The sequence below is a fragment of the Microplitis mediator genome, chromosome 10, assembly GCF_029852145.1.
Source record: "Microplitis mediator isolate UGA2020A chromosome 10, iyMicMedi2.1, whole genome shotgun sequence".
Lineage (NCBI taxonomy): Eukaryota > Metazoa > Arthropoda > Insecta > Hymenoptera > Braconidae > Microplitis > Microplitis mediator.
In genome coordinates, this window is record NC_079978.1 from 15677990 (window position 1) to 15809152 (window position 131163).

Consider the following 131163-nt stretch of genomic DNA (forward strand, 5'->3'; position numbering starts at 1 on the left):
ATATAAATAATAATTTTGACGTTCTACAGATAATAAACCTCATAGCCACCTATTCATAACAACATGAGAGAATTATAATAGCCCAGCGGGTAACGACAAAAAACGCGAGATTAGGATAAAAGCTTATATACCGACTGGCTAAACAGTATAGATCAGTCAGGGAATCTACTATTTCGTTCCCATTATCTTTCACTAACACATATGTAGGAATATAGTTTTGTTTCTAATAACTCAACTAAGTGTTGTATTTGACGCTTGCGCTTTCACGGTCTCTTCTCTTGACGCGTGCCATCATTATAAATTCTCCTTATTTGGGGATACGTGCTGCTTGACCCATCTCCTACCGCCCCTCCGTAAGATGTATCCCTCCGCTTCTCATTAACACATATGATATTATCCCAAATTTCCACTTGGAATAACTCGATAAATAATTGAAATAATTACAACCTAAAAACGCTATAATAGTCCGCATTTTTACCTTAATTCATTGAACCAAGAATAATATAAATTTTTCTCTTAATTATCCCATAATAATTACAAATGTCATGAAGCTCCTTTATACTAGTTCTATGAAGACTAGCCTCACGCCCCTCTACGTAATGTATCCCTCCGCTTCTCACTAACACATATGAAATTATTACGAATTACCACTTTGAATAAATCGATAAATAATTGAAATAATTATAAACTAAAAATGTCATCGTGACCCGAATTTCCACCTTAATTAATTAAACCAAGAATAATATAAAAATTATTCATAACTAACCCATAATAATTAAAAATATGAATAACATCTACACCAATAGTGATAAAAAGAAATAATTGTAATCAATCGAAAGATAATAATAAGGAGATTAATAATCAATAAACAGCTATGCTTCAAATCTAATTAATAATCCGTAATTAATAATTTAAAATAGTCCCTATCTAATAACATGGGGAACGGGTGTATTATTCTTGGTGGGGACATTGTTCTAGAAGCTTCTACCCGAAATGGTCACGTACGCCTTTATCCCACACCACGCCCCGCAATTCGTCAGATCTTCCAAATAACATTAGTTTTTGGTAACAAATCTCAAATCAAGGTCGCGCGTGTTACCCCTCGCCTAGAAATGCGCCTATAAAAGCTGCCGCAAATTAGTCCTCTGCGCCCATTAATTATCAAGCTCTTGATTACGCGAAACCTTAATATTTTAAATATCGAATTTTTATTTCTTGCTCGAGTCGTTATAATATTAAATTCAGAATTTATACAATTTAAATAGAATCATTTTAATTAAAAATAAATTCGATTTTTAATTCTTTTATTCAATATTATAAATAATTTAAATAATTAAATTATTTCTATTGAATATTATTGCTGCTTTAATTTTTATTATTCACATTTAAATAAAGTTTCGTCATATTAAAAAGTATATTCAGACAGATTGTCAATTACCCAGTATACGTACCCCCTTTTGCTCATTCACATCAACCAGTATCAACTTTCAAGAACCGTAACCAACCATCAAGCCACCTGACAACATCTCATCTTAAATCGAATTTCAATCAACAACAATTTCAAACGAGTCGAATTCTAATCAACGATCTGGTCTCCAGCTCAGCCAAAATCTTGTATCCTGACATATTGTTATATTGAATAAACCAACTGTAAGTTTAATAAATTGTTCATTTATCTAGTGATAAGACACATCCATTCACCTCGTACATCCTATTTTCGTATATTGACATACTCGACACTAAATAGCGAGGTCCCCGCTACCCGAGTAAATGGCTTAAGTGCTTTGACTCAAAATTAAGGGACTGAAAAACGTGTTTTCGTCATCTTGGACGTAACACACGACTTTCATTAAATAATACCTATTTATCCTATCCATCCTTATAATCGTTTAATTTAAAGTAGATCATTAATTTAATTTAATTTACAGGTAAATTTAGATTTTCAAAATACAAAATAAAATAAATAATAAAAAATAAAGGGAACATTTTCCCGTAAACACCTACAGATATATATTATATATATATATTTGTTTGTAGATCACAAAAAATGAACTGTCCACTTCAATTAATTGCGAGATTTGACATCAAGCAGAAACTTTTAATGGTGAAAATTTGAAAACCGGACCATAACCATAATCCAGACATCGAGGTAATTATCATTACAGAATATATTTAGAAACTTTTATAGTTCAAACTACAGACTATTTTTTTTCCTCAGGAAAATACAAACACAGGTCAACAAAATACAGAGCATGACGACGATAATTCAAGTGATATGGTGAATACGGTACAACCATGTACAGCAAGTACTTCAAGACTGGCTGGTAGTAGTAGTGGTAGTGGTAGTAATGTCAACGTCGATAGTGAGAGAAAGCGCAATATTTTACATAATAATAAAAAATTAAAACTAGAGAAACTTCTACTGGATATTAAAATAAGTATTCTATGAGATAGTCAATTAATGGATAAGAAAATTAATTTACTACAGTCTTTACTGCAGAGTATTCAGAGAATGACAAGTGACGAAACAATTAACGTCCATAATAATTTATCCGATAATAACACATCAATAGCCACTACGGCAATAATAGTTGACCAATTATCAAGTGAATCCGATGATAACGTATCACAACAACAATTTTATTCACTATGTAATGATTTAGAATTACTGGAAGACGACAGTTCCACAGAAGAGTCATTAACAAATTTACAGACCGTTGATACACTGCAATATTGGAACCGTATACAAATTGATAGTAAAAAAGCCCGTGGAAGACCGAAGGCGAAGAAAAGACCACCGGTAGGATCACAGCATCTAAACCCGATTAGAAATGTTTTTACTCGTAGTCATATTGATACTATTATTTTAACTGATACAGAAAAATCCAGCAATCAAGGTACATCCACTACTAAAGATAATCCTATACATGCAACCGATATTTCCCACAATATACCTTCTAGTACTGATATAACTGCTATTAATTTGTTAAATGCTGAAACTCAAGAACTTGTCGCTGATATAAATCTTTCTACTACTGCTGATTCTACAACTATTATTCCAGCTACTACAGAACCTTTCAGCTATGAAGATACACCTACAGTTGAAGAGAATCATATATCTAAAATTGATCTTTGTCACAATATATCTTTCAGCACTGGTATAACTGCTATTAATTTGTCAAATTCTAAAACTCAAGAAATTGTTGTCGGTATGAATCCGTCTACTACTACTGTGACTATTATTTCAGTAGCATCGGAACCATCAAGCGAAGAAGATACAACTACAGTTGAAGAGAATCCTACATCTAAAACCGATATTTCTCTTAATAATATACCTTTCAGTGCGGCTACAACTGCTATTAATTTGTTTAATACTGAAACTCAAGAACTTGTCGTTGATATAAATCTTTCTACTACTGCTAATACTACAACTATTATTCCAGCTACTACAGAACCTTTTAACGATGAAGATACACCCACTACTAAAGATAATCCTATATCTTAACCCGATATTTCCCACAATATGCCTTCAGGTGCTGCTACGTCTGTTGTTAATGTTTTATCTACTACCGATGCTACTGATGTAGAAAAAGATAGTAAGGAGTTAGAGAAATTGATGAGTCACTTAATATCTCAAAACTTAGTTGTATCAGTTATAAATAAATAAAAAAAAATAACTAAAATCGATCTTGCTGAACATATTAAAAATCTTTCTGATGCCGTGCCTTATGACCTGGAAAAATTTATAAATCTTCAGGATTATTTCGAAACTAACGCCTACAGGGATTTAATCAATGCAGTTGAAAAAAAATAAATGAGGGATTATGGGAATGCAACTTATGCAATTTGGAAATAATACATGAAAATAATAGCATAATGTGCGATGGATGCTGGTACTGGTACCACTTTAAATGCGGCTAAATTCGTCGCCCACCAACAAAGTCTAAACAGTGACTGTGCCCCAAATGCAAATTATTACATTAATTTTTGAACTTATATATATATATATATATATATATTAGGGTGATTCAAAAAACAAACAAATTTTTTTTTTTCTTCCAAACAGGTTCAAAAGTTTCGTTAAGATAAAAAAAGACGCCTGTGAAAATAAGAGCTCTTAATATTAATATTGGCATTGTCCGCATTACACTTTTCTATTTCCCATAAGAATAACATGGGAAAAATTTTTTTTATGTCTTCTTATTTTTATAAGCAACTAACGATGCGTCATAGGAATAATTGGAAGGCATATTTTCGTAGAGAATTGAATGCTCTACAAAAAAAGATTCATATCATTTTTTGCGGAATCTATTTGTTCAAAAGTTATTTGAAGTTGAAGTCGAATTCATATTAAATTTTGAGTTTTTCTCACTTTTCCGGCGAAACTATCAGACCTATTACAAAATATCATGGAACCTTTTTTGTAGACAATTTTATTCCCTAGAAGTTATTTTGAATAAAGTTTTCTTCGAATTCCGCATTATTTTCTAGTTATTTTTATTTTAATGTCAAGCTTTTAAAATCGATCAGAAGAATATTTTTTTTATGAGCATGATATTAAAATAAAAATAACTAGAAAACAATGCGGAATTCGAAGAAAACTTTATTCGGTATAACTTCTAGGGAATAAATTTGTCTACAAAAAAAGTCCCATGATATTTTGTAATAGGTCTGATAGTTTCGCCGAAAAAGTAAGAAAAACTCAAAATTTAATATAAATTCGACTTCAAAATCAAATAACTTTTGAACAAATAGATTCCGAAAAAAATGATAAGATTCTTTTTTTTGTGGAACTTTCAATTCCCTACAAAAATATGCCTGCCAATTATTCCTATGACGCATCGTTAGATACTTATAAAAATCAGAAGACATAAAAAAATTTTTCCCATGTTATTCTTATGGGAAATAGAAAAGTGCAATGCGGACAATATTAATATTAATAATAACAGCTCTAATTTTCACAGGCTTTTTTTTTTATCTAATCGAAACTTTTGAATCTGTTTGGAAGAAAAAAAAAATTTGTTTATTTTTTGAATCACCCTACACGGAGAGAAAAATATCGCCAGATTAAGTATACGTATCGCTATTCTGGCAATAAGCTGTATAGTCATCTTACTTAACGATACGCCGTATAGCCAATTCAGCTATACAGAGTATCCTCACAGTGGATCGTCAAAATGACGATCCGTATCGTTATTTTAGGCATTTTATGAATCGCTGACATGACTATTGCGCAAACCCTGTATTTAGGCATCCGGCAACCGAGAACGATGATACGTATAGCCAATTTAGCTATACGGATCCTCACGCTGGCGATACAGATACCTATACCAACGAAACTACATATCGTTACAAAGGCTATTCGTCGTATTGTTAAACTAAATAAACGAATACTTGACCTAACCCAAATACGTATCTTTATTTTAACGATACTATAGATTATAAAATTAATATGAGAGTATTTCTAAATTAGGTATACGAATCGTTATTCTGACGATACGTCATTTGAGGATATATTAAATAGTTATTCTGGCGATATTTTTCTCTCCGTGTAATATATATATATATATATATATATATATATATATATATATATATATATATATATATATATATATATCTGGTATAGATAGTATATTTTTTTTTTTTATTTTTTTTTATTATTGTTAACAGTGTATAGCATATTTATGCCTTTAACACTTCTTGCCTTTAATCGCAATCGCTACCTTTTTCTATTCCCTCCTCTTTTTCATGCGACTGTGGACCGACTTGTGCTGCTGTACTGCATCATTACGTGATGCCCTATACCCCACCTTTTTGCCGTGGGAGTATAGCGGCAAAGGGAAACCACAGAGAAAACCTTTTGCCAGTACAGCTGTCATTTTTCGGAGCAGTTGAAGTTCCAGTGATCGCTAAAATTCCCATTTTACCGATCACTGGCTCTTCAGTCCGCGCCTAGCGCACAGAGACGTCCGATCAAGCTCAATGCATGTCTAAGCGGTCACCCAGCCAAACAGTAACCACGCTCGGTGCTGCTTAACTTTGATGATCGCCCGAGCCACACATGAACCGATCGGCTGCCTCTGCCCCTTGGTATAGATAATATATTATATTTGGTATAACCAGTGGTCTTTCCCATGGACAATTCGGGATATACATCCCAGTTCGGGCTCTCTATATTTTTCTTGGGAATAGTTCTTTATTCTTTTCGATTTCTCTGAAGAAAATTCAAAGTATAAAAATTGCTAAATATCAATTCTTCTTAATTCTATTTAATTCTCTAAAGAGAATTTAAAAGTATTGAAAATTTCAAAATATGAATTCTACTTAATTCCATTTAATTCTCTGAAGAGAATTTAAAAGTATTAAAAATTTCAAAATATGAATTCTTCTTAATTCTATTTCATTCCCTGAAGAGAATTTAAAAGTATTGAAAATTTCCAAATAAGAATTCTCCTTAATTTTATTTAATTCTCTGAAGAGAATTTAAAAGTATTAAAATTTCAAAATATGAATTCTCCTTAATTCTATTTAATTCTCTGAAGACAATTCAAAAGTATTAAAAATTTCAAAATATGAATTCTCCTTGATTCTATTTAATTCTCTAAAGAGAATTAAAAAGGATTCAATTCATTTTTAATCCTCTTTAATTCTCTTTTTTAACCAGGGGTATTATTATTATCTCTGTCTTTCCTAAATAACATATACGTGTTATCGAATATTTCACTATCAGATATAGTATCATGTAGCCATGTTTCACTCGCACATATAATATCTCCATGATAAACAGTTGAAGAGGTCAAGAATTGTTCAAGTTTTGTTCTCAAACCTCTTGTATTTTGGTAATAGATTTTTAATTTAAGCTTTTTTGGGAATTTCTTTAGGTGTACGAAAAATTTGTTTGTTAACAATCTTGGGTACACCGTTTATGTACTTTATAGTTTTGTTTGTCTCACCGTTTTCAATTAATTCTTCAAGCTCTGAGCGAAGTGTGTTGAGATGCTGCTGCTGTAATTGAGTTAGGCTGGATTTAAACTTGATATTGGTGTCTCCAGTCGGTTTTGACTTTAGGATTGCTCTAACTACGTCAGGAGATGGTTTATGTAGCAAAACTGGTCGGGTTTTACCTTGCGTAGGTTTCCCGAGACGCCGGACTTTGACATCAGGTATCATGTCTGATAATTCGGCCGGAATAAGCTTAAAGACAACCTCGATGTCATCACGTTGTCGGTCAGCGCCGACTGGTTTTTTGGACTCTGGTACGCTTAGTATAACAACTTCCGACTCACGCTTCATGCGCTCGTTTAACTCAGAGATTATATTATTTGGATCATTATCGAAATTTTTGGCCGATGCTAACTGTTTTTCCACGTTGCTGATTCTTTTATCAAGTGATTTTTATTGCTGAGCATATATTTTGTTAGTCTCCGTGAATTTGTTCAGCTCAGTCCTGATGTTTGTGACACTTTTTTCAAATTTATCCATCTTTGCCTTAAAAGGAACAAGATGCTTCATAAACATCTTTTCAATCTTACTGCATGAGGTAGACGGTGAAGTGTCTTCAAAATCATCAATTTCTCCATCGTCATCGTCTGATTCCACAATACTAACCTCAAAGTCGCAATTCCCACATTTCCGACTGGTTTTCTTGGTGCTGCGGAATTCCGTCAAATATTTTTTGAACTCATCTGTACTTAACTTGCTGCACTTTTTGTGAAACCACTTTTTAAAAAAATAGCAACCGATACTGCTCGAATTTTGCTTGATTATTTTTACGCAGGCTGAACATGTGTGGTTACTAGGCGCCATTTTGTTTATTCGAATTCCGCATTGTTTTCTAGTTGTTTTCATTTTAATTTTAAGTTCTCAGAATAGAGTAGAAGACTATTATTTTTACGAGCTTGGCATTATCATGATATGAACCGAGTTCAATCATTTGTAAAATTTTATTTTCAATACAAAAAAATACGTTTTGATACATCTATATCGTAATGCGTAAATATAATTGACAATTATTACACTTTTATATTTTGAAATTGTTATTTGTATCATTTGTCGATTGACAAAATTGATAGAATTTTTTTAGACTGTTTAAGGAATTTAAGCGTTTTATAATATATATGTTTTTTAGATTAAACGTTTTTTCTGAAAAAGTGTTTAATTCCGGAATATCTGATTTAGTTTAAAACACTCGATGCTTTTTTAAACGTTTAATGTAACAGTAAACGAATTTAAACTTTCAATGGAACAGTAAGCGCTTTATAATAAAACAGGTAGAAGTATTTTTTTCTTTAAACAGACAAAACGTTTTTGGATTAAACACTTAAGTGTGTTACGCGAACCTTTAAAACACTTGTAATGATTTATGCGATTGTTTAAACGTTTATACCGTTTTACGTCTAAGCGCTTAAGTTGCAGAAAATACTAACGTGTTTTATTTTAACACAGTAAGTTAAACACTTGGATTTGTTGTGTACGAAAGTTTTCAACAAATTCTTCTGTAGGCTCAATAAAAGTTTCCAAACTACTTCTGGGTTTTGATATCCAATACTTATACGTAATATTCTCGATCGCCTGATTTTCAAAACATGTTAGTAGAATGTTACTCAACTCATCTACCCCTGGACAGTTGTTACTTCCACCCAAATAACATTGCACCGATGGAGTCTCACAAATTATCATGTCCAAACAATCACTATAGTGTTTCATGGGCTTTTCTGTATTTATTGTTAAAGAATGAAGATTTGCACCTAAAAGAAAAGTTATCAAATAAACAGAAAATTCACACACTTATAATTATTAATTAATTTGATAATTACCAAGCATCATCAACTTAAAGTTTTGATGGATAGTACATACGCAGATGGTGTGTGTTCCACTTGCTCCTGCTAACACACAATGTTTCGGTCGTAAAGAAGCGAATTTCGAAAATCCAATTTTATCTGTTGAGTTTATTTCACGGAAACATTGGTATAGTTCTTTTAAATTAGACAGAACAAGTCGATTTTGGACGAGTACTCGATTACCATCATTATTGCGACCTGAAAAAAAAGTCTTTCATACCGAGCATCAAAGCACTACCCTCGCAGATTTGAATTACGGTGTAAACACGGTGGGTTTGTTCCATTTTACCACTGTGTATACCCGGTGGTGAAATGGAACAAACCCACCGTGTAACCAAGGTGGATCCACGGTGTTTCCACCGTGATTCAAATCTGCGAGGGTATACTCATCATCGTTGTAAAAATTCTCAATTTTTAATAACATTTGATGAGTAATTGTCCTCCCTATACACAAAATGTTAAGTAATTCAGTCGTCAGATGTACCAGATACATCAATTCTACGCTAAACCTATGTAATTTCGATTCAGGTGTAGAAAGTAGACCCATTTCTTCAACCAACTTTTTTGCTACCCTTGTTAAATGTCGTGATGTATTCATAGTTTCACAAATACTTCTTTCACTCCATTTTTCAGGTATCAATGTTAAAATTTGTATTTTTAAAGACTTGTCCGTTTCCTTGTCATTGAATTTATCATGCAACATTTTAATTAAGGAGCGAAAATTTTCACCATCATCGTCGATCGATCCTTCATCGGCAGCTGAGAGTAAAATTTTTTTTAAGCTGTCAGATATCTGATTTATTTTATTATTAAAAAATTGATAATCATTTAATTTTTTTGAAGGAATCGGCGATTGATTCAACAGTCGCAATGCTTCGTTTATAACGGGTAATTGAGTTGCAGCGGTAACTTGGGATGCCGAGCTTGATTGTGAATTTTTGGGTTCACTATTAAACGACAAGGAACCTTTAAAAAACAATGAAACATGTAGTTGCTAGGAATGTATTCAAGTAATGTATGAATAATTTTTAAAAACTTACGGAATGATAAGGATAACGGGAGATCCATGGCAGTTGTGTTACTGTCACTGTCAGCACCATCATTGTTCTCATTGTTGTCACTAGAATCATCTTCATGGTCACTTGCGTCAACATTAGGACCATCACTAGTATTTGTTTGTTCCTTTACTAATTTTGAAGCTTCTTTTCCACATGAACTGCATAATCAATAACTTTCATCTAATCCTAACGTTACTTTCATAATGCCAGTTGCTCGACGTAAACCCATTTTTCTTAAATGTTATTCCAACTTAAATGGATTACAACATCGATCTAATTGCTTTATTGATGCCATAATGTCTTCATAAAATTCTTTCAATCAATTTAGATTAATATAATAAAATAATTATCTTTTCAAATAACACCAAATCAAAATAGCCTCTATAAACTATAATAATTATTAATTTATTTAGCTAATGTAATATCAACAATCTTTCACTAGACACTTGATCGCATAAAAAATTAACAGCAATTTACAGGTTATGTTTTAGACGAAATGAAAAAACCGTATTCATAAATCGATACACAATAGCGTATAGTTTCTACTATAGGTAAGTCTACAATAGTCCAACCCTAGCTTATCGACCTTACTGGTTAAAATTTGAATCTTGGTGATTATATTCATAAAATAAGTCTATAAATTGAGAATATTATATCATAAAATCATTAAATTATATTTATTTTATAATAAAATTAAACCCTGTGGAAAAGGTCTTATAAAATCTCATAAAAAAAATTGGCTATGAGAAAACGATCAGTACTTGTCCACGAAAAATCTCAAAAATTCTGATACAATTATTTTCTCATAGATGGTGCATCAGAAAAATTTTTTTCTTAAAATTCTCATATAAATTATCAGAATCAATAAGAAACAGAAGCTGTAATATTGTGAATATAAGTATTTATAAGTTTTCGAAAAATGTAAAGTTTACAATTGAGTAGATTTTGGAAATGAATAAGATTGTATGAGACGATTTCTGAAGTAATCGTACAAGATTTGATACTGATTAATCAATGTGAGTACAGTTATTTCCATATAGTAACGAAAAAATTTATGAGATTGATTAAGTTATCGTTTCTTTAGTATTGATTAAGGTTTATATGCTAGATTATTGAATTTTTTAGCATGAATTCAAAAAGTTTCTATTACGTATACTCAAGAATATTTGTATGAGTATTTACGCGGAAAATCTTTAGCAATCTATTCACGAAAAATCTATGAAATTGAGTCCGTTTATTTATTCATCAAAAATTACTCAAGTAAACATTAATATTAAATATTAAAGTTATGACGTATTATGGGATGTATATCATAGTACAACCCAAACAGGTACTTGTTGGTCTGTCAAATGACAGAGGAGTATTCGAATGAAATCGTATTGAAATTTGGAACATAACACTTCTGAAATAAATGTCTTACCAGGGACACTACAAATCGTAGGCGCGATCTCGTGGCGAGCACCGAACTACTCCCGCTGCTGCTGCCTAGCACCGGTGACTTTCCCCTTCTCCATATCAATCTTTTCTCCCGAGAAATTTTTAACTTCCCGCTGAGAAAATTGTAAATTTTCAAAAATTCGGGAAGTTATAGGTTTCGGTCCGATTTACGAAAATCGAATTTCCATCAGATGTCGACGTTTTGAGGTCCTAGGAAGCTATTCTGACTAATTTCAAGATGATGTCCGAGTGTATGTATGTATGTATGTACGTGCGTACGTGCGTACGTAAATACCTGTATCTTTTGAACGGATGAACCGATTTTGAACTTTAAGGTGTCATTCGACGCGGATTGTCAATATCTTGAAGCCGAGAGAAACTGAGCTCGATCGGTAGGGCTCGTTCAGAGATATTCCCAAAACAAAGTTTTTTCAAAAATGTTTTTTTTGGATAACTTTTAATGTGCTCGATGAATTAATTCCAAAATGGACTGGGCTCTAGAGCTTTATAAGCCGCGTCGAATGCCACCTCAACCATCAAAATCGGTTTATTCGTTCAAGAGAAACCGTTGTCGAAAGAATTAAAAAAAAAAAAATTTTTTTATTTTTCCTGAAATATCTCAAATACGACTTGATAAATCAAATCTAAAATTTGATCAGCTTTAGCACTTGACAAAACGCGTCGATTGCCGCCTCAACCATCAAAATCGGTGGATTCGTTCGCGAGATATCGTGGGAGAAAGAAATGCTAAAAAATGGTTTTTTACAAAACAATGGCATACAAAAGTATTTGCAAGCTCGAAGAGCTTGAAAATGTATTCACAATAGTGTTTTCGAGCTCAACGAGCTCGAAAACAGCGGGAAGTTTTAGGGCTGACCCGCAGGGTCAACTTATAGACCGATTTTTTTTCTTGGCGTAAGCAACTTTCGTTATTTTGGTCGGAGAATACAAAAAAACTTGCGTGAAAAGCATAGTACTTGTTCCGAAAAATTTTATTCTGTTTAACCAAAAAAATGCAGTATCGTTAAAAAAATAATGTATCTTGCACCAAAAAAAAAAAAAAAATGGGGCACGATACATGACTGGGTTTGTAAAAAATCACATAAAAATTTATATTTTCACTCATCTCCGAACAGTTAAAATATATAAAGCACAAGAAATAGTGATAATATTAGTATTTTTGGTGTAAATTCTTATAAAAAAAAAATGAAGTTAAGCAATTATTTTTGAATGAATCTGATAAAATTAATATTTTACGTGAATGGAAATTATTTATAAAATCTCATAAGTACTTCATAATATTTTATAAGTAATAGCCTTCTAACTAAAACTTACAAAAACTCATAAATCACATAGCTTTTAAATTAAAATTAAATCTTTTAAGTTTTTACAAGTTAATTCGATTATAAATTTTCTTACTAATTCTCATAAAATTTTTATGAGAAAAAGGTCTGCATTTGTCCATGTGATTCCTGATTCAGTCTCATAAAATTTCGAAGAAGTATACATGTTAAATATTTTCTCTTAAAATATGACAAATGTTTTATGATATTCAATAAGATATTATCTCCTAGGATAACTCTCACTAAAACTTATAAATTCTGGAAATTTCGTATAAAAAAATAATCTTATTGAGATTTTGTAAGTATCATAACATCGGAATTCGCCTGATCAATTCTTATTAAAAATACATTAGAATTAACTGTAACAATCTTATAGAAGTGAAAGTACTTATTCAATCTCATAATCGTTGGCGGAATTCGAGTCACAAAATCTCATAAATTAAAAAATCTTACTCATTCTTTTAAAACTTAGTACGGAAATCATGATAGGAAAACATCAAAAGCTTTGACTTATAGATTCTCATAAAAATTCATATAAGAATTTTTTTAAATCTCATAGATATTTTCGAAGCTCATAGATTCTCATAAAAAATATTCAATATCTTATCAGAATTTATGAGAGCTTTTCCACAGGGAAGTTTACGGAAAAAAAAAATTTTTTCATTTTTGAAATTTTTTTTTTAAACAAATAAAAAAAATATAACAAAAAATCGACCCAATCTGGGATTAGCGGGGATATTTGTCAAATTAATTGAAGTTTTTTTTTGAAAAAAAAAAAAAAATGGCGGACTTCAAAAAAATGACGATTTTACTTTAAAAAACCGATTATTTTATATAATTGATCATGTTAAATTTTTTTCGTGTATTTTTTCGAAAAGTTCATTCAAAAACAAAAATTTTAAAAAAAAAAAAGGGTACCCAAAAGTCAATTTCTAGAAAATTTATGGCTATTTGAAAATAAAAAAGCCATTTTTTTGAAAAAATCATAACTTTTTTTGGGTTAGATAAAAAAATTTGAAAAAATTCTCAAAAATGTCTTTCAAAGCGTAGAAAAGAATAGTAAAGTTTCAGCTAAATCTAAAGGGGTCAGGTTCAAAAGTGGTCAATTTGGTATGGAATACCCCATGTATAACAATTAAAATCAAGCACCCCATGCTTTTTGTACTAAACAATGAATTTTCTTATTTATTACTATAGGATAGTTTTTAAATTTCTGAAAGTTCTCAGTTTTATTTTTATTTTGTATAACAACTTTTAAATGTGATAAGTTATGATACCCTCGCAGATTTGAATCACGGTGGAAACACGGTGGGTTTGTTCCATTTTACCACTGTGATTACGCGGTGTACCCACCGTGATTACACGGTGGCTTGACCACTGTGTATACACGGTGTTTCCACTGTGATTACGCGGTGGATACACCGTGGAAACACGGTGGTGAAATAGCACAAAGCCACCGTGGAATCACGGTGGATACACCGCGTAATCACAGTGGTCAAGCCACCGCGTAATCACGGTGGATACACCGCGTAATCACAGTGGATACACTGTATACCCGGTGGTGAAATGGAACAAACCCACCGTGTAACCACAGTGGATCCACGATGTTTACACTTTCACGGTGTTCCCACCGTGATTCAAATCTGCGAGGGTACTTCTGTAAACTGCATCTGAATCCTCATCAAATATGCTTCGATTGACATACTTATTTTTGTTGCAAAGCGAATTAGTGTAGAAATGGTAGCTAGGTAAATGCTTCAAAGTTTCATAAATGGTCAATATTAAAAATTTCCTGCACATTAACTATAAAACGCGACAATATATTACATTTTTGTCAAATGCATCTGAATGGTTATTTATAGAGCTTTAATTTACGTATTCACATATTTTGAAAAATCAAAAATTTACTTATTTTTTTCTGTTGATGTTATGAAAAAAGAGGCAGGAAAATACATTTACGTATCCGAGGTATAGCTATTTTACCTGGGCACGTCGGACTCAGCTGTTGTTTAGCGTCATCAACACCGAGATTAACTAAAACCCTCCTCTTTCTCCAGTCTCTGATTCCCCGCGGGAACCACCGTTAGGCATTGCTTCGCACGGAAAGGATTCAGTTATTGCTTTTCCTTCAAGCTATTGAGCTCATTTCTTCTCTTCTTCTAGTCTCAGTTCTTCCGCACTCTTTTCCTTTCGGTGGAGTAAGAGGGTCCTGATGACCTGTATTTGTATGTGTTTCAGAGTATTTCACTTCCCAACTTGACAGTAGTAGGCCTTGAATCCGCATCCTATGGTTCCGAAGACAACGTTCGTAACCTCTGTCGTACGTGTACTCAATTTTCTTAAAAACTTGCGAGGTCTAATTTTTTCTTTCGTATTTTGTGGCCAAATTATTTGAGCGTTTACTCCAGCAATCCTTAAAAAAAAATCGGTCTATAAGTTAACCCTGTGGGCCAGCCCCAAAACTTCCCGCTGTTTTCGAGCTCGTAAATAGTTTTGTATGCCAATGTTTTGTAAAAAACCATTTTTTAGCATTTCTTTCTCCCACGATATCTCGCGAAAGAATTAACCGATTTTGATGGTTGAGGTGGCATTCGACGCGGCTTATAAAGCTCTAGAGCCCAGTCCATTTTGGAATTAATCCATCGAGCACATTAAAAGTTATCCAAAAAAAACATTTTTAAAAAAACTTTATTTTTGGAATATCTCTGAACGAGCCCTACCGATCAAGCTCAATTTTCTCTCGGCTTCAAGATATTGACAATCCGCGTCGAATGACACCTTAAAGTTCGAAATTGGTTCATCCGTTCAAAAGATACAGGTATTTACATACGTACGTACGTACATACATACATACATACACTCGGACATCATCTTGAAATTAGTCAGAATAGCTTCCTAGGACCTCAGAACGTCGACATCTGATGGAAATTCGATTTTCGTAAATCGGACCGAAACCAATAACTTCCCGAATTTTTCAAAATTTACAATTTTCTTAGCGGGAAGTTAAAAAAGGAAATCACCGTAGGCCACCTGTTTGCTTCACGTGCTACAGAATAGTTTTCTTTTAACTCGTCTACAACGTCAACACTTCCTTTGGTCGTGTTGTAAAATGTTAATATCTCAGGTTTTAATTTCAAACCAGAATCATTATCAATTTCATCCAATTTGTGAAGCGTCGATAATAAGAGTACAGTTTTTTGTTTTTTTGAACATATGACACAATCATGCAATTGTCTTTAAAAATAAACTTACTACTACTGCAGAGATTTCTCTTTTTTACATTCAATATTTCAGGTAGAAGCTCTCTTTTATTCTTTTAAATTGTTCCAACGAGCGTTGTTTTTTGATTTTCCAACAGATCCTTAGCCAATGGGATAGACATGAAAAAGTTATCACAGGTTAAGTATCTACCAGTCCTAGATACCGGTTTTATCAGGCGTTTCATCAAATGAAATGATGAATTTGGTTAATGATAAGGACCGAGTGGCTGCTTGCCGCAGTATATATCTATATTTAAGGTGTAAATGTGTAAAACGACTTAGAATCTACTAAGGAATAGATTTTAATGTCATATTTACAGGCTTACTAAGAATATATTGTTTCAATTTACATCTTCTTCTGAAGGTCTCCAACATCTTATCAATAGTTGTATAAGCTCCAGCAGAATTATTTTCAGAATACTTCTGAATAAACCCAGACGAAAAATCACGAACAGCAGCTAGATTATCTGTTCTCGATCATTAGGATTATTAAATCATTAGGATCATCTGCATACAGAAGGCGGTTGCAGGACCTGACTCATATGCCAATGTCGTTAATGAAGAGTGAAAACAGTAGAGGATCCAAGATTGACCCTTGAGGGACACCAACATCGGTATGGATCCAGTCGGTGACATTCCATCAGAATCTTTAACAGCTATGGATCTACCAGAGAGAGATCATGGAGAAGATAGAAGCAGTAATTTGGAAAACGTCAAGGCTGGTAGGGAGGAAATGGACTATTATAACTAGGGACAAGATTTTTTCCTTATTTTTGAAATGAATAGTTTGAATTTTTGATATTACGGGGAAAATATCGGTCTTATAAAAAAAGTTTTCAAACAAAAGTTGTAGAAAATTTAATTTTCCAAAAAAAATGTACCCTATGATTTTTTTATACGACCAATATTTTCACCGTAATTCAAAAATTAAGATTCATTATGAATGATTCAAATTTTTGATAACTATAAAAATCTTAATTTTGAAATTCCGGCTTTCTTATTAGTCCTAAGAAAAAATTATTAGAGACATTTTTTTTAGAAAATTATATTTCCTACAACTTTTGTTTGAAAACTTTTTTCATAAGACCAATATTTTCCCCGTAATATAAAAAATTCCAGACCACTAATTATTAATAATTTTTGAATTAACGCAAAAATCCGGGCCCTAATTATAACAGTATATTACAGGAAAAGCAGTAAGGATCTTAGAAGAATTCATTAAAGAAGAGGAGAAAAAGAAATTTATACTAGGGGAGACCGGAATGCGAGAACGGGCGAGAGGGAAGTGTGGAAAACATGAATGAGGGAGAATTACGATAGTTAGAGAATACGTACGTAAATAAAGAAGAGTGGGATATGTTGAAACTTTTGGCTCGGAGAGGATAGGTTATATTGATTGGCAATAAAGGAGGTAAATATGGACGAAGGTAGACGATCAGCAGAGGGGGAGGGCGTTCTGTCATCGATTATGGACTCGTAAATACAAAGACATGGAGTAAAGTGAAGAGATGCGAAGTAGGGTTCAAGTCAGAGGATAACTACCAACCGTTTATGATAAAGTTGGTTGAGAAGGAATATAGAAGGAGAGGAGGAAAAACGAAGAAAAATCTGACAAGATGGTCGCAGTGTTGAGGCATGAAGGTAAGATTCAGGTTCGAAGAAAAGGAGAATCTCATCGTTAGTACAGGAGGAAGAGAAGAGGTAAATGGAGTTGAAGAAAAAAGTGAAAGAGTGTGTTGTAGTAAAGGAAGTCGAGAGACGAAAAGAGATGTAAAGATGAGTGTTGGGATGAGGGGTGTAGGAAACTAAAGAAAAGATTAGATAAAGATAGAAAAACGTATAGAGGATGGGAGGCTCTCAAGCAGTTGAGGAAAGAATATAGAAGGCTGAAGGACAAGAGAAGGAGATGGGAAGAGAAAGTAGGAAAAGATGTTCAAAGTATAAAAAGTGAAAGAGAGGCGTAGAAGTTTTTGGGAAGATATCTAAAAAAGAAGACCAGAGTGACGGATCTTCGATAACAGGATAATAAGATTGATTGAGGGGAGGAAGATGTGGGGGGAGAATCAGGTGGGGTTCGGAAACGGTGCAGACTGCCAGGATAATATATTTATACTTAAGCAGGCTATTGATAGGATTATCAAGAAAAGGTAGGAGACGTTGTTACTCGATTTGAATGGGGCGTTTAATAATCTGGATAGAAGAATTATGCTAAGGGTGATGGAGAGACTAGGGGTGAAAGGCGAGCTGATAGAACGCTAGGAGAATTTATACGAGAACAAGGTCTAAAGTGAGAGTGGGGGGGGGGGGTATCAAAGATATTCTGGACTGAGAAGGAAGTGCGTCAGGATTGTCTTTTTAGTTCAGCACTATTCACTAAATATGGTGGTGGTAGAGGTTACGAAGATATGGTCATTGACATATGTGGATGACACGGAAATGTCGGCAAAAAGTCTAGAGGAGATCAAGAAAATGATGAAAAGCTGCAAAAAGTATTTTAGAAACAAGGGACTGGAAGTAAATGTAGGGGAAACTACGATGATGACTTCTGGTAAGGGCGGGAGGCAGGAGATTAGAATATGGATACAGGAGAGAAAGGAGGTAGAGGCGGTTAAAAACGTTTGCTACATAGATTTCAAGTTCACAAGCAATAATCTGGTTAGGGAACACAAAGAGAGGGTTAGGAGAACAAAGTTGACCACGGGGATAGTGTGGCGCGTAGGAGAGAGGAAATTTGGGGAAAGGATAAGGTGGAGGAAAATAATTTTCAATAGTATTGTGGTCAGCATTGCACTGTACGGGGCTGAAATCTGGGGATGAAAGAAAAGGAGGAAAGTGGAAGGGGTACAGGAACAGTACGGAAGATAAAACGTGGGAATACGTAAGCAAGTGCAAGGGTTTATTGTTAGAGTGGAATTGGATTTGAGGAAAGTTAGAGCGGGAGACAGTGCGTGTGAATTTGAGAAGATCAGGTTAAGAAAAGGTAGGGAGTTATTAAAGAAACGTATTGAGGATCGAAGAGGGGTGAGTAAGGAAAGAACAGTGAGGAACAAGGAGATGAAAAAATAGCTAAGTGTGTATAGTCGGGATTAGGTATCGATTTGGAATGGAGGGCAGGATTTCGGAGGAGCTCAGTTGAGGGATAGGGATGCAGATGTTTAGAAACAGAAAAGGAGTTCTAAAGTTAAAGAGTCTGAGTTTAACTCAAGATTTAAGGACCTGGTGACGAAAGGAATACCCGAATATTGGAGTGGGGAAAAAGGTTTAAAGACCAAAGAAGAGGGCAATCGCAAAGATATAAATTAGTAAAGATAAAAAATAGCAGAGATAAAAAATATGGGGGTGAGCGCCTGTTCGGCATGAACGTCAGAAATATATCTTTTTAATATCAGAAAGATGACATAATTTTGTAGATAACTTTATGATACTAATAAGATGTCTTTCTGACACTCATGCTAAGCGGGTGGAAAGGAAATTGGTACTGGATGAAAGAGGAAGAGAGCGAAGAAGAGCTCGAAAATAGTTTTCATGGGGGATAAAAAAAAATTTTTTAAAAAAGTTAAGGACTTTTATTCGTAAATTTTGTAGAAAAAAAAATTATTGCAATTTTTTATTTCTGTACCTTGCATTTACTGAGTAATCAACGCAAAAATATAAGTAAAATCGAAAAAAAAGAAGATTTTTTCATTTTGATGATCACATAATTAGAGGAACAAAACTTATTCCTCTAACTGTTTTATAAGACTTCGATCAATCGGTCCAAAAAAAATGGTTCAATGGATGGATTTCAACATTTACAGGGCTTTTGGGAATACATTTAGCTGTAAAATCCCCTGGAAACATTAATACTTTCATCAAGATTTATAAAGTAGCAGTTGATTGACTAAAAAACCATAAAAAGTAATTTTTGTACGGTTTCCACATTAATTTTAAGGATGGAAAAAAAAACGTTTTTTTTATCCTTAATCAAAAATAAAACTAAGAAGATTTATTCAAATTTGCAAAACTGCACTCAAATTTACTGTGCGGCCATTAGTTGCTCAGATATCGATAATCAAAAATAAAATGTTTCTTTTTTATTTGAAGGCCAATATCTCAACAACTAATTGTCGTACAGAGACAGCAAAGGAACAACTCGTAGCTGAATAAATTTGCTAACTGAATTATGTATTGATTTTCTTAAAAAAAAAAAATATCCCGATCCCGTAGACCCAAAAAACAAAACCAACCAATTTAGAAAATTTTGTTCTCAAACTATTTCTAATGATTACGTAATAACCGTAGTTGAAAAAATGTCTGCTAATAGGTCTTTAAGCTCGAGATTTCAAGCTTCAAATTACTTTTTTAATTTTCCGATACGTTTAAACATTCACGGAAACGTAGCTTTCCAAAAATCACTAAAAAATTTATAAAAATGTTTTGTTCTTTTAATCTTTTGAATAACCGTAAATAAAAAAAAATCTTGGATATGGTATCGATAGCTGGTTTATTTAAATGTTTTTTAATTTGTTTTTTAACAACTAGTTGAATAATAAATAAACAAATTATTACAATTTGTTTCCGACAATTATTCAAAATTAATTATTAACGATCAGTAACATTAAATCAAAAATAGTTAATGGAAATATATACGTAAAAAGTAAAATAATTTTTAAAATCAATTTGTATGAGTTAATCGTCGGATTTTCATTGGTATATAAACGGATGTAAGATAATCCATGGAAATAACATTATTCGTTGCGATAGCCTCCATTTCGACTTTACCTTGTTTCATTAATGTTAATTCATTTCTTTCATTATCAGTCAAATACGTACGTTTTTCAAGAGCATCTAATTTTTTCAAGTCGCTATCAGTTAGTGGTAATTTTTTCAGAAAAAAAGTTGGTATTTCTGTTGGATAAATTCCAATCCATTTTATGTTTAAGCATTTTAATTCTTTTCGTTCCCACCATAAATTTAACGATCCATATCTATTAAATATATATTAAAAAAAAAAATTTTGTTGTTAATCGAATAATAGTATATTGTGTGGCAAGGGATGAAACAAGACGATTTCAGACTAGGGTGAGGTTGGCTAACATTATCCGCAGTCTGAAAACGTGTTTTATCCTGAGTCACACACAGTATAATTCATGATTACCTGCATCGGAATTTCAAGATTCAGTGTCAGCAGCCAGTAAGAAACAAGTTGATTTCAAGCCGATGATGCGAAGAACTGTTAGAGAATGAGAAATATGTGATTTACAGTCACTTATCAAATAGTAAATAATACAAAAATATTATTTTCACTCATTTTTTAGTAATTTTATTTGGTCAATTAAAACTGTCACTTAAAAAATGAAACGAGTAAACTGAAGTGACAAGTAAACAAATGAGAGTAGTAAGGCTGCTAATGAACATTAAATATAACTGACACCGGGCAGAAACAATTGTGTTTCTTCCCAAGGGAAGAAGCGCACATGTTTCTGCCCGCTGTAAGAAGGTATTTTTGAATTACGAATTCGCTAGCAGTTGTTTGCAGCATCGGCTTGAAATTAGCTTATTTCGACGGGTTGTAGAGACACTGAAACTTCAAGTTTCGATGCTGGTATCATGAAAAAATTATAACTATAATTAAAAGTGCTTACTTGTATGTACACATAATTTCAAACCCATGAGGATTACAATCGACAAGAACAAAAACAGGTAATTCTAATTTATCAACAAGAATTTTAACAAAAATTCTTGTTGCTGTATCCGGATAGCCTTTTCCTGTAATTAAAATAGAATCCAATTTTTCTGGGCATTTTTCACTCATTAACTTATTAAAAATGGCCTCTTTTTCAACGACAATAATTGATTTAGCTGTAGTCTCAATGGCAGTCAATTGGCCCATATTGCTCGACATCAATTGTGGCACCAAACAACCTTCCAAAACATCACAGAAGATTGTGTCATTATTTTCGAAAAACAATTTTAAATTTCCTGCCACAAGACCCTTGGAAGTAGCAATAAATCCTAAATCCCATGTCGAGCATTCCAATAATTTAGCGACACTGTTAATTTGATAATCAACCACCCTTTCGCTTTCAAACAATGTTGATTCTTCGGACTTCAACTCGTAATACAATGAGCGCTTAGTCTGAATTTTATTACTTAAAAGTAATTTATGCGCCTTAGATAAGATTATCATCAAACGAGTTAATTGTTTCCGACCTGATATAGTAAAAAAATCAACGATTGATTCAGGTTGTTGTGAGGCTGAATCTTGCGTTGAATTGGTATCTTCATCAAACGAATCTATTTCTATTATATTGTCACTAAACGTCCTATTCGGTGATTCATCACAAGATACTAATGATAGAAGAAAATCATCACAGTCATTGAAAGCAATTGATGTTGATTTTGACAAGTTTATTTCTGGATTACGGCGTTTATATGAAATTTTTGGGATTTGTGAATTACATATTTGTTTAAGAATCGTTAATGTTGTTGCTTCAATTTTATTAATCAATTGTTGTCTGCAAAAATAGTAAATTGAATATTAACGATTATTTCAAGTTATTATTATTTACAATAAGTAAAAAACAAAAGTTCGAAAATCAAAGGTTTTTTTTTATTCTTTTAAAAAAAACTTACTTTTTTTCAGTATTGTCAATAACGGGAATTTGTATACGTTTCGTTTCCATGTTAAAGTATCTGCAAGAAGAAAATTAAATATTTTCGTTTAAAACAAAAAATTAACATGAGTTCATTGCATCATGACAGCTTATAATAAGAAAATTTTTTTACGTTCGAAGTGAGGATAACCCAAGTAACACATGCTTGAGCAAGATTCGGGTGCCAGGGCCGTGCACGATATCCCTCGTCACTAGCGTCTTTTTCTACGTATGGGATTTGCGCAAGATCACGTGGCAAGAAATCGTCATCAAGCTTGTACATAACTAGCTCAAGACATTATACACAAGAATATTAAAGATATCTTAGATACGGTGCAGTTGAAAAGTTTTTAGCGCATTTCTCGCACCAGTAACTTACACATGCCATGCACAAGATCTGTTTAATGGTCAAGGTTAATTTTGAGCTTTAAACAAATCTTGAACAAGTCGTGCACAACTATTTTCAACTATAGTCTTCCTCCAGAATTGAGTTATATTCTAACACAAATTTCTTGTGTGCTAGACTTGCTATGCTGAGAGAAAAAAAAACTTTTTTCAAGTATATAAATGTTTGTATCCCACCGAGTAAATATTTGTTTAATCTAAGTAAAAATGTACTCCGATCAAGTATATTTTCTTAAAATAAGTATAGAAATTCTTAAATCAAGAAAATATTACTCGGTTGAAGTACATATTTACTATGATTAAGAATGTTATTTGTTTGTATAGTACCGAGTAAATATTTCTTTAAATGAAGTATTTATACTTGGGAAAAGTTTTTTTTTCTTTCAGTGTGCGCTAAGATAGCACTTATATTGCATGAATGATAAAAATTAATAAATCGCATCGATTGCTGTAAGAACCATCTTAATCGGTCAATTTGTTCGAAATATATCGTTGGAGAAAGAAATAAAAGCGAGAATTTTATTAGGACCAGTTAGGTTCATCTTACGTGGAAAAACGCGGAAGGCCTAATGTGATATAAAAAAGTTGGTTCTAGTAAGATTGGGATAAGTTTTTGCACAGTCAAAGAAAATACTTCTGGGAGGAGGTTAGGTTCATTTGGTGTCAAGTAATAGCTGAAGTACGCTTAACAGGTAAAGTAGTTAGCAGCCATGGGTAAAGTAGAAGAAACGAAAGTTACCGGACGACCGTCGGGAAATGCGAGGGTAACAGACGCGGGAAACAATCAAAAGACAAAAATAGATAAATACGCCATCAACACGAGAAGCATCATAAAAGGTAACAAGGAGGACCCTGTAAGCACTGAAAAAGCACTCAGTATGATTATGGCGGAATTAAAAGGAATAAACGAAAAAATGGAGGAAAATAAAGAAGAAATTAAAAATGAATTAAAAAAAGAGATCGATACACTGAAGGAAAGCATTGCAGAGAGGGACGAAAAGTGGAAAAAAGAGAAAAATTTATTATGGGAACGAATTGACCTAATGGAGGATAAAATTCAGAAAATGGAAGAAGGTGAACTACGACATACAAATGGAAATAATAAGGAAAATGACATGTGGAAAAAGGAAAAAGAAAAGATACTGCAGCAGCAAGAAAAAATTCAGGCCAAGATAGAAAAAATGGAGCAAATGAAAATAAAACAGCTGAAGCTCGAAAGAAAAAATAATGTAGTGATTAAGGGACTAAATGAAAAAGATGGAGATCTTCAGCAAGCTGCAGAAAAGGTTATAAAGGAAAGATTCGATGTAAAAATATAGTCAATAGACACATGGATACAGGGAAAAAACAAAAAGGTGGTTATTTAAGCTAAGCAGTTGGGAAATATAAGAAGAGATTATGAAAAAGAAAAATGTGCTAGTAGGCACTGACATATACATCGAGAATGATCTAACAAGAGAAGAAAGGGAAGTGCAATGGAAGATCAGCCAAGAAGCGAGGATTGTGAGACAAAATAATCACAGGGTAAAAGGGGGCTATAGAAAAATGTGTGTAGATGGAAAATGACACACGTGGGATGAAATAAAAAAAAGAACAGAACAGCAGGATTTTTAGTAAACAGAGCCGTAGAAGTAGCAGGTGGGGAGTTTAGTGCGGTATTTTGGAATGTTGCAGGAATAGGAAAGAAAAACGCTGACTTCTGGAAATTTTTAAGAAAATATGACGTAATCGGACTAACCGAAACATGGGTAGAAAGTAATGGGTGGGAAAATATAGAGAAAAGATTGCCAAAAACATATAAATGTAAATGCAAAGCTGCAAAGCGAGAGAAAAAAAGAGGAAGAGCAAGAGGGGGAATAATAACTGGAGTTAGGAAAGACATTGTAACAGAGGAGAACGAAACAGAAATAGGAAGTGCGGTGAAGAACACAGTTAACATAGGTAAAGAGAAGTGGGTAATATGGACAATATACAATCAAAGTAAAGTGAAACAGACATTAAAAAATATAAGCGAAGAAACAGGGCAAGAAAAAATCATGATCGGGGATGACTTTAATGCAAGAACAGGAAACAAAAGAAGCTGGTACTCTGGAATAGAAGAAGCAGTATAAGAAGATCGAAAGACAAGAAATGTGATATTGAAGGCATTGCGTTGATTGAAATTGTAGAAGAAGAGGGATGGTGTATGCTCAATGGGAATACAGAAGGAGATAAAGAAGGCAGCTTTACCCTTGTAGCAGAGACAGAGCAATCTATTATTGACTATATTATAGTAAGTACAGAATGCATGGAACAAGTGAAGGAATTTAAAGTGATCGACAGAATGGAGTCAGATCATATGCCGGTGATGTGTAAACTAAAAAATAAACTAACAAGTAAAAGCAGTAAAGAAATTATTGAAGTGGGGGAAAAAATTATCTGGGATGATGAGAGTAAAACGAAATTTCAGCTCGAAACAATAGGAAGGATATTCAGTACAGAAACAGATATTAACAATAATTGGAAAGAAGTAAAAGAGGCGATAAGTAGTAATATGTGCGAAAAAAGCACCATTTTATATAGTGGAAACCTAAAACATGCAAACCTCTCAATAAGACAATTTATAGATAAATTGAGAAAAATATAGATAGCCCGAACTGGGAATCGAACCCAGACCAATTCGGTAACGCGCCGAGTGCTCTACCAGTTGAGCTATCCGGCCCTATACTATATTCCGTTCAATTTGATCTATAACTTATTGAGCCACACCGTCCTTCTTACGGTAATACACCATTTAAATATAGTGGAAACCTAAACATGGTGGAAAAGGGTTATAGGAAAAACTCTGCGCAAAAAGTGGTGGGACAGGGAGTGCAAAAATAGGAAAAGATTATTTAAAAGAGAATTAGTAAAATGGAGACATGGACAAGCGGAAAAAGAAAGTTATCTAAAATAGAGGAGAGCATTCAAAATTTTATGCAAAGAAAAAGAAAAAAAGATGAACGAGAAAGAAATGGAAGAAATAAAAAAAGCAAACACCGAAAAGAAAGTATGGGAGTACATCAATAAATATAGGAAACAAAGATCGGAGATAAGAAAGGACATCGGGATAGAGAAATGGAGCGTGCACTTCAGGAAGCTACTGAAAGTAGAACTAACAAAAACAACCGGAGACTGGAACAGAGAGGAAGAGAGTGAAAAAAATGAAGGGAAGGAGTCAAACATAACGGATGAAGAAATTAGAAAACAGATCAGAAAACTAAAAAAAGGAAAAGCTGCGGGAGAAGATGGCATACCCAATGAAGCATGGTTATTTGTACAAGGCAGCACAGAACAAGAGATATGTAATTTATTAAAAAGAGTGTGGAAAGGTGAAGGGATACCAGAGGAATGGAAAACAGGATTAATTGCACCCCTGCATAAAAACAAAGGGGATAAGGAAAACGTGGAAAACTATTGGGGTATCGCTCTATTAAATACAGCGTATAAAATATACGCGATGGTGTTGAACGAGAGACTGAAAAGTGACATAGAGGAAGAAGGACTACTCCCGGAGACACAGTCTGGCTTTAGGAAAGGACGAGGAACGATAGACAATATCTATATTTTGAAACATGCAGCTGAAAGAGAACTTGCAAAGGAGAAGGGGAAACTCTTTACCTTCTTCATAGATTTAAAAGCAGCATTCGATAGCGTGGATAGGAAGGTATTGTGGGAAGCTATGGAAAAAAGCGGAGTAAGGCAAGGACTGACCGAGAGAGTGAATGAACTGTACAAAGAGACTAAGAGCAAAGTAAAAGTAGGAATCATTTTATCAGAAGAAATCTGGACGAAAGAAGGAGTGAGACAGGGTTGTCCTTTGAGTTCTACACTTTTTACGATTCTAATGGCAGATCTGGGGAAAGAGCTAAGCAAAGGACAAACAGGTGGAGTTGTGCTAGGGAAGGAAAAAATTTGGAGTCTAGAGTATGCTGATGACGTGGTACTGCTTGTAACAAGCGATGGGGAGCTAAAAGAAATGATTAAGAGGCTCAAGAAATACTTGGACAAGAAGAGATTGGTATTAAATGAAAATAAGTCTAAGGTGATGGTGTTTAGAAATGGAGGTGGTAAGAAAAAGAAATCAAGCTGGCACTGGAAAGGTAAAACGATAGAGGAAGTGAATGAATTCACGTACTTAGGGTACGTTTTAGGTGCAACGGGAAAAACAAGGCACACATTCAGGAAAGAGTTAAAAAATCAATAACAGTGATGAAACACACTTGGAGTATAGGAGAAAAGATTTTCAAAGAAGACTATAAGAGAAGAATAAGTATGTTCGACAGGCTGATGGTAACCCTGATTGCACAACTGAATTCGATCGAATTAAACAGAATTAAATTTTTAATTCTATTTAATTCAGAGAAATTCTGCTAATTCGGTACGTAACTTAAAAATGAATTCTGTCTAATTCGGCAGGAAAACCAGAATTTTTCCAAATTAAAATGAATTTAAATAATTCTATTCGGTTTAATTCTGATTAATTCGAAAATAATTCTCCAATTTCTGGTTCTGAATACGAATTAAACTGAATTAAAACGAATTTGAAATTTTAAAATCGGTTTTATTCTGTTTAATTCAATCCAAATTTTCAATTCAGTTGAATTCTGTTTAGCAGAATTCGACAGAATATAACAAAATTAAAATTTTTAATTCGGTCGAATTCAGTTGTTTAATCAGGGAAGTGTAATGGCGTACGGGACTGAGCTGTGGGGGTGGGAAGAGTTGGAAGAAATGGAAAGAGTACAGAAAAAATACTTAAAATGGACGCTTGGATTGGAAAGATGCACACCAGATTGCATCCTACTACACGGAAAAAAAATTCTACCGAAATTTACGATGTTAACATCGTAATCTCGGACTAGACTTTCATTACTGTCAATTTTTAAATGTTTTATTTCAAAATTTATTATTTGGGTTATATTTTTTATTATTTAACATCGTAATTTTAATAAAGACTTTTAGGATTAAAAATTACTGCAAAAAGTACAATTTAACATCGTAAAAAAAAATAAATAAAAATTATACTTTAAAAACTATATTTATTCGTACATTTAATATTTCTATTTACTTTTTAACAAAATAAATATTACAGTGCTGCCTCTGTTATAATACGATGGAAGCTATAAAAAGTACGATGTTACATCGTACTTTTTAAATAGTAACTGGGTCCTCCGCAAGTCGTTTATATGGATCTTAAAAACATCATATAGTGTAGGACCTTCAGTGGCCGAGTGGTCCAAGGCGTCGGACACTTCGCTCTCGAAAGGACTCGGGTTCGAATCCAACTGCCGAACGATTATTATTTTAATCTTTTATTTAAAATTTCTCTTCAAATTTTACGATGTTACATCGTAATTTATATTAAAGAGCTTAAGACTTCGTATTGTTTGTCTGAAATATTATTTCTTAAATGAAATTTCCAACCCTACATCGTAAAAATTACGATGTGAAAAGTCTAGTCCACCAATACAACAATTAATAGGACAAATTACGATGTTAGCATTGTAAATTTAACTAGAATTTTTTTTCCGTGTAGAAGAAACTAAACGTGAAAAACTGAGAATAAGATTTGCAAAGCTAGCATCAGATGATGAGAGCAAAATTATGACGAAAGGAGGAATTGTGAAAGAATGTCTGATAGAAAGAACCAAAGGAAAAGGTTGTAATGAGTTTAGAATGTAAGACGAAATTTCTTAACGAGTGTGGATTGAGTCAAGAAGGAGTAGATGAAATAAGAAATGCAAGAGGGTCTGTTGGTGCTGAGAGAAAAAGCACGAGAAATGGATGTGCAAAGACAGCTACAATGGAATAGAATAGAAAAACTAAAGTACAACCTGAGATATAAAGAAATACATACAGGGGAACTACCAGCATACCTAGAGAGAACATATGAAGAAAACTACGTTATAATAGCAAAAGCAAGGTGTGGGACATTAGAAAAAGCTAACAAGATGTGGAAAAGTGGTAAAGAAAGGACATGCTGGCTTTGTGGCAAGAGGCAAGACCGATTAGAACACTGGTGGAAAGAATGTGGCGAAGTAAAAAGAACAGCGCTATCAATTGAAGAAATATTGAGTAATGAAGGTCTGAAAGAGGCAGCTATCTGGTTAAAAGAAATAGAAAAAAAGAAACGTGATATACAGAGGAAGGACAAGGAAACGGGAAAGAAATCAGAAGAGTGATAAAAGGAAGAAGCAGCAATGCATTGTCCTTCATTGTTTTGATATTTATGTGTGTGATAAATTGAAGATAGACAGTACAGATACCAAAAATTGAAAGTTAGAATTTAGAAAAAAATCTTAAAAAGAATTTAAAAGACTATGAAAAGACTATTGATAGAAATTACGAAATGAAAATGCTTATAATAAAAAATATATAGTATATTAATATATTAATATATAATAATTTAGAGAAAAAGTACGCATCGCACAAAGTAAAATTAATTTAAGATAATATAATGTAAAAGAAACAAATTTATGTAAGATTATATGTACCCAATCCTATTTCTAGGCTCTAAAAGCTGAAATTAATAATTATAATAGTTATCTTTGATATGACTTATCCGATCGATTTCTAAATCTAGTTAGCTTTAGAACTAAATAAAACGCGTCAATTGCCACATTGAACGTCACAATCGGTTAATTAGTTCGAAACATATCGGCATCGAAAAATTAAAAAAATAACAATTTACCTCGTTTTTCTGGGATTATTCAGAATATAATTTACCAAATGGTCTATTAATCATACCAGCTTTTCTTCTTTAGAGTTTTCTTCGAACACTATGTAATGTAATACAACTTATTCTTTAGTTGGATCAATATTATCATCGAAAAAATTGAAAAAACCGTTTTTAACATTTTTCTTGGATATTTTGTATATTAACGCTCTGCCCTGCTAAGAAAAGTGATTTCAAAAGATTAAAAAGGAAAATTTTTTAATACTGTTGAATACTTCTATAAACTCCTCGAGCTCGAAAACAGCGATTTTTTTTTAACTTTACATGCTCAAACAAGGTGCGTTCTATGTTAAAGTTTGAAAATTTAAGAATCGAAAATAATTAATAAACAAGCGTTTTTTGAATTTTCATTCACGATGGTAGTCGATTAAATAAATGTATTCATACAAAAATCAATGATAGTGATTAAAATAAAGATTTCAATGAGTTTTGACTCAGATCAAAACGATAATAGATCAAATATCCTCGAAAGTCGTTAAAAACGGTCTTTTTTCAATTTTTTTGTTAAAAATATTATTTAAACCAAAGAACGAGTTGCATTACATTGTATGGTAACCGAGAGAGACCATAAAGACGAAGATTAGGTATGATTTTGAACACATTTTAGTACGTTATGTTATGATTAAGAGGGAACCACTAGTGTGAAATTTTGAAAAAATCCATTTTTTTGCATATTTCTATAGTCTATATCTTCAAAAATAACATACTAAAATTTAAAGTACACGGAAAAAAAAGATTTATACTAAATAAAGATTAATTTCTAGTTAATAAACATATGTTCAGTAACTTATAGCATTTCAAATAGTAATTTCGTGGTTTTAACATTTAATCAATAGTAATTATCAGATGAATGCTACAACTTACAGTTTGTTTGCAAAAAATTACTATTTCAATCGATAAAAACTACAATGTGCACGTTAAAAAAATGTAACTATAATAATTATAAGGCAAAATTGTAATATTTATAGTTTGGTAACTTAAATATTTGAGTTTCAAGTAGTGAAAACATTAAACAACCAATAATGATATATAATATGAGAATTGTATTTTTTTATGTTATTCAGATAATGAACATCAACAGAAGTAGTTCTTACATTTTATGATTAGCCAACATTAAAAATTAATAATTTGAACGTAAATGAATAAATTTCAATGGGTATTTATTACAGGAGCTAAATTTGAATATTATCACACCGCCGTGTAAAAATGTATTATTCCGAACTGTACATTTTATAAACCAAGCTAAGATATCTTTCTACTTATTATGCTTCTTAAATTTGTGAAAAGTAAACTTCGACCTCAGCAATTTTTATTGTTTGAGAGTTTAGATTTTAACATTTGAACGTAAACCTTATCCCCTCTTTCACAAAAATCAGCTGCGCAACCCTGTGTATTTTGTCGACACGCATTAGTTTGCAATAACGGCGAGAGACAAGACGTCTTGATTCAAGTTATTTATGGTTATATTTATAAAAAGATTCGGATATCACAAAGGATCAGCGATACAGGTTTCGAATTCCATTAATATAATAATTAATATAACACTACTTTAATTTAATTGAACATTTACTGTGTCTAAATAATGTTATATCACTAAGCCCGCCAATTTAGCTGCATAAATTTAAACACTGATAACTTTATTTTCATCATCCCCTTTGTCTCTATATAGTTTCGTTGCATACTAAGTTGTTTACAGCATTTATGTATTTTTTTTGTAGCCAAAAAAAAAAAAAAAGTTATCCTTATCATAATTAATAATTATCGCATTTTCAAGCATATTTTGTAGATCCTGGTATTGGAATTATTAATTGCCACGCACTGGATGAAATTGATGGCATTTCCTATAAGGTTAAACAATGTAATAGAAAATATTATATTGTTAATTATTGGTAAAAAAGGTTGTTGAGAATCTCATTTAATTTAGCTCACGTTATTTTACTTATTTCATTTCATAAATTGTTTGTAGTGTATAAGTTTTATTATAATTTAATGTTTTTCGATTAAGAATATTGTTTTTATTTGTATTTATCTAAACATGTAATAGTTTTTATTGTTATTTAAATAAAAAATAAAAAAAAAAAAATATCATTCGTACGTTAATTATTTATCAACCCAATAGACAACTTACTTTTTACTAATCGCATTTGTTAAATTTATAATAATATATTTTACTTTATGTCAAACATATTATTAAATAATAACTGGTAAGAATTAAAAAAGTTTAGAACTAAACATTAATTATTCAAGTTCTACGTAGTAAAGATTTAAATAGTATAGGATTGATTCTTACCATTTCAAACAATAAAATTTAACGCTTGGGACTGAATTTTTATTATAGTTACGTTATGAAATATACTATAATGTATAAGAAATTATACATATCTCATATGAAGATTTTTACCATTTGAAACAATAAAATGTTACGTTTGAGGTTGAGTTTTTACTATATTCATTTAAATAAATAACTGGCTCCCTTATGAAATTATATACATCTAGGTGGCGATTTTTATTATTTGAAATAATAAAATTTTAAGTTTGAGGTTGAGTTTTTACTATAGTGACTTTAACAAGTTACTGATTCTCATATGAAATTATATACATGTAGATGGTGATTTTTACTATTTGAAACTTTAAAAACTTCATCTTTTATCTATATTTTTTATCTTGTAACATAAGTATATTTTAGAAAAACACTTATAAATTTTTTACTTGATACTTAGTAATAATCAATAAAATCCGACCCGGGCGCCGCATTACTATTTGAAACAATAAAAAGTAATGAGAATCTGAGTACATTATAACATTTTTTTTTTTCCGTGTACATATCTCGAATAGTTTTTTGAGTTACAGCCACCTGAAGAGCAACCGCTTATCGGTTCTCAAAAATACATTTTTCAAAATTGCTGCAGTTATAACTCGACGACAAATTATGCGATCGATTTGATTCGAATTGCAGCTTCTTTCATATATGTTTCTACGTATTAAGAGCCTCCAGTAATTAATTTACCAAAAATCATCAAATTTTCGCGCAAAATTTGAAATTTTTTTTAAAAACTCCGCCATTTTGTTAAATTCAAATTTTTTTTTTTAACCCGTGGATCATGACGTCGGAGATACCTTCTAGCTTGAAAAACTTTTTGGTTTTTTTTTATTTCACGCTTTGTGAAGGTCGCTATCACTGCAGCAGTGGAGGGTTTTTTTAGCGTTGGGAGATTGTGAATAACTCGCTGAATTTTGAATTTTTTGGTCAAAAAATTTCATCTTGTATTGATTATATATCCACAAATATATCCTTAAAACATTCCATGCAGAAGTTTTCTTTAAGAAAATTCCCAAAAATCACTTTTATTTAGGCGATCACACTAGTGGTCCCCCTTAATTCGAGAAAAATGTCATAAATCATAAAATATTATTTTTTGAATGCTTCGTCATCGATATCTTTTGAAATGATTGATCGATTTTGATGCTCAATGTGGCAATCAGCGCGCTTTATCGAGTTTTAGAGCTGATAAAATTTCGGAAATGATTGATTCAGTCGTTTCAAAGATATTTACGAAAAAACGGTTTTTTACCATTTTTTTCTCTCGAACCATATAACTGATCGAGATAATTGAGACTAAACAAGCTTTAAGATACTTTTCACTGAAATTGTCAATTTCCGTAAAAAGAATCTGAAAGCTTGTCTAATAATCTTTAATTTATGACCTTAAACTTTATGTTTTGACGATTTCTTCCAATACTTTGATAGCCTTAAAAATTTTAATGGAATCAAAAAATGTTGAAAATATGGTTTTCATTCCACATAACATATGCATTTCCTATTATAATCCAATTTCGTCAGTTGCTTTTAATAATGAACAAAATAACCTGTAAATTTCACAGCTATTTTATATTTTAAAAGTATTTCATTTATTACTTTTGATGTTTCAAACGTACCTGTACGCATTACAATGATTAACTGTCTTGTCATCGTGATATCCGTTAGAAATCTTATTAGATCCTAATGAAATTTTCTACACGTATTCCATGGGTAATTTTTTTAATTAAGTTCGAAGATTGGCTAAATTGGTCGATTCATTCAGAAGTTATAGCTGTTTGAAATTTTAACGATTTTTCGAAAAAATCAGTTTTATTCGCTGTTAAAGTTGTATAACTTCGAATTCAAAACTCTTAGACGATTTCTGTAGAAAGTATTTTAAGGTTTGTTTAATAAGTTGAAATCCCGATGAAGAAAAATTGTATAATTATATAAAATTATATACGACTCCATATATAATCAGATCTAAAAATTGGCCAGATCTGATCATATATAATGATATATGATTATATATAATCATGCATGAACGAATATAGTCATTTTTAAAATCTCATTTAAAATATCTGTAAATTATTAATTAAGTAATTTAATTAGGATTTATTGTCTTCATTAATGTAAATGTCGATTAAATTTGAAGTTAGAAAAAAAATCTAGGCGTCGGTAGGCCCTGTGGGCCAGCCCCTAAACTTCACGCTGTTTTCGAGCTCACAAAGCTCGAAAACATTAGGGTGAATGCATTTTCGAGCTCGAAGACACACACACACACACACACACTTGGACATCATTCTGAAAATAGTCAGAATAGCTTCCTAGGACCTCAAAACGTCGACATCTGATGAAAACTCGATTTTCGAAAATCGGGGTGAAAACAACAACTTCCCGAATTTTTGAAAATTTACAATTTTCTTGGCGGGAAGTTAAAAAAATCTGGGCATCGGTTGGCCCTGCAGGCCAGCCCCCGAACTTCCCGCTGTTTTCGAGCTCTAAGAGCTTTACAAGCCGCGTCGAATGCGACCACAACCATCTCAATCGGTTAATTTGTTCGAGAGATATCGTTGGAGAAAGAAATGGTAAAAAACGGATTTTTTCAAATATCTTCAAAACGGTTGAACCGATCGTTTTTAAATTTCAATCGGCTCTAGGATTCAAAAAAACGCGCCGATTGCCACCTCAAACGTCAAAATCGGTTGATTAGTTCAAAAGATATCGGCGCTGAAAAGTTAGAAAAATAACATAAAATGTTATTTTTTCCGGATATATCAAAATTTAATGTACTAAATGTGTCTGAAATCAAACCAACTATTCCTCTTTATAGTCTCTTTCGATCATCATAAAATGTCATCTAACTTATTCTTTAGTTTAAATCATATTATCAGCAAAAAATTGAGGAAACCCAGTTTTTAATATGTTTCTCGGATATTTCAGATATTATTGCTCTGACCTAAGTCAAAACTCATTCGAATCTTGATTTTGATCACTGACATTGATTTCTGCCTCGATGCATTTATTTCATTGAACATAATCGAGAATAAAAATTTGAAAACCGCTTCTTCGTTAATAATTTTCGATTCTTAACAAGTCAAACTTTAGCAAAAAACCTAACTTGGCAGAGCTTGAAATGCTTATAAAGAGTAATCCCAGGTAATAGCATTTTTGAGCTCGAAGAGCTCGAAAATATGTTCACAGTAATATTTTCAAGCAAGTACTTGCATTTTCATAAATGTCATGAATGATAAGCGTTGATGGATTTTTCTATGATATAGAATCTTCAATAATGGCCCAAAATCCATTTAAATTTTAAGACTATAAAGATGTCTGAGATAATTCTAGTTATTGAGAGATAGACTGGACAACTATAATAGTCGAGACGATGGCATTAGTACAGAATAAATCTGGGCGTCGGTTGACCCTGCGGGCCAGCCATAAAACTTCCCGCTGTTTTCGAGCTGAAGAACCTCGAAAACATTGTTGTGAATACATTTTCGAGCTCTGCGAGCTTGAAAATACTTTTGTATGCTGGTGTTTTCGAAAAAAACCGTTTATCATCATTTTTTCTCCAACGATATCTCTTAAACGAATTGACCGATTGAGACGGTTATGGTGGCAATCGGCGCGTTTCATCAAGTTCTAAAGCTGATCAAACTTTGAATTCGATTTATCGAGTCGTTTTGGAGATATTTCAAGAAAAAAAAAAAATTTTTTTTTTAATTCGTTTGACAACGGTTTCTCTTAAACGAATGAACTGATTTTGATGGTTGAGGTGGCATTCGACGCGGCTTATAGAGCTTTAGAGCCCAGTCAATTTTGGAATCAATCCATCGAGCACATTAAAAGTTATCCAAAAAAAACATTTTTGAAAAAATTTAATTTTTGGAATATCTCTGAACGAGCCTTACCGATCAAGCTCGATTTCTCACAGCTCCAAGATATTGACAAGCCGCCTCGAATGACACCTCAAAGTTCAAAATCGGTTTATCCGTTCAAAAGATACAGGTATTTACATACGTACGTACGTACGTACGTACATACATACATACATACACTCGGACATCATTGTGAAATTAGTCAGAATAGCTTCCTAAGACCTCAAAACGTCGACATCTGATGGAAATTCGATTTTCGTAAATCGGACCGAAACCAATAACTTCCCGAATTTTTGAAAATTTTCAATTTTATTAGCGGGAAGTTAAAAATAATTCCAAGAACAAGTTAACACCTTTATGGCGCCTCAAATTTGGCTTCAATTTTAATGATTCAACAATGGAGAACGTTTCCCTGTGGAAAAGCTCTCATAAATTCTGATAAGATATTGAATATTTCTTTTGAGAATCTATGAGCTTCAAAAATATCTATGAGATTTAAAAAAATTCTCATATGAATTTTTATGAGAATCTATGAGTCAAAGCTTTTGATGTTTTCCTATCATGATTTCCGTACTAGATTTTTAAAAGAATGAGTAAGATTTTTTAATTTATAAGATTTTGTGACTCGAATTCCGCCAACGATTATGAGCTTGAATAAGTACTTTCACTTCTATAAGATTGTTACAGTTTATTCTAATGTATTTTCAATAAGAATTGATCAGGCGAATTCCGATGTTATAATACTTACAAAATCTCAATAAGATTATTTTTTTATACGAAATTTTCAGAACTTATAAGTTTTAGTAAGAGTTATCCTAGGAGATAATATCTTATTGAATATCATAAAATATTTGTCATATTTTATGAGAAAATATTTAACATGTATTTCTTCGAACTTTTATGAGACTGAATCAGGAATCACATGGACAAATGCAGACCTTTTTCTCATAAAAATTTTATGAGAATTAGTAAGAAAATCTATAATCGAATTAACTTGTAAAAACTCAAAAGATTTAATTTTAATTTAAAAGCTATGTGATTTATGAGTTTTTGTAAGTTTTAGTTAGAAGGCTATTACTTATAAAATATTATGGAGTACTTATGAGATTTTATAAATAATTTCCATTCACATAAAATATTAATTTTATCAGATTCATTCAAAAATAATTGCTTAACTTCATTTTTTTTTTTAAGAATTTACACCAAAAATACTAATATTATCACTTTTTCTTGTACTTTGAATATTTTAACTGTTCGGAGATGAGTGAAAATATAAGTTTTTATGTGATTTTTTACAAACCCAGTAATGTATCTTGCCCCATTTTTTTTGGTGCAAGATACATTATTTTTTTGTAGCAATATTGCATTTTTTTGGTTAAACAGAATAAAATTTCTCGGAACAAGTACTATTCTTTTCACGCAAGTATTTTTGTATTCTCCGACCAAAATAACAAATGTTGCTTAAGCCAAAAGAAAAAAATTTCTTGGGAGAAAAGATCGATATCGAGAAGGGGAAAGTCACCGGTGCTAGGCAGCAGTAGCAGGAGTAGTTCGGAGCTCGCCACGAGATCGCGCCTACGATTTGTAGTGTCCCTGGTAAGACATTTATTTCAGAAGTGTTAAATTCCAAATTTCAATACGATTTTATTCGAGCACTCCTTTGTCATTTGACAGACCAAAAAGTACCTGTGTGGGTTGTACTGTAGTATATCCCGTAATACATCATGACTTTAATATTTAATATTAATGTTTACTTGAGTAATTTTTGATGAATAAATAAACTGACTCAATTTCATAGATTTCTCGTGAATAGGTTGCTAAGGATTTTCCGCGTAAATACTTATACAAATATTCTTGAGTATACATAATAAAAACTGTTTGAATTCATGCTAAAAAATTCAATAATTAAGCATATAAACCTTAATCAATACTAAAGAAACTCTAACTTAATCAATCTCATAAATTTTTTCGTTACTATATGGAAAATTTAAAACAATTATTTTCACTGGGAGAAGTTAATTTTTTTTATAAATTTCATTTAAATGCAAAATTATAACATTGTCATCAATACTAATTCTAAAATACTTCAATTTTCGTATGAAAAAAAGACTTTGCAGTTTTAATAGCAGTAAAAATACTATGTTTTTACAATAAATATCAATGCTACAGTTAAATTTGCGAATTAGAGTTATTATCAGCAATAATTTTAAACTCAGAATTACGATTTTAATTATTCTTAGAGATAATATTTATTTAGACTTCGAATTTTAGTAATTTTTAGAGACAATATTAATTTAAATTATAAAATAAAATTATCACTAACGATAATTTGAATTCAAACTCTAAACTAAAATTATAACTTATAACAACTTTGGTGGAATGGAGATATAACTGTGAATCAAAATTGGAATTAAAATTGCCCTGTGGAAAAGGTCTTATAAAATCTCATAAAAAAAAATTGGCTATGAGAAAACGATCAGTATTTGTCCGCGAAAAATCTCAAAAATTCTGATACAATTATTTTCTTATAGATGGTGCATCAAAAAAAATTTTTTCTTAAAATTTTCATATAAATTATCAGAATCTATAAGAAACAGAAGCTGTAATATTGTAATTATAAATATTTATAAGTTTTCGAAAAATGTAAAGTTTACAATTGAGTAGATTTTGGAAATGAATAAGATTGTATGAGACGATTTCTGAAGTAATCATACAAGATTTGATACTGATTAATCAATGTGAGTACAGTTATTGCACGCCTCGGAAGCGAAGCGGAGAGGTTGTGCTTTATAACCAACCTGTCAAGGTCACACGATTTCCACTCATTAAAGTGCATATATTTTTTTTCTATTACTCTTACACATTATGAAAAACACATCAATATAAAGCTGAAACACTAATAAATAATCCTGATACTTTTTTTAATTTGTCTAATATGTATTAATATAAAAAAAAGTTCATTAAAAAAAATTTATCGTGGACGTCCATTAGTCTGTGGTTAAAAAAAACGGCGTGGTACGGATATCTCGAGAACGACTTGACGAAACTACTTAATTTTTTTTTCTAAATTTTCAGAAATAAGCAAAGAAGGTTCCTTTCGAAAATCACTACTGTAGGCCTTCTCGTTTTTTTAAAAATAAATCATTACGGTTAAAACCGGCAATCTTACATGTAAACAAACACACACTGCCGCCATTTTTCATTAGGAATGTTCTCCTTATTTATTTTTTTTTTTACTTTTATTACCGTATATTTACCATGGAAATTTCTATGGGAAAAGAGCGGGATATTCAATTTTATTCGAAATTTAACTTTTAAAAAAAAACATAACATGAGCGTTCGAGGCGTGCACTTTTGGATTTTCCAAATTTTTCCATATAGTAACGAAAAAATTTATGAGATTGATTAAGTTATAGTTTCTTTAGTATTGATTAAGGTTTATATGCTAAATTATTGAATTTTTTAGCATGAATTCAAAAAGTTTTTGTAATGTATACTCAAGAATATTTGTATGAGTAATTACGCGGGAAATCCTTAGCAATCTACTCACGAAAAATCTATGAAATTGAATCAGTTTATTTATTCATCAAAAATTACTCAAGTAAACATTAATATTAAATATTAAAGTCATGATGTATTATGGGATATACCATAGTACAACCCAAACAGGTACTTGTTGGTCTGTCAAATGACAGAGGAGTATTCGAATAAAATCGTATCCCTTGCGACATTAAAAACATTCTGGATACACTCTGGAAATATTCTGGTAACACGATGCAACCATACGGACTCCAGAGTATTTCCAGAATGGTTTTGTGCCCTTTTCTGAGAGTGAACCCAGAGTATTTCCAGAGCGGATATGGAGTAAATCCAAAGTGTTTCCAGAAAGTATCCAGAGTGGATACATACTGACACCGTTATGCATCCACATTGAACACAAACTGATACCAAAGTGTTTCCAGAATGTTTCCAGAGTGGGATCAGAGTGGGATCAGAGTGAATACATACTCAAACCAGAGGGTATTCAGAGTAAATGAATACTGAAAGAAAAAAAAAATTTACCGAAATATATTATTTTAAGAATATTCAAGAGCATTTATTGAATACAAAAATCAATTTTTTTTTGTCATTACCTGAAACGTATTTTATGTTTCTGGATTGTAAAAACAATTTTTTCAAGAAAACAAAAATATTTGACATTATTGTCACAATGTAATATAGCATCTACTATATGACCATCCAAACAGGCACTTGTCACTCTGTCAAATAACAGAGAAATAGCCGTGACAGAATTATTTTTAAATATAGAATATAAAAACTCTGAAACACCTATCTAACCAGGAACAGGACAATCATAAGTTGGGCGCGATCTAGCGGCGAACACTGAACTACTTCCACTGCTGCTTAGCACCAGTGACTTTCTCCTCCTTCACATATATCTTCTCCCAGCAAATTTTTCTCTCAAGTCTTTCACATTAAAACCCGGGTCAAAGCAAAAATTTTTTTTTGGGATAAAAATACTTAATGAAAATAACAATTTTTAAAAAAACAATTGTTTCTTAAAAAATATTTTTTATTGCTAAAAAGCGAATTTGCTAATTAATAATTTTTTTGTATTTATTACAAAGTATTCATAAAAATTACTGTTATTCATAATTCCTTAAGCAATTGAGTTAGAGCTTCGGTTACAAGCTCGATTTGTTTAATGATTAATGGATAATAAAAAAGACTTGAAGTGTTGTAGTTGTGCCTTCAATAAGTTATTTTAATAACAATAGAGAAGAACAGAAAGGTAGCGACAAGTCCAAGTGTACAATAATTTAAAAAATTATATAAAAGATTAAAAAAAAATTTTTTCTACAAAATAAAACGCATGGTTATTTTTAGTATTTGAAAAAAATATGGCGTGAAAATTTATTTGTTTACAACAAATTGTTTGTTTAATAAACAAATAATAAATGAATGAAAAAAATTTTTTTTCTAATATAACAGAACATGATAAATAATTATTTAAAAAAAATAATGGTTCCTTAATATCAATATTGAGTAAAAAAAAAAAATTGTTAATTAGCTAATGCGCTGTTTAGCAAAAAAAATTTTTTTAAGAAACGATTTTTTTCTTAAAATTCCTTATTTTTATTAAGCGTTTTTTTCCCAAAAAAAAATCTTATTAAATCTAATTAGCAATGTATTTGTTTATGACAATTATTTAAACAATGCAAGTAAAAATTTTTTTCAAATTATTGTTATGTAGCTTTCAGCAATAAAAAAACAAAATAATCAAAAAAATAAATTTTCTTGATTGCTTTATTTACGTTTTTTATTTTTCAATGGCTTAGATTGTTAATAAAATCGAAATTTTTTTATTTTTTCACCAGCTATCTTTTCTAAACCCTTTCAAGAATAGCTTTAAGAAGTAAAAAAAATTCGGGGTTTTTAGTTTGGAAATAATCAGAGTTTTTATGTAAACTTTCAACAAGTAAAAATTAACTAATTAACAAAAGCATAGTTAATTAAAAAATTGGGGTTAAAATTGTTTTTCTGTAGATTATTATTGATTTATGAGTTTAGAAAGTACCCAATTTTTTTTATTCCTTAGTATTTAAATTTTATCGACTCTGGGCCCATTTTGAAAACACTCTGATTTCATCCTGTACTCATTTTGAGCCCATTTTGAAAACACTTTGATTCCATTCTGGACTCACTGTGGGCCCATTCTGAAAACACTTTGATTTCATTCTGGATTCACTTTGAGTCCGTTCTGAAAACACTTTGATCTACTCTGGATCAATTCTGAAACCACTTTGGTTTCACTCTGGAAAAAGGGCACAAAACCACTCTGGAAACATACTGGATTTAGAATGTTTACATTCTGACTATGATTCCAGAGTGTTTCCAGAGTGGGTTGAAGGTCGCAAGGGATTGAAATTTGGAATATAACACTTCTGAAATAAATGTCTTACCAGGGACACTACAAATCGTAGGCGCGATCTCGTGGCGAGCTCCGAACTACTCCTGCTACTGCTGCCTAGCACCGGTGACTTTCCCCTTCTCCATATCGATCTTTTCTCCCGAGAAATTTTTTCTCTTGGCTTAAGCAACTTTTGTTATTTTGGTCGGAGAATACAAAAATACTTGCGTGAAAAGAATAGTACTTGTTCCGAGAAATTTTATTCTATTTAACCAAAAAATGCAATATTGCTACAAAAAAATAATGTATCTTGCACCAAAAAAAAAAAATGGGGCAAGATACATTACTGGGTTTGTAAAAAATCACATAAAAACTTATATTTTCACTCATCTCCGAACAGTTAAAATATTCAATGTACAAAAAAAAGTGATAATATTAGTATTTTAGGTGTAAATTCTTATAAAAAAAAAAATGAAGTCAAGCAATTATTTTTGAATGAATCTGATAAAATTAATATTTTATGTGAATGGAAATTATTTATAAAATCTCATAAGTACTCCATAATATTTTATAAGTAATAGCCTTCTAACTAAAACTTACAAAAACTCATAAATCACATAGCTTTTAAATTAAAATTAAATCTTTTGAGTTTTTACAAGTTAATTCGATTATAGATTTTCTTACTAATTCTCATAAAATTTTTATGAGAAAAAGGTCTGCATTTGTCCATGTGATTCCTGATTCAGTCTCATAAAATTTCGAAGAAATACATGTTAAATATTTTCTCATAAAATATGACAAATATTTTATGATATTCAATAAGATATTATCTCCTAGGATAACTCTTACTAAAACTTATAAATTCTGAAAATTTCGTTTAAAAAAATAATCCTATTGAGATTTTGTAAGTATTATAACATCGGAATTCGCCTGATCAATTCTTATTGAAAATATATTAGAATAAACTGTAACAATCTTATAGAAGTGAAAGTACTTATTAAATCTCATAATCGTTGGTGGAATTCGAGTCACAAAATATCATAAATTAAAAAATCTTACTCATTCATTTAAAAATCTAGTACGGAAATTATGATAGGGAAACATCAAAAGCTTTGACTCAAAGATTATCAAAAAAATTCATATGAGAATTTTTTTAAATCTCATAGATATTTTCGAAGCTCATAGATTCTCATAAGAAATATTCAATATCTTATCAGAATTTATGAGAGCTTTTCCACAGATATCTGTAACATTTGAACGGATGAACCGATTTTGATCTTCAAGGTGTCATTCGACGCGGCATATTAATTTCTACAAACTGTAAAAAATTGAACTTGATCGGTGGTGCTCGTTCGGAGATATTCCAAAAATAAAATTTTTTCAAAAATGTTTTCTTTGGTTAACTTGTAATGTGCTCAATGCATTAATACCGAAATCAACTGTGCTCTGAAGCTTTATAAGCCGCGTCGAATACCACCTCGACCATCAAAATCGGTTCATTTGTTCAAGAGAAACCGTTGTCGAAAGAATTAAAAAAAAAATTTTTTTTGGTTTTTTTGAAACTTCTCATAATTGACTCGATAAATTAATTTCAAAATTTGATCAGCTTTAGAACTTGATAAAACGCGTCGATTGCCACCTTAACCGTCTCAATCGGTCAATTCGTTTAAGAGATATCGTTGGACAAAAAATGGTAAAAAACGTTTTTTTTCGAAAACAACAGCATACAAAAGTATTTTCGAGCTCGAAGAGCAATTCAGAGCGTATTCACAACAACATTTTGGAGCTCAAGGAGTTTGAAAATAGTGGGAAGTTTTAGGGCTGGCCCGCAGGGTCAACCGATAGACCGATTTTTTTTTCTTTTTTTCTTTTTTTTTCTTTTTTCAATTTAAATTTAACCGACATTTATATTAATGAAGACAATAAATTCTATCCAAATTACTTAATTAAAAATTTACAGATAATTTCAATGAGATTTTAAAAATGACTATATTCATTCATGCATGATTATATCTAATCATATATGATTATATATGATCAGGTCTGGCCGATTTTCAGATCTGATTATATATGAAGTCATATATTATTATATATAATTTTACAAAAATTTTTTTCATCGGATCATTCTATGGATAATTACCCTATCTAAAAATTCCCATAGAATCCACTCAAATGCAACAAAAACCGCATAGAAACCAATAGTCTCTATCCCTATCCAAAACATCCCATAGAATCCATTAGAATGGGTCAAAAGCCGCATAGAATCCTATAGACTTGTATTGGTTTTTAAGCGGCTTTTGACCCATTCTAATGGATTCTATGGGATGTTTTGGATAGGGATAGGATTCTCTAAGGTTTTTGTCGCAATTGAGTAGATTCTATGTGAATTTTTGGATAGGGTAACTTGATCAAGTTCGAAGATGGGCTGAATCGTTCGATCAGTTTAAAAGTTATGTAGAAATTATCTTTTTTTTATATAATCCATTTTTCCCTCTTAAAGTTGACGTACCTTTTTAAAAATAAATTGATAGACAATTTTTGTAAAAAATATCTTTCAACTACTGATGAATTATATCCAATACATATTATAATCTCATTCCAATAGTTTTATCTTATGGCTAATAAAATAATTTTTTAATCTCACTGCTACTTTATTATTTGAAAGTATGAATTTTATTAATTATTAAGTTTTAAAAGTGCCTGGTTGACATATCATGAATATAATCATAAATATAACCATTACTCAACAGTTTTTATAACTGTATGTAATTTTATAACTCATTGATATTCGCCATGTTGTTTACACTTTACATCTGATTTCGATCTCAGTTTTAGTATCGATATCTCGAAACACATAAATGGAAATAAACGATTTTATTTTGGAATAACTATACATATTACAATAAAAAAAAATATTTTACATTGAAATAATTCAAGTAGAAAAAAAAAAGATAAAATGTTGTGAAATGACACAATAATTTAATAAAAATTATTTTTAAATTTCTTATTGGAACCTAATTTTAAAAATTATTTTTGTCAAATTAGTAAGATATTTACTTTCGAAAAATCCCTGATTAACCAAAACGATTCACTCAATGATGAATGTATATCGATATAGTCGTAAAATTGAATCGTTTCGAATTGTTTTAAGGGGTTAGGGGTACTCAGGGGTATGAAAAAATGATGATTTTCAATAATTTTTTTTTTGTAGTTAATTACTTTATTTGACAAAAATAAAAACATAGCTTTATTAGAACACGTTTCGATTTGACTTCACGAAAATTTCAAAAAAAAAAATTAATAATTCAAAAAGTTATCGCTGTTTTTGTAGAGCCCGTTCCTCCCGAAGTCCTTTGCGGTGATCATCATAAGTCCTTGGAGATTCATCTAAAATCAATCGGACAAGAAAAATTAGTTTTATTAATAGATAATCTTGTGCCTGATCGAAGCTTTTTTTTTTTTTTTCGAAATTAACAAAATGGCGGCCTCAGGAAATTTTTTTCAAATTTTCGAGAAAAAAACCGACAGTTTATTGTTAAAAAAAAATCGAAATTTTGAAAAAAAAAAAAAATCCTTCGATCAGGCACGAGTTTTTAATGTATTTCAAAAGTACAATAAATTTTATTGAAATCTACCGAGCAGTTTTTAAGTTACAGTGATCACCAGTTCAGAAAACATAGTTTTGAGAAAAACGCATTTAAAGTTTTGCTATGGATTTATGTCGAATTATAAGAATTATTTAATAACTTACACTGAGTCATCTATTCCTGGACCATATAATAGCTCTTCAGCCGACATAGCAGCTTCCAAAATATCGATTTGCTGGTGCCTACGTTGCAATCGACCTTCTCGGGTGTTATCATTAGCGCGCTTATCTGCTACTTTGATACGTGCAGCATCCATTCTTTCTGCATACCGATGAGAATTAGGCCCACAATTAAGTCCTAGTGTATTCATCAAGACTAATAATGAATTTATACCCTCATTAAATATACACATAGCAACGTATGCAGCTATTTGTACGATAGTAAAACTAGTATTTACCGTTTTTGGGCATATTTTCCATACTAGTTGGTTAAAGCTTTCATTATTATTCTGATTGAATCCACCTACACATCTTGAAAGTAAATTTTCATTACTAAGATCTTCGTATATAGGCTTGATAGCTTTTAAAACATCAGAAGGTAAAGGAGAATAATCGTGAGAAAAGGTATCAAGCTCTCCTCTTGCTTCAGCGCGCTGGTAAGAGCACCAAGATTCTTCGCCTTTTGGACACATATCATGATTCGGTTTTTCATCACTCGAGCCGTAGTGATAAAAGGTTGCCATTATAGCAGATTTCATATTTTCAATAGAATCACAATGCCGGCGTATTGCTAAACCATAGTACACAGTTAGTTTGTCTATTAATTTTCCTGTGAGCTTACCTCGACCACCAAGACCTTTTTGTTTACTCTTCAGCGTACGTAATCGACTCCCCATCCGCTTTTGGACATGCCCTATACATTCCTTTTTATTTACAGTTGTATTTTCGTAAGGATCTGATTTTATAATTCCTGAATAGGTCTTGGAGTCACCATCACCAATATAGTTGGCATACTTAACTCCATATTTAGTTTCAGAATACGAAAACATTTCGACCATCGCATCCACCTCCATTTTCCCAGAAGACCCTTGATGATTAGCAGAACACACATCTTCATGCGATTGATACCATTCCTCGAACTCAACAGTATTTGTTTTTTTTTTCCAATACTCACATAGCTTACAATATGCACTTTTAATGTTTATGTCAAGAATCTTTCCAGTAAAATAGCCAATTATAGAAGAAACTCCAAATGACGATGTATATCCCCGTTTTTGCCAGGTTCCATCTCCCGATACAGTTAGATGATTTATATCTTCATTTTCAGTTGTTGGCATTGCTTGCTTTTCTTCATTCACAGCTTTCGTCATGAAGGTTTCTGCGACGGCTTTACTACAATTCAAAATCTGTTTCAGTAAAATTGTATGCGTAGATTTATCTAAAAAAGACGGCATGTCCATCAGGCCGCAAAACTTGCACAATCCTTCGTATCCTATTCCTAGTATTCTCATTACAAAAATGAAACGTCTGTTTATTTCATAAGAATGCCCAACGAAAGAACAGGAAGGAATATATTCATTTCCACAGTTATTACATGCAACTACAATTTTGAATCCCAGCCCACGTGTACTTGCTGTTTGAAACACTACATTTCCATCACATTTTTTACATTTTATAAGAGCAGAAATTGCAGTGAATACCTGAATAAAATTTATTATTCGAAATTCAGTACTGCTGTCTTCAGGTACATCATCTTCAGTGTTTTGTTTTAATTTTTTAGAAGATGTACTCTGAATACTTTCATCACGTTCGGCTGTTTTCGGATTAAAAACATTCTTTCTTTTGACTGAACGCGACTTATTAATTTTTTCAGAACTCCGAAGTTCTCTTGAAACCTTTCTAGAATCACGTCCCATGGTTAATAATTTAATTCACTTGAGAAATAATTTATCACAAAACTATCGACTGATCAGTGCAACGACTACAGGTATACTGGCAACCAAAAATTATTTTTCAGTTCTTGTACTACCTACAAATTGTGAATATATGTAGAAGGATATATATATATATATATATATATATATATATATATATATATAATTATAAATACATTAAAATGGGGAGATATTCATGACAATGAAACCCGAAAAGTCGGTTGCTTGCAGCTGTTTCTAGCTACCTGCTCTCGAATGCCACGTAGCACCCGAGCGTCCTTTGGTCATTGTTAAATAACTCGAAAAGAATTTGTCGGATTCACTTCAAATTTTCACACAATATTTTTAAAATATTATACTTTAAGAAAATGCAAAAAAAAAAAAATCGATTTTTTGAAAATTCTGACTACCCCTAACCCCTTAAATTGTTTCTAATCGTTTTAAATCGTTTCTTTTGATCAGGGATCTACCTTCCATTCTGGCTGCCAGATATCAAATACCATATGGTATTTTTTTATTAGTATTCTTACTTAATTTTTTCTTAATAGTTGTATAAAACTATAAGTACAGCTTGGAGCATTAATGCTTGTTCATTAGAATATCTTTTAGATTAGATCCAAAGACCAAGCATTAATGCTCCAAGTTGTATGTTCACTTTAAGTATATTCCCTGATAGCCACTCAGTCTACAACTTGACGTCAAATGGAAATTTCAACTTGCCGTAAGACTACAGAACTGTACTTAGACATCAAAATGACTAAGAATTAAATAGCAAGTTTCGACCGTAACTTCCATGATAACCAAGTTGACAGCAGGCTGGCGACAACTTTCTGCAGCAGTTTGTCGCCAAGTTGACCGCAAAAATTAGCATTTCCAAAAGTCGATCGTAACCTGCCGTCAAGTTCTAAGAAAATTCGTGGCAAAAGTTGGCCATTACAAGGAAAGTGTTGGAGAGCAAGCAATTACCTTTAAGTTGACAGTAAATTGTCTGTAAACTTGAATTCAATTAGACTACAAGTGTTACTGTCTGACAATGACGTTAAGTTGATTGAAAGTTTTACTTCAAATTAACGGCAAGTTCTTCTGTCAAACTACATTCAGATGACGGCAGTAAATTTTCATCAACTTACACGCAAGTATTATCCAGCCAAGGCTTGCCAGAAACTTGTCGTTAAGTTAGCCGTAAGTATTTCACTGCAAAACTTGCTAAGCAATTGTATTAAGAGTGTGGTTATCAGGGTAGTTGACGGAAGGTCGCCTTCAATTTTCTCAGCAAGTTGTCGACAGGCTGCGGCAGTACCCTAATAGCCACTTTAGCTTGAAATTGACAGTAATTTGACATTGAAATTGTCTGAAATTTTCTGCCCGAATTCGCAGACAATTTAACAGCGAAAGTTGTACAGAAAAATTTGCAGCAAATTTTTGCTCAATTTAGAAGTAACTTTTTACTAGAAAAAAAGTCGATAATGTTCATTCTTACCATTTCAGAAGGTAAGCAAATTTATACATAAAAATGTCTACAATTTGACGGTAAAAAAATACATAACAATTTTTCAAGTCAAATTAACAATAAATTGATGTAAAAAACGGAAGTCCGAAGTTGAAGGAAATTTGACGGATAATTCAAGGAAACTTTTGTAGAGTAACCCCAATAGCACATTTTGCTTAAACAAAAGTTTACGTTACAAAAGTTTCCCTGAATTTTTCGTCAAATTTCCCTCAACTTTGGACTTTTGCGTTTTTTACGACAATTTTTATGCAACTTGCTATTCAATTTGACGTAGATTTACTACCCGAATTAGAATGCAAATTCACTTCAAAAGTTGACTAGAAAAAGGTTCTCGTCAATTTTCAGGCAAATTTTTACATCAATTTAATGTTAATTTGACTTGAAAAATTGTTAAGTATTTTTTTACCATCAAATTGTAGACATTTTTGTATATAAATTTGCTTACCTTCTGAAATGGTAAAAAAGAACATTACCGACTTTTTTTTATCGTAAAAAGTTACCTCTATAGAGGTAACTTCAATTTATAAATTGAAGAAAAATTAACCGCAAATTTTTTCTTTTCAACTTTTGCTTTGAAATTGTCGGCAAATTCGGACAGCAAATTTCAGGAAATTTCAACGTCAAATTACTTTCAATTTCAAGCTCAAGTCACTATTAGGGGAACTCCGTTTGACGTCAACTTGCTGCCAATTTGGCTATCAATCAGTTCTCCCTGATAGCCAGAGTTTCTGATCGAAGTTGGTGCACATGAGTTGCGATCAACTTGACGACAAGTTGTCAACAATTTTCAGCTCGAGTAACTGTTGACTACAAGGTGGCTACAAGTTGCTCAGAAACTGCCGCAACCTGTCGCCAAGTTTCTGAACAACTTGTAGGCAATAGTTACACGAGCTGAAAGTCGTCGACAAGTTTCTCGGAAAGTTGCCGTCAACTTATGGAAGTGCCAACTTTTGAGGCTAACTTGGCAACAGGTTGCGGCAGTAGATTGTCGCCAGGTTGCCGCCAACTTGGCTATCAGGGTTTGATTGCCACACTTTGTTTAGCAAGTTCTGCAGTGAAACATTTTCAGCTAGCTTAACGACAAGTTTCTGACAAGCCTTGGCTGGATAATGCTTGCGTGCAAATTGATGCAAATCAATTACCGTCATCTGAATGTAATTTGACAGATAAAACTTGCCGTCAATTTGAAGTGAAACTTTTAATCAACTTAACATCATTGTCTGACAGTAACACTTGTAGTCAAATTGAATTCAAGTTACAAACAATTTACTGTCAACTTAAAGGTAACTGTTTGCTCTCCAACACTTTCCATTAAGTTGGCTTCAGAATACGGCAACTTGAAGTTAATTTGCGGTTAAGGTGGCTATCAGGGGAGTGACAATTCTCAGTTGTCGTAAGAAAGTATTATACCGACCCAACAGAATGAATTGTCAGCGCCCTCTCGAGTTCATATTAACAAACTACTCAACCAAGATTCAAATGCTTCTTCAGTTTACTGATTTGCCCACCTAGTCTACAATTTCATTTTCATAACCTTAATTTTTTGCCTCGCTCTTTTTATTCGTGGTACGCTTACGGTATGTCGTTCTGTCATTTATCTCAATCCTTATTTATTAAATAAAATTTTTAATTTATAAGAATATTTATAAATAAAAGTGTATAATAATAGGGTGTATTATATTTTCTACATATTTTACAAAATTTTTGCTAATGTTAAATTAATAATATCCGATTCAATTGGATTTTAAAGTGATTTCTCATGTTGCGTTTCTAGTAATTGTTATTATTAATAATGTGAAAAAAAATTTATTTTAAAAAATATCATATTTTAATTGCACTTAATAATTTTTTATAAATTACGTTTCATTCATTTTAATGACAATTGAAATTTATATTATTTTTTAATAGTTTTTTATATATAACCTCAAAATATTTCAAACAATATCCCTATTATTATTTTTGACACTATTATTATTTGGTCATTGATTAATAATTATATACATTTAATTAATTAATTAATTAATTATAGAAATGGCAGATACAACAGTGTCCAAAACTAAAGCCAAGGCTGCGCCTAAGGAAAAGAAACTGAAGGAGAAACCTTCAGAGCCAATTCCATTAAAGAAAAGGCCCTTCAAAAGACACGGACGGCTTTATGCTAAAGCCATTTTCACTGGTTACAGACGAGGTCTTCGGAACCAACACGAGCATACTGCTCTGTTAAAAGTTGAAGGTGCTCGAGTTAAAGCCGACTCTGATTTTTACGTTGGCAAACGATGTGTTTTTGTCTACAAGGTAAGCAATTTTTTATTATTTTATTTTACGTTGTCTGATAATCTCTTAACGTGTTGATAATAATTATTGTTAATTATATCTTTTATAATATTTGTGTAATAGGCAAAAAACAAGACACCTGTTCCCGGTAAAACCACAAGAAAAACTAAAGTTCGTGCTATTTGGGGAAAAGTAACACGTCCACATGGCACCAGTGGATCAGTACGTGCTAAATTCAAGAGAAATTTACCCGCTAAAGCAATGGGACATCGCATTAGAATTGTAAGTATTCATTTTAAATCTTTGTTATTATTTATTATAATAGTAATTAGATATAAATTTGAAAATTTTATTGGAAGCGAAGTTGATTAAATCTTTCGTGCTCGAGTTTAAGATAAATACAATTTATTGAATGATTTTTTTAAACGGTGTGAATATTAAATCTTAAATTTTTTTTTCTATTTTCAGATGATGTATCCAAGCCGAGTGTAAAAAAATAATTTGTACGTTAAAAATATAAAATAAAACTCGATACTGACCTCGAAATATAAAGTTTTACTTTTTATTTGTATCTTTTCCATTTGATTTATTATATTTTATTTAATTTGACGAAATCAAATTAATTTTGGAATATTACTAGTTCAAGGACTTATTCAGTTTACTGTACATTGAATTTAAATTTTGATATTTTGTTCTAAATTCGATGCAATTTTATTGATTATTAATTTATATTGGTAGTATAGTTGATTTAAACCAGTAATAGTTTTTTAAAAAAATTGAACAAGTGTTTTAAACTAATAACCAATTATAAAGATTTTGTCAAGTTTTTTCATGATTATTCACAATAACAATGTTGATATTGAAATACGGTCCGGATTAGTGATTTTCTACTAATAACTTTCAAACAATTTTTTTTTTTAATTCTTAAACTTAATTGATGAAATAAAATATAGAAAATATATTCACCACTCAGGATGGCCACAAGCCGGGAATTTAATGCAACCAGGATATGTCAGGGAACTTCGAAAAATATCCGGGAATTTAATTGCAACAGTCAAAAATTAAAAAATTTTGAATTAAACTACTCACATAAATTAAGGGATATTAAGAAAATTCAAAATTTATCAGTGATTTTTAGCAGGATGTAACTCGAAGTAAAATGGTCGTACAACCAAAACAAGAAAGGCAAATTGTAACTTTAAGTGTCTAGTTCTCTGATCTTGTCTTTAAATTTTTTTATTATGCACGGTCCCGGAGTAATCCTTAGAAAACCATTGAAATAACAAATTTCCAAATTTTTGCTCGTCTTTAAAAAGGTCTACGGGCTTCAATAAATTTTTTTCGATAATTATCACTGACTTTTGATTACTCCGGAACCGTAAATAATACAAAAATTTCAAGACCAGATCAGAAAACTAGACACTTGAAGCTACGATTTACTTTTTCATTTTTGTTGTACGACCATTTCCTTCGAGATACATCCTTTTGAAAATCACTTAAAAATTTGTAATTTTTCTAATATCCCTTATTTTTTGTGATTAGTATATTTTCAAATTATTTGAATCATAAAATTTCTTATTAAATAATTCAACTTACATATTTTTAACATCGAATAATAAAAAGTAGGCCATATTAATTAATTTTATTGACTTTTTTTTATGGTTTCGCGCATAATTTAATCACCAGATTTATTTATTGACAATAAAAATATAATTAAAAATTTGAATATCTTGATGATACGAATAAAACTTCTGAATCAGGGTAAAATGTGAAAAACTTAAGTGGAAAACCGGAAAATATCAGGGAATTTTGAAATCATTTCTTTGTGACCACCGTGACTACTGGAATATACTTTCAATAATCGTCAGGGAAAAAAAAAGTTTTTGATTTTAAAACGATTGCTAATTATATACACTTATCCAAAAAATTAAAGGAACAAGAAAATTTTATAAATTTTTTAGTGATTTTTGGAAGGCTGTAGTTTCGTGAAAAATCATCGCATCGAAAAAATAAAAAAAGCAAATTGAAGCTTGAAATCTCTAGTTTAAAGATCTTCCAGCAAAATATTTTTTTGAGCCACGGTTTTTGCGGAATCATAAGAAAAAAGTCGAGACAAAATTTTTCTAAATTTTTAAGTTTTGTTTTTTAGGTCTACGGGGCCGGGAAAAATTTTTTCAAGAAAATGAATTCATAGCTCGTTTAGGAAATTTATTCAGCTATAATTTGCTTTTTTTTGTTTCTCTATACGACAATTTGCTGCTGAGATATCAGCCTTTAAATGAAAAAGGAGCCTTTTGTCTTTGATTATTGATATCTCAGCAAGTAATGGTCACACAGTAATTTAAAGGGCAGTTTAATAAACTTGAATAAATTCCCTACAAGCTACATTTTCGATTTTTTCAAAAAAAAATTTTTTTTCATCCTTGATATCCATTTGAAAAACCCACAAAAAATGACCATTTTCTGGTTTTTTAGTCAACTCATCGCTACTCTGCAAATATTGATAAAAAAAATAATGTTGCCAGGTAATTTTACAGCTTAATGTACCCCCAAAAACCCTGGAAATTTTCAGATTGATCCATTGAACCGTTTGTCCGGTCCGATTGCTTAAAGTTTTGCAAAACAATTAAAGGAACAAGTTTTGTTCCTTAAATTGTGTAATCATTACCAAAATGAAAAAATTAATTTTTTTCGGATTTTCTTTCATTTTTGCGTTAGTTATTTAGTAAATGTAAGGTCAAGAGGAAAAAAAAAATTTTTCCAAAAAACGAGAGCAAACAAGAATTTTTTTACATTTTTTTTTTTTTACGTTTCATTCGGGGGGTTATTTTTTTTTTCGTTTTTCGGAAAAAAATTTTTTTTTTTCCTCTTGACCTTACATTTACTGAATAACTAACGCAAAAATGAAAGAAAATCCGAAAAAAATTAATTTTTTCATTTTGGTAATGATTACACAATTTAAGGAACAAAACTTGTTCCTTTAATTGTTTTGCAAAACTTTGAGCAATCGGACCGGACAAACGGTTCAATGGATCAATCTGAAAATTTCCAGGGTTTTTGGAGGTACATTAAGCTGTAAAATTACCTGGCAACATTATTTTTTTTATCAATATTTGCAGAGTAGCGATGAGTTGACTAAAAAACCAGAAAATGGTCATTTTTTGTGGGTTTTTCAAATGGATATCAAGGATGAAAAAAAATTTTTTTTTGAAAAAATCGAAAATGTAGCTTGTAGGGAATTTATTTAAGTTTATCAAACTGCCCTTTAAATTACTGTGTGACCATTACTTGCTGAGATATCAATAATCAAAGACAAAAGGCTCCTTTTTCATTTAAAGGCTGATATCTGAGCAGCAAATTGTCGTACAGAGAAACAAAAAAAAGCAAATTATAGCTGAATAAATTTCCTAAACGAGCTATGAATTCATTTTCTTGAAAAAATTTTTCCCGGCCCCGTAGACCTAAAAAACAAAACTAAAAAATTTAGAAAAATTTTGTCTCGACTTTTTTCTTATGATTCCGCAAAAACCGTGGCTCAAAAAAATATTTTGCTGGAAGATCTTTAAACTAGAGATTTCAAGCTTCAATTTGCTTTTTTTATTTTTTCGATGCGATGATTTTTCACGAAACTACAGCCTTCCAAAAATCACTAAAAAATTTATAAAATTTTCTTGTTCCTTTAATTTTTTGGATAAGTGTATAATTTTACTACTAATTGATTTTTAAGTTACGTCGGATAAAATATTAATAAAAAAAACATTGCTTATTAATTATTCCCTTACAACATTCTCAGACAGTGCCTCCTACTTTTTTAATACATCCAGTGATCTGTAATTGTCAGAATCATATTAAATTTTAATTCATGAATTTTTAAAAAATTGAGCATTGGTTAAAAAAAGAAGACAATTTGATTTAGCCGTGATGTAAATTTTTTAAAAATTACTTAGTTATTATCATTTAAGAATGAAACGATATTTTATAAATGAATGTTAGAAAAATTTTCATGTCAAAATTATAATTCAAAATTTCAAATTCTAGGCTTAAATTTAATCCCAAAATTTTGTCGGACTGCTATTTTAATGCAACAATGAGTAATTTTTTAAAAAATTCATATCCTAGCGAAATTTTAACTACATTGTCCGTTTTTCAATGGAGGCATTAATTTTTTTTTAATTGATTAAAATTCCATTATAGTTGTGACAGTTCAAAGTTATTGGATTCATTACAAAAGTAGGAGCATTATATAAAAATACCCTTCAATATATATATATATATATCAATGAAAATGAGTATTGAACAAAAACTAATCAAACTTTTCATTTATTTCAACTATTAAAGTTTTAAATCTATTATTTCTCAACTAATTCTCCAATTATCATAACACAAAATTTGATAAAAATACAAACAATAGACACTTGACAATTTATTTATTCTTAAACAAACAGTCAATTAATATATGAAAAAGTTAAAACGAAGGACGTTTCCAAATATTCATGTGAATATTTTCGTTTTTTTTTTTGTAATAATATATCATCCGTTTACAAGAACAAAAAAATAGTTTGATTTTTGCAGTTTTCAGTATCATCAATATATTAACCAGAAAAAAAATTTTTGTTTAACGTCTACTATTTTTGCTATTCTAAAATTGAACTAGAGCAAGCTAGAATAATCTATTTATCAGTATGATAAATAATTTGATGTTTTAATAAAGTTAACAGCTATAACTCTAAATTTTTCAGCTAATTAAATTTTAAAAATTTACTATAATTATTCAAAAGTTTTTACGACAATGAAAGTAATAACCAACCGACAATTTTCTTTTTATTAATTCAACAATTTCAAACAATGCTGAAAGTAACAGACATTAAAATTTTTTTTTTTAAATTAACAAATGAAATACTCGCAGAATAAAATTTCAAGACGTGTGTTGAGAACTTTAAAAAATATTTTTGACCATATTTGAAAATATGGTCCATTTTTTAAAATAACGAGTATTATATTTATGAAAACAATAAAATCTTCGGATCTTTGCTACTTTCAGGATCATCGAATTCAATTTTAGTAGAAATAAGTGTTAAAAATGCGTGCGAAAAACATCAAAATCTCTGTGTCAAATTTTTATTTCAATAACGTGTAATATGATTAGAAAAACAAAAAAAAAATTAACAGATTTAAGCAACTTTGTAATGAGTGTGATTGTAGCAGACACCAGACAAATTTAAAATTATTCATAAATAGAGTAAATAATTAATAAAATAAAATGTAAAAAAAATGCACATCTAAAAAATTTCGAAATTAATTAGTGCATTTTTTATAAATATAATTTTTTTAATTATTTCTTCTATTTATTTGTAATTTCAAATTTGTCTGATGGCTGCTACATCCACACTCGTAACTTTGTATGGTATAATTTTTTTTTAATTTTTACTTTTTTAAATAAAAATGATTTTACTCACTTTGAAATCTGCTCTTAAATAACCGCTTTCAAAATCTTTTCATTTAAATTAATCAATTAGGTGTGAAAATCTCAAATATGTCTTAAACTCTTTTATCACTACAAAAACATTAATAATGACTCAATATTAAAAACACTTTAAATTGAATGCCCCTGAAGTTAGCAGTGATCTTGAAGATAGCAGACAATTAAAAATTTTTGAGATTTTTTTTCAACCAATAAATTACAAAAAAAAAAATCGAGTAATATGCACATGTAGAAAATTAAAAATGATCCTGAAGTTAGCAGATAATTAAAAATTTTTGGATTTTTGTTCCAGCAAATAAATTACAAAAAAATAAAAACTAAAAATATGCACTTGTGGGGAATTTAAAACACTACAGGTGCAATTTTTTCAAATTTTTTTTTTTTTTAATTTACCGTCTAAAATAAAATCCAAAAATTATTAGACATCCGCTAACTTCAGTATCATAATTAAAAAATCTATAAGTGCAATTTTTTGAAATATTTTTTTTTTATAATTTATCGTTTGGAAAAAAATTAAAAAATTATTAGACGTCGACTAACTTCACTATCATTTAAACTGAACATCAAAAATAATCACCACACTTTTGCACTTATAATTAATTAAAACATAATCGTTTATCATGAAACAATACTCCTTTAAAAAGAAACGTATAACGTATTCGTCTGTTATTCGTTCGACATAACAAACAATATTTATTTAAACTTCAGGTTACAGAATTCAACACTAACGCCATTGTCAAAAAAACTTAAAAAAAAAATTGAATTTATTGTCTGCATTTTTTAAAATATAATAATTAAAAATGAAACTAAAAAAAATATATATATAAATTTAAATAACAAAAATTATAATTCATAAATTATTATTTTATGATGACGTAAGATGATAATTTATGATAATAAAATATTGATTAAATGTCATGATTAGAAAACGCCATTTTTGTAAAAGAAATTCCTATCTCCTCCCCTCTAAGACAAGTGACAACATATACATACACATATATAATGTATACCCATATATGAATCAGTTTTTATAGTCTAGTCATAAACAAAATATCTGTCAGAACATGAAATCTATTATTTATAATCGTTAAATAAAAAAATCTATTTTATTATCTATCACTGATAACTAAAATGTATATTTATTAACAGTATTTAATAATTATTATTATTTATTTACGACATAATAACTTAATTTGTGATTATACTAAAATATATAAATTCAATTGAAATATAACATGATGTTTTGTTGCTTAAGAAATTGTTTTAACGGCCTTGGTTTTGCTGGAGCTAAAACTCCACAAAAAGAATTTAATCCAATAACATTAGACACATTGCACATGGGTAAATATTTTTATTTTTTTACGATGTAATGAATTAAAAATGTACATAGATTTTTTAACTGAGTCATTTCTAACTATTTATATTACAGGTCATGAAGTTGTTGTTGTAATGAATGGTTTACGAGTTTGTGGGCAAGGATGTGCTCTTACAAATGTTCCATTAGTACAAAGTAAAAGTTATTTTGAAGTTAAAATAAGACAAGATGGTATGTGGGCTGTAGGTTTAGCAACGAGATCCACTAATTTAAATACATCTATTGGTGGTAATGATGCTGAAAGTTGGGCATTTAATTCTGATGGTACTATTAGACATAATCAAGAAGAAATTCATAAAATTTCAAATCTTCCTCAAGAAGGAGATATTATTGTAATTGTTAACTATTTTTGTTTATTTATTTTATTCGTTAATTTATTTTTAAAAATTAATATAAACTATGAGTGTGAATGTAGCAGACATCAGACAAATTTTAAATTATAAATGTATAGTGTAAATAATCAAAAAAATAATATTTATAAAAAATGCACTTATTAATTTTTAAATTTTTTAAACGCGCATTTTTTAAAAATTTTATTTTATTAATTATTTACTCTATTTATTAATAATTTTAAATTTTTCTGATGTCTGCTACATTCACACTCATTATAAACTGTAATACATGACGTTTATATTTTAAATCATGGTGATAATAAGCTTGAAAATCTGCAACTGTCGGGATTTTGAGATTCTGAAAGTCAGTAAATTTATGATCCTGAAGTTAATTAGACAGACAATTAACAATTTTTTTACTTATTTTTTTTTTTTTTTTTTCACCGTCAATTATAAAAAAAGAAAAACTAAAAATATGCACATGTAGAAAATTTTAAAAATTGTAGGTGCAATTTAAAAAAAAATTTTTTTTTTTTTACTATTTGTCGTTTTTAAAAAAATCTGAAAATTATTAGACGTCGGCTAACTTCAGTATCATAGTAAATTTTAGTATCGATAAGGGAAAATAAAAATTGAGATTTTTTTTAGAGATGCTGATTTTAATATGTTTTAATTAGAGTATTCGTAAATATTTGCATGGCCAATTTAGGTAATTGCTTTTTGCTTCAAATTAGTTATTATTTACATGACACTGAAAAGTACCAGACATTGAAAGTTTTTTTTAAATTTAAATAAACAAATAAAGTAATTGAAGGGTAAACTTTAAAAAAAATCCGTCAAGAATTTGAAAAAAGCTTTTTATTCTTAGTGGGAAAAGTTTTTTCTACTCTCAAGTAACTTGTTCATAAAAACAATAAAATGATGTGATGTCTACTACTTTCGGTACTATTTAATTATTTTTATCGAAAACTACTTTTAAAAATAGTTCGTTTTTTTATTATAATTACGAATTATAAGCACCCGAAGATGTTATGGTCTTACCATAATGAAACATGCAATTTATTATTTTAATAAACAAGTCTGCAAAGATCGGTTGGCCTAAAGAATATTTGTAATACCATCTGATTACGAAACTTTAAAAACAGTCCGGAAATTTCGAAAAACCATTTTAATCGCCACCCTGTTGAGTAAGTGTTTAATAAATAATTTAAAGCAGCCTAAAATATCTTCAAAATGGTTAAAATTGTCAGAATATTCTTTCTTAGATTGAACAATCTCGTTTAGGGACAAAATTTGATCTAGAGTTTACTAGTAAATTGCACGTTAAGTAGATAATTGTTTGTGATTTCAGTTTTGGGATTATTAAGATTGTTTTTTTGAAGTATCTCTGAAGATTCTATTAAAATATTTATCAATTTTTACAAAAAAAAAAAAAAAAAAAAACAGAGTTTAGGTTACTTCGAAATTGTAATTATGAATTATTGTTACATTTTATTTATATATTTTATTTTATTCCTAGATATTAATTTAATAATGACTCAACAAATCTAAATCTAAATTGTATTATAAATTACAGTTTATATTTATTTTTACCGATAAATTAATTATTATAAAAGATATTTTAATTAGATATGCTTATTATAAGTAATAACAATTATTATTCATAATCTATATTATTAAGAGAATAAAGAAAATTTTGTTCCCGCCATATCTATATGATAGAGTTCGTTATTGAAATTAGTATCATGAGATAGGCCTTGACTTGAATTTGTGCCTTTTCATAGTTTAAATTCTTTTTAATTGCCAAGTATTAAGATAAATAGATTTATCAATATCATTCGAATTTAATTTAAATTACGCAAGAAAAAAGACGATCGTATTTATTTTCTTTAAATAAATTAATACTTTAATTATTCTGTCACTAAATATGACTGAATGTCACTGAATATATAGCTATATTATTTATATCGCGTTACTTATTCCAAAATGATAGATTTTTAAACTCTCTTTTGAATTTAGGAAGCTTCTCAAAGCCAAAAAAGTGTGCACAGAAAAAAAAATAATTCATTGACACAAAAAATCTTTACTCGCCTAAAGAAAACTTTTACTTACCCCAAGAAATTTTTTGCATTATGAATTGAAAACAAAAATTTATGTAATACTAGATAAAATTACTTGGTGCAAGAAATTATTTTTTGAGCAAAGAAATCTTTTCTCGCCCCAAGACAATTTTTGTATTTAATTCATAATGCATAAAATTTCTTGGTGCAAATTAAAAATTTTTGCGGCAAGAAATCCTTTTTTTGCGTATTTTATAAATTTAGTAGTGATATTTGGGCAGTCACGTAGTGACTGCAGGCTGCTCGTGAGTAATTAATCACTTATTTAAATTATTTTCAGGGAGTGTCATTTGATCACATAGAACTTAATTTTTATATCAATGGAAAAAATATAAATGCACCAGTGATGGGAATTAAAAGTACAATATATCCTGCCCTTTATGGTAATAAATTTTTAATTAATTATAATTTTTAACAGTACATCATAAATAATACTTATATAATATATTTTAAATTAAAATATAAACTTGATTTAATATTCAAATAGTAGTTGATAAATTATTGATTAGCCTGCAGTAAAAGTTTGCAATTAAAATTATTTTAATACATATTTAAATTAATAGAAATTTGACACGCATCACCGTTGATTTAAAAAAGTTAACTTTGATTGCATATCAAATAAATTGTAATAAAATTTAACGATAAGTATAATTAATAATTTGCATTGATTTATTCATTTAAAAATAATTATTTTAAATGATTTTATTGTTACAGTTGACGATGGAGCTATTTTAGATTTAATTCTTCAAGATTTTGTTCATCCACCAGCACCAGGTTTCGAAAAAATAATGGTCGAGCAATCATTACTTTAATTTTATTAATATTTATATTCACTAATGATTTAATGATAAATAAAATTTATAGTTTAAAGAGTGTATTAAATATTATCAGAACTTGTGTATAAAACAAATGAATACTTAATTTATTTATTTAATTGTAATAAGAGTACTATATTAATAAAATGAATTTTCACATATATATCAGTTAAGAAAAAATTTTATTTTTGAAATATCTCCGAACGCACGCTACCGATTAAGCTCAATTTCTCACAGCTTCAAGATATTGACAAGCCGCGTCGAATGACACCTTAAAGTTCAAAATCGGTTCATCCGTTCAAAAGATACAGGTATTTACATACGTACATACATACATACACTCGGACATCATCTTGAAATTAGTCGGAATAGCTTCCTAGGACCTCAAAACGTCGAAATCTGATGAAAATTCGATTTTCGTAAATCGAACCGAAAACAATAACTTCCCGAATTTTTGAAAATTTACAATTTTCTTAGCGGGAAGTTAAAAATTAAAGCATTAATTGAAAAAACGACAACGTAGTAGCAATTTCGCCGAGATATACTTAGATTCTTTAAAAAAATACTTACAGTTGATATCAATTGGGAGTTGAACGAGATTTGTTAAATAAATCTCAGTAGAATCTTCAATGTTCCTGAAGATCGAAATATTTTTCGCGAAACTAAAATAAATAAAACTAAATGAAAAGTAAAAAATTTACTGGATCTAGATTTCTGAAATGTTTCGCACGTCAACCAAAAATTGCAGGCCACCCCCAACTACCCTTTAAGTCACTTTTAAAGTCAAATTACACAAATTATTTTCATTTTCGTAATTTCGTTGCATGAAAAACGTTCCGATCTTCAGGTACATAATATTCATGTCAATTTTATAATTCGAATTTTCAAATTTAGTAGGCTAAAATTTATTAAAAAAATTTTGTTTAACGCCTAATTAATAACAACTGTAAGTAATGTTTTTTAAATTCTATATCTCGGTGAAATTACGACTGCGGTATCCCTTTTTCAATGAGGGTTTTAATTTTTTTTTAATTAATTTGAATACGTTTATGACAGTTAAAAGTCATTGCATATTTTTTAAAAGTGGCGGGGGAAGGGGGGGGGGCATTGCCTGAGAATACCCTTAAACATCATTTTAAAAAATTTCGTCGTTGTGTCACCTTTTGAAGTTTAGAATAATGAAAACTTTTTCAACCTTTTGATGACTAATTTTTTTTACAATCGTTTTTACATTTTATTGGTTTGAGCCTTTTTCAAGAACTCGGAGCTCTCGGAGAACTTGAAACCGTATAAGTCATCGTGTTTTCGAGTTCGAAAACAGTGAAATTTTGAAACTAACCCTTAATAGAGTCAACCGTTTTCAAATTTTTTTCTTTTTCTAGTTTATAGTTTAATGTTTTATTATTAATACAATTCTCGTAACTCACTGTAAAATAAGTATCACGTTAGTAACAGTAAATGTTAAATGATTTTATATTAAAATAATAAACCAGTATATTTTAATAACATTCATTAAAATCGAATATTACTCATTCATAAAAAAATTTTTTTTATTTATTTTAGATATATATTAAAATGAATCATAACTTATGTATTACAAATATTTTATTAATTTCTATCTCTTTATTAGAAGAGGGAAAAAATCGAAGAAAACACTTTTGAGAATTATTTGTATTTATTAAAAAGTTTCACACAGTTAATATATAAATAATTATTGTAACTTTTGTATTTTACAATACAATTATTTTAATTACTATTATTATCATTTGACGATTTAATATCAAAGAATTGTTTCATTTTCATTCATAAATATATACGTATAACATAACAATAATAATGGAATATACAAATTCTATCAGCGTTTCTAATATTAAAAATTATTTACAATCGCTCAAGCAAAATTTCAACGGTATCAATGGCATTAGGCTCTATATCGTTTACATAATAGAATTCATATTTTTATGTTCTTTTGTATATTCTCGATTTAGTATTTCGTTAATTAAAATTCTTTGTCATTTAATTCAAGTAGCGTATCTCAAATTTCCATCTTTATACAATTCTAAAATTAAATTTGCCACTGACATTTTGCTATTCGATTAATTTATTGTTACAATTATGATCAAAATTAAAAAAATATTAAAAAGAAAAAAAATATTTTTCTTTAATAATAATTAAACAATTTAAATAATTACAAAAAAAAGTCACAATTATGACATATCAATATTGAATTAATTAATATATTTTATAAAATATTTTAATTATCATTTTTTTTTTCTAATATAAATAAGTCTATTCTTACGATTTTTGTTTAATTTTAAGTGAAAATTTACATTTTTATGATTAAACTATTAAAGAATATCAAAGTAATGGCTAAAAATTAATTTCATTTTTTTTTTCTTTCTTTTTTTTTTACAAAATAATACAAATATAAATTTATTGAATGAGTATGTATCATGAATTAAAACGATAATTTTATTAAATATTTGCTCGTATTATAATAGATTATTTATTTATTTTTTTAAAACCAATTACTCATGTATTAAGAAAAATCTTTGGTAATTATATAATAATTTTTACAATAATATAAAAAATTAATTATTCCAATTAATTAATCAAAAGATACAAAATTTTAATATATTTTTATCAAAAATACTAATCAACTATTCAAATCGATTAAAAAAAAGAAAAAAATTTAAAAATTTATAGTAAACTAGAAAATAATAAATCAATTATTGATTAATAAATTTATAAATTTACTTAAATATTAAAATATTTGATAAATTAATTTGTTCGGTGGTATTTATATATTTTATCAATTGGTTCCATGTAAAAGTATATTAAAAAATATTGGTAACAAACTGAAAACGATGAATTATAAGTCTCCTTAGTATGATACTATTATATATTTATTTAAAAACTAAAGTCTAAATTATTTAAATTATGACACTAAGTTTTTAATAAATCATTTTGTTGACATTTTTTATTTTTTTGTGACTAATAAAATGATTAATTTCTTTATTTTTTTAATTATTGTGGTAACGTATTGAGTCTTATTGCACGTGATATTTTTGTCAACAATTATTCATTATTGTTATAATTATTAATTAATAATATTTTTCTACTATAAATATAAAGATTTAATTATACTTTTTTTTTTTTTATTTTTGTTTTTTTTTTTTTTTTTATCTAACATATCAAATCGATATTAACTTATCAATTACACTATTGCAATAGTGCACTAATATAACATAGTAACTACATGTCTAAACAACATTTTAAATGCTTAAATATATCTGCAAATGATGTTACAATTACTATCACCATTATATTTTTATATCATCAACATTTATAATATTACATAAATAGATCTAAATGACTAATGTGCGTCGTAACTTTTTTCACGTAAAAAATAAATTTTTCTTATTAAAAAACATAATTTTATTTTAATTTCAAATATCAAAATATTAAAAAAAAAAGAAATATAGATTTAATAATTAAGAAATAAAAACTTTTATTTCTATGTAAAATTAATAATTAATTTTTTGTATTTTATCGTTTGTAAAAACAAAATAATTTTTTTTTATGACGAATCAATTAAATTTCATCGCATAACAATTATTACTATTTTTTAAATTAATTATTTTTTGAAGTTAAAAAAAAGAGACTCATAAATATTAACGCTAAGATAGTCTGTATTTCTCTTAACTTCCGGTATGGACTCTTTCATGAATACTAATATCAGACAAGAATAAACAATTTGCGTATTGCTTACGTGTTTTGTAAAACACAAATTTATTTTATTATTGATTTTCCAATCAAATAATAATAATATTAAATATTATTTAATTAATAAAGTTTTGTTCTTCATTATTTTTGTATTAAAAATTAATAATAATTGTTATCAATAGATCGTAATATATTAGTTTTAATAAAAATGGCAGTACTAATCTAATGCTAACGTCTTATTTTTTTATAAAGATTTTTATAAATAATTTTGATAATCAAAAATGATTAAAGATGATTTTAAAAAAAACTTATTTTTGTTAAATTATCAAGTCACAAAAAGAAGATATGTGTTTTAAATGTTTCCATTTAATTTATAACGAGTATTGATAATTAAAAAATTAAATTTTTAGTCATGATTTATAATACTAACTATCATTTTTTATCATTCACACCATAAATTCAAGATAACTGAATCAAGTATGATTTGAGCTTTTTTTTCGTGTGCCCCAATAAACGAGGCTAAAATAATTGTATAATAAATAATAGTGTATATACTTAATTAATTTTATCTAATGAAATCCTTTGAAATGGCAGAGGACAACTATTACTAATTATGATACTTATATAATTAAAAACACAGATATGTAATTTAATATATGCGTATACAGCCAAAAAACTTTGATAGATAAATTTTTAAAATAATGATTAATAAAATTTATGAACAGTTAATCAATATTAATTTTTCTTTTTAAGCAGGGTTATTTTTAGTGATAATTATACAGAAGTGAGACTCGACATATTTTAGTTTGTAAAAATATTTCTTTATGGCATTTAAAAAATTTATTTTTTATTCTGTTCATTCGTTGTTGTCTAAAAGTAAATAAAAGCCTAGAACGCAATATTAAAAAAATGTAAAAAAGCTTTGCTTAACTTACTTTTAATTTTTAAAAATTAAATAAAATCTTTGAAGCCACAAAAATATATTTAAAGCCGAAAATAAATGTAGCCTTGCTTATCTATAATGACCATTTTCGTTTATCAATTTAAAAAAAATTCTCTACGCGAAATAAAAGCTGAGTAGTATAAAAAAATTTTCTTTTCATGATCAACTTGTTTTATAAATTTTAACGCAGATATAAAACTCTACGCTAAATTTATTTGCTCTTACATACTGTCACCTTTATATTTAACATAAAAAAAAAATCTTAATTTTTAAATTTAATCTATTGTCAAATGTCTTTATACGGAATATTTTCATTAAAAACATCTTTACTAAGCAATTTTTTATACAATTTATTTATCGTCTCTAAAATAATTTATATTCATTAGGGTGGCGCGAAAAACTGATTATTTTTTTTTCGTGTCGCGTATGAAAGTTTATGAGTTTAAAACATTTTACGAATCCTTTCCAAAAATCAGCTCAACGAAAAATTTTGAAAGGGTCGCTCACGAATTTTGAATGATTCCGAGTACTGTTTTTTGGCCGCTTTCGAGCGACCCTTAAGGATGGGCACAGCCTTAAATATTAGTAGAATGAAATTCTTGGGCAATCCCTTGAAAATTTTTTATCGAGCTGATTTTTAGCAACGGTTCTTAATTAATATGTCTTAAACTAACAAATTTTTTAGATCACCCTAATATTTGTAAATTATTTAAATATCAAAGTATATTTACTATTAAAAATTTAAACTCTAAAATATCAAATGTTTTTATATATCACTGTCTATATTGATAATTTGGAGTAATAAAGCAATTAAAAGTACTTTTTTTTATCATTAAACTGAGTAAAATACTTTTATATATGAATATATAAATTCAATGTAGAATCTTATATTAATCTAATAGTGATCCAATTACTTTGTTATGAATCATAAATAACTAATTATCGAGAATTCTCTTTGGTTAAAACGATGAAACTTTTGGTGAATGACACGAGAAAAAAATCCTATCACGCTATAATGTGATGGGGGCAGTTCCCTGAGATATTTGAGAATTCTGCACTTAGAATATTAAAATTATTATTTTTTTTTAAATTTAACAAGCGTCATTTTAAAAATAATTCAATCGTTATCAGTTGTATCTTCAATAACTGAATCCCAATTAAATTCAGTCGCACTTTGACGCGATGACAACTCACCGAGATGTTGAAATCGGTGGATAAAATATGGATCACGATTTCTTAAACGTCTGAACCGTTCAAATACAAGATCTTTGGCATATTCATATAGTTGAAGATCAAGTTCATTGAGCTTTCGTACCTGTTCTTTTTGTTCTGGTGTTAATGTTGCCATTGTTGCGGCACTTAATGTTGCATTATGTTGCTCAAATGCCACTGCAAATCGCATTCCAAACGTTTCTTCGAAAGAATATTGTCCAACCTATAAAAAAAATAATTTTTTTTTAATTTAATAATCAAGATCTAATAATTTAACTCTCAACAATAAAGAGTTTATGGGACTCCAGCATCTTTGGTCAGCTGTAGAAATAAAACTAATAAATATCTCGACTTGAAATTTTATAGAAATATTATTTAAACATTTTTATAAAAGCTGGTATCTATGTTTATTATATAATTTATTTTTTAGTTATAAAAAAAATTCTTATAACAGTAATAAACTTAACAAGTGACTTTTCGCATAAAAGTAAGTATAAGTTTTTATATTTTTAATATTTTCAATCAAATTTCATAGCAAATTATCAAAGAAGTAAATATAATTTGACAGAGGGTCGATAAAAAAGTTAGAACTTTCAAAAATTATATTGGTTTCAATAAAATTTGCATATTTTCAAATATTGAAATATTTTAAGTTCAAAGTTGCGTGGGGTCATCTGGTCCCTATGTGGCCATTAAGAGTTAATTAATTGAATCAATACTAAATAATAGGGATGTACATTTAATTTCTTAATGTCAAAATAAATAAACAAATTGATTAAGTTATATTTCAAAATAAATATAAATATTTAGAATAAATGTAAATAAATTACATACATCCGATGAGCTAAAATTTTATCTATAAGGTGGCCGATAAAGAGGGTCTAGGCAGGCCGATAGAGGGGACATCAGGAATTGAAGTTATTTTCATTTATTATTTAATTTCTAATAAATATTTTTACATATATTTTTTTTTAATTTGAAGTTAAATATATAAGCTTCAAGGTTCTATCACTGTTTTATACATGAATTGGTTTTTTATATTTTACTTCTTAATTCGAAAAAAAATACGCTTAACTGGCCGATAGAGGGGTGACTTACCTTATACATTAATTTAAAAAAAAATCCTTCATAATTATCAAGTCATTCATTTCATGCCTAGAATAATATGTACGATATTAAATGTCTCATAATTATATTGTATCATTATCAGTATTTATAAGATATTTCAAAATAATAAGATAATTTTCATATCAAGATTAATTTTACAAAAAATTATTTAATTGGGTCAATTACTACTATAACATTGAAAATAGTTTTAAGCATCAATAAATGTTTCAAAAATTTTTCATCAAGAACTCAAGTTTAATAAACAAATAAAAGCCTTGAGGCGCTTAAGTAATTCCCGAATAGAATACAATGATATTCAATTTACAGAAAATGACCCGGTGGCAAAAGTTTAAATGGAATAATTCTTTACAAACTTTATTAAAATATATATGAAAAAAATAAAACATACGAAAAAAAATCTACCGAATTTATTAGTCAATTAAAAATAATTAAATTTTATTAGTTATTCGGAGAATGAAGATAAATTTATCATTATATTCAATGAATAAATAGATAGTTAATAAAAATAACTATAACATGGAATATTTTAATATGATCGTATTCATTTTAAATAGATTTATAAAAAAAAAAAAAAAATCTTATCTAATCATTAGTTCATTCATTAATGAATAAACAATTCTATAATGTAAATTATCCAATTTATTGAACAAATAAAATTTCATGAAACCTACTTAAACTTAACTGATTAATAAACTGATAGTCAGTTTAAAGATCATGATGATAATATTCAGACGACGCGATAGTTTATGTTACATATGTGAATTTATTTGAGAGGGAGCAAGTTATTACGGTACGATAAATTTTGTATGGCATACGGTAATGTTTTTTAGGTAAACAATCGGGGTTTTCACAGGAAGAAGCTTACGTTTATTTGATAAATATCAGCTGTCATAAATATTTATTCAATAAGTATCTCTAATAATATATATTAACAATGATTCATTTGGATATTTATTTTGAATAATCATTAAATTATAATGAATATTTAAGTTTACTTACTTTTTGATACTCAGTTAACATGAAAAATGGCATAAAATGTAAATTACGTTTAGCACTTTCTAACATAAGATTATCTTTTTCTGCATTTGACAGTGATGAATTATAACATCCAATGAGTGATAAATCTGCGAGCATTCTCGTCTGACGATTATTTCCTAAATTTGTTGGACAAGCCATAAACTGTAAAAAAAAAATTAATTTAAATATTATATTTTTTATAATTTACAATAAAACAAATATATTTATTCATTACAAAATAACTGTCTTTAATTATCAAATTTTTTATTTCCCGTGTAAAAAAAAATGTTCAAGGAGTGTTTGTTGCGTTGAACTTAAAAATGTGAGACAATGACCAACTTTTTTGAATTTATTAAAATATGAAAAAAAAAGATTGATTTAAAACTTTTTTGACTCTTTATCATTTTTTTTACTCCATTTTCAAAGGGCTCAATTCTACAGTTTTTTTTTTAGCATAGTTTATAAAATGTCAGTTTTTATATTTTTTTAAACGCTATTTGAATTTATTTTTATCGAGTTACTTTTTAAGATTTTTGTTTGCAAGGCTGATTATAAATGTTTTTTCATTTAAAAAACGGTAAAAAAAAACGTTTTCAATCAATCATTTTTTTGAAATTGTATTTTCACAATCTAAACTTCAGCATAACGAACACTTTTGAAACCTCTTTTACACGATTATATATATAAACTTTTATTTAAAAAATCTACTCAAATTAATTTTCAAAACTCAAATTTATTTTTTATTTAAAAAAAAAAAGAAAATATTTTGTAATGAAAATATTAAAATTAAAAAACTTTTAGGTTACATTATCTACAGTATTTTATTTAATTTGTTTCAATGAATTAATAAAATACAACTAAAAAAATAAATGAATTTACATAATACACAAGCTAATTTTTAAACTACTCAACGAGACACAATAAAAAAAAATTTTATGTTAATGTAAATTGAAATGACGAAACCTTTTTAGTCGTGCTCATAAATTAACCATAAATAATAAATAATAAATAAATGATTACTTGTTCCAGCGTAACTCCTTGCCAAGTTGGGCCAGAATAGCATTGTGGTATATTAGCGACATTTCCACCACACCAATGTCTTGCCCCACGCCATGTAGCACCTCTTTGAACGTGTCGGAATTCCGACAAATATCTCGCAACAGGATCACGAATTATAGTTATATAAAAGTATCTACGTTTTATACCATCACCCTCTATTTTATTTAACTCATAATCAACACAATTTGTTAGTTCCGTCCAATCAGCATGTAAACCACATTTCCAACCAGTTGAATAACGCGAAAATAACCAGTTCTCATCACGGTTTGGTCGAAAACAAAAGCAACGTTTTTTTCTCCTCTGACACGAACACGGTCTTTGGAGATCTAAATCTCTCACCAAATGTTTTCCAAACAATGTCCCTCCTTTAAAATTAAAATTATTTAATTATCAAACATTATATTTAATTAAAAACAATCAACATATATCATAAATATCACTCCATATCATCACGTACATGAATATAAATAAAATTAAAAAAAAATACTCACCTGTTTTTTGTATATGGAGAAAGACAATAACATCATGAGCATTTATATCAAATTGAAAGGTATCATTGTTTAAAATATCATCATACCCAAGACTACTTTGAACACTTTGTAATTTAAATGATGGATGAATAAATAATGAATTTTTGTAAGCTTCCAATGGAGAAGATGAAGATAATGAACCTAATCCTGTACCAGGTATTAATCCTTCAGATAATCTCGTTGATTCCTTAATATCACGATTAGTTAATGCACACACATGGTCCGGACAAAAATAACCAAGATACACTATGCCAGTAAGAGCAAGTAAAATACAAATTCCAATTACACCCCGTAACCGATTGCTACGGATACGAGTTTCCATCATTGATGTTTTATCATGTGTGTGCTCTGTTATAAAAACCATTAGATCACTTAAATTATTTACAATTAATCCTTTTCCCATTTTTACCCATTATTACTTTTAATTAAAGATTTTTTTTCTCTCCGTTGATCTTGTTTTTTTTTTTTTTAAATTATTACCATACAATTATTATTTCCTTTTTTGGTATGATGATGGTGGTGTTTTATTTTTTTCTTTCTTATTAAAATGTTGGAGATGGAGATACGTCTGGTTTAAGAATTGTCGCGAGAAAACAACGCCGAGAGATGAACACGTTCATTGAAGTTTGAAACTATAATGCAAAATTCGCTGGTTACTATTATTAAAATTCTCATTCCACTTCTCTTTTAATCCCTACTCTTTTAGTGTTTCGTATAAATATAGAAACTGCTTTTATTATTATTATTTTTATTATTATTATTCTTATCCTTATATTACTCTTACATGTAATTATTATATATATAAACATACACTTGCATATCTAACTTTGTATATATATATATATATATATATATATATATATATATATATATATATATATATATATATACGTAGGTGTGTATATATAAAATGAAATATGAGTTTGAGAAGAAGAATATGTTGAAATCTCAATAAGTAAATTACCGATTGTTGGAAAGAAACGCTAGTTGTTAGTTCGCAATAATTATTTTTATTTTTTTCTAAGCTTTTATTCAAAATAGTTGTTTAAATTACATAAACTTCTTTAAGTGAAATCTATCTGATTGCAAAATTTGATTAAATCATTTTTAATTTCATATTTCTTTAAATATTATGATTAAGCCGGTATTTTCGCGCTATAAACAAAGCAAATGGCGTCGAAACGCGGTTGTGATAAATGTCTGATCAACTTGAAAATAATTCTATGTAAGTTTTTTCTATTTTATTAATTAAAAATCATGATACTGAAGTTAGCCGACGTCTAATAATTTTTGGATTTTTTTTAACCATTAAATTATGAAAAAAAAAATATTTTAAAAAATTGCACTTATAGTTTTTTAAATTTTCTACATGTGCATATTTTTAGTTTTTTTTTTTCTTCAAATTTAATTGTTCAAAAAAAATCAGAAAATTTTTAATTGTCTGCTAACTTCAGGATCGTTAAAAATCATCATATTATTAAATATACATTTTTCTATGATACTGAAGTTATCCGACGTCTAATAATTTTTGGATTTTTTGAAAAACGATAAATTATAAAAAAAAATATTTAAAAAAAATTGCACTTCTAGTCTTTTTAATTTTCTACATGTGCGTTTTTTCAGTTTCTTTTTTTCATCAAATTTGATCATTCAAATTAAAATCCTAAAATTTTTAATGGTCTGCTAACTTCAGGATCATATTTTTCTAGTTAATTTGTAAAAGTAAAAAATAATTGAATTATTTACTATTACTGGCCGTAAAAAAAGTCAGTAAATTTTTTTTTGTACTTAATCTCTAGCAACAAAAGTATGACTAAATTATATTAAGTTTATAATTATTATTTAAATTTATGATCCTGAAGTTAGCAGACATTTAAAAATTTTTGAATTTTTGTATTTCAACAAATCAATTGCGAAAAAATAAAATAAAAATATACACATGTAGAAAATTTAAAAAACTACAGGTGCAATTTTTTCAAATATTTTTTTTTTATATTTTATCGTTTAAAACAAAATCCAAAAATTATTAGACGTCTGCTAACTTCAGTATCATTTAGGGCTGTTTGATATTATTCCTGGAATATAAAGTATTTTTTTTAAAATGTTAGCTTCCCGCTGTGAAAATTGGAAATTTTCAAAAAGAGGGAAGTTAATAATTTTGACCTGATTTTCGAAAATCAAGTTTTCATCGGATCTCGACGTTTTGAGGTTCCAGTCCCAGGAAGATTCTATTTTCGCATCGACGCCCACGTGCATGTGGGTGTGTAAACCAAATTTTGACGTACGATGTTATTGGAATTAATCAACCGATTCGAACGTATTTGGCGGTAATCGAAGGAAAGGGCTCATCAAGACTTAGATCTCGTTAGATTTTGAAGTAGATCGGTCGAGTAGTTAACGAATCATACGAAAAATTAAAATAAAAATTTTTTTTTTGTTTTTTTTTTTTTGATAATTCGTAAACTGCTCAACCGATTTGCTTGAAAATTGAATCACAGCTAAGCCTTAAAAGTACGTTCGATTGCCGCAAAGCACGTACAAATAAGTCGATTATTGATCCCAAAGACATTGTCGGACAAAAATAATTTTTTTTCAGTGAAATGGATTTTTTGGTCCAAGCGTTTTTTTACTCGAAGAGCTCAAAAATTTTCAAATAATAACGTTTTCGAGCTCTCTTATCCTAATAGCTACTTTAAATTGAAATTGACGGTAATTCGATGTTGAAATTTCCTGCCCGAATTTGCCGACAATTTGACAACAAAAGTTGAAAATAAAAATTTGCGGTTAATTTTTCTTCAATTTAAAGGTAACTTTTTACGAAAAAAAGATTCGGTAATGTTAATTCTTCCCATTTCAGAACGTAAACAAATTTATACATAAAATTGTCTACAATTGGACGGTAAAAAAATACTCAGAAATTTTTCAAGTTAAATAACAATAAATCGACATAAAATTTGTCTGAAAATTGACGACAACTGTTTTATAGTCAACTTTTGAACTGAATTTGCATTCTAATTCGGGCAGTAAATTTACGTCGAATTCAATAGCAAGTTGCATACGAATTGTCGTTAAATATGGAAAAGTCCGAAGTTGACGGAAATTTGACGAAAAATTTAAAGAAACTTTTGCTAAATTAAACTGTGCTATTAGGGGAGTTAGTCATTTTCTAGATTTTTAACTTGCCGCTCAGAAAATCGAAGATTTTTGAAAAATTCAGGAATAATAACTTTTTTTTAAACAAAAATTACCTATTTATTTATTTATTGAAAATTAGTTGTTGAATTTGTGTTCTCTTAATCCCCCCAAATTTGAAAGACGGCTTTAATTAAGTTTATTGCTATGTAACACTTTTAAAATCCTAACATTTTGATTAAAGAGGTTCTAACTAATTTCATATCATTTATTGTATCTTTAAAAGTTTTTGAAATATATACAAAATTTCTTTTTAATTCAATTTTATCTTAAAACTTAAAAATAAATAAATACTAAGAAATCTACTTTCATTTCTGATGCCGAATGATCTTTTTTCTTATCATACGTTTAAAATAAATTGGCGCGAAAATTTTAATTGCTAGGTCGATAATGAACCTGCAATTGACTTTAAGCTCCATCTACTGTTTGTATTTTCCTCCTATTGATTTTATCATCGGATAAAATTAAACTTATTATTATTTCATAACCTATTGTCAGGTGTCAACGGTGTCAGTCAATTTGATCGCATTGCAAATAAATTTTATCAGTTGACTGAATTGTTAAATCAAGGATATAAATTATTTCATCTGTTAAACAGAAGGGTAATTATTGATTTTATTGTCATTTTAAGTATACTTACAATAAATTATTATTTAAAAAAAAAGTTTTTCCTAAATAGATGATGGATAATTATAAAGTTGACAAAGATGGTGATAGCTGTCAAAATATTTACTAAAATTTTATTTGATTTGTTAACATAATGCAATGATTAATTTATTTATTATAAATTTCACTTAACGAACATGAAGTATATTAATTTGTAAGACTAAAAGTTAAAAATATTCTTATGGCAGCTTCAATCTTTATTTCAAAATTAAAATCTCAATTACTGTTCACAAGACCTTTTTGTTCAGATGTCTTAACTTTCATGTACTTAATCCAAAGTAACATCAAACATACATAACAATCGTAATCATCTAATCAATAACACAATAACTTTCTTAAATTATACCCAATTAATTTTTAAATAATGTTACGTCAATTTCATTTCCTATAAATTCATAACATCTGAAATAAAATTTTTTAGGTCATTGTTGATATTTTATTCACACGGCAGAACCAATTTCACATAATATGAATGATCCAAAATTAAATATTTTTATTTACATATATTGTATTTTGGTAAATTACGTAAAGTCTAACAAGAACTGATTAAAATTATGTCCCTAAGGTAAAGGGCCCTGTTTCTGACACTTAAGAGTGACAGCTGAGGTTCTTCTACGATAACTAATATAAGATTAAATTTAAATAAATAGTATTTTATATAATAAGGTAAAGTACCCAGTACTTGAATAATTTAAAAAATGCTTCTAGTACTTGAACAGTTTGGAAATTAATATTTAATGTATATTAAGATAATTTGATGTCTTATTTAATGATATAAGAAATATTTTTTAATGTTAAAACTAAATGAGTGTGAATGTAGCAGACATCAGACAAATTTTTAATTATTAATAAATAGAGTAAATAATTAATAAAATAAAATTTGAAAAAAATGCACATTTGAAAAATTAATAAGTTTTTAAAAATTTTATTTTTTAAATTATTTACTCTATTTATTTACAATTTTAAATTTGTCTGATGTCTACTACATTCACACTCATAAAACTAAATATTATAATTTATTTAATATCTAATGATGATCCTGAAGTTAGCAGACAATTAACAATATTTGAATTTTCTTTTTTCAACAAATAAATTGCAAAAAAATAAAATAAAAATATACACATGTAGAAAATTAAAAAAGCTACAGGTGGAATTTTTCAAATATTTTGTTTTTTTTTTAAATTTATCATTTTTTTAAAATTCACAAATTATTAGACGTCGGCTAACTTCAGGATCATTATCTAATGACGGAATCATTCAGTGCCGATTAGTATTCATTTTTGAACAGAAATGATATTCATTACCACAATAGAAAAATGGTGAATAAGAAAAATATTTGAGCATTCAACAAAAAAACTTGACCAATCAACAATATAGATCATTTTGCAAATATTATATTGTTTATAAGGTGTTTCAATCATTTTTTTATATTTAATTTAGCCGTTCAAGTATACCTCCCAATTTCAAACGTAAAACCCAAAAGTTGAACAAGATGGCGCTGTGTGTTCAAGGATACCGTCTCTAATTTTTACATGACTGTAGTACTTGAACTATTCCTGACTCGATATTAAATAAATATTACAAAGTGTTTTAAAAAATATATTACATCGCATAGTGACAAAAAAAGTATATAAACAAATTAAAGAAAAAAAAACTATGAACAAAATTTATTATTTTTAGAGCAAATATTAGTGTTTGTCAAATAAAAAAAAAAATTACATGTTCTAACCTCACACTGTAAACAACAGGTAAGCCCTTTTTTTTTTTAATCGTAATTATTTATAAATGTATGTGAAAAAACGTGCAAGGGTAAGTAAATAAATCAATATACATATTATAAATATTATCATGCATATATTTTTTCAGAATTTGCAAATATTTTAATTTATGCTGTTGAAGAATGCCTAAGCCCAGAATGCCTAAGTCCAGAATAAAAATTTCTGATGATCAATCTACATCTGACTGTAGTAAAAAAAATAAAAAGTTATGTCGGAAGAGTATTAAAATAAAAAAATCAATTAAAAGAAATGAAAAATCGTACACCACAGAAGCTTTGGAGCAAGCCATGACTGCCGCTGGAGGTTCAATGAGTCTAAATCAAGCTGCTCGGGAGTTTGGTATTCCAAAGAGTACTTTATCTCTCAAGATGAGATATTTCACACCTATTACGTGTAAGAAAGGTCCTTCAACAGTATTAAGTACTGATGAAGAAGTTGAAATTGTCAACTGGATAATGTTCTGTGCTGAAAGAGGTTTTCCGATCAACAAAACTCATCTTTTAGACTGCGTGCAAAATTATCTGACAGAAAAGAAAAAGGCGAATCCTTTCAAAAACAATAGACCAGGAAAACATTGGTACAATGCTTTTCTGAAGAGACAACCGGAATTGACAAAAAGGATTGCCCGAAATTCGACATTAACAAGAGCACCTGTTTCTGAAAAAAATTTACGTGGCTGGTTTAATCAAGTACAAGCAACTTTATTGAAAAACAACTTATTTTCTATTGGACCTGAAAGAATATTTAATTCAAATGAAAGTGCCTTTATGTTAGCCCCAAAAGATAATACAGTGTTAACAAAAAAAGGAACAAAGGCTGTTCATCAAGTCGTTGGCGCCAGCGACAAAGCTTGTGTCAGAACTTTAATTACCGCATCAGCATCCGGTGAAATGGCTCCTCCGATGGTGATATTTGACTGTAAAACTACTCCACGGAAAAACGTTTTAAATAGTATACCAAAAGGCTGGGCAGTAGGACATACAGAGAGTGGACAGATATCTTCTGAAAGTTTTTATGATTTCATAAAAAATGTTTTTTTCAAATGGCTTAAAGAAAAAAATTGCACATTTCCTGTGCTCCTTTACGTTGATAAGCATTCGTCACATTGGACCTTACCAGTTATAAAATTTTGCAAGGACAATGATATTGAATTAATATCACTTTATCCCAATGCAACACATATTATTCAACCTTTGGATGTTGCGTTATTTCGACCTTTGGAAGCGGCATATGCCAAAGAAGTAAGAAAGTATCGAATTGCCAATAATATAGTGGATTTTAAAAAATGGATGTTTGCTCCGGTCCTCAAGCAAGCTTTAAAAGCTATTGATTTCAAAACTATTATTAAAAACGGATTTCATGATGCCGGGTTATATCCCTTCAATGCAGATGCAGTTAATTATAATATTTTAAATAAGACTGTCAAAAAAAAAAGTATTCCTGAATCGAATGATGAAAATTCCAGCACAAATGAAAATGCTGATTCTGAGAAACAACAAAAACAAAATTTATTGAAAGTATTTGAATCTGATTTAATATCTTCGGACACTTTAAAATTGTTCAAGAGAATAGGAGTAAATGGTTCATGGGATGGGGACATCAAACTACAAGGACTTTTTGATTCGTGGAAAAAATTGAAGCAACTGTGTGGTGGTATAGATTAGTAACCTGAGTTTGCCGCTTATGACTTGGAAATAAATTTTTTCTTTATGTTATCTACTTATCAATACTTTGTTAATTTAGCACGCATAGGCCGTGAAGAATGTTTAGAAGATGTTCACTTCTACTTTTTTGTAGTAAAAATACATTAAAATGTTTTTTAAACTGAAGAAGTCAAGTGTATTTTTAATGTTAATTTTATAATAAAATAAATACTTATTTTTTGGATCTGAAATCTTTTCTTTTTATTTTAACACAAAGTGTCTGAAGCTATACTAAATAATTGTTCAAGTACTGGTACAGAGGTGTTCAAGTACTGCAGCTTGTCGCAGTTTAATGTTCAACTACTGGGGGTTTTAAAGGATTTTTTTAAATAACTAAAAAAATTAATTTTCTATATGTAATACCGATTTTTTTTAACCATATTTAGAATTGAACATATTTTATTAAGTCACTCTGATTTTGTCAGTTATAATGAAATTTACCTGCTATAATTATGGTAAAATACAATACACTGTCAAATCTGTTCAAGTACTGGGTACTTTACCTCAAACAAATTTAGAATTTTTAGATAAGGTCATTAGCGCAAAATAATTATTTGGAGCTAATTAACAATTTAAATTTATGTTTCAATAAGTGATGTTTAAAGACCTAGTTTCTGACACTCAAAAGTTTCCTGTGCTTTAGTTTTTGACACTGATATTCAAAAATGATTTATTATTTGTTAGGTCACGTGAAATTAAGTTTAAATAAACTAAAATTATTAATTGACAAAGACATTAAATATGTATTACAAATACAATTTTTTAAAGACAAACAATTTAAATTATGCTATAAAATATTAATATAAATATTCACGTAAGCAATCGAATTATCAGCAATAGTGAAAATCATGATTGAATTTGAGGTTCAATAACTATGACATACCTATAACATTGAGCCTAGTTATTGACACTCATATTTTAATAAAATGTTATTTAATATGATACATTAATATTTCAAACTACATTACAGTTAATTATTAACCTATCCATTTATTTTTTATTATATTTTTATAGTTACACGGTGATGAGATAACATATTAATTTCTAGATGTACCTGAAGATCGGAACGTTTTTCACGAAATGAAAATGAAAAGTAAAAAATTCGCTGGACCTAGATTTTTGAAATGATTCGCATTCGCGCTGGTATGTCAGCGGAAAATTTCAGGCCGACCCCAACTACCCCTTAAACAGTCAAATTACATAAATTTTTCATTTTCGTTGCGCGAAAAACAGTCCGATTTTCAGGTACACATTTCTGGAACGCTTTTCTGTAAATTGCTTACAATATAACTAACAAGTGTCCCCTACTCCCAGCTTTATAATTTTTTTTTATTAAGAATTCCATTTTTTAAATTTTGTTATTGCTATTAACAGGTACAAGATGAGCTTTTTGAAATTAAAAACAAATTTATTTATCTATTTAAGTCAACTTTTTTTTTTTAATTTAAAATAATGTTGAAAGTGTCAGAAACTGGGCCCTTTATCTTAAGCAATCTATTTATTAATCAGTGTTAAAAAAAACAAATACTAAGTCGTTTGGTTTGGAATAGTTTCGTCTTATTGAACTTTTAGTGCGGCTATCAGCAAGTACATTCTGTGTAAAAAAAAATTACAAAAACGGTCGCTGTGTGAAATTTTTAATTTTAAGACAGATGAATTTTGAAAGTAATCTATTTGCAATTTCCGATAATTCAAAAATAAAAATGCTTGATTTAGAATTAAATGTGAACTGACTTTGACTTTTATGTGAGTCACATTATTCAATATTATCAGAATTTTCTTTTTAGAACTATTGCTTGTTCTGGAAAAATTTTTGATTTTTATATGAACAAATTTGGATTTTTCGGTAAATAAATTTAAATTTTGTGCAAAAATTGTTTAAAGTTTCATGATACTAAAGTTAGCCGACGTTTAGTAATTTTTGGATTTTTTTTCAAACCAATAATTAAGAAAAAACAAAAAATGTTTTAAAAAATTGCATCTATAGTTTTTTTGATTTTCCACATGTGCATATTTTTAGTTTTTTTTTTTTTTTGTAATCGATTTGTTGAAAAAAAAAATCCGGAAATTGTTTGTTAACTTGAGGTTTATAAAATTTTACATACCAATCAAAGCTTATTTATGTAAGTGTTAAAAATTAACGATTGCTGAAATTTTTCTGAACGTGCGAAAATTGAAAAAGAAATTCTGAGAATGGTGAAAAAATTAAATTTATATTAAAGTCAAAGTAGCATTGTTCTCTTTGAATTTTTAAGAGTTTCACTCAAAGTAGTACATTGTCTCAAATTAAAAGTTTCACATGATCAACACTTTTGGAATTTTTAAGAGCGAAATTTTTATATCCGAGTATTGTATTGTTTTGCACATCTAGCCTTATAAATTAATTTTAAAAAATAATTTTCATACGTTACTGTTGGGGAACTAGCTTGAAAAAATCTTTCAAAACGTAACACTTACTTTAAAATAAAGATTTATAATTTTGAATAATTCATGCTATGTAAATTTTACATACTGTCTAAATAAAAAATCAACAATACCCCGAAAGACTTTAAATAAATTTAAAATAATAATTTAATTAATAATAATCGACTTCTAAATTATTTTTAGAAAAATAATAAATAAAAATGGTTGCAATCGACATATTAGAAGAAAGAATAACAGAATTAGAAAATCGAATTTACGGATCAGCTGTACCAGCAGTTGACGCAACACTTCCTGAGACTTCAATTGTTGACAATATACTTCATGCAAATACTCTTATTTCATCAGCATTATCTGGTCGTGAAAGAACAAATGCACTTGTTAAAAGACTTCCTCAACTAAATGAATTATTGGATACATCTTATGACAATGACGATTTGAATGTTGAAGCTAAACTTGAAATTATAATAGCTATGGAAAGTGAGATTAAAAAAAATCTCGAATTATTTAATAAAGTTCAAAAATTGATGCCTGCTTTAGAAATAAATAAAATACAAAATGTACCAGAATTGACACCAAAATTAGAACATTTAACTGTTAATTATTTGAATTTTTATGAAGAATCTAACGAAATCAATCATTCTATTCATAAAGTATTTTCTAAATATAATAATATTATTGACATTATTTCTAAATCATTAATTAGTTTAGATGCTGCTATCACTGCTGCTGAAATTGCAGCCGCCCCTAAAAAACGCATTGACGATTAAAACTATTTAAGAATATAGATATTATAAAATTAATAAACTTTTAAAAAAATAGAGGTTTCAAAAAATAAATAAATTGCATCGCAATCTTGATGAATAAATTTTAATGTTAAAAAAAAAAAAAATGTAAATGGTATTTGATTTGGACGGGGTAGTAGAGTTAACAAAATGTTTATTATTATTTTTATTCTACAATTTGATCAATAAAAAATTGCAAGTGTAATTTTTTTTTTTATATTTATTATTTCTTATATAATTTGTTAATCCAGTGTCATTAATGTTTTCATATATAATATAAACTTTTTACATTAACTAAATAATTATATTTAATTATTATAAAAGTAAATTAAATAAGGCACTCGATTATCTGTATTACTACAATAATATTTATTAATAATATTTCTATTATATATAAATTTATTAAATTTTTTGTTTAACAATGGAATTAATAAAAATAAATTTCATATCAATGTTTAAAAATATAAAAAAATTTTAAATCTTATTTATATATACATACTAATTGTTATAGATTAGAGTAACGGTAATAAACCTGTACTCAAATACCTAAATAAATGGACCCGATAATCATATATGTATTAAAAAAAAATCTGCAATCTTATTGAACAATTAACTTTTTACAATATTTACATATTCTTCATTTAAGAAGAATTTATTTTATGAGGAAGACATAAAAGGAATAATTATTTTGTTTCGTTAATTAATAACAATTTGATTCCTTAAAATTAAAACAGAAAAAAGCATTACTTGCTGTTTTTAAATTAAATAATAATTTTTTAAAAATTTTATTATTAAATTCGATTCTGAAGAGCAGGAATCGAATGCTGTAACCAAGAGATTGCTGGACTGAGACTTGAATAAATAGCTGGATGATCTCTTGAGCATCTGCTATGATGGCTAAGTAAACCTTGTAATTCCCAACGTCCAGTTTCACTAGCGCACATCAATGGTGCACCCTCGTCATTCTAAAAGTAATAGAAAAATGTTAATTAAATAAGAATTAATTTTTTTATTATGAATTGCAGAATGAAGGCCATTCTCATTTTTTAAAAATTTTCGATGACTTTCAACTGTCACCATTATAATAAAATTTTATTAATTAATTAAAAAAAAAAATCTGGGCGACGATTGGCACTGCGGGCCAGTCCTGAAACTTCCTGAGCTCAAGGAGCTCGAAAACATTATTGTGAATACATTTTCCGGCTATACTTCCGACCCCCCCCCCCCCCCCTGGATTCCTCTGTAACTCTGTGTAAATATTTCTAATACCATCAGAAACAACGTTCAATAGATCTTTTTTGGCGACTAGAACGGAAACTATGAAATTTTGATTTTTTTTGTTTTTTTTTCTTTGAAAACTAATTGTAAAAAAAAAAAATTTTTTTTTTCACAAATAAATGTAAAAAATTACGCTCTTTTTTTACTAATTTTGTGTGTGTGTGTGATTTTAAAAATATTCTCACACCCAAATAAATGTAAAAAATTACGACCTCTCTTTACGAACTTCGTGTGTGTGTAATTTTAAAAATATACCATTGCACAGATTGTTAACGTTTGGTATGCCTGAACACAATCCCAGATAGCAAAATGACGTCTTGATGAGTTCTGAATGAGTTCCTATTTATGATTTGGACGTCTTAAAAACACGTTAAAGAAGTCTTTAAGAAGTTCTCAAGATGTCGAATGCGCCACCTAGCGAACTCAGTAAGACATCTTTAAAAGTTCTCAAAGAGTTCTTTTTTCTGACTCCGCAAATAAGACTTCAGAATGAACTTACCATGACGTCTTAAAGAGTTCCTAATTTTGACTTCATTTTGACTTCAAAAAAGTTAAAAAAAGAATACATTTAGACGTCACAAAACTGACGTCTTATTTATGAAGTCTTCAAGAACTCTTAATTTAGAGTTCTTAAAAATGACACCTTTAAGAAGTCATTATAAGACTTCTTGAAGACTCCTTCAAAAATACGTCGTAAAGCAGTCATTCTGACTTTCATGCTGTCTGGGATAATTTTAAGATATTTAAAAAATATCAATTTTCCCGCCATTTACCGATTTGAATTAAAATGGTTTGAAATTTTTTTGAAATTAAAATGTTAAATTAATTAAAAATATATTGTTGTAATTATTAAAAATGTTAAATTTAAAAAAAAAAAATTTTTTATTTAAGGTTTCCGTTCTAGTCGCCAAAAAAGACCTATTGTACGTGGTTTGTGATCGTACAAAGAAAGTTTACATAAAGCTACAGAGGAATCCGAGGGGGGGGGGGGTTCGGAAGTATAGCCCATTTTCTTTGAGCTCGAAAATGATTTTGAATCCGATTTTTTTTCTTTTTATGAGCTTTCAAGCTGAAACAAATTACGTTTTATCTTAAAGTTTGAAAATTTAAGAATCGAAAATAATTAATAAACAAGCGTTTTTTAAATTTTTACTCACAGTTGACATCAATTGGAAGTTAAACAAAATTCGTTAAATAAATTTCAGTAAAATCTTCATGTCAATTTTATAATTCGATTTTTAAATTTTGTAGGCTAAAATTTATTCAAAAAATTTCGTTTAATTCTTAATTGATAACAGATGTAAGTAATTTTTTTTTAAATCTATGACTCGGCGAAAATGCGACTACGTTGTCCTTTTTTTAATGAAGGTTTTAATTTTATTTTAATTAATTAGTAAAATTTTACTACGGTTATGACAGTTGAAAATCATTGCATATTGTTAAAAAGTGAGGGCACTGTCCAGTGCAGCCAGATCGCGGACGAAAAGTTCCCCTTCCCAAGCACCGTTTAAGCTGTGAGTGATGCTAAAATGGTGCGAAGGAAGGGGAACTTTTCGTCCACGATCTGGCTGCACTGGCACTGTCTGAGAATGTCCTTGAAAGTAAGTAAATAAAATCTTACATAACATGTTCCCTTGTCAGCACCAGTAAATCCTGCGCAAATATTGCTTTTCGTTATAAATCCAGCGTAATGACTAGTTGCATTACATTCTTCAGTATTGTAAATTGGTATCGGTAAAAATTTTAGTTTTAAATTTATTTCACCATTTAATGGGAATCCCCAGCCAGCAGTGACACATAAAGCTCTTGGCTAAAACAATAATAACAATAATCCATTAGGTATTTAAATAAATTTTAAACATAATTTAATAATTTTCTTGATTGCAAACTCCAATTGAATCTGATTGAAAGTCAATTGATTAATCTGAATGTTCTCGATAGTGCTCCGATTAACCGATTGGATTTCAATCAGAAAATAATAGATTTTTTTCGATTGAATACGATTGAAATTTTCTATTGTATTCAATCGGAAAATAACATATTTTTTAATTTTCAATCAGATTGAATTAGAGTTTTAATCAGGAGTAATTGAACTATTTTTACCTGAAATTGTTGATTGGGTACACAAACAGCAGATACATTTCTTGAAAATACGAGTGGTTCTTCAAGTTGAATTAAAGCAATGTCATCATTGTACAAAAATTGATTATATTTAACTTGCGGATACGGAATTATATTTTTGACTTGAGTTGATTTTTGAAGATCACGACCAGTAAATATTTCCCAATTGTTACTTTGTCTGTATCTGGAAAAAAATAAAAATAATGTTTATTATCTCATGCTATTAATTACATATATCTAAATTATAAAATAGAGATTAATATTATAAACTTACTTATGAATACAAGAATAACTGGCCAAGGCATGCATTGGGCCTAAAACACTTGCGGTACATGCAGTACCACTTTTAATTTCTTTTAATAATGCAACACTTGACCATTGTCCTTCACCCGCTGTTGTACCACCAACTAATCGAGCCGTTGGCCCTTCATTGTCTAAAGATCCACAAGAAAATTCTTGGCACGAAACCTTTACAAATTGTTTGGATGTACAATGATCTGATAATTCCAAATCAGCAATAAGATTCATCGTGTCTTGATAGTGACTTTCTTTTAATTCTTTCAATCGTAAAATTTTATCATAATCATTTATTTCAATAGTTTCTGTTGTTTCCGAGCCAAAGTATCCAAGTAATTTACAGTATAAATCGCTGTGATTTTTAGTCCAATTATCTCCGCAAACGGAATAATATTTATTGTCAGATTTTTTAATTTTTAATAGCATAGGTTGTCCAATTGGTACTTGTCGTTCATTATCATCTGAATTTGATTGATTTAAATTTGTTGTATTAGTTAATAAACAATCCCATTCATCTGAACGATCAGGACAATGTTCAATACCATCGCATACTTGCTCTAAAGCAACACAACCACCAGTTTGACATTTGAATTGATCTAATGAACAGTCGCAAAGTTTTTCATCTTCGCCATTTGCGCACTCTGGTACACCATTACAGCGCCATGTTTGAGGAATACACCAGTTTTCACTAGGACATAAATACTCATCATTACCGCAACTTTTTGAGCATGAATATTCGTCCCTGTGATCTTCACAGTCTGGTCGTCCATTACAGCGCCAAAGATCTGGAATACATCTTCCATTTGGACATTTAAATTCATCAAAATGGCAAGCCCAGTCTTTACAATTAACTTCATCACTGCCATCATCACAATCAACAATTCCATTACAAACAAGATGTCTACCTAGACATTGCCCACTTTTACATTGGAAATTACCTGGACAACCATCATTTTGACAATTTAATTCATCAGACCCATCTGAACAGTCATTTTCAGAATCACATTTTGATGATAAATTTACACAATATGCTCCATCTCGCGATGTTCCATTAACACATTGAAATTGTCCGATATTACATTTTGAAAATTTAAATGCCATCGTTGATTTTTCATCTGGACTCATTGTTTGTGTTGTTGCAACTGTAGTTGACATTATACCAGTAGTTGTAATATCTTTATTTACGTTTTCACTTTGTTGTTGGTGTTGTTGTTCTTCTTCTTGTTCTTCTTTTAATCGGATTGTTGTGTTGGGTAATGGAATAATATTTTTCATTCTATTGAAAGGTATTATCATAGGATTTTCTTCATCCTCTTCAATTGCTTCGTAAACTGGAATGGCATCCGGAGTTGGATGAACGCTTGCAATATTATTCATTCGTGAATTCATTTGTTCCGTTTGATGAGTTTGAGGGACACTAGTGGTATTATTTATAATTAAACTATGATTCCAAATTTGCGGCTGCTGAGAAGCGGAAGTGATTTCAATTATTTTTAGTCTTGGTACAGATGACATATTCTGTTCAACAGTTGACATTGAAATATCTGTTGTATTTATCATTTTAACTATTGCTGGAATTTCAGTAGTTTCCATTGATGTTTTTTCTTTTACATCATCAATATCTAAAGGTATTATTTTCAATAATTCTTCTGAAAGATCGTCAGATACTGATTGATCCATAAGTGTTTGATCCACTAATGCTGATTCAGTTGTTGTAAAAAATTTAGTATGATCAAATATATCTGGGTCTGGATCATCAAAAATTAATTCCGAAACGGGTTTTATATCTTCAAAACCAGCAGTAGAAACTTTTGGAGACTCTGTTGTTGGTTCATTATCTTGTCTTGAATTAAGATTTTCAGTTGTTGATTCCATAGATTCTGATGGGAAACTAGTAGTTAGCGGTATTTTTTCAGGCATACTAATTTCCGTAGTCATAAACTCTTTTGGCATAATTGGAGTTTGCATAGTAGTCATTTTTGATTCAACGAATGACATTGGTGTAGTTATTTCTGCTACATTAGTTACAATATTATCTAAATTGCTCATCATTGTTGATTCAATTTTTTCTGTTATTTCAGTTGTTGAAATATCTTGTTGAATCTCTACAGGCATGATTGGAATTTCAGTTGTAAATTTATTATTATCATCTGTTTTATCTTTTACTGGTTCTTCCGATGTTACTTTTAGTATCGTTTTTACATTATTTAAATCACTGATAAAATCTGAAGTAGTATTATCATCAATTGTTAAGGTAGTTTTATTATTCTTTACTGTCGTTGACTTCACAGTCGGGTCTACGGGTAATAAATTTTTATTCGATAATTTTGAACCGTTACTTTCAATTTTCTTTGAAATTCTCTCTTCTATAATATCATTATACTGATCTTCTACGGCATTTTCATCAAATTTATTGTGTGAATCTGATGAATCTTGATTTTTATCAATTTCTGTTATAGATTTTGACTCATCGAAATCTGTTGATTGATTATTTATTATTCCTCCGTATAATTTTTCATTTTCTCGTGGAATTACTGTCACACTTACAGGATCATTCATAACTTTATCATTATTTTCTTGTGATTTATCATCATTAGCATTTGAATTATTATTTTGCTCAATGTGCATGTCATTCATAACTTTACTCGTAATCATACCATCCATGGGTCGTATCTCAAGGTCTTCGGCATCAACGACCGGCTTCTTAGTCATTGCTAAGTTTATCTGTGTATTCAATAATGTAGTTGTCATAGTGGTCATCATGTCAACTATACTAGCATCCTCTTTGTGACTCGTTTCAGTCTGTTGAGCACCGTGGGATACATTGAATTTGTTGACTAAGTCTGTGAATTCAGTTCCGTTCACGTCATAATTTAATGTTATTAGCGTGTCAGTTTTGGAGTCAAGATTATGCACAATTACATCCTCTACATTTGGCTCAAATGGATTTGGATAATGTTGCTCATCTTTATCTAATCTTGGTGCTTTTTTTGATGAATCTTTTTCAATAATTATTTCTGGTAAAAATGGTGACATTACTTCATGATTTTTATCTTTCTCATACATTATTGTAACTTCTCCAATTCTATTTTCAGTTGTTCCGTTTGACATAGCTAATGGTTGACTATTTGATGAAATAGTTGTGCTATCGAATTTTTCATTTAATTTAATTGCTTCTAATGAATTTTTAATAAGCATATACGGATCTATTAGTTCGGGAGTTAATTGCGAAATTATTGTTTGATTATCTTCTTTCCTGTATGATGGTGTAGAATTATTTACTGAATCATTTAAAGGTTCGATATTTTCAATTATCTCTTGTGGCACTTTTGGAAAACCTGAATTAGATACTTGATCTACGACACTTGAATTATTAGAATTTTGAGTCTTTGTTGCAGGCATAATTGTTGATAAATCTGTAGAATGAGTTTCAGAAATATTCGGTATGGTTGTTGAGTTTTGTTCCATAATTGTTGAATATTCAATTTCTTCAAAGTCAGATGATTTCATCGTGGGATTCACAGTGCTATCTTCATTTTCAAGTTCTATCAATGTAGTACTTTCGAAAGATTTGTCGTCAGTTTGATGATGATAAGGATCATCTGACTGTATATCGCTTATTTTAGGTATTGCAGTAGGCAACATTTCAGAAATTTCTTTTGAAACATCCATTAATGAATTAGTATCTATCGATGTTGATAAAGGTATAACTGGAAGTGGTTCTGGGTTGGAATCAACGTTAAATCTAGAATCAATTGGTAACTGTGTTGTGGAAGATTCAAAAGATTTTAAGTTGGGATTTAAATAGTCAGTAACTTCAGGAAAATCAGGTTTTAATGTAGAATTTACTGTAGGCTCAGTTTTGACTTCGACTTCGAGTTTAGGTTCTCTTGGAGCTTCAGCATCAGGTTTTAATTCTTTTTCAAATTGGTTTTCTATCCTTAAATCGGATTCCGTCATTAGTTCAGATGTTGGTCCTGAAAAAGTATTATTGTCTAATGGGGGCTTTGTTATTGGTTCAGGCGCTGCTGTTGGTTCCAAAGGATTCTCAGGCTTCGACTCTAATTTAGATTCTTCTGTAGGTTCATTAAGAATGTCAGATACTGCTTTTAACTCAGATTCTGATTTTGGTTCTGGGGCAGGTTCAAATACTGTTATCGATTCTGCAATAGGCTCAAGCTCTCCTTTTTGTTCCATAGTAGGTTCGAGTTCAGTGATTGATTCAGGCTCTGCTTGTGGCTCTGCAGAGGGTTCAGGTTCAGCGATTGGCTCAGGTTTTGCTTTCGGTTCGTCAGTAGATTCGGCGATTGGTTCAGGTTCGGGAACAGGTTCTGGTTTCGCAGTCGGTTCGGCAATGGGCTCTGGCTTCGCAGTAGGTTCGGCAATAGGTTCTGGCTCTGCTTTGGGTTCGGCAATAGGCTCTGGCTCTGCTTTTGGTTCGGCAGTAGGTTCAGGAGCAGGCTCTGGCTTTACTTTTAATTCTGCAGTTGGCTCTGCTTTTGGTTCCGCAGTAGGTTCGACAACAGGTTCTGACTCTACTGTTGGTTCGGCAGTAGGCTCTGGCTCTGCTTTTGGTTCGGCAGTTGGCTCTGGCTCTACTTTTGGTTCTGCAGTAGGTTCGGCAATAGGTTCTGGCTCTGCTTTTGGTTCGGCAGTAGGCTCTGGCTCTGCTTTTGGTTCGGCAGTTGGCTCTGGCTCTGCTTTTGGTTCTGCAGTAGGTTCGGCAATAGGTTCTGGCTCTGCTTTTGGTTCGGCAATAGGTTCTGGCTCTGCTTTTGGTTCGGCAATAGGTTCTGGCTCTGCTTTTGGTTCGGCAATCGGCTCTGGCTCTGCTTTTGGTTCAGCAATCGGCTCTGGCTCTGCTTTTGGTTCGGCAGTAGGCTCTGGTTCTACTTTTGGTTCTGCAGTAGGTTCGGCAATAGGTTCTGACTCTGCTTTTGGTTCCGCACTAAGTTCGAAAATAGTCTCAAAGGTTGTATTAGATTCCGGCTCAGGCTTAGGCTCTGCTGAAGGTTCAGGAGTAGGTTCGGCTACAGGTTCAGACTGTGACTTTGGTTCTGTATCTGTTTGAAGCGTGGATTCAAATTGAGGTCGACTTACCGTATTAATATTTATTTCTGTAACTGATCCTATATGTTCATGATAATGATGATGCATCCAATGATCATGATCTTCAGATTCAAATGAATGCTCAGGAATACGTCCTCGACCTTGAACCATATCTCCAAGAGATGTTAAATTAGGGTCTTCATCATCATCAAGACTAATATCACTCAAGTAATCTTCTTCACAGCTGAATACAGCATGAATGTAATCAAATTTACAAATTCCAGAACAATTCAAATAACCATATTGACATTCATCGACTAAACGTTTAACATTCATTCTTGTAAGATGATACTTTCCAATCATGTTATTATTTTCTCTAAGCTTTTTCTCAATACTTTCTTGAAGCATCTCTGGAGTCGGTGTCGGCGGATAACCAATTCTAAACATTACTTGACCATTACTAGTAATATTATACACTTTGACAATAGTTATCGAGCCAACCGGAAGTATCATATCTCTCAAACTGTTTTCAATCTCCATAGCTGTACTTCGATAAACTCTCGACTTTGCATCCATCAGGTCATCATTCCAAATAAGATTATCTAGCCAGATACTTCCTTCAACCGCTTCAGGTACTGTTTTTAGCATACTCTCGTCGGTTGTTTGCCATGGTGGGAAAGTAGATGTTTCCGGCGGTGGACTAGCTGGTGGATTCTTTATAAATTCTTTACTTCCGGCAGTATTAACATCATCCAGTGACCGCTGATGATCATTATCCAGTGGTTGCGTAGCTTCTTGCGTTAAAATCACCCCAGCTAAAAGTTTATTTAACTTTTAATTTAACATATTATTTTATTTTGTAACAAATACAAATAAACCTAATCACGACGTAAACTTACTTCCGGCTAAAATAGCAATTACTAATGCAAGTGCTAATACAGTTAATCCAAAAGTCCAACAAGCTATTCGTCGCCAATAAGAACTTTTGGTTCTTTTGTCCTTGGTAACATAAAGTTTTTCTCCTCTGAAACACAAAAATACCATTATAAAAACAATTGAGTTCAAGAATATTGTTATTTTAATGATTATTATTTGAAGTATTATATTGAAAGCAGTATCTGTACAGCTTTTGAACTATCATATAAACCTTAAGGAGGGTTAGGTACTTCATTAAAAGCTTCCCAGGGTTATCATACACCTAAATGTGCGGGCTTTTTTTCTTGAGAGGATAACAATCCTTCTTAGTGGGCTGATATTATTTTATTTTTTTATTTTCTACGTGCATCAACCCTTTCATCATGATATTTATATATATTTGAAAGCGGGAGGGGTTAGTGTCGCTTGACTCATCGTTCTCTCCAGGTTGTTCGTCAACTCAAAGCACTCCTTTGATGTACCTTAAGGCATTAAGCCAATGGGAGTAGTCGACAAGTCCAGCGGTTGGATCTCGGAGGCTAAGTCCTTCGCGGCCAACACCCGGTCCCAAATCAAATCGGACACCAGCCACGGTTGTTTCGATCTCCGCTCTTGGACTGCTGCTAATTTTTTGGGGAATCATAACAACAAATTTTCTTCAACCAGACTTTAGATGAAAATTATTCTTGGTTTTTTTATTTAAAAGAAATAATTTTTTATTTTTATTTATTTATTTTTTTTTAGTCATCTTGACTTGAACATTAAATTTTCATTGGATGAACAATGATGAAGATTGATGATGAAAAAAAATGATAAGTTGAATATGAAGAATGACTGGTTTCGTGTTTCATATTTATTTATTTAGCTTTTTTTTTATCTTTCCTTTCATTTTTGTTTTTTTTGTTTTTTACTTTTATACATGAGAAGAATTTTGAGTTTTAAATCTTGTGCATATCTGTGTGAGGTGTGCGTTGTGAATAGTGTGATAGTCATATAATAAATAATTACATTCGTGAGGAAAGTGACAAAGGCCAAGACAATAGTAAAAATAATAAATAATATTTTATTTCAAATAAAAATGATTAAATTAATAAAATAATTAATTAATAATTCGTGATACCTGATATACTTTCGATGTTCATTGACCGGCACAAAATATTCTTCATACGGATCACTTGGTAATTCACAAGCTTCTTGTCCCTTAGTTTGCAAATTATTTCCTGTATAAGGTCTCATCGATACCAGCTCCAAATTCACGGCCTCAATTTGCTCCTTTTTACCATCTGCCAACATTAATTGTGAGATCAAGGTCATGAATCCACATATGTATACATGTAGGTCTATATATATATATATGTATGTGTATGAGTTTCGGAGAAACTCGAATCTTCATGACCTTCATTGAATTGTCACATAGAAGAATAAAGAATGCGGGACAGAACATCAAGTGAGTCTTGGTGCAAATCATCCGCGATTCGCAGATTTCACTGACCTAGAATTTACTTGGAACCTCATTGATTTAAAACTAATTCCCAATTTTTGTTTAAACTATATTGATTATAAAACTATTGTCATTAGAGTCTTCGATGATCGTCACAGAATTTATTGCAGTCAGTTTGTTAGTTTAAATGATATTATCAACAAAAATTTAGATAATCACTGTTTCTGAGATTTTTTTTCGGATGTTTTCCCGAGTCGAAATTAAAAAAGTGTTTTGAGCCTCCGAATCCTATACGAGGGCAAGGAGGTTCAAATCATCTTTCCAGAATATGAAGATCCGTACATCAAATAGGTGATTTGAACCTAAAGTTGGTAACTTTGTCCACTTTTACCAAGTTTAAATTCAAATTATCTTTTTAAAAAGACAAAATAGGCCTCCAGAGCCTAAATTTGAAGAGTGAGAAAGACTTTCATTGGATCGCGTTCAATTGGTAAAGAAAAAGAAGGGAAAATGGAGCCACTAATTAGAAATCGCTGCCACGATGGAAAAAAATTTAAAATTTAAAGTCCTTAAATAATTTTTTAGTAATAAATCTGAATTAACAATAATAATAATTAAAGTTATGCGAGTAGTGTTCGAATAGAATAGTACTAAGTGATTCAAATTGAATAATTAGAACCTTTGACATTAGTATATTATTAATAATTAATTATTTTATGTGAACAATAAATACGAATGATGTACTGAAAAACGGAAACTGCCAAAGAATTTGAAAAATACTGCTGAAAAATAATCTGCTGACGCCGGGGTTCGAAACCAAGACTTAACGAATATGAAACATGACCGCTGTCGCACTGCTACTCAAACGATCAAGTACAATTGGAAATATCTTTATTTACTTGAAACGCAGCTATTATTATAACAATAATATCATGCTAAAGAATTGGGCTCATCTGAAGTTACAAATTAAAAGTATGGTAGGAGAATTAAAACATCTTTTTAAGAAGGTGATTTACTCCTTCATGCGCTCCTTTTAGGGCATTGAGGACTTGAATAGCATTTTTAAATATATGGTAGGCCATGGAGGGTTAAAATACCATTTTAAAAAAGTGATTTAATCCGTTATACACTACTTTTAGGACATTGAAGACTTAAATAACATATTTCATTCAGCGGCAAGTCTAACGTCAAAAGAACTGAGGCTTTTGAGGCTCAAACTACTTTTTTAATTTTGACTCATGTTATATATATTCATGTTCTAGTTTGTTTTAAATTTCATGTAACTTTTGATCTTAATCATTTCCATTAATTTCATTAAAAAAAAAAAAAATTTAATTAATATTTCTACATCATAGAATACATTTTGAAACTAAATCACAAATCGCAGGGAATTTAAGTACGAGATCTCCCGAAATCTGTCTAAAAAAATTGAATTTATCAAGCATAATCCTAAGCAAAACTTTAAAAATCGATCCTTATATTAATTATTTTCGAATTCTCGGAAATTGATACAAAACGTAATTTGTTTTTGAGCTTAAAAATGCCATAATGCTTAAAGGTATTGTCGAGCTTCTTGAGCTCGAAAACAGCGGGAAGTTTTGGGGCTGGCCCGGAAGGTCAACTGGTTTCCAGATTTTTTATTTTATGAATATTTCATAAACATATTTCTTCAATTAATTTTTCTTAAAATTATCTTTAAAAGTCTTACCGTTTATTTGAGCACTCGTAACACTTGTGTTAAGAAAGCTTACATCGTTGTTATTGCTATTTCCATTAACACCATTGGCTTTAACAGTATTTGAAGTCTTTTCTTCTCCATTATTAGGGACCTCAATCCTGGTTTCAGTCTTGTATTGAACATCCGGAGTATTCTGAGTTGGTTCAACGTAATGTTGAGACACGAAAGAATGTCCGTTACTGATAAGCGATGACTTGTCCTTATGTTCCTGTTGAACACTCTCTGTATGACTATTTTCAAGGTTTCCATTTGTACTGGTATCTATGCATTCATCCGCGTTGCTGAATGCTGGATTGTCTGTACCTAAATCCGACATCTTGCAACTTACTCCTTCGCTCTTTTTAACATACGTTTCCAAAGTCCTTCTGTAATTTAAACAAAATAAAAGAATAATGATAAATCTCTTTTGATATTATTTCATTTTGATTAAATTACAAATATATCTATTGTAAAGGAACCTATGTCTCAACTTTTTTCCGTTCTTATAAAACGTGACAATTTAGAAAACACATTTTTTAAAAATTGAATACTCAACTAAATTAATATTTTGTATGCACAAAATTTGTGAAAATGTACATTATCAAACTTTCAGATGCATCGATGACGCTATGAGTATATCATGTGGCGAAACGTCATACATATTTACAAATAAAAGCTAAATAACAAAAATTACCATGTCCGTTAAAATCGGGAATTCCATTCATAAATATAAAGAAAAAATTAATGAATCTAGTAAATTCATCATCGAATTATATTACAAAAATTACAGTTTTGTATAGCAACATATCACTTTAAATTCTAAAATGTAAAAATTGTATTATCTTATATTATATATTATATTATTTCCACTGTTTCAAAGTTTTAAATGTGACGTCTTCTAGAGGGTTACTACATAAGTTTTAACAATTACTACATGGCATATGGCTGAAATTTCATACATTCGAGTTTGAAAAATAGTACATTGCGCGGCGAAGGATAAACACGATTTCAGACGAAAGTGAAGTTGACTGACAATACCCGAAGTTTGAAATTGTGTTTTATTTCGTGCCACGCATTATATATTTTGTTTGAAAAAAATTTGATCTACATTTTAACTTTAGATTTTATAAAAGAATTCTCTCCGTGTAATTTGACAGTTTTTTTAACTTCCCGCTAAGAAAATCGACGATTTTCGAAAAATTTGGGAAGTTATTGGTTTTACCCTGATTTTCAAAAATCGAGTTTTCATCAGATGTCGACTTTCAAAGGTGCTAGAATGCTATTTTGACATTTTCAGAGAGATGTTCGTCTGTCTGTCTGTATGTGTGTGTGTGTGTGTGTGCACAGCTCAAAGAGCTCGAAAACAGCGGGAAGTTCTGGGGCTGGCCTGCAGGGCCGACCGTTGCCCAGATTTTTTTTTGAAACTCATAATTTAAAAAATTTTCCTAACCCAATTTTCAGTTTGATTGGTTATTTGAATGACATACGGAAAAAAAATAGGTGCTGCAACAGGACGCAGTCCTGTGGGAGCAACAGGATTTTCATGTTACAGCAACAGGATTTTGTCCTGTTGCTATCACAGAATTTATACTGTAGCTGTCAGATGAAAATCCTGTTACTGCAACAGGATTTTGTCCTGTTGCTCCCACAGGATTTCTATTGTTGCTATAACATGAAAATCCTGTTGCTGCAACAGGATTTTGTCCTGTTGCTCCAACAGGATGTGTCCTGTTGCTGTAACATGAAAATCCTGTTGCTGCAACAGGATTTTGTCCTGTTGCTCCAACAGGATGTGTCCTGTTGCTGTAACATGAAAATCCTGTTGCTCCCACAGGACTGCGTCCTGTTGCAGCACCTATTTCTTTCCGTGCATAAATATTCAGAGATTTACAATAAGCAGATGCAATTTTAATCGGGATGAAATCAAGTAAGAAACTACTTTAGCCGGCAGAAACTAATGAATTTCTTGCCTAGGAAAGAAACTGATGAATCCAATGAATCGCATTGGTATGGTTGGCTGGTTTCGATCAGCAAAATAAGCATTAGAACTCGCAGGTTCAATGCAATTGATATGAAAATATAATTTTTAATTAAACTGTAATTTCTTTGAGTTTTCGTTCGCGAGTTTTATAGTAATCGATTCGTTTATTTATTTTTCATAATTATTGTTAAATTATTAACATTTTACAATACTAATTTACAAAATTCAAGAATAAAACAAAAATTTTAAATTGATCATAATAAGTTTCGTGGAATCCAAAATTAAAAAAAACTCGAGCTAGTACTTATGAAAAGTGTTTTTCGATCATGATATTATCAAACGTAGTAAAGTTTGTTATAATATTATATGTTTTACACATTTTCGTTGAATATATAGTATTAATAGATTGCTGAAAATAAAAATTTATTTAAAAAATTGATTGATTAAAAAAATTGTTTTAATTTATCTACCATTAGATAAAATTTAAACAATATACATCATAAAAATCCTGAACAGGTTTTAAAGATTAACTACTTGTTCCTTTCCAGACGATGTTTTGTCTGGCTATTTTTTTTACTCATTTATTTCGCCTTGAATTTTTTCTCCCGACACAAGAAATTATTTTTTTGTCCAATCATTCTTTTTTTTCTTTCACTGAAATCTTAACAATTCTCATAACTATATCTATCCAAAATAAACTTATCAAGTAATAAACACACACAATAACTAAGTAGATTCAATTAATTTATTTGCTGCATCATTTATTATAATAATTTATTTTAAGTGATGATACTCAAAAATAAACTAATTAAAACTTACAAAGAATATTCATTAATGTTCACATAATAAATAAATAATTAATTTAAATAAAATAAATCATGTAAAATATTATTTATTGTATTTTCACGACTGTTATTAAAAAAGTAAAAAAACATAAAATTACCGAGTATAGTTTGAACACTCATGTAAGCATACATTGGTGAACGCGAAAAGTGGTTGACCCTGAGAGATCCAGCCACAAAGGACTGATTCACCAAAAGGGCTTCCAAAGCCTTGCTGAGATGAGAGAATTCATGGCTAGCCCATGTCGTTTCACAAGTTTTTATTTTTAGTTATATTCATTTTTATCATATCTATCTCTTCATTATAATTATGATATTTTAATTAAATTTAGTGAGAAATTTTAAATTTAAAAAATGTTTTATTTTTTTTTTATTATATAATTTAATATCTGTCTTATCATACTGATAAATAAAGTTAGCGAATTTTAATTCTGTTTAAACAGTAAAAAAAATAATTGTTGTCTTTAATTACTTTCATTTGTCGCGGGTTTACCGTGATATTATATCGCTCGACTGTATATATATCTGACCCGTAGTACAAAACAAAACAGAAGGCAAATGGTTAGGTGAGTAAGGTGATTGCACAAGTCCAGGATTATGTTGACAACAAAGGGCATTGCCCTGGTATTTTACTTATTTTAAAATTTAAAAAAATTAAATAATAATAATAATAAAAATAACAACTATTATGTCAATAATTTAAAATGACAATGCCTTGAATTATTTTTACGAAAAATTTATTCTAACGAGCATTAAGATTATAAATTTGAAGTAAACATGTTAATCAACGTAATATTTAAAATATTATGTAAAAAAAATCATATTTAATCTATTGCATAATAAAAGAAGTGTTAACGAAGAGTACACGTTCGTATCTTATGTCCAATGGAATCTTTTATTTAATCTTTTGAACTGAACTCTTGAGTTTTATACATTTGTGTGTATATATGTATATATATATGAGCTAAGAAAAAAATCAAACCGGTAAATCTTTTTTTTTGTATATATATTTTTTGCCTAGAGACTAGAGACCTGATAGGTCCATTGTCCATTGCGCATGCGCTTCATATCGAGTGTATACATATCTACATATGTATACGTTGAAGCATGTACAGAGTACATCTTAGAAGAAGAGTCACTATTAATGCACACTTTGAACTTTAATACTCACACAAGTATTATTTTATACCGGTACATAAGTATACATATATATCTTTAAAATACCTATTTATATTCACTTTTGATCTATCCTAAAATTTTAATATAAACTTTCATATAACTTGAAAACAAAATAAAAAGTTTATTTTTATCTTGTTTATTTTTTATGATTATTGATAAAAGACATTAAAGATAACTATAACTATTTATACTAAAATAATTTAATTTTAATTATGATAAATATGTAATATACAAGTAAAGTAGTATTTTTTCATTAAATTTCATAGCAGGATTCTAATAAACTCAAAATTATCAAAAGTTAATTAAAGGATTTTTTAAATTTTTTGAATTGAAATTCAATTCAATACCTTGATTATTCACACAGAACATATATTTATGAATAGTCTTATCGTATTTTAATTAGAGATTATGTTTTATTTTTTTTTAGTTGTTTGTAAAATCGAATTTCACGTAAAATTTATAAATTTCTATGACTACCCGAGTCGAAAAGTTTCAGCATTATTTCAAACTGATTAGGCTTAACTAAACCTTAAATGAAGCTGACTGCGCTGAACTGAACCTTACTTGAAACTGACTACGCTTAATTGAGCCTTAAATTAAACTGTTCAGCCTGTCAGTTGACATTATTTCAAACTGATCAGCCTGCTAGTGGAATTAAGTTAAAGCTGGATTCAACCTGAATAAGCTTAAGCTTCAAACTGACGTAAAATTTTCAGGCTGTTTTAAAACTGAACAGCCTACTATATAATTGAAAAGACACTGAATTCAAGCTGAATAACCTGTCGGTAAAACTAGCTTAACTTTTGAGCTTATTTTCGAACTGAATAAACTGCTATTTAACAAAATTTAGACTTGAATTGAAACTGCCACACTGTCATTATAGAGCACAATTTTGACCTGAAGAACCTTAATTCTGCACTGATTTGAAGCTGATCACACTGCTGCAATTAAACATATTTTTAACCTGAAGAGTCTGATTTGACGCTTTTTTCAAACTGAATAGCCTGACTAATTGATTTTATTTTCAAGCTTAATTTCAGCCTGATGGTCCTGAAAAGTGAAATATGACGACCTTTCAGTCTGAGTTCAGACTCATTTTTTAATGTATTTTAAATAGCCACTTTTTATTTTTTCTACTGTTGGTTATCAGTTTATTCAGTCTGAATTAATGCTGAAACTTTTCGACTCGGGCAGTTGATTAAGTCTGAAATAATGCTGAAACTTTTCGACTCGGGTATTCTCCTTACGAAAATTTTTAAATTAAATTATTAAAGGTATAAAGCGTTATTAAAGAAAAGTAAGTAAATCAAAATATGTGTATAAATAAGTCTATATGTATACGTATATAAATGTCGAAGATAGAATAAGGTGGATTGGGTGACCTTTTCTTCAGCAACGACATGCTTCGTGAAACGCGAGGATATAGTTGAAGAAGATCCTCCCATTGGCGCATCCATCCTTTACATTGCTGTTCTCTCGGTGTTCACGTTCACAACCTATACTTTGTTCTCTGCATTACTCAAGATACTTTACTTTCTACATTCTTTACGAGACAATACATACACCCACGCGATATAGCGTATTACTCTTCATACACTTGGTTTAATAACGAGCATGTAGCATAAATTAGTTACCGAGTAACAACCACAACAATTACTTCAATACTTTCGTTATATATCTATATCTATATATGTATGTATCTGTGTTTAATCTCTCTTTATTTGATTCATGAGAAAATGTGCGTGGGACATTTTTATACATCTACGTTCGTTTTTGTAAATATATATGTATATATACTTACACATACTGACGACATAACTTATTAATTTATATCGATTCATTCACCAATCAAACATTTTATTAATTTCTTTTTTTTCTAGTGGTTAGATAAATATTTTATTATATACGGGTACCACCATACACTTTTTTTTTATCTGTTTATAATTTTACTTCCGGTTTATAGAATATACTTATTAATAATTATGTAGTAATTAAAATTCATAATAATTACAAGTGTTATTTTTCTAAAGTAAAAGTACATAGCTGTTAATAATACGAATATATTCATGTATATTTTAATAGATACATTATAATTTATAATATATTATTTTATTGAATGTTATATAAATAAAATATATAACAAATACACTTATTTTAATTAGTCATCAATTCTATTGTAAAGGAAAACTTGCAATTAACCAATTATTTTTTTCACTAATAACGAGTCATTGGTAATAAATGTATTAAATTATTATCGATGGACAATAAAACCGCAAATTCATTCAAATATTACGCGTTTTAAAAGTTTCGTGAGTTGCGTAGTAATATAAACGATTTCGTGTATGTATAAATATTCCTGTGTTTGAATGTATGTTTTTAGAATTTTTATCAGTCGCGATTTCAAAACAATTTACACAATTTTGGTAAATGTTACATAATTAATTAATTATCGTTTTTATAACTATTAAATAATATATAACAATAAATTAAAGTAGAAATATATATGTAATTAATGATTTAAAAAAAAAAAAGTATTTACATCATCTAAAATGTAGATATATTAATTTAATAAATTACGATAGTTTTAAAATAAAAAATAGAAATAAATTAAAAGCATTCAAATTACTACAATTAAATATTTAAATAAGACCAGTATACTGTAGTATATTGAGTACGAAATAGTGAAAAGACATTGCCTTGAGGATCGTCAAGACGATCGTTTGGTAATTTACTTGAGTGAAAACGAGAAAGGTGACAAGTAGCATAGTGACGAAGTCTTTAAAGACTCTTTTAGATGATAATATGCCATTTTCATTCATCGTGCATCATGAATAACATTAAAAATTCTTTATTGCTAAGTATAAATTCTTGAATAGTATTTTTATCAATAATTCAATGCGTCGCTTCTTCTTGTTCTTAGACTTCAAGACCTTATATTGAGTATTCGAAAAAAAAACAAAATTATTTTTAAGTCTACAGAGAAAAAAACTTTTACTTGAATCAAAAATTTTTTATTCTTTAAAATTAAATTCTTTTTTCGAGTCTTTCTGTATTCTTAATTCGTGATAACGTTCACTCGCGCATCAAAAACGAGAAAATGATTCATTTAAGTATTTTAATCTTAGTTGAAAAAAATTTATTCCTACATCATGAATTATAATATTTTGAACAAAATTATTATATTCTTTAACCAATAACACGACATTCGTATCCCAAGTATATCATTCTCTTGATTCGAAACACTAGTGACTTGATTCAAGACAGCCCTCTCATATGAAACATGTACTATTTTTTCAAGTTAAAAAAAAAATTGCCAGCGTTACTGAATATTTTTTATGTTCCAAACTCAATTTTTAAAAAACATTGACTTCGGACGGGATTGAACTCTTATCCTTTGGGTTAAAAGTCTTGTCTGTCATCCACTAGGCCAGTTCTGAGATAGTGGAACGTAAAATTTTAACTATAAATATTATAAAAAAGGTATAGAGATCTCTCTATTCTCCATAGTTTTAAAAGTCAGGTAAGGGTATTTCAAAACCAAGAGTGATATTCTTGGATAGCTCTTACCGCATATACGGCAATACACTTGAAGCAATAGTTTGAGGTTCTCTAAGTAAAAGTTTTTTTTTTTCAATGTAACAATATTGTACTTGAGTCAAGAATTTATATTTATCAATTGAAGAAATATTTTTTTGAATCCAAAATATCAACTTTAAGAAAAAAATTTCCTGGAACCAAAAAAAAATTTTTTTCTTCACAATGATATTCTTGACTCAACTAAATTCTTCATGATTTGAAAGAGTTTATTTTCTGTGTATAGTTTAAAAAAAAATAATTGGTATAACTTTATCATGAAATGCTCAATTTATTGATGCATATTTAAATAAGTTTTTGACATTTCTATTGATTAAATTTATATAGACTTCGAATTATATAGTAAACTTATTTTTTGTTTTTTAATTGACAAAAAAAAAAATGATACAGCTTGATTAGAAAGTAGGACAAACTTATAACGACAACTTACGTTAATCCTTGTAGATTTTCTTACCAATGAAAAGTTACGTAATTATTTTGTATCTTGATTTATACATATGTATATAAGTATATGTAATATACGCTCACATATGTGTAGGTTTTTTTGAACGATTTGTTTCATTGAGATTCTTTTTTATTCTCATTCATCTGACACTATATAAATATTATTCTAAAATTTATATACTTAATAGCTACTGCTGAATTAAATTATTACTAATTATTTATTTTTTAAAATTTTTTATAACACCCAGGTTCATAAAGATAAATAGTTTAAGCCGGAAAATAGATGTCGGAAGTAAAGACATAAGATTTAAAAAAAAAAGTTGTCAAGTGGTCAGACAACATTCTGAAAAACTTGTCAGTATATATGTATATAAACGTGGTACTATTTCTTTATATACATTTTCCGATGTTTTTCACGCTATATATTTTATCATGCTTTAAATTTTCTGCAGTCCACGAACCCGGAAGAAAGTAGTTAGACATTTTTATTTTTTTTTAAATAATTTATTTATTTTATATGTAAAGTGAAAATTAATTAAAGAAAAGTGATTTAGTAAATTTATCGATATTTAAATACTAATCACAGTTCTGTTATAAGAAGTAAAAGTAAGTTTTTAAAAAATTAATTAGTAGTTATAATTGAATATTCAAAAAATTGTAAAATATATTCAAAATAAATTAAACCAGAAATTTTGATTGAAAAAAATACTAATTTGTTGCCATATATAGTATGCAGTAGATAGCATATAGTTTAGGTGACTATCTGTTTATAGCTTTACGAAATGAAAGTGTGTTGGTCGATCAAAACGACCTTGTGCAGTTCTCTCTTGATCTACATTTTAATTTACATCAACCAAATTAATATAAACTTATAAATCATAAAACTTGAATTTTTTTTATTTATAAAAGTGTTAATCATATTTGAATAAAAACGGAATATCAGAACAGTTGGCCAGTTCATAATATTTATTGGACAACAAAAAAAAAACTAAACAACCGGATCAGAGAGTTTAAATTGTGAATTATTGACCTTGAATACACCACGTCATAGTACAGATGGTACCCGAGAAATTTTATAACTGTCATTATTGAGGGGGTTGTTATTATTTATTTTCTTTTTATATATTGTGAAGACAATCTCCAAATAATTTGTATACATCATTCATTTTTATATATAATTTTTCAATTCCATTCTATTTAAAAATAAAAGTACTTTTTCTTTTTCGAAATATATTTATATAATAATATGTAAGACCCTTTAAAGGTTATTTGAAATTAGTATTCAATTAAATAGTTTTTTATTTCTTTCACAATTTCATATATATTACATAAATATATATCTATTTGAAATCGGATAAAAATAAAATTAAGACAAAAAAAAGACTTTCACGAAAAATTAAATTTTCACTTCACTTAAAAATATTTTATTTTGAATTTATGATAAAAATAATTTATTAAAAAATTTTTAATCTTTGAATTATTCAAATGATGACCTGATTTAATAATTAATAATTTTTTTATAAGAAATTAAACATGCATACTTTAAGAAATGGAAAAAATATTAATTATTGTAATAAAATACTAGGACATTATAAAAACAAGAAGATAATTAATAAAGATGAGTATATTTATATAAATGTATATGAATGAAATGAAATTAAATTAAATGATTTTATTAACAATAAAATGAGTTGTATAGAATTAAATGTTAAAAATGCAATTGCTTGAATAAAGTGAGCTCCAGATGCCGAGTGTTAATTGCATAATCATCAACAAAATTACTAGTAATTATTTGTAATTATATACTAGATAATTCACGATGATATTGCTCTGCTAAAGTGTTTTTATTTACACATTTTTCTTTTTTTATTTATAAACTTTTTATTTACTTTATTATCATTAATTTATTTATATATGATTGCATTTTTTTTTCAATTTTCGATTGGCAATAAAACAAACAATTAATTTTTAATTACCTATAGTTATAATTATAATTAATTATGAATAAAAAATAAGATTCATAAGATACTGAACAAATTGTAAAAAAAAAAATATTTCCAATTCTCAAGATGATAAATGTTTCACCATAATAATTAATATAGAAAAATTTAATTTCTGTCAAGGTTATCTAAAAAATTCATTAATAATCAAACAACATTGTTTAATCGTAAAAAAAAAAAAAATTTTTATTACGATAAAAATATAATGAAAAAAAAAGTAAATAAATGAGAATAGCAAGATGATGAGAACTGTCAAAACCAAAATAAACTATTAAATCATTATTTAAAAAAATTTTTTTTCTACCTGCGTTTACTTTCCCTTTCTAGTCTGAGCGCTCCGATGATCATTTCTCGTCATCGGTAAGAAATGTCTAGGCCGTTTCTAAGCGTCTCTAGTCAGGTGTGACGAAACGGGAAGCTTGACCAGATTGGACAATAATCTTATACATTTAATACCGTTGGTCTACGGAATTATTTTTATTTATTTTATGACTTGCATTCGTTCTCACGCATTAAACACATATTTTATTCTACTTTATCATCATATCCATTAGTTTGCAAACGCTGTTTTCTTATGTTATCAATGAAAGAGGTTGCGATCTTGAATTACGATTGACAGTTGCATGAAATTTTAAATTTAACGAATAAACCGCGAAATAAAAAAATGTATCGAACTAGTAAGTGCTGATCAGAAGTACAGTTTGCGAGCTTTATCTTTTATTTAATGGATAAATTGATTAAATTTATTTACTTTTTTTAAATATTTTTTATTAAAAACCAGTAAGTACAAAGACAAGAACGATATAACAGCAGTTTTGTCGAGGCCGGCGAACGGGTCCACGCGTGCTAACCTGGTGTATGTACTGTCTAATAAGTGAAAGTGTCGCACGATCGATCGAGTCAGACCAAAGCCTGTCTAGGCGTTGGCACGCAGCTTGTTGATACTTAATAAGAAAATCACGATACAATAAAACCGATTTCACGTGCATATGTTATTTTCACATTATTTTGACCTTACTCGTTATTTTAATATAACTTGCAAATTCATAAACTTTCATTTAATATCTGTTATTATCTAGCGTAACTAAAGACCAAGAATTTCATTTATCGATACCGTAAAATAAAAAATTATATTTTTTATTTTATTATAGATAAGTTGTTATTATTGTCGGGTCAAGTAAAATACTTTTAACAAGTTTTTAATGGTTTCAAAAATGATTAACACAAAGTTCGGAATTGTCTCAAATTTGGAAGTTTGCTGATATGATCTTTTTTAGAACGAACGTTTGCATGGGAATCATCAATAAAATTTTTTTTTCCATAATTTATTTATGATATTTAAACAACTTCTTTTACACTAAAAATCGTCATATTTTAATTAAGAGTAATTATATCTTTATTTATCCACTGATAAAAAAATAACTGTTGTAAAAACAATATTTTTTTAAGTAATAGTTTTCCGATAGCATAATTTTTTTGCAGTAAGAAAATACAATTTTCCAAAAGTTTCTTCAAATTTTTCTTTAAGTGCATGAGAATTAATAATTAGTAAAAATAAATATAAATTTTCTTCTAATATAACACTACTTTTTTCAAATTTCAACAACGCATTGATTGAAATAATAATTCAATAAGGTAATTCTTATGTTACACAGAAAAAAAGAATTTCTTGAACCAAGAAAATTATAAGGAAGGCCGAAGTTATTTTGGAGCAAGAAGAAATTTTCTTGGTTCAGGAAAATTTAACTTCGTTCAAGAAATTTCAACTTCATTCAAGAAATTTTTAGTCTTCCTTAAGATTTTTTTGGTTCAAGAAAATTTACCCCTGACTTAAGATTTTTTTCTTTCTGTGTAAGAAATTATTTACTTCGTAATATTATTTTTTCTGCAGATGACCATGGTCATTAATTTATTTGCTTGATAAAACAAATTTTTTTAAGATTATTGAATTGTTTTAAAAATAATTATCAAAAATCATCAGACGTCTCGAGGACGTTTCCGGAAACTTATTTGCTTATCGTCCAAAACTTCACGAAAAAAACAAATTTCGTCCTGATAACAAAAGACGGGATAACGAAAGATTTTGTTATAATGACAAACATGATTAGCTTACGGTAACAAATCAATTTGTTATAGTAACAAATGAATTTGTGTCGTAATTAAGAAGTCGATTTGTTATGAGAACACATGATGTTTATTATAATAATATCGCCGTATTTTAAAGCCGACATTTGCTACCGTAAGTAATCTTAGCTTATGATTACAAAAATTTTTGTTAATGCTACAAATTCATTCTGTTTCTTTAACAAATCAGTTTTTTTATTGGAACAAAACAGTTTTGTTACAGTTACAAACCATTCCTTGGCCCAACAAAGAATTTGCTAGCATTACAAAAACATTGTAATCCCAACGAATGCTTCGTTATCCGTATATTAAGGCAGAATTTTGTTACCGTAAGTTATCTTATCTTGTGGTCACAAAAAATTTTTTCCCGTGTTTGATCGTAAGGAAGAATCAACCCGAATCAACTTGTGGTTGGTTTGAGATCGTTATTGTAAATTTAACCGCGAGACAGAAAATATCTATATTTAATATATTCTCAAAAAAATAAATAAATAACAGTTGAATGAATTTACCCGTTGAAAAATTATTTCGTCTATTTGCTAAACAAGACATGTATTTAAAATGGAGCAATATATGTGAATACATGTTTTGTCGTTTAATTTGGAAATACTACGTGAATACAATCACATTTATATATTGGTGTTACGTGAACACTTTAATTTAGAGTCACACAAAAAATTTAAATTATCAAATCATAATTTTCAATTCAACAGATACACCTATGTAGACTCGATTACATAAGTAATTAATTTATAATATAGTACTTACAAATCAGGTACAAGTTACGAATAAATCATATGGTTCATTGCGTGTTTGAAAAAAATTGAAATTTCTTGTATATACACGAAAAATTATTTTCTATTACAGATACATGGAAAAAAATGAACTATATAAATTGAGAACGACAAGTAGTATAATGATAAAGTGATCAGTAAATATTATCATTCTAAATAGTAATTTTTTTATTTACGATTAAAACATGAAGAATTATACAACAAGTATTAAAATTTATTGTCTATGCAAGAAAAATTACTATTTGAACTTTAAAAATCGTAACTGTTATTTAGAAAATTGACGACACGTATTATAAAATTTATTATTTGGAATGTTAAAATTCCCCATATTGACACCCGGGTTCCGAGTTATAATTTCAAATACTAATTTTTAAAGTTTATTTTTTTCCGTGTAGTATTCGACAAAATGTAATATTTATATTCAAATTAAATATCAACTTTAAAAATCTACTGAAGTTTAAAGTTTATAAAATAATGTTTTCGATTTAATAATATAATTATATATTATTAGTATAGTTTTTAACATGATTAAAAACTACTATTAATTGTAAATTGAATTGGAGTTAAAAATGAATATTTTTTACTTAAAAATAATAATTAATTTCACGGCTGATTAAAAATAAATTTAAATTATTTTTAAACCAAAAAAATTAATAAATATCTCTAATTATACTTAAAGAATTGAAAGAATTTTAAAGATTAAATTTGCAGTTAAAAGAAAGACGAGACATCACCGAATTTTAAATGGTGAAAGTAACTATCGAACGATCTCTCTTCCGAATATTGGTCCACCTTAAATTTTAACATGAAAATGCATGTCATGAAAAAAAAAATAAATAAATAATAATAATTAATGGAAACCACGTAATTTAAATATAGAACAAATTCCAGATTTATTAATTGAATAAATTTATTTAATTTTTTTTATCTTCAACTATAAATAATCAATAGCTACAATTTTTCAAAAATTTATGCTTAGTTAAAAAAATGTTTATTGCACATAAACGTAGTCATAAATAATTAATATATTAATACAAATGTATTTATAAATACGGGAAGTAATTACAGCAACGTATAATATATGATAATTTTTTTTTTTTAAAGAAAACTAAAAATTATTGTAGCAATTAAAAAATATCCAAGTGAAATAAATGATTTATATTTTAAATGGCATTTATAATTTGTTTTATGTCACCATCGGTTTAAATAGTCTACAGACCAGCACAACCGATTATATTATAGAATGTATAAGAATTTAATGTACATACCCAAGTGGCTAGTTTATACATATAGGTGTGAGTTCATGACATCATTCACCATTGTTTTATGCCAACAAAAATATATCCTTATACAAAGTGCATTAACTACTTTAAACTTAATACCTTTCTTTTCATTTTTTATGATCAAAAATGAATTATCGCACTTGCAAAAATACGGTTAAAAAATTATAATTATTTTTAAAATTATGCTCTATTCTTTTTTTTTGTTATTCATCTTATAAAATAAATCATTTTAATTTAACCTCGTGTACGTTTTCCATCATTATAGATCTAGTTTATATATACAGGTACATTCCTGGGTATAATATTTAAAAATCTAAAATGAAACCGAAACCGAAACCGTGAGAATGTTTTAAGGATTATAGGTATATATATATGAGGCCTCAGGAAAAAATATCTTCCTCTGTATCTAAATACTTTAAAGATGAGACTTTTAAGAATCTTCTAGGATTCTTAAAAAATACGTCTTAATGGTTATATTCCAGTCACGCGATTCTTTTTTTATCTTATTCTTTTTCTTCTTTACGCATATGTGTATACACTTACATATCATGTCTGTCTTATTCGTTTTCTATCCTCCCTCTGCTTTTTCCTTATACGACTAACCGACACGCGTGGAATCACAATTCAAAATTATTCAACCTGTCACGCCTCTGATCACTGGCAAAATATGTTAAGTGATCTTAAATATTTAAGTTACTGCCTTAAAAAATGTTTTAAAAACCCGTGTTTACAAACGCGCATCTTCTTACCTAGCATTGAAATCACTCCAGGATATACATTATCCATTGCATTTTTTTATTTTATTACCATATAAAGTCTCTTTATAAATACATTTAAATATATATATATTTAAAAAATATTTACCGTTGACATTATTTACGTTTTAGTTAAAAATTAAAATTTAATTATTTATAATGATAATATTATTGTAATAATAATTTAAGTTGCGGCATAAAATAATATTCATTTAAATATATATATTTATTTATTACAAAATTTGTTATTTTAATTCTACTTCATAAACAAAAATTAATTTTTTTTTAACCCAATTAAATAATTATTATGTTTATTTTTTTTATAAATATTAGGAAATTTTTTTTTTTTTTTATTTTTTTTTTTACATACCTTAGACTAGATCCTCATTGCATTGGTCACAAGTAAAAAAATCCGTAATAAACCTCACAATTATTAAATAAAACCAACAATTTAAAAAAAAAAAAACGGCATTAACAACTTAAAAAACTTCGTAATAATATTTTCCCTAAACTTATATTACACATATATACTCTATATCGCGACGTCTCCACGAGTACTGACCGATCGGGGTCGTTGGTTGCGTTGGGTAAAAAAATGTTGGCAGGTAAAAGAGAAGGGATGTTGACGCGGGAAAGATATTCGAACGGTACGGGAAAAAAAAATTCAAACGCGATGGCAACGGCGGTAGAAAAAAGTAAAAAGTAAAAATAAATGACTCAAGTACATAAAAAATAATAAAAGTGTAAAAAAAAAGTACACAGCACATACATATACAAGTTAGTGTTGGGTCTGTTAACTCTGGGTGTACAAAGCTCTCGTGAGCAATATTTGCGAGCCTTTTCCCTTCGGCAAAAGTAAAGTTGTAAAAGGAAGATTATAAGTGAGCAAAAGAGAGAAGTTTAAACGCGCTTGCGCGAACCATCTCTCTGATGTATAAAACCGGCTGGTCTAGATGGTGGGAGGAGTCCTGAACGGACCCTTGGACCTGTTCATTTTAATTCTTTAACATTTATTAACCTTTATTATACCTACTGAATGATACGAGTTATAGGTGGCAGCACTTTGTCCCAAAATAATCTTAAGGACTCGAGTGTTACTATGCAAGTGTCACTATGTAAGTGTGATGTATGTAACTTACACGATTTACCAAATGATACCATGTTGGCATGTAGACTAATGCAACCTGTTCAACACTTGGCTTCCTTCCTGTCATTCGAGCTTGGGACCCTTTTCTGTATGTGACCTCAACTTTAGAGCAGGTGTGCTACTTACTTACTTCCTTATGATCAACAATTTTTTTTTTTTTTTTATTTTACACTTACACAAGTTTATCATAAAGCAACTTTCATCGATGACATTTAACTGTTATTAGAAGTATATTATTATTGTATTTGTAATGCAAAAATAATAAGTCAATTCATTAGAAATTCATAAAACTTTTAATTATATAAACCTATGTATTGATAAACTTTCGTTAATACTATATTTAAATATATCACACCTGTTTTAAATTCATTTAAACTTTCTTAATATAATTATCGCTATTTCATATTTTAATCGAAAGATACTATTTTTATTGGTTGTTAAACTGAGTACTTTAATTTTGAAAGTTCTTTTAAAAACTAGGTCTAAATATTTTAAGTGATTTAAATTAAACTGATTAATATATGCGGCTATAATATTTTCAAATAAATTTTTATCTTTCCTATTTTGGCTGTCTAATTTAAAAAATCAGTAAGATCTAATCGTTACTTTATTTTAAATTCATCTCCGAAAATAATAAAAAAAAATTAACTTTTAAAAATTTGGCTTATTGGGTTTTGAAATTAGGCGACCGATTTCTAGTTTTAATTGTGACTTTCAAGTAATAAAAAAAAAATTCGACAATAATTTTTACAACTTCTATATTATTTTTCACTTTTATTTATTAGTTAGTCATAAAAATAAAAAATGAGCACTATCAATAATAACTACTTATAAAAAAATATGTGAGAAAAACAAAAGATTGAAATTATACACAGAAAAAAAAATAATTTTTTGCCTTAAAAAATGTTTACTCGCCCTAAGAAATTTTTCTGCATTATAAATCGAAAATAAATTTTTTTTTTGGGAGGGAAAAATTCTCTTGGGACAAAATAAAATGTTTTGGAGCGAAAAACAATTTCTGGCACCGGTAAGAAAATTTTCGTTTTCAATTCACATGATGCAAATAATTTCTTGCGTAAAGAAATCTTTTTTCTGTGTAGTTCGATCAACTTCAATGACAATAAGGACAATGACTTCTCAGATGATAAAAAGATACATAATAATAATGAAAAAAAAAAAAAAAAACACTTAACTATTCGCGTTGTAAAATAGAATCTGATGGATATGCCGATGCACATGGATAACCGTAGAGGCGCTAATTTGTCTTATATCCTTCACTTATATACGTACACATATATTCACACAATTCATTTGTTCGAGTTATTAGATATGTAGCCAAATAATCAAATGTAAAGAATTTCTTTTCCGTAATGCACATTCACATTTATATATATATAGATATATAACAAATTTCATTACAAATCTATAAAAGAAAAAAAAACCTCATTGTACAATAACTTTATCAATTGAAAAATTGTTGACCCTAAAATAGGCGTGCGCATATAGTAATTTGAAAAATATTTGAAAATATCTCTCTAAATGTTGAATATTTTATTATTGAATCATCTGGATTAAATGTATATAGACACCGGTATGTTATGTATAGCTAACAGCAGAATAGCCAACAGCTTCCGGGCGGGTCGATGCACATGAGCGAACACGGCGGTTTAGAGAATAGGGAATGTTCGTTATTGCGTTAGCACGTATGTATTGTATATACATTATATCTAACGCAATTCTTTTGCACACTCCAAGAATTGAATTTTCTTGATATATATATACTCTTATCAATTATCATACACATCGAATATATGACTGATAATCTCAAAGTTTGTTTTGCACGCCTCAAGCGCGAAAGCGCTGAGGGTGTTTTATAATCGATCTATTTTATTTTTATCAAAGATATGATTTATGATCATAATAAAATGAATGACAGTATTAAAAAAAAAAAATTAATGTGACTAAATCAGTGATATATTTTATAGCGATCATAAAGCGCACAGCGCGATCGCGCTCAAAATGTGCAAAATAAAAAAAAATACATTCAGGTTTATATTGTAATTGTTATTTCCAAATCGTTATTGACGGAAATTGAACAGATGTACAATGATAATAAGATTTGGGCTTGCTGTTAAGCTACGCGTACATTCATATTGTTTAAAGGCGCGGCAAACGCATCGGAATTTCATGTGCATTTAAAACTTGGCAATTGGCAACAATCTACGAGTGAAAATAAATTCAAGCAAAGTTAAAAATATTGTTATTGTATTATTTTGATGTTAAATTTATAAACATCTTTAAAAGTAAAAAGTCATCTGTTAGATTTGAAAATATGTACAATTATTATAGTTCAGTAAAACTTGAGCTCTAATTTAAAATTTTCAAATATTTTATTAAGCTTTATACTGTTAAGTACTTCTTTCAAATAAATATTGTTTGGCATCAAGTGATCCGTAGTTGTAACTATAGCGACCGCTGTATGATGCCCTTGACCAAGCACCAGCACGATTAGAATAGCTATTACATGCTAATAAAGAGTTCATTCCGCTAGGCCTGTCATTCGATACATTTTGATTATCAATCACTTGTCTTGTTGACAAACTTGTACTGTGAGATCTGCCGCTGTCTGTTAAAGAAACTTGTGAATTTCTATTAGAGACTATTTCTGTATATGGTTTTGGATTTCGTGAACAACAACAGACGAATATTAATGCAGTCATACCCTGTTGAAAATATTCATTGTATTTTTTGACTACTGAATGATTAAGAATAAAATATAACTTTTAATTTATATTCCGTAAGTATACTTACAACTAATAAATGAAGAAAAAATATAAACATAGAGGCATTACGGAAATTAATAGTATCCAAAAGAATGCCTCCTAAACTGGGACCAATAAAAGCACCTAGAGCAAAAGAACTTGTCCAAAGTGCACTGATCAATCCATAAGTCTCAAAATTATTTGGAAACCCGTGTGCTCTAATTGTGAAAAAAGAAATATTTAAAATTACAATTTATGAATTTTTTTTTTTTACATACTATTGTTATGAAAATAAACAGATAGCAACATCTAACTGTGAAAGGATCCAGGAATCAATAAAATAGACTTAGAAACATGCCGACAAATGGTAAAGTAACTTACACTGTTGTTGACAGAGCATCAGAGAAAGCTGCGACCAACTGAGCTGATAAACCGATTCCATGGATAACTAAACCGCAGATCGTTACCCAGATAATTGTTTTGCATGGAATAAAAGGTGCTGGTCCAATTAAAGAAAATCCAATCATTACTAAAATGCAACCCATGATAGTGACTAGCTATAAGTAATAAAAATTTAAAATTTGAAAAAAAAATAAGAATGATTAAATATATTTCATAAGAACTAGCATAACTACTCCTGAATTACTTTGGGTTGCAGTCGACGGTCACACAACCAACCCCAGGCAGGTGCAGTGAGAGCATAAGTACCTCCGTTAAGAACAAACATTAAGCCCAAAACAACGGGACTTAGCTCAAATTGACGTAAATGAGGTTCTAATGTTGCTTGAAGAAATCCAATACTCATACTGGTGGCCATTATTGAACATGTTGCTACTAATACACCAGGTATTTTTAAAACTTGAGTGTATCCTAAAAAATGTATATAGTTTATAAAGAAAAATATGAAATTTGAAGCATATTCTTTCTGATTTGAAATTTTCTAACGAATCTATTGAGTTTCAGTCAGGAAATATGCACCTGAAGATCGAAACGTTTTTCGCTCAACGAAAATGAAAAAAATTTATGTGATTTGACTGCTTAAAGGTGACGTAAAAGGTAACTTGGGGTGCAGTTTTCGGCTGACATACTAGCACCTATATGAAACATTTCAAAAATTTAAATTCAGTAGATTTTTTGTTTTCCATTTCGTTTTGCGTAAAACATTCCGATCTTCAGGTACATCGGAAAATAATATTTATTTTTGGGAATGAAACGAAAATTGTGAAATTATGCAATTATGGAACTATAACGCGCTTAAACTTTCGAAATGAATCAAAGTATTTATATAATATAATAATCTTTTTTACATCAGCTTTATATACTGAAGGTTATGTTAATGAAATTTAAACTTACCGCCGAATCTTGGGGAATCCTGATCTAAATCATTATGAACTGGAAGTATAAAAGCGGTCATGATTGCTGCAAAAATAAGAGCAGATCCTAAAACAGCAAATGGCATTGTGTATCCCCCGACCTAAAAATTACAGAACTTCAATTCGTGAATTTCTTCGACTGCTTAAGGTAATGAAAATAATATGGATTTACACTGTCCCTTATTAAAAGGAACGATTTGAAACGATTAGAAAAAAAAATTTTTAAATACTTTTTAATGCTCTTGAATACATTGAATACTTTTGAATCGTTTTTCTTATGGACATTTAATATTGCAAATCGTTTCGAATCGTTTCTGTTAATCAGGGGTAAAAAATTTTCAGAGTAAACGCGAATTAAATCCGGAGTGAATGATTCTTTTAATTTATTTGATTCCTGTCGAGTGAAATTTACTCCGAAGGGATGTGGATTAATATAAACTCCACATTATTCCGAAATCATTGCGCTGAAAAAAAAATCTCCCAATTCACTTCGCATATGCGCGCATGGAGTGATTTTTTTTTAAACTCTCGAATTTTAAGTGACGGATTGAATTCAGATTTGGATAAAATCTATATTTACTTCAAATTCACTGACGACTTTTGTCAGTGCAGTGTAAATTATATGTTCATCTATCAATAACTTTAAAATTTCGTATAGTTACAATTTTACAATCATTATTGTGACATAAATTTAAGATTGTATCATAAATGAAGTTATGGTTTTCTAACTTGAGGTCACATGGGGTCCAGTGGACCCCAGCAAAACTTTGGGGCTGTTTTATGGTTAGAACGTCATTTAAAAATTAGATTTATTGTGACATCTGCTATTCCTTGAACCTAATACAACAAGTTTCTGCATGTCTTTGGCCGATTTCTTCACTCGTAGTTATCCTACAGTTAAAATTATTCCGTAGTTAACATGAGTTCACTGGAGATTTTTCAAGTTTAAGAATTAACCCTTGATTATTTTTGTCCTAAGGATAAATATTTGGATGACTAAATATTCGACGCTTTCATCGTAGAAACAATAAAGAATACTGTTGGAATATTTTGCATTCTCTTTCTGATAGCATTAACAAATAATTCGTAACTCATGACTTTAACTAGTACAGAGTTGAAAGTAGTAGAGATTCTTCAGGTACATACGTAAAATTTTGTTCTATAGGACCTCTATAGTAATAACAACCCGAGAAAAAATTTTCTGACCTGATCAGACATGAACAGACATGAGTCATCAGCCCTGATCAAACATGAAAATTGACCGGGCATGAACTGGCCTGATCAGGTCTGTTTATATCTGACCAGACCTTCACGCTTCAGACATGATCATGCCTGTTTATAGTTGGTCAGACATAAACAGGCATGTCCATGCATGATCAAGCCTGAACGTATTTCACGTTTCAGACATGACCATGCACGATCATGTCTGACATCAGACATGAACAGGTATGAACAGACATGATCATGGCTAATTTCAGGCCTGATCATACATAAACAGGCATGATCACGATTGAACATTTTTTCCCGGGAAACTCTAGTTTATCTCTCTCATGAAGAAATCGGCCATTAAGTCTTTATGGCGTCAGTTAACTTGCAGACCCAGATTAGTGCGGACGTTTTTTGTTGTTGTGGAGTCCAGTAGATCCCTTGTGATCATAGTGTGACAAAATTTTGAAAATTTTTTGTGAAATAAAGGGATTTTTTTTGTTCAGTTATAATTATTGATATCGTAAGTATTATAAATACAATTAAAATGTTTTTTTTTGGCAGTAGATACTAGTTATAAAATATATTCATATATGTAGATTAGACTGGGTCAAAAAATTAACTATTTTTTTTTTTTGACGATACTGCGAAAATATTATTTGGGATGACAAAAAAAAAAAAATTATTGTGAAAATTTGAGCCCTTAATATTGATATTAAGAGGTGTATTATCATCGCAATTTTTGATTTTTTTTGAATGAGCGGGTTTTTGTCTCATAACTCTGAAATAATCGAGATAAACAAAATAGTCTTTAATACATTTCTTGTAGGAAATTAAATGCTCTACAAAAAAGGTCTGATTGATATTTTTTTTCAGATGAACCGTTTCCTTATAATCGTGCCTTGAACATTGGTATGATTTTAAAATTTGATTGTTCAACTTTGAAATTTTGTAATTAATGTAAAAATCAGTTTCCGAAAAAAAGTCAATGAATATTCTCAAAGGAAATTAAATGGTTTACGAAAAAAGTCTCTTAACAATTTTTGCTAAATTCACTCCTTCGCAAGTTATTCAAGGTTGAAGTTGAGTCAAAACGACAAAAAAAATATTGAATTACTTAAAGGGAATGTTGAATTAAAGTTTAGCATAAGATTTAAATCAATAACTCAAATAGGACGCCAATAGGAACTCTTTTTCTGTGTGGGGTCTGCTGGACCCTATGTGACCGTTACATTATTATTTAGAGGTCTGACCGCTACGGGTTAATTTATTTAAAAAATGTAAATGACTCATAAGTAAAGATCGTTAATTAAAAATAAAGCAATTTTATTTTTTAACAATGATTAATTATAATTCACTTTAAAATTTTACTCATTTAATAGATACCTGATATAAAGCGCCACCGACAGTTGGTCCAACAATGAGTCCTAATCCAAAAAATGTTTCGAGACTTGCAAATGTGGTAGCAACATTTTCAGGAAATTCTTTTGCAATTATAGCGAAACTGGCAGTTAGAAAAGCAGCATTACCTAATGCTTCAACCATTCTTATAACAAAAGATAGAATTATAAAAGGATAATGTCCTTCAACTTTATCTAAAAGTCCAAAAAATATAGCACAAGTGCCTGTAGTTAAAATTCCACCGTGTAAAAGTAACTTGGGCCCAATTTTATTTAACTGTAGAGAAAGATAAGTTATTGAATTTTAACAAATTTATTTTTTTAAATATTGTAATATCATGATTTAATGAATATCTCACTAACGTTTTGTCCATAAATTGGGCTGATGAGAAAAACAATGAGCTCAAAAATGCCAAAAACAAGTCCATATTCTGACGGTGATGCATTTTTTTTCTCTGCCTAAATAAAATAAATGGTTACATCCTTTATTTCAATAATACATATATATATAACATATAATTATCCTTCTGAAAATAGTTAAAATTGCTTCCTAGGACCTCAAAACGTCGACATCTGATGAAAACTCGATTTTTGGAAATCGGGGGAAACCAATAACTTCCCGAATTTTTGAAAATTAACAATTTTTTTAGCGGCAAGTTAAAAATGTTAAAATTTACTCAAATTATCAATACTTTTTACTGTTTCAAGTATTACTGCGGCTTCCGGGTGTGATTTTGTTGTATATTATAAAGTATAAGATTAAAACATAGGAGTGATCTGTTAAAATATACTCATGACAAAGAAACAAAGTACAGGGTAAACATAGAGTTTTTCAAATTTCCAATAGTAAAAATTATTATTTTGAATTGTATAGTTCCATTGGCAGGATGATATTTTTTAGACTGATTATAGTAAAAATTAAAACTTAGACCATAAATTTTAAAGTTTCAAACAATAAAAATCTCTAACTCGATATGTATAATTTCATAGTCGATCGTTATTTTATCTTATGCAACCATAGTAATAATTTTGGTTCTAAACCTTCATTTTGATTATTTCAAATAGTAAATATTTATTTTTCTTGTTTTATTTTATATTTGTTTTTTTTTTTAATTTTTTATTTCCGGCTTTTACCGTTGCTCTCGTAGTACAAAGGTTCTATTCGGGTTTCTGATTTCACCTTCCCCCCTCTCCCTTCTCCCATTGTCTGTTTTCTCATCGTCGTGCATCTAATTGATTGCATCCTTGTCTGTGTTATAAATAACTGATTTAGTCGGTACAGTATATGGTTGTTCGAATTTTTATATGAAAAATCATAAGAAAAATTTCAGCCGATTAACGGGCTAGAACCGCCGACCTTTCGCGAACAGAGTCCAGTCTCTGGCAGAGCGCTCGGCCACCGCATGCGTATGAGAATTGAAAGTTATTTTCGTACTTAAATAGATGACGGTAGCGCATGAAATTTTACTGCATCAAACAATAAAATTTGCTGAGGCTGATACATACTTTTTACAAATTGACGAAGTATAATTACAGTTTCACATAGTCAATCTTCATTGATTTCAGTGAGAATATTTAATATTTGCTTTCATAATAAATATCCGTGAAAATTTCATTTCATTATCATTAAATTGTCAAGTGTTGACTAGTATTAAATTTAGAAAACAACTCCTGGTAAAGTTTCTTATTTAAAGGACTTTACAAAATAACTTCTGACTAAATTTATTATTTTTCTCCCCTCCGGACGAAAAGTGTCAACTTTTGTTCCGCTGTGCAAAATGAAGTTGCCGCTTTTCGCCTCCGTCGAGGAGAAAAATAGTATTGACACCTTGGGCAGTAAATAAGAAAGCCTCAGATCACATGTTTGTTATTCACTTGGTGATGACGGTAGAGGGCAATCTTTTAGTAGTTGCCGTCTTAGATCCAAGTGGGATAATGTGGAAGAAACCCTTTTTAGGGTAATGAGTTATGCTGCAACTCACCACTTATCTGCAGCCTGTAGACCAATACGGGGAATTGGTATCATGGGGGGCCCCATTCCAAGCCCCATTTCGGCCAGAGTCTCTTTATTTCCTGAGATAGAAGGAGTGTGGGGCCCGAGTGAGGTAGGACTCGTGGTGGCTGTGGTTAGATACCACACGCAATGGGGATTTTTGATTATACTCCCGGTAAATGTCCACTCTTGGTTTCGGTCGAGAGTGTCGTCTGGGTAGAAGATGGGTGATTACGCAGCGCGAGTATGTCCACAAAGGCGAAGTATCGGCCTCCCGTCAAACGGAGGTGGGCTTAACGACCCCGTTACATTAATTAATCCCATGTTTATCCCCCCAAGCTGCTTTGAACTTTGATTTGTCTTGAATACTACTAGCTTGGGGAAAGTAGAAAATCTAGAAGAGGACGAACAAGCAGATAATTGATTGTTGGGAACCCGAAGATAACAGTGGAGGAAGCCCTTTACATAAGGTATGAAAAGAACTTGCGTCCCACCACTAATCTGACGCAAGCAGTTGACCAGAGCTGGAAGTCTGGTACCATGGGGGATCCATTCCAAGCTCCACTTTGACCAGAGTCTCTCTATTTCCTGAGATGGGAGGAGTGTTTGGGTCCAAATGGGGTCGGACTCGTGGTGGCTGTTGGTGAGGCACCCACATGCGGTGCATGCCTAAAGGGTAAGCTAATGTGAGCTTATGTTCATATTTCGCTTTTATAATATATGATGGAAATTGATTATATAAATAGGGACCACGCAACGCGAGTATGCCCAAAAGGGTGAGGTATCGGCCTCCCGTCAAACGGAGGTGGGCTTAACGGCCCCGTTACATTAATTACCCTGGTTAAAAATACTGACTGAAAAGAATTAAAAATGATAAAATTTGAATTCTTTTCAATAATTTCAATTCTTTTGTTTGTATATATAGATATACAGTTTGCATGGAGTAGCCGCTTCTCAATTCTTTTCAATCAGTATTTTTAACCAGGGTAATCACATGTTTGTTGACCTCGGCTTCGCCTCGGCCAACAATTACATGGGATCTGAGATATTTCTAACTGCCCTAGATGTAAAATATACTATTTCTTTACACCTCGGTCGAAAGTACGTATTTCCGGCATTAATTTCGAGGCAGAAAGTCTGACGTTCATGCATTGGTAGAACTATACACGCACGCCACCTGTAACAGCGCATCGATACAGGCAATTTTTTCGTACTTTTGACCGGCTATTGATGAAAAATAGTACACACCAAACGGGCAGAAGTTTCAAAGCCATGAACTGCGCAATATGATGCGAAGGAGTTTCAAACTTTCTGCCCTTGAAGTGTAATATACTATAAGCCATTAAAAATATCCAAGTAAAATAATATACCGTGTAATTGCATCGTTGATTAAATTTCACTAACCATCTAAATAATTTTAATTTCGTATCATTGTCATTAAAAAGAAACGAATATTATTAAGTCAACAGTAATAATTACATATAAGATTATTTTCCTTAGCTTTTTCTTTTCTTTTTATATATAATTTAGATTTTTCTTTGTATTTATAAACTCAAAGCTACATAAGATCTTTGAAATTATTTTTCACTTATACGATGAAATCTGTTATTGTACTGTAAATTTTACATTTATTGCATCATTTAATTTTAATTATCACTCTATTGACAGAATTATATATTTCATTAATTCGTTGCTAATAGGATTTATTATTCCATATACTGCACATAGATCGTTTCTGTTTTAAATGAACTTTAAAATTTCTTAATCACTCACCTCTTGAGGATAAAACGGTGCTTGTAATGATACACAGATAGCATTAGCAAAATCTGCAATACTGATAACAATAAGAGTAAGCCACTGTCTTTTAGTAAAATGGCCTACCATTTTTCAAAAAAATTAATTTCACGTTATTTTAAAATTATTATTTGAATAAACAATAATAAAAAAGACAATAATCAATCGATAATCAATATTAAATTCAATTTAATAAAAAGAATAACATTCATATGAATAATTGATAAAAAAACAATGTGAAAGAACTGCTATTTTGTACTGACTTTAAAATGCTGCACTTAAAACGAAATCGCACTGCTCTGTTTGTGTCGACGTTATCCCTTATAATACATACTTTAAACTTAAAAGTGACGCCAGGGTTAGAGTTCGAATGATATGGGACTAAATGATAGTACTAATTTATTATCGAAACATACAGACTAAGCGTGCGTGCTCTTTTGCCGGATATCCTAATATTATTTATACCAACACACTTTATTTGAAAAAAGAAAAAAAATCACGTCATTGAATGTTACTAAATATATCTAATTAATTTATGATAAGAAAATTAGTTTAAAATACAGGTCAGAAAATTACATATTCATAAATATGATAATATAGAAGAAGTTTTAATCCAAATTTTATTATTGATGTATTCTTAGTTTTATACAAAGTAATAACATGTGATAAAAATATCATTATTAACAGATCACTGAAAAATCTGAAAAACCTTTGACCCTGCGGGCTACTTAAATGTATACTTGTTTTTTTTACAAAGCAAGGGTTGAAAATTCAAAGACATGTTGAATTTTAATATTTTAATTATAATTTTCATTATACTTATTTAAAAGTTCAAATGCTTGTACATGAAATTTCTGCGCATGACGAGCTGCGCGTTCAGTAATCAAGGATTGTTTGTGTCATGGAGAATAGAGATCTGAGAAGATATAATTATATATGCTTATATCTAGCAAGATCAAATATTTGAATGTATTTGAATATAAACAGATATAACGAGATCCAGACATATCTGGTTGGATCCAAACGTTTTTTATCGGGTGTGCTTATATCTATGTCGATTTCTTTAAAGATCGACATTTATGCAGATCTGCTTGAATACACTTATGTATTCGTGGATATATTAAGATCTGTTTGGATCTTTGGATATTGTCAGATCTGTTTAGATCCGCTTAGATGGCGCCAAAATTTGAATCCAAGCATATCTGACTTTTTGGATCCAATCATATATGCTTGGATCTAAACATTTTTTATCGGGTTACACGATATAGATACAACGTATACGTTATATATAACGTAAATACTTATTTTTGAGCTAATAATTGAACATAATTGTGAATATAAATATATAAAAAACGCTCATTCATTAATCATTTTGGGTTCTAAATGTTAAACTTTAACATTAAACGTAACCCTTTTGAGCTTGAACAACTTATAAAAAAGGGAAACAGAGGTATTTTCGAGCTCGAAAATGTATTTATACTAATGTTTTCGGGCTCTTAGAGCTCGAAAACAGCGGGAAGTTTAGGCACTGGCCTGCAGGGCCAACCGATGCCCAGATTTTTCATTATTTTGCGAGTTCAAATTTACTGCTTACATGTAACGTTTTCAATGAAGCAAAGAATTAAAAATATTTTTTTTCGCAGAACTATTTATTTTTTAAAATTAAAACTACTCATTTTCGCACAATCTTTGAGTTGCTTAGGATAACTTATTGTTTAGTGGCAAGTTTTTCACTAATTATTCTTTAAATTAAAATTCTCCTCCATATTAAATATAAACATAATAATAAATTCCTATATTTATAAAAATATCTAACAGATGATGATGATGAAGAACTGAATGAGTTGGAGGTAGAAGAAGCCAGAGGAAGATAGTTGATTTTTCTCAGAATGCATAATCAAAGTAAGATTCAGTTACTTAGATGCAGCATCAGAAGAAAAGAAGAAGGAGAACAAAAACAGACCAAAAATTATTAAAAATAAATTTGTAAATAGACTTAATAAGTAATAGTAAGGGCAAAACTAGATAAAAAGTCACGTACTAATTAAATGTAAAAATAAAATTTAATTAAAACAATTTAAAATTTTTAGTTGATTTAAAACAGATCAAATTTTTCGACCTGGGAAATACACCGATTATTGATAATTTACAAGATTAATAATTCAAATAAATGTACACACAAAACATTCAAGAATTTTTTCTTAAAATATTTTGTCGTTTACATAGATTATTGCTAACTACAAACTTCGTACAATACTCTGTTTTATGTTTTTTATAATAATCAATTTATATTATTGAATATTTAGATGTTTTAATGTATTGTATATTTACAACTTTCAATAAGGTAAAAATAAGAAATTTGTTTAGTTTCAAACCCGGAAAGAATAATTAGACCTTTTCAGATCTGTACAGGCACGATTCCCTCAGACTTATCATTGACAAAATAAATGACAGGGTGAATTCAGGTCTGATCAGACATGAACAGGCATGGGTTTTTAGACCTGATCAGGTCTAATTATGGCTGGTCATTTTGTATGTCCGACGAGGTCTGATAATTTTTCCCCGGGTTATAAACAACTGTTATACAAGCATTGCTTATTATTCCTAGTTGAGAATATGATTATTTCACGTAAAATTTAATAAATAATTCGAATGTAAAGAGAGCAGAGCGTGTTTTAGAATGTTTTATATTAGATTCAAATATTTTATTTTACTTACCAAGCAAAATATTGTTGTAAATTTCTCTAAATTTTTAATTTTAATTCTACGTACTATCTCAATGTTTTTTAAGTTTTTCTATTCAAAAAGCATAAGAAATCTAATAATTTGTTTCAATTCTCTAAGTTGCATTTTAAGTTATTGGGGAGCTGTTTTGGGCGTTTTCTGGAAAATGAAATGTTCTAGGCAAAAAGCAAATAGAAATTTCGTTAAAAATTGAATTCTCTACACAAAAAGTCTCATAAGTCAAGCTACTATAGTCTTACGTTTACGAGATTGTAACAGGGTAAAATAGATTCCAATGACTATTTATTAAGATCTCAATTTATATTTGTCCACGGTCGATAACGGGTCCTAATTATGACCCGGTTTATTAAACTGAGTGATTCGACATGTCACCGGGTGTCGCTAATCAGTGAGACCTGAACATCCGTCCCTCTCTTTGGCTAATTAATTTAGTAGGGATGAGTTTTCCAGGGGTGAATCAAGGAGACCCGAATCGAAGAGTTATAAGTGAGTGCCGTGCCAAAAATCAAGAGAGTGAGTCGGACGACCGAAGGCGATGGACGCCTAAGTGGAGTTAGTGAACGACTAGAGTGATTAGACGCAAGATTTAATTTATCTACACCATTCTATACGAGGCAAGACGAGGACCTTAATAATCTGGAGCGAGAACAAATCGGACAATCGGGAACCAGAAGAGCAGATTTACCTGTAAGAAAAACTGGACGACAGTTGGAGGAATAGCCGGACGTCAGCTACAAGTCTCATCTGGTTGCTGAGGTAAAAATTCATCAAGGCAAAATAATAATTAATTAAGGCCGGAATTTATATTCCAATGGCAGAATTAATTATAATTAATTGAATTAAAATCTTTCCGTTAGTTCTCGCGTATATAAATTGGAAGTTGTAGGTCGTTGGCCATTACAACCACGTGCCTCGTCTTTTCAAAAGTTGTCGCGCCGCTCTTATTCGCTATATTGTGTCTATAACTCTGAATTATTTTATTCGAGGCCTTTGGCTTGAATGAAATCATTTTCCGCGTGAATTATTAATTAGATAAACTATTGTATCGCGTCAATAAATTAATTGTGGCCGGAATTTATTCCAGTGGCTGAATTACTTCATAAATAAACTTTAATTTACTCGAATCCGTCAGTAAAATTAGGACCCGAGTGACGTCAACTCAATGGCCAAATTTCTAGTCAATTCATAACGTAATTCTAGTCGTAATGTAATTATAAATTAATTTTAAGTTAATTAAATAAAATATCTAAATAAAATGAAGTCACAAAAAGGACGCTAGGATTTTGATAAATTGTTACTGAGTAAAATGGAAAGAAACGGATTATTTTATTGTGAAGTAAATTAATGTATAGAAATAGTAGCAAATTAACTAGTGGAAAATTATAAGGGAAAATTAATTAATTAATACTTAATCTAAACAACAATTTAATTAGTTAATATGTGTAAAATCAGTGAGTTAATTAAAAATTAAGGAAGTAATAAATTGTAATCGGAATGAGATGATGTGGAAATTTTATATTGGAAATTTAGTTGAACTAGAGTCATAAAATTTTGGGTGAAAAGATTGTGATGATATTGAAAAATCAAAATAAAAGCAGAGTCTTAAATAGAGTCAAATTAATGTTAATTAAAAGAAATTGTGTTTGTGATTTAGGTCCGGTGGACAAAAATATAAATTAGGTTTAAGATATGTCCGGTGGACACTAGAATTAAGAAAATGCGGGTTAACGTCCTGTGGACGGTTTTTTAATCAAGGTGTATTAAGGTTCAAGGTTTAATGTCCTGTGGACGGTTTTTTTATGAGAGTGTGTGTGAGTGTGTTACGTCCGGAAGACGCTTAAAATACGTGTATGTGTGGGAGTGTAGAAAACGTCCGGGAGACGTAATAAAATTTAGTTTGTCATAAGGAAAACGTCTAGGAGACGGAATTAGTTTGTCATTAGTATAGGGTCATAAGTAAACGTCCAGGGGACGCATTTAGTTTGTCATAAGGTTATAAGTTATTAATAAAAGGGAAAATAAAATAAAAGCAAGGTGCTTAATTGATAAGAAGTGAAATTAAAGCGTTTAATAAATTTATTTCAGCCTGTTCATTATTCCTCTCCTCTCTCACAAAATATAATTTACAAAGACCCTGATCTTCTGAATAAAAATTAACTTAACATCCGGTTCTGGAAGGCCGAGTCCATCTTCCAGTAGCGCCCTAATATTCGTCTATAATACATAGGTGCGACCAGACTTGGCAAGCTAAACACTCTGCCATAAAATATAGAAATTTTATTGATTTTATAAATAAAAAATTTGTCAGAAACATATCAAATTTGATTTTATTTGTTATTATTAACAAATACAAACTAATAAAAAATAGTATTTAAGATAAAATGAAAGATATTCAAAACGTTTCTGAAAAAGTTTTTTATAAATGTTCTATTTATGAAATTAATGAAATTTTTATATCTTGTGAACATAAAACTTTAAAAACTAGACCATTAAGTCTTTTTTTTGTAAAGAATTCAATTTCCAACAAAATACCTTAGAAAATGCCTTAATTAGTGACCCGATAACTTAAAATTGAGCTGGACGTTGGAGAATTGAAAAATAATCATCACTTTTCCTATGCTTATTAAATGAAATATTTTAGAAAGTACTAAGAAATAAAATCAAAGGCTGAAAGTTGGAAAGAATTTTTAATTTATTAACGTATACGAAAATAATTTGCTTAATGAGTGGAAAAAAAAATTTGTACCGGTAATAAATCACCCTTATATATATATTAACATAAATGTTTTTGTTCTGAAAAATGTAGAAATTATAACATTAAGTTGATGAATAATTAAAAAAAAATAAAGGATTCACAAAGAACTCATACATATTTATTAAAAACTGAGCTTATACTTCAATCAATAGGTCTCCTGCTAATAAAATTTTCAATTATCTCACTAATAAGTTCAAAGTAGAATATTACCGACAAAACAAAAGATATGTGGTAGTTAGTACCCTAAAATATGCTGAACTATAGCAACGAATTATTTTTAAAATCATGTATTGTTTTATTAAATGTAAGCTTTAAACCATGTATAATGAAACTAATAAATTAAGTTATGACTACTTAATTCATTTGAATTAATAAATAAGTAAAATAAAATAAGAAATCGTCGAAGCATGAAAATGATATCTGTCAGGCTAGAAATAACATATTTAACACAGGTAACGCTTGCCTCAGGTTAATGCAGTACATCTTGATCAACATAACTTAGATATTTACGATTTATAAATACGAAATTTTTTTGATTTTCATAATCTATTTTTAAGTTTACTATTAATAATTATTGAGTGAAAATTAAGTTTTTATAATTATTTATAATGATTCATTATAATAATATAAATTATTCGTATATTTATTCCACTGTGGTTAGAAAACAAATTAATTAAATTATCAAGCCATTGTATATGTAGAAATATCAATTAAAGAATTTTTTTTGTCTAAATACATTCATCCAAATAATTAATATAAATGTTTTTTTATTGTTTTGCGAAAAACAAAATTGGATAGAGCCACTATTGAAAAAAAAAAAAAAAAAAAGTCGTTCTATCTAACTGAAAATTTTATAAGAATGAAACGAATGATTATTTTAAAGATTAAGGCAACAGAAATATAAGCTAATAAACAAAAAATGTTATTAAAATAAATCTAATGATGTTTTTTTTCTATGGATACATATGATTTACTCAAATCCGATTAATTTTAATTTTAAACTAGTTTAGAATTTCAATTCATAAAAAAGACTGAATAAAAGAATTTCAAGTCATTTTATGTTTTTAGTTAATATATATCGTTAAAAAAACATTAAAAAATTGAAACGAAGTAATGAAAAAAAATTCAATTAACGCCCCGCATGAAAATAACATATATTTTGACTATATATAAAAAAATATATCGTAAATATATAATTTTATAAAACAGCAAAAATGTATGTATAATAAAATATAATATTTATATAAATTCAAAGTTATACTTTGATTTATAATTTAAATTATAAAAAAATATATACATATTTTCACAATATGTAACATAATTATAAAATATAATTTTTAACTTACAAAATTCATTATAAATTTACTTATATTGGAATGATATATAATAGAATATATTTTTTTATATATTAAATATTTTATTGTTAAATATATTTTTTTATATAATTGACGTTGGAGAATCTCAAGATATTGAATTGTATATTGTATTATATAATACATTATATGTCTAAAAATATAAAATAAAATATGAAAAATAAAGACTTTCAGTTTGACGATGATTGTGAGTATCAATGAGAATATATTTTATTCGAGTAAATTAAGTATGAAGATCGAACTTGAAAGGAAGTTTGTAGAGAGAGTCGTTATGACTATAAATTTACATTTATATGATTAATTTTTAATATAAAAAAATAATTACTCAAAATAAAATAAATTTTAGAGGATACCGAAAGAGCATTCATGGAACTGAAAATTTTTCGAAGCACAAAAGTGTCATGTATATCTTTTAATATATACAAGCTTATATACGAGCATTATATATTATATTATACTGTTAATAATATAATTTGAACTATAAAATCATAATATATATAAACCTATAAATTGATACTATATAATGACATATATTTTTTTTATATAATTTAATATTATATGGAGTTTTTATAATGATAATATATGCCAAAATATAAAATTATATATTATATTGATATACTTTTAAAATATAAAATTTTATATTGAAAACGGCAAAAAAGTAGTTATTTTTAAATATATAATTATTTATATTCTAAATTATACTATAATATAATAAATATTATATTATCTGATATAATTTCAGAGTATAAGTTTTTTTCATGCGGGGCTATGACCGTTGTGAAAAAAAAAAAATCAACAGTTGGTTTATAATAAACACACTATATATTTTAGTACGATTCTATTGAAATGTTTTATTAATTAGAGTAATGTTTACCATAAGTAAAATTATTTACTTATATATAAAAAATTGATATAAAAGTTGAAAATGACTTATTAGAAAGTTATATAATTTTTAATTTGTTTTTGGATATTTAGCTGTAGAAACTAAAAAATAATTTACTATAATCTACTATAGTTTAATAATTTTTGATAATTTAAGAGTACATACTGTAAGTATAAAAAAATTTAAAATAAACGTTACTTTAATTTTTTTCATTTTTAAGTAAATATAGTAAAAATAATTATATATTAATGAAAAACATAAAATATAATACATATACATACTTTTTTATTAAAAATGTCAAATAATTAAAACAAAAAAATTATTTATTTCCTTAATTTAAAAAAAAAAAAATTAATAATAAACTGCTAGTGATATAAATAGAAAAAATTATTTTTCAAGTATTAACAGGTAACTTAGATGCAGGGAGACATCGTAGTATCCGCCGTGACTGAGGCAGCCGTTGGTTAGTTGAAAAACACGATAGTTTTTCACGCCGGCTCGTACTAGTATGAAGGAGTAGTCAGTTGAAGCGGCTCGAGTAAGAGCTGAAAAATACTGGCTACGGCAAGTTGTCTATACTATTAACGTAACACTACCACGGGTCGATGTCTATGACTGAATGACTCTTTATGTGGTAAATCGCTACGGCGTTTATATAATATTATGTATAACTTTAGAGAAGTATACAAATATGAAACTGAGTATTGACTTACTTGTTTCCGAGCAAGAATAAAATATCACGTGTACGTGTATAAAAACCAAGTCGCTTTGATAAAAATATCTAGCGAGAGTAATATTTACAAAAATGAGAGGATGGTTGAAAATCAAAGTTATTATTCAATTTTGTGAATAAATAATGTAGATTCAAAGTGTTGTGAAAAGCAAATGCTTACAAACAGCACCGCTTTAACAACTGATATTCTTTTTTAAAGACTATCATGTATGTGTAAAGTGAAAGAGGAGTATTTCTAGTGTTTTATTAAACATAAAACATAAACGAAGCTCCCTGGTTGATCCTGCCAGTAGTCATATGCTTGTCTCAAAGATTAAGCCATGCATGTCTCAGTACATGCCGTATTAAGGTGAAACCGCGAATGGCTCATTAAATCAGTTATGGTTCCTTAGATCGTACCCACATTTACTTGGATAACTGTGGTAATTCTAGAGCTAATACATGCAAACCAGAGTTCCGACCAGAGATGGAAGGAACGCTTTTATTAGATCAAAACCAATCGGTGGCTTGTCCATCGTTACTTTTGGTGACTCTGAATAACTTTCTGCTGATCGTATGGTCTAGTACCGACGACGAATCTTTCAAATGTCTGCCTTATCAACTGTCGATGGTAGGTTCTGCGCCTACCATGGTTGTAACGGGTAACGGGGAATCAGGGTTCGATTCCGGAGAGGGAGCCTGAGAAACGGCTACCACATCCAAGGAAGGCAGCAGGCGCGCAAATTACCCACTCCCGGCACGGGGAGGTAGTGACGAAAAATAACGATACGGGACTCATTCGAGGCCCCGTAATCGGAATGAATACACTTTAAATCCTTTAATGAGGATCCATTGGAGGGCAAGTCTGGTGCCAGCAGCCGCGGTAATTCCAGCTCCAATAGCGTATATTAAAGTTGTTGCGGTTAAAAAGCTCGTAGTTGAATCTGTGTTTCATACTGTTGGTTCATCGCTCGCGGTGTTAACTGACATGTTATGGAACGTCCTACCGGTGGATTTAGCTAAGGTCAAACTTGGCGGTCCAATTTAATCCTATCGCGGTGCTCTTAATTGAGTGTCGAGGTAGGCCGGTACGTTTACTTTGAACAAATTAGAGTGCTTAAAGCAGGCTTATTTCGCCTGAATACTGTGTGCATGGAATAATAGAATAGGACCTCGGTTCTATTTTGTTGGTTTTCGGAATACCGAGGTAATGATTAATAGGGACAGATGGGGGCATTCGTATTGCGACGTTAGAGGTGAAATTCTTGGATCGTCGCAAGACGAACAGAAGCGAAAGCATTTGCCAAAAATGTTTTCATTAATCAAGAACGAAAGTTAGAGGTTCGAAGGCGATCAGATACCGCCCTAGTTCTAACCATAAACGATGCCAGCTAGCGATCCGCCGATGTTCCTCCGATGACTCGGCGGGCAGCTTCCGGGAAACCAAAGCTTTTGGGTTCCGGGGGAAGTATGGTTGCAAAGCTGAAACTTAAAGGAATTGACGGAAGGGCACCACCAGGAGTGGAGCCTGCGGCTTAATTTGACTCAACACGGGAAACCTCACCAGGCCCGGACACCGGAAGGATTGACAGATTGATAGCTCTTTCTTGATTCGGTGGGTGGTGGTGCATGGCCGTTCTTAGTTGGTGGAGCGATTTGTCTGGTTAATTCCGATAACGAACGAGACTCTAGCCTGCTAAATAGGCGTTTTTGGTATCTTGAAAGATTTACTTGATTTTCGGATCAAGTGATTTTTACTACCAACGTAAATAAATATCTTCTTAGAGGG

The 131163-nt window shown here is 29.4% G+C and overlaps 9 protein-coding genes and 1 non-coding gene across 13 annotated transcripts in view; 5 read left to right on the forward strand and 5 right to left on the reverse strand.

The window, feature by feature from the left end:
- Positions 1–20416: 20416 nt before the first annotated feature.
- On the reverse strand, positions 20417–57569 carry LOC130675847 (meiotic recombination protein SPO11). The gene is made up of 5 exons (XM_057481732.1): positions 57156–57569; positions 56590–56758; positions 22557–22616; positions 21566–22438; positions 20417–20908 (listed from the first exon to the last, which is right to left on the reverse strand). The coding sequence occupies exons 3-5, from the start codon at positions 22604–22606 to the stop codon at positions 20596–20598; spliced, it is 1236 nt and encodes a 411-aa protein (XP_057337715.1). The 5' UTR covers positions 22607–22616; positions 56590–56758; positions 57156–57569; the 3' UTR covers positions 20417–20595.
- Positions 44993–47681, reverse strand: LOC130675846 (uncharacterized). 3 transcript variants are annotated; one of them, XR_008991343.1, is made up of 3 exons: positions 45874–47681; positions 45581–45773; positions 44993–45216 (listed from the first exon to the last, which is right to left on the reverse strand). XR_008991343.1 is itself a non-coding variant. In XM_057481731.1 (2 exons), the coding sequence occupies exons 1-2, from the start codon at positions 47329–47331 to the stop codon at positions 45213–45215; spliced, it is 1755 nt and encodes a 584-aa protein (XP_057337714.1). In that variant the 5' UTR covers positions 47332–47681; the 3' UTR covers positions 44993–45212. The 3 variants fall into 3 exon arrangements, 1 of the variants encoding a protein (XP_057337714.1); XR_008991344.1 differs by having other exon boundaries at positions 45581–45791; XM_057481731.1 differs by having other exon boundaries at positions 45581–47681.
- On the forward strand, positions 50326–51685 carry LOC130675849 (60S ribosomal protein L35a). The gene is made up of 4 exons (XM_057481734.1): positions 50326–50436; positions 50889–51154; positions 51257–51415; positions 51602–51685. The coding sequence occupies exons 2-4, from the start codon at positions 50891–50893 to the stop codon at positions 51623–51625; spliced, it is 447 nt and encodes a 148-aa protein (XP_057337717.1). The 5' UTR covers positions 50326–50436; positions 50889–50890; the 3' UTR covers positions 51626–51685.
- A 73-nt stretch (positions 57570–57642) lies between the features above and the next one.
- Positions 57643–61422, forward strand: LOC130675848 (SPRY domain-containing protein 7). The gene is made up of 4 exons (XM_057481733.1): positions 57643–57956; positions 58045–58322; positions 60723–60825; positions 61157–61422. The coding sequence occupies exons 1-4, from the start codon at positions 57851–57853 to the stop codon at positions 61252–61254; spliced, it is 585 nt and encodes a 194-aa protein (XP_057337716.1). The 5' UTR covers positions 57643–57850; the 3' UTR covers positions 61255–61422.
- A 1491-nt stretch (positions 61423–62913) lies between these two features.
- On the reverse strand, positions 62914–71645 carry LOC130675832 (heparan-sulfate 6-O-sulfotransferase 1). The gene is made up of 4 exons (XM_057481711.1): positions 70834–71645; positions 70304–70707; positions 69266–69445; positions 62914–67361 (listed from the first exon to the last, which is right to left on the reverse strand). Exons 1-4 carry the CDS (start codon positions 71273–71275, stop codon positions 67044–67046), a joined length of 1344 nt encoding a protein of 447 aa, XP_057337694.1. The 5' UTR covers positions 71276–71645; the 3' UTR covers positions 62914–67043.
- A 2888-nt stretch (positions 71646–74533) lies between these two features.
- Positions 74534–81604, forward strand: LOC130675359 (uncharacterized). The gene is made up of 2 exons (XM_057480978.1): positions 74534–74666; positions 80819–81604. The coding sequence occupies exon 2, from the start codon at positions 80836–80838 to the stop codon at positions 81400–81402; it is 567 nt and encodes a 188-aa protein (XP_057336961.1). The 5' UTR covers positions 74534–74666; positions 80819–80835; the 3' UTR covers positions 81403–81604.
- On the forward strand, positions 75973–79853 carry LOC130675358 (uncharacterized). The gene is made up of 2 exons (XM_057480977.1): positions 75973–76478; positions 76597–79853. The coding sequence occupies exon 2, from the start codon at positions 76631–76633 to the stop codon at positions 78170–78172; it is 1542 nt and encodes a 513-aa protein (XP_057336960.1). The 5' UTR covers positions 75973–76478; positions 76597–76630; the 3' UTR covers positions 78173–79853.
- A 177-nt stretch (positions 81605–81781) lies between the features above and the next one.
- LOC130675357 (uncharacterized) lies at positions 81782–110078 on the reverse strand. 2 transcript variants are annotated; one of them, XM_057480976.1, is made up of 9 exons: positions 109602–110078; positions 94227–94621; positions 92198–92360; positions 91560–91700; positions 91062–91186; positions 85091–90977; positions 84799–85000; positions 84317–84505; positions 81782–82382 (listed from the first exon to the last, which is right to left on the reverse strand). In XM_057480976.1, exons 2-9 carry the CDS (start codon positions 94570–94572, stop codon positions 82209–82211), a joined length of 7227 nt encoding a protein of 2408 aa, XP_057336959.1. In that variant the 5' UTR covers positions 94573–94621; positions 109602–110078; the 3' UTR covers positions 81782–82208. The 2 variants fall into 2 exon arrangements, with proteins under 2 accessions (XP_057336959.1, XP_057336958.1); XM_057480975.1 differs by lacking the exon at positions 91560–91700 and having other exon boundaries at positions 109602–110077.
- Positions 110079–112626: 2548 nt separating this feature from the next.
- LOC130676124 (MFS-type transporter SLC18B1-like) lies at positions 112627–121214 on the reverse strand. The gene is made up of 8 exons (XM_057482120.1): positions 120886–121214; positions 117483–117578; positions 117106–117396; positions 114494–114614; positions 113787–114010; positions 113522–113697; positions 113190–113358; positions 112627–113101 (listed from the first exon to the last, which is right to left on the reverse strand). The coding sequence occupies exons 1-8, from the start codon at positions 120994–120996 to the stop codon at positions 112787–112789; spliced, it is 1503 nt and encodes a 500-aa protein (XP_057338103.1). The 5' UTR covers positions 120997–121214; the 3' UTR covers positions 112627–112786.
- An 8451-nt stretch (positions 121215–129665) lies between these two features.
- Positions 129666–131163, forward strand: part of LOC130676813 (small subunit ribosomal RNA) — a 1910-nt gene continuing 412 nt past the window's right edge. Inside the window, exon 1 of the ribosomal RNA XR_008991496.1 lies at positions 129666–131163. This exon is cut by the window's right edge and continues 412 nt beyond it. This is a non-coding gene — a ribosomal RNA (small subunit ribosomal RNA).

Coding starts and splice junctions, on each gene's coding strand:
- LOC130675849 (XM_057481734.1), top strand. CDS start 50,891: ATGGCAGATACAACAGTGTCCAAAACTAAAGCCAAGGCTGCGCCTAAG. Junction 51,155..51,256: donor GATGTGTTTTTGTCTACAAG/GTAAGCAATTTT, acceptor TTTGTGTAATAG/GCAAAAAACAAGACACCTGT. Junction 51,416..51,601: donor TGGGACATCGCATTAGAATT/GTAAGTATTCAT, acceptor TTCTATTTTCAG/ATGATGTATCCAAGCCGAGT.
- LOC130675848 (XM_057481733.1), top strand. CDS start 57,851: ATGATGTTTTGTTGCTTAAGAAATTGTTTTAACGGCCTTGGTTTTGCT. Junction 57,957..58,044: donor ATTAGACACATTGCACATGG/GTAAATATTTTT, acceptor TTTATATTACAG/GTCATGAAGTTGTTGTTGTA. Junction 58,323..60,722: donor CTCAAGAAGGAGATATTATT/GTAATTGTTAAC, acceptor AATTATTTTCAG/GGAGTGTCATTTGATCACAT.
- LOC130675847 (XM_057481732.1), bottom strand. CDS start 22,606: ATGGAAACGAAACGTATACAAATTCCCGTTATTGACAATACTGAAAAA. Junction 22,439..22,556: donor ATTGACAATACTGAAAAAAA/GTAAGTTTTTTT, acceptor CTATTTTTGCAG/ACAACAATTGATTAATAAAA. Junction 20,909..21,565: donor GAAATTATGTGTACATACAA/GTAAGCACTTTT, acceptor TATATTTAATAG/ATATGGATCGTTAAATTTAT.
- LOC130675832 (XM_057481711.1), bottom strand. CDS start 71,275: ATGGGAAAAGGATTAATTGTAAATAATTTAAGTGATCTAATGGTTTTT. Junction 70,708..70,833: donor TCTCCATATACAAAAAACAG/GTGAGTATTTTT, acceptor TTAATTTTAAAG/GAGGGACATTGTTTGGAAAA. Junction 67,362..69,265: donor TGTTAACTGAGTATCAAAAA/GTAAGTAAACTT, acceptor TTTTTTTTATAG/GTTGGACAATATTCTTTCGA.
- LOC130675357 (XM_057480976.1), bottom strand. CDS start 94,572: ATGTCGGATTTAGGTACAGACAATCCAGCATTCAGCAACGCGGATGAA. Junction 91,187..91,559: donor CATTGGCTTAATGCCTTAAG/GTACATCAAAGG, acceptor TTTGTGTTTCAG/AGGAGAAAAACTTTATGTTA. Junction 85,001..85,090: donor AGTTATTCTTGTATTCATAA/GTAAGTTTATAA, acceptor ATTTTTTTCCAG/ATACAGACAAAGTAACAATT.
- LOC130675359 (XM_057480978.1), top strand. CDS start 80,836: ATGGTTGCAATCGACATATTAGAAGAAAGAATAACAGAATTAGAAAAT.
- LOC130676124 (XM_057482120.1), bottom strand. CDS start 120,996: ATGGTAGGCCATTTTACTAAAAGACAGTGGCTTACTCTTATTGTTATC. Junction 117,397..117,482: donor GCCCAATTTATGGACAAAAC/GTTAGTGAGATA, acceptor CTTTCTCTACAG/TTAAATAAAATTGGGCCCAA. Junction 113,359..113,521: donor GATGCTCTGTCAACAACAGT/GTAAGTTACTTT, acceptor TTTCACAATTAG/AGCACACGGGTTTCCAAATA.
- LOC130675358 (XM_057480977.1), top strand. CDS start 76,631: ATGCCTAAGCCCAGAATGCCTAAGTCCAGAATAAAAATTTCTGATGAT.
- LOC130675846 (XM_057481731.1), bottom strand. CDS start 47,331: ATGGGACGTGATTCTAGAAAGGTTTCAAGAGAACTTCGGAGTTCTGAA.